Genomic DNA, 144,179 nt, shown 5'->3' with positions numbered 1-144,179 from the left:
GACCAACTTAACACTACAGTGTTATTTTCAAAGGGCCTCTTAACACTTTATTGATCTGGAGACCATGGGGCCTCATTAGATGAAGGCTCTGGGTTAGCGCAGTATGCATGCAGTGTGTAGTGGTGCTTTCATTACTGATGGACTAATGATATATATCTATATATATATATATATGCATTTCTTTTTGGTGAGGAAATAACCAGTTTCAGCAACAAGGAAACACTTTTTTGTCATCTTACATTGTACTGTGGTAAATTGTTGTTGTTTTTTTTAAACTATAGACTCAGCATCTTTAGCGTATCTGCCCTGATTAACACATTTACCTTCCAATGAAAGATCCCTGGTTCAGGAGAAGCCACAAAGCCAGTTCCCCCCACAAACTCGCACAACTTAAAGTCTTCAAACACTAATCACAAACACTGTTGTGTGTCGAGGCACAGATCAATAAACAATGAGGTAAAAATAAATAAATAAATAAAATTAAATAAATAAATAGAATAGAATTCAAGATCAAGTGTTTTAAAACCAGTAATCATAGAAAAATAGTCTAAATAACCCCTGTCTGAAAGGTTTTCAGTATCTATTGGTTCTACACTGTGGTGCAAGGTAGCAGCAACCTGAACTCACATGACAAAATGTGGTCAGGACGGTTGATGGCTGATGGCTTTTTGCTTTCTTTATCACCTGATTTTCCCTCATGCTGGTGTACTCCTAGTGCCAGTCCTAAGGTCAATTAATAGGAGGGTTGTGTCCAGAAAGACAAATAAAACATGCAAATCCATCTGGTGTAACAACCATTTAGGAATGTAGGAAAGTAAGGAAGGAGCCAAATGTATCCTTTTCTGTGCTAGAGTGCTACATGTATGTTTTCACATACAAGTAGAACATAATAAAGAGTTTACCATAAGTGCATCCAATGCATTTGTTCAGATGGGTGTCTTGAATCTCTGGCATTGTGTTAGCTGAATGATAACTCTCCGGCATACACATATCGCAGATTTACATTTTCTGCCCTGTCTTTACTCCATTAGACTTAATGGAGGAACCAGGTTATCAATTTCAGGATTAAATTCTGACAAATCTAGTGATGCATCTGTGAGCTTTATGAGTTTCAAGGCAATCAACATTTGGTGTCTGTTACATAGCTCTAAGCATATCAGACTGCTGGTGGATTTAGTTGTGTGTCATCAGCATAGCAATGAAAGCAGTTCTTGTTTCATGAGGAAGTTACTTTATGTCAACATATGATATATGAGACCCCACCAACGTTTGTAACTATAGACAGTATAAATGATGGACTTAGCCACCGAGACATTTTTGTGAAGCTCCATAACAAGCCCAGTGCCATTTTGGTGTTTTGAAAATGGATGTGATGAGCAAGGGGTGGACCTAAGCGTGAAACTGCACACTCATCGGCAAACAACCACAATATAATTCTCTATATGGACTGAATGTTGTATTGACTGGCAAATTTATATCGTGTCAGCAACAAACTTTCATTTTACTGGTTCACCTATTTTCCTACCCTCACATATGTTCATGAGATATGGGCAATAACCAAAAAATTCACACAAGTGCCTGAGTTTCTTCTCTAGGGTGGCTGGGCTCAGCCTTAGAGATAGAGTGAGGAGCTAGAAGTAGAGCTGCTGCTCTTCCGTGTTTAAAGGAAAAGGTTGATGTGGGTTGTACATCTGGTTTGGATGCATCCTGGTTGCTTCCCTTTACCTGAAAGTAGATCGAGAACCTGCTGGAGAGATTATATACCTTGTCTGGCCTGGGAACATTTCATGATCCCCCAGGAGTACCTTAACCTCCTAGGACCTGGCGTCCACATATGTGGACATCACATTTTGGGCTATTTAGACCAAAACACTCAATTTTGCTCTACAAGGGCCTGATATCCACGTACGAGGACATTATACTGCTACTGCTCTATCGAAATTTTTAACGAATATCCTCATATGTGGCTCTCATTTTTCTTAGACACAAAAATCAGGTAAAAAAAATCTGGTAATTCTTTGTTTTTACATTCATCAGGTCCCAATATGCCCAAATATCAAAGAGAAATTAAAAATGCATGCCGTGGAAGAGTTCGGGTCTTAGGAGGCTAAATGTGTTTCTGAGCAGTAGAATAACTAGAATAACCTGCTTAGCCTGTTGCCACTCAAACTCATCAGGAAAGCGTTTACGAAGGTCACAGTGGAAACATGCAGATACAGAAAAAGAGCAATTTAAGACAGAGCATTACTTTTTATTTCACTGAGACAGTAAATTTTAGGAATGCTACCTGCATATATTTGTTTGAGAGATAAGAACTGAACCTCTTGCATACAGAATATAATGCTTAGCAATAATCATTGGTCAGTCTCACTAAAACAGTCCCAAAGCTATAACTTAGAGACTGTCCAAAAATACTGTGTAATGTGGCCTTGTCTGTGTATCGTTCATATGTAATCTTTGAGAATTGGGATGTGATCTTTGAAGATCTAAACTTATCCCATCCGTCCATCTATCCATCCATCTATCCATCCATCCATCCATCCATCTATCCATCCATCCATCCATCCATCCATCCATCCATCCATCCATCTTCTGTTTATCTGTCTTAAAGAGAATATGATAAAATACCAAAAATGCTAAATGTTTGATCGATCTCTTATAGAGTAAAATGGAAGATCTACTTGACATGAGGAGTGGTTATGGTGATAGAGTTTCTCCAGGAATGCTTGGAGAGAGAGAACTTCATAATAGCACTGTAGAATTGTAGGTTGGTAATCTTAAGTAACAAAACTGTGGTATTCTAGGTTACTCTTTTAGTTTTATAGTTGTAACATTGTTGAAAAGATTTCATGAATATATCTGAGAATAACATGTTAATAAACTTTTTTTATTTAATCTTCTTTTGAATGAAAATGTGGACTGTAAATTCTTGTAACAAAACAGGTGTGAGCAATTTTTGGTGAAATACATTTTTTGGCTAAGAAAACGACATACTTCACAATAACAAATAAGTTAGGTAATTTACATGATAATACGTCTGCTAAAATAAACATTGTCTACAGTGTTTATTTTACACAGATCATATATCTATGGATATGAATTTCATGGGATTTCAAAGTGTGTCTACTTCTCAAAGAGACCACAAGTTATTAATAAAAATCAGCGAACTCAGTAAAGCTGTTAAGTTAGAAAAGGTTGAATTAATTTAAAGTTTTTTAAAGTAATTTATAGTCCAAAACAATTTTCTGATAACTATTTTGTTTTTACCGACTATACTCATTGCACACTTAAAATTCTTCACATTTTCACATACACATGTGTGTTTGTATGTTACTGTCTAGGTTTATGTGTGCATAAGCTGAGTGACAGACGCAGTGGGGGTATCTGGCAGTGTGTCAGGGATGTAAACCCAGACTGACCTGGTCTTCTATTACCCTCCAGCTCTGTCAGCACACAAACATACACCTGCAGAGAGACATGTTAAAAAGCATAAAAATAAAAGCATGTTATGCTTTTATTTTTCTGTTACTGATGAAGCTTCCTGTGCACTCACACTAAGACTGGTAGATCGCTGCTACTTCACCAAGATGATGCTGGTGTGATTATAATTAAGATAAAAAAGCAGCGGACACTGATCGTTTATCAGGGTTTTAACCAGGGAAGTATTATCAGAAAGATTTATATTTTATTGGCATTTTCAAGCACCTCTGAATGCAGGAATAGAAAAACAGACATTTAGCTCTAGAAGTATAATAAATTCACAGTCTTTAAGTGTACAGTGGATTGTAAGGGTTACTAAAAATTGTTAGCATTTTCTTGTATTAAAACTAAAAATATTTGCTTACTGCACGATCTCATTGGTCCTATTAGACAAATTTTGAGTACTTGTGGGTAGATTACAATACCTTATGATCTAGATCTTGTGATCTCTGATTTAGAGTGTTTTAGTTAGATGGATACTCCTGTAGTCATCGATGCAACTATGTCACCCTGGTAGCAAAGTAAAAACATCAAATCAGTCCATGGTGTTTCCTCTCTTAGAACAAACTTGATGTTATCCTTACTTTCCTTAAGAAACTGAAACTTAAGCAAGTCCTTCCAGGGCTCAAACAGCCCTTTCCTGAAGGTGTTTTTCTGAATGGAACCAGACACTAAAGAGAAGTTGCAATTTAAATCCCAGCTTCTGATTATTGTTATTATTATTAAGATATATATATTTTTAATCTAAAGTGAGAAACTAATCACAGTACCATCAAATACAAAATTTGTACCTTCACTGGAGAATCTGGTAACAGAAAAAAACGACTGTCGTGAAAGTTAATTTAGTCACATGTACTTACATAAAAGTGATGTTTATTATTGAGTGCTAAAAAGTATACTTGTTTGGTTTTTTGAGAATGTTAGAATAAATGTAATTGTACTTATTTGTTGGTAAATATATTACAGTTACACCTTCTTTCTACTCTTAAATTATTTATACCTTTTAAAAAAATCATAATTCTCAGGTTTTCATATTCCAGCTATAAAATGTAATTTTGAACATGAAATATTATCCAATTTAATAAACTATTTTAGGTTTCATAGATAAAGTCTTTTTTGTCTATAAACTGAGTGGATGTTAATACATTCACTTTACACAGTCCAAAAACACAGTAACAGTGTTGGAGACAGCTAATACATTCAGTGCCTCCATAATGTGGCTGTGGCTTACAAGCGAGTTAAAAGTGCTTAGACGCAGAAAAAAATGAATGTGTGTGTGAATAGGTGAATGAGGATTATAATAAGAAAGTGCTTTGAGTCTTCAAGTATCGGTCTATTTACCTTAAACTTAGCGATGTAAGTCATTAATCTAGGAGGTTAAACAGACCTACATGTGCACACATGATTTGCAATGCCATTCGTTTAGGTGTGGTGAACAGGCAATCTTAATCCACTTATCCAAACTGTTTAGCTTCTGACGCTTCTGATATATATGCAAATCATATGTATAATATATGTAAAATCATGAGTTGTAAAACAAATCTTTAAATGTTAATGGTAACTGAGTGAAGGACTTGTGAAAGTACACACACATAATAAAACACTATACTTTTATAATACTTTGTGATGGGTTAAATGAAGAAAAATAAAATCAAAATGTTTTTGTCTTTAAATATTTAAATAAACAGTTTAATCAGAATTTATACAAACAGAAGCTTCTGGCAGAAGAAGTGTAAGTAGGCAGAAGAAAATGAACTCTACACTGAGCTCTGCCAGATATACAGTGGTAAATATATGTGTAAGTGTGTGTGTGTGTGTTAATTTGGATGTGTCTATAAACAAGCTGAAGTCAAAGAAAGTTTAAGTGGACAAACTGTACAGCAATCAAAAGCAGTTATGGAACATCTGACATGTCTTTTCATCTGAAATAGTCAAGGTGGGGAAAAAAAGAATCTGCGTGAACAGTCCAGTGACTGTTGCTTGTGTGTATACTTGAATCAAATTAAAATGAAGGTCTGGTAGCTTTTCCCCAAACAGTCTCTGTATTTGCGAGCATCTGACTTGGTAAGAACACGACACAACAAACATTAGGTGAGCAAGGCGAAAGAATAAGAATTGTGCGAATATTTACTGTCGCTAAATACATGTGTTACGGATCTTTATAAGAAAATGAAAAAAGGGGAAAAATTAGCTTTGGTTTTAGGTTATGCGGGCCAAATGACAGAACACCATTATGTGACCCTTCTCTAGAATGAAAGTGCGTTGGGTTATCTGTCACAGTTCACTTCTACTGCATGGCAATGAACCTGAGCCAATCAATGATTAGACCGGTCATATGTTGATGAATACCAGAGAGGCATTCAGTTCAGTGGTATTAGGTTTAACTCTATCTGTCAGCCTATCTTTCACACTCTTCACCCTGATGTGCGGTTTAAATTAGTCATAATCATAACACTCTTAGGTCTACATTTTTTTTAAAAAGGTTTTATAAAGGTATGGAACATTTTTCCCCACTCTCCTATAGCCCCCCAGTGCTGTCTCACCCAGTTCAATGTTTAGTGTATCTATGTGATGGTACTTTGTCCTAGTTTATAAAATAGTACAAAAAAATTAGGAAAAGTATAATTAATTTTTCTGAAAATTGCTCCTCACTGATGTAACCAATAGTTTGCTCAAGTTTGATAAAATGTTACTAAAAATGATATTCTCCAGCTGTTTTAAGAAGAAATTCTTACGCTTTTAATACTGATTTTTGATACAGATGGATCATTGCTAAATAAATGTCTATTTGAAAGGATAATTTCGATAAATACAGCAACAAAGTCAACAGTCCCAGTTTACTAAAGCTTATGTATAGAACTGTGTGAGTGTATAAAGACATATGCATAAGCTTTAGTTTGATTGCACTGACACGTCCTCCTTTAAACATATGGGAAACCACGGGTTAATATCTCTGCATAAACGCACATGTATACTCTCACATGTGTGTGCCTGACAAAATGAAAGGCGGCGAGTGGAGAAGGGTTCAGTACGGGCCAGACCTCTAGCCCTAATCAGGTTACATGATTAATGAGGGGGGGAAATGGGCTCATGTTGTATTAAGAAAATGTGTGTTTGAACCCAAAGCGGCGCGTATCAGCAGCCTAATGCATCAGCCATCGACTGGACACCTGAGATCCACGGTCTGCTGTGCTGTTAGCTCGGTCCCAGTGGAGAGACGCTGCATTGATTCTCCTAAAACTCCCTCACTTTCTTCCTGTTTCTCTTTTTATCCTGTTCTTCTTCTATCATTTATGTCCTTCTTTGTCTTTCTTGGATTAAGTTCACACCTCCTTTGTATTCATTTAATTATCACTTTTTTCCTTCTTCACTTTTTAGTCTCTGTTATTTCAGTTGCTTCATCTGTCTTCCTCTTCTTTCCTTACTGCCTTTCTCCACTTCACTAACAGCTTTACTAGGTTTGCACACACCGCACAATAGCATCAGTGTTTTCTGTGTCTGTTTTTTGCCTCTGAATGATTTAGGTTCATTTCTGGCATGGACCGATGACCAACACTCAGCCCTCGCAACCCAAACACTGAAGTCATTTAATCTGTGCGACGTGCTGCACCACAAGCTTGTCTGATATATTAGCTATGCTGCATGCCTCAGGATTAGGTCCACTCAGTAAGTGTGTGAAATACACCATAAGGGCAAAAACAACAGGTTTCCACAAAAAGACAAAGTTCATTCATTATTCGTGTCCTTTGCAGTCGACTGGAAAAAATATATATATACTGAACAGTTTTGTATCAAAAAAAGATTTACTTTGAAACAGGGCAGCAGTTTTACCTCAGCAAATAGCAAACTTACATTTAGTGCTGGAATGCTGGAAGCCAATTAGACAGATTTTTGATGCTTTGAAGATGACGGTATCTTGCATTCTCTGGGGAGGTGAGTTGTTATGTGCACAGTAGCCGTAGCACATACACAGGAGCTGATGAGTGATTAGTCTGGATTTAAACACAAACACAGCTAAACCGTAGCCCTTCTCATTTTACCCTAAAGCAATATTCAGCTTTCTGTCTTATCAACAGCTTCAACTGTGGCACACTAAATTGTAGAGTTACATTAATAATCAATAGAAAATATTATTATGCAGGTTTTCAGGCATGGCTGTATTTAAGTGGCCGCTGAGTTTATTAAAGAGTGGTTAGGATAAGGCTGAAGGGTCAAGAGGTCAACAGTAGCATAAAGTGTTGTTTTGGCAGCATGAGGTGTTTTCCCAAAGTGAAAAGTAATAATGTTTAGTAATATAAACAGTGGAGGAGCATGGTCTGAAATCAGGATGCAAAGATGTTACGCTGACAAAGTCGACTTTTTTTCTCTTTGCGGTGTAATTTTCTCAGAGTTTACTCCCTGGGTCATTTTCTTGGTGAATATGCCATATTTATGAATAATCAAAGAGCAGTCTGTTTGCTCTCCTCAACTGAACCATCAGCTCCAATGAGAAAAGTTTACTCTGAAAAGTTCAGTTACTGAGTCTAACAAAGGAGAAGTATAAGGCGTTCATTAAAACAAAATAACCCCGGGCTCAGAGAATCAAAGCAATAAAGCAAACTGGATAAATAAATACATGAATGAAATGAAGATCATGGAATCGAGTCAGAGAAATGTTGAGGAGACCGCAAGAAACCCTTGAGATATGGAAACAAACCTGCAATATATAGACAAACGATTAGCGTACCATGTCATCAGTAAAGATGATTCATAGTTGTAGCGTTGCATCCTGAAGTGCACACATGTGTGCGCACATGCACAGTATATGTAAACAAGCATACAAACACAAGAACAGAGTACAAGCCCAAACAGTCCAAGCACACAGACACATGCAGACTCCCACTATGGATTCTGTGAAGACAGCAGGGAAAATATCTGTGTTTTGAAAGTATTACCAGTCATATTTTCATATTTCTTTCCCCCTGCTGTTATAATTTTCTTCCCTGTCAAACAAATCAAAACGCCAAGACCAAACGGAGGCTGAAGGAGCAGCTCAGATTTTCCACTGTCAGGTTCACAAATGCGCTGCTCTTACAAACAGGCTCTGTGCAAGGAGACATGACCTGTGTGTATGTTTGTGGATCTGTGCGCTGTGTGTGTGTTAAGTGTGCCCTTGTGTTGATTTTCATGTGTGCGAAAACAGTACAGTTCATTCTGTTTAAACTGCATCTAAAACGCATAAATATTACTCTTGCAAATAATCATCAAAGCATTATTTCGTAATTTAAAACTAATAATAATTTGATTAGGAAAGACAAATCACAAACAGGACAAATTACACAATTTACCTATTTCAACATATACTCTTTCAATGTAATGACATTTATTAGGCTGTTATTAGCTATTGTCAACATGTCATTGATAATACTGAGTTTAAAAAGCTATGACTGATGCACAGTTTAATCCTGTGGGAGCCTTTGTATGATGTGGTAGAAATGTAGTTTAGACTTCATGACAAGTGATTGTGTCTGGGCCCCAGATGTTAAACCACTTCAATACCGAACCGGATCAGTTTTTATTCTGAAGTGCATTTTTCAACCCGTTCGGTTACGTCAAGTAAATAATTTGAGTAAAATATTCAAGATACAGTTTATATAAATGTAAACAGAATGGAAAAAAGTGAGTTATCCTGTAAATTACAACAATTGTAATTCACATTAATGCAACGAAACTAAATCTATATTGCATTCATGCCTCTCTCCACAGCGTGTAGAGTAAAAACTCTGGATGATGAAGCAACAGTGCATTTCATTTCCCAAACAGGATGGCCGGGGTGATCTGCTGCCTTCTGGTTACATTTCCCCTCAGAGCGTCATCCGTCATCGGAGGGTCAGGGGTCGGGAGATTCATCAAAACAGTTTGTGCAGTGTGAGGTACACAAAGGAGCCTCTCAGGATTAGAGATGGCTTGCTGTGTTTATGGCTGTCTACATTAGGGTCTATCCCGTCATCACCCTACCCGGCTTGGTGTGAAGTCATCATCCATTCTGATGGGTTGACATGAAAAACCATCATATACACAACTCTCTTATTGCATTCCCTGTTTCTGCTGCTCTGCAAATATGAGAGTAGGAAATATTAATCGAGATCAAAATGATAGTTTTCAATGCCTTCGTGGAATTTAATAGATGGAGGTTCAACCTGTGGCATAAAATTATAGAAGCCCAGTGTGCATTCCTAAAAAGATGAAAAAAGTTATTATTCTACAAAGCTCTTGCATATCTTTTAGACTCCCTGCAGCAACATTTTTGCTTCTGTTTATAAGACTTTAAACCTCTTTCAACTCCTCTGTCATTGGAAAAAGTACCAAAAAAAAAGAAATTTACAGCTAAATATTTCTATTTGGGCTTTTCTGACATGATGAAATCGCCATAAACAAATGTTCAAATCCCACTTTAATACCATCAGCGGTTTAGGTTGTGTATTTCTTCTGGAATCAAAGGTAACGTGGCAGTGATGCTCTTGTTTTCTTCTTTGGCCGAGATATGTAGTCACATGGCATTTATAAACACAGTACAATTGATGCCCATTATGTTTGACATGTGTTGATTGCTGGACAGCTAGCGTGGGAGAAGAACTCGCCGGAAGCATTTGAGTGTCCTATTTTTGCACATTATTTTATTTAACATGGTGTCTTTCCGAGTCTGTGCCAAAACGAGAGTTGCCAAAACTATCTCCATGATAAATCTGGGACTTTGACACATATGCTGCCCAGCAGAGAAAAATCTTACGTTGACAAAATGGAGTCCATATATCTCTCTGCCTAAAGAGTGTGCTGGCTCCATTAGCTGGTGTTTGGACACCTGCAGGGGCTCGGGACTCAACGAGGAGGGCTGTCAACGAGGGGCTTTGGTAAATCGAGAGATTATCCAAACAGTGGGACACTGGCTAATAAAAACAAGCCCCCCATTCACTGCATTAGTGCTGCATTAGCGCAGAGGGTATGGAGAATGGGGACCTGTGGGTCTGAGAGATGCACAGTCCAAAGCTGTTAAAGGGCTCTTCTGTAAATAATTAGTGATTTATTGCAGGTTGTATTTATTAGATTAGTGATTGGAGTGTTTCCTTGTTTGAAATATGTGAGGCGTGTGTAGTTCTGACATATACATTTTTACTTTGTATTTAAATATTGTAAGGATGACATCATGCACTGTAGGTGAATTTAATACATGCAAGATTAATTTATTTATTTAAGCAATTCTCAAATGGATCATTAATAGTTAAAAAAGTGTAATGTGTATCTATTAAAATAAAGAACTTGCCAAATTAAATATTTACCACTTTTAAAAATGTCATTTATATACCACAACATGGTTACAGAAGCTTGAAAAATATTTTTTTCAGACATGAAACCATTAGGATTGAGGTGCCATCATGTAATAAGAGGTGTAGTAAATATATATTATACAAATGCATGAGGTATTTTAAATAGTCACAAAATATTTCTATGTAAAATACAGAGGTGAAAATGTAACTAGCTTGTTTAGTAGTCAGCAGTGTTTTCAGAGTGAGCATAATGTTCATCAGGCCTGAGAGTACAGTAAGCACAGTATATTCTCTGCAGCCGTACAGCAGCTTCACTCAGGGTGTGTACACCGGTCATGGGCATAAACTTCAGTTTCTGGCCATGACATTTATTAACTCCTACAAATACGACAGCTGGTGCTTTTTTCTCTCAAGACACGGAAAATGAAATCATCTAATTTCCTTTGCATAACCTTAGTTTTTTGTGAAGTTTCTCAGGGTGAATTAAGGGAAAAGTTTCAATGCATTAAATCATTTATTTACACAGTAAAATGCCCCCTTTTCCAGCAGTGACCAACACAGCGTAGGTGCCTTAACACACTGTAATCCATTTATACAGTCAGTTAATACATGGGCAAGGGGTTAAGGGTTTAATTTAAAGCAAATTAGATTGGTTAAAATAAATCAGCTTCATGTTTCTGACCATGTAGAGTTCTCACTTTCCTCATATTTAACTTTTATTTCTTTGGAGAACTTGTGCATAATATGAATTTTCTCTATAACACATACATAAATTACATCAATGTATTTGTTTATTTCAAGAATTGCAAATAATAACTTTGCATATATTGTATGAGAAGTTTTAATGCTAATAACTGTTAGCGAGACAGCGTAATGCCATTAGGGTATAATTGCTGGTCTCTGAGGTGGTAAGGACACTGCTGGCAATAACTCTCGCAGAGAGGGAATTTGCCTTTTATTAAAAACTGCTTTGGTGACTGGGAGTAAATTCATTTTCTGACTCTATTAGCACAGCAGATTGGGAATAAACTACTAAGGAGGAGCCACAAAATGCCTCAGGAAAATGTATTTGTGCATGCGAGTCTTGCTTTTTATCATAGCTCACAAATAAGTCTTCTCAGACTGACTGGTGTCATTTCCCTCAGCGGTGGCTTTGCTTTCATTGCAATGTGAAACCAGTTTTTGTTTTGTGTTTTTTAAAGCTGAGATGATGACTGCAATATTTTCTTTTTCATTTTTATTTATTTAAACCAAATTCTAATCCTAATACGGGAGGTTTTAAAAAAAAAAAGCTTAGTAAAAGGAAGGCGTCACCAAATTTCTGTATATGTGTGAATCTTAACGGTGTTATAACGGTGCGACCTTCGATGATCCTTTATTATACACACATACATATACAGTCATTTAAATTGAGGGAAGCAGACAGACCTCGGCTCATCTTCTCCATCCTCCCATCCTGCTTGGATTAACACAAAGCCCATTTCAGCTTCCGTCCAACCACTCACCTCCCACCACTTTAGTGAGTTCTCTCCATCCACCAGCCTGTTTTTCCTTCAACCCATAATAATCCTCCCAAAAGCCTCTCTGTGTCTGTTTCCCAAGTCTTAGAGCAGAAACACAATGGCAGCGCAGCAGGATGTACAGGCGAGCAGAGGAGATCAGTCAGTTTGATAAATGCGGACACATCTGCGGGAGATTTTCACTGTAGATAAAATGAACTCTTACTGTTTTAAGCTGTTTTTTCTTTTCTTCCACATTTCCTGCCGCTGTGTGTTAAATATGTATCTGAACCAAGTCATTTTTTTGATGGTGTTGGGAGTCGGGGTTGTTTGAGAAATACTAAACCTCCAAAATATTAAGAGAGAAACACATAGACAGGCCACAGTCTTGTTTCAGTCTTCCAGGAAACTGTGTTAAAGGCACTAACAGTGACCAGAATCAGTGGCTTCTAATAACACAGATCTAGGAACTGAAACTTAGAGCACACTGCACTTCAACAACAGTTCCAGGTAGATGCCAAACTAAAAGCTAGACCTTTAACAAAACACTTGTTGCATTGAGATTGTTTTGTTATGGCTCTTGGAACTACTAAAGGTTACCCAGCCATTTAACACAGACAGCAGTCTGCAATTCTTATCTCTAAAACATACGCCAGCTTCAAATCTGATATGGGAAAGAGGCATTACCATGCTTAATTTAACCTCATCAACGTGTCTGCTCTTTTTTTTTCTTTTCCCCCCCATCATTCCCTGTGACTGTACTGCAAAGGTGAATAATTTGTCAGTAATGCTGTGACAGTGGAGGTAGGAGCCTACTGGGGTTTAGGGACCAGACTGTGTGGTCCTATCGGGTTGCAGTATTGACCCGAAGTCTGACTTGTGAGATCAGAACGAGAAAGAAATCCATAAAATGAAGGAAAAGCAGTCTCTGTGTGATGTCAGAAATCTAAAAAACATGAATCAATATTTAAAAATCATCAGCTATATTTGAGTGAATACAAAACAACAACATGTTACCTAATCAATTAATAAGAAGCAATAATTTGTTATTTCTAAACCTGTGTGTAACATGAGTCTGTTGAAGAAAAACAAACACCTAACAATTCTCAGATTACAGTTTTTTGGTACTAGCAATTATTCTATCATAAATACTTCTGCATTATATGAAATCGAGACCACTTCTAACAGTTTTAAATGCTCTTCTTACAAAGGGAAGCTGGCAATAAACAGGACAGTTGGGCATTAATATTCAGCAGCCAAATGAAAAGCCACTGAATCAGATTAAAAGTTCATCATTGTCCTGAAGGGATACTTCTTCGGAAGTAAATACAAAATGTAGATATCCTCCATATCCAACTGATATTCCAATTGCAATACATTCCTTTTGATATTTTTAGGGTGATATATATTCTTAGTGTAATGCCATCATAAATAAGTTTTATTATTTAGCTGAAAACAGAACTTGTTTCCACAACTTCACATTTAGTTTCAGATGAGTTGGTGTATGTCTGATAGATTTATAGCACTGTAGCCTGATGTCCTTTAGATTTTTTATAACTGCTGCAAGAATGTGGTGCAAAATAGATGATTACATACAATGAAACAGGTACACATAACCTCTAACCTATGTGCAAAATATCTAGCATGACAGAATTCTGGTTTCGTCAAAGTGATGATGGACTCGCTCTGTTTTTCTGTAGACACTTGCTATCATTTGTGAGATTCACACTACACTCATGCAAGGGACAGGTGACAGATTATCTCTACTTGCTCCTTCCATTTCTTCAAATTCAGACTGTTTCTGATGTCTACTCGGGCAGGCTTTCCCCCTGCACTGGGTAAGCTCTTCTGGCCCATGTCAAAGTAGTTTCTGTATTATAATGTTTTACGTTTGAGTTCGGAGACTTTAAATTGCCTCAAAAGGTTAAAAAATTCAAACACTGATTTCTACCTCACTTTTTTTTTTTCTTCCTTTTTTCTGTTCAGGGGACAGGACTTTGTAAGGCGACTACTTTCCACATCGGGGGGCCAATCAGGAACAGATGGAAAAGGTGATGACCCCCCCCCGGCATGCGAGAGCAACAGCGAAACTGCCACTCAAAATCCCAGCGTGTGGACATGTGTGAGTGGAGATTTGTGTGTCAGAGGACGATGGGAGGTTGTGTTATGGCTCTGAGGGTGCTACAGCAAGAGGGGTCCCCATACGAGTGAGTGACACTCCTCTAACATCTGTTCCATGGAAAACACACGCTCTCTTCCTCACTCTCAGTTCTCCGCTAACGATCTCCTTGGCTCGGTCTCTGTTGTTTCACTGTGTCTCGTTTACACACACACAGACACACACACAGAGTTAGATGATCTTTTCATTTTACAGTAAAGCCGAGAGGAATGGAGAAATTAGATTAGGGCAGAATAAGATACTCCATTTATGATGTGGCTCTTTGCAGGGTTCTCTGCATGGTTGACAGAGGAGGTTGCAGACGGCACTGATGCCTTCACCCTTTTCTTCTCCTTGCTCCCTCGCTGTCGTCCCCCCCCACCTCCAGTTCCTTGCTTGGCGATCAGGTTTCTCTCCGTCCATCAGTGCAGAGGGAGAGGAGAAAAAAGGGGAGGAGGTGGGCTGTTCTGATCAATGGCAGGAAACCAGACGATGGGAAGGGAAGACGTGAAACAGATAGGCCCCATAACCTACCTACCTACCAGAATACCGCAATCACATCTCTCTCTCCATCTTTTTCTCGCTCCCTTCTGTGTTCCTATCTGTAATACACAAAAATGCACACCCACGTAGCCCTGTGGAAAAACAGTCAAGGCACTACACATACAAACATGCATCTGACCACAAACATGCTGCAAAAAAAAAAAAGAAACACACAGCAGCACGTAGCTTTAGACTGATATGCCAACATACATACACACACACAACAGGATGAACGGCTTATATTTACCTGTGCCTTATGGGAACATTACTAATAATATACACAATTTGAATATATTTTACTTCCAGCCCTATGCAAATCTCAAACATATTGCTTACTTTCTCCAGGGGCCCATAAATTCCCACACACGGGCATGTGAGAGGCACACAAACACACACACAAACCTCAGTGAAGATATGTGTAATCAGGACAGAGAGACGGAGTGGCTGTCTGGTTCGACTTTATTAATTTGCGGTATTTTTATTACCGTTTATTGCCATCATTTTTATGGTGGACAACACCGCTGCTCACTCCTCGAGGCGCTCATTAGCTGAATAAGTATTTGACAGTTATTTAATTCTATTCCTCTGGATCAAATTATGCAGTATTAGATCCTTACAGAGTTATGAAACCAACACTGATAATACAATGAGAATAATGGAGACTTTTATTATGTACCTATATTGCAACACTGCGTTACACATCTCACGGCTTCTTATGGCAAGGATTTAATGAAATTACATTTTAACAGATTTAATGTGAGATACAAGTTCAACTGTGATGCATTGAGTGAATTCCTGTATGTATATGTGGGTAAATGTATGTGTTTTTGATCTTTTTAGTGCAGACTGCTGAGCTTTCTTGCCACTACATCTAACTCTTAACTCCTGTCAAAACACAGAGCTTTAAATTGAATTAAGACTGCATGCTGCAGTCCCTGCTATGATCCCCCCAACCAGCGCTTTTAACACCATACATTCTGCAGAACACACACACACACATATTGATTCAGACCTTTTACATGAATGTATACATAGGCATTGACACTAACACCAATATTAAATGTATACATATATTTGAATTAGTAATAACTAATAATTTTTGAGTGCTATATGTTGAGGCCAGATAAGCCTCGAAACTCGGAGACTGTAAAGACTTTATTTCAGTGTTCATAATCATGCCGATAGTTCTTGTCAGCTACAGTCTCAGGATTTCAGTGCCCTTTTTAAGTGGTTAGTTAAATTGACTGGGACTCTCCCCCCTCCCAAAATATAGAAATAAAATAAAAGTATTGAATAGTCTTGATCTTATTTTTTGTCAGTTGACATATTTTGGTATGAAACCTTACTATATATCTAAAATACAAATTTTACTGGCATATTATCATCAATATATTCCAATGATTTTATATATGTATTCAGGAGAAAATCAAAGTATTAGTGTCAAATCAAAGTCGGGGTGCATTTTGTTTTAATTAAAGCTTAAATCATCTCACAGGCAACTAAAACCAATTCCTAATATGCGTTAAGTAAAAGAATACCCCAAAAATGAAACGGCATACATATCAGGCAATAATTCACCACCACCCCCACTCAAAGCTCGTCCGTCTGCGTCTGTGTTTTGTCCACTGCAGTTTAGTTTATGTAACAAAAGTGCCGATGCTCTGTGTTTTATCCAAAGATTATGCTCCAATTTGTTCTGTGTGTTGGTGGCAGTTCAAGTTGCTCTATTAGAAATCATGCTAAAGCAATATTGTCTAAGTGAGAGGGTCATTAATCATCAGGCTGACAAGAGCTCTGGACATTGTTGACGAGTAATGAGTGTGTTACTAACCTTTAATACATTTGGGCTGCTGTTAGTCAGCTGGATAATTAGTACACACTGACGATGGTACAAATGTATTCTGTGTGCCATCAATTCTGCTGATTATGTGTCATTACTGAATTGAGGGGTGGAATAAAAGGCAGGAGTTTTGTTTCAGTTTTACAGTGTAGACATTTGTTGGCTTCCACGTCTTCTGAGCAGACTTTGTACCAGCAGCTACTTTTCCCCCCATTAATTTCCTGTTAAATTTAAACATTGCTTGTTTAAAGAAAACACTCACTGCAACATTTTACTTTTAAAATACTTTGGGAAAAAATAGTAACGTGAGAATACATTCTCACTCAACATTGTTTTATTACTCAGTACGTTATTTATGAAGGTTTGTATCAGCTACATAAATTTATGAATGAGCTGTTCTGGTCTGGCTCCCACAAATGAGACTTAAGTGGCGTGTGGGACATAACCTTTGCTTGGGGACCGTGCAGAAGGTTACTGCAGTGCGTGTGTGTGTATTTATGTGCACAGTGAGTATTGAGCAAAGGCCACTGCAATGCAACCTAACACCATCTCTTTGTCTGAGCCCCACAGGCTGCTAACCAGAGTGCCTCACTTTTTTCCACATTCAGCTCTTTAATAGTGTATACAATGTACGTTTTAAATGGCCATAGCCTGGTAAAATTACATGAGCTTCATTTGCTTCTTTATGGTGGATAATTAAATAAAATCTAATTTGATTTTTATTCCTATCATTTAATTTAAATGTTTATATATTTATTTATCCGATGAGTTAATAATAATTCTTTTCCGATCCAATTACAATATATCTCGCTCAAAGTCAATTCAATGTTAATGCAAAGCAGAGCTTAAGGTGCTAAATATATTTTATCACTAACAATAAAATTCACAGGTTTAATGAGCTATACGCAGTCCGTGAAAATAACAGGATATAAAGGTTAAGACCAGGAAACCTCTCACCTGTTTTGGTTTCTGCTCTGACATTTACAATGATTTTTAAACCACCTGTTGCTTGAGAGCAAAACAATAACAAAGTTATGAAATCAATAAATATAAATGGGGTGATGCACTGATACTGAAAGAATTGAAATACTGATAGTATGCCTTTTAATTTTCCCACACCGTAGTCAGGTTTGAGTTACAATATTCGCCATAAAACATTGGTGTGCGCGGCCACTAGTGTGTATGCACATGTGTTTCTATCCCTTTAGAGACATGATAATTGTTTGTTGTGATATTGTAATGAAACCCTCAGGCCCTCTTAAGCTAATCAGCCTCTCTCTCTCTCTTTGCAGATAGATCAGTTGTCAAGGCCGTGGGCAGGACAGCGCGGTGAAGCACAGCGTCTGCCTTTTGGCCTTCGGCTTGCGTGACACACATTCCCTGCCATTCTTGCCTAACACATCAGCATGCAGTCTGCTTATCAATCAGTCAGTCAGCTCCTTCATTCCAACCTCCAGCTGCTGTTTCTTGTCGCGCTGAAGGTGATGATATATGCGCAACATTTTAGGGCAATGCAGCTCAACTTTGCTGCCAACAGTTATACCGATGATATCTGAAGGGATTTAAAAAAATGATGTGCATGTCGGTTTGAGTAAAAATTGCAACTTGGAATGTACATTAACTCTAGTTAGCACTTTTTTATATACACCTCTGTGTGGCATTTTGGTGTAAAGAAAAACCAAAACAATTATCAATCGAAGTAATAAATGATTATTTATTTTTTAATTCAAACATACAGCTTCGGTTTTTCATGTTGTGACAGAAAAAAAGCCAGAAAATGGGTAAAAAAGTTGAACACAAATTATTAAATATTGACAATAAGAGTTACAGTGTTTCTAATTTAACAAATTAAAAATATATATTTGTTTTAAGGCCATTTTGATCTTTTTTTCTTTCTTCCTATAAGTACCAGAGTATACAAAACAAATGGAATTTTCTTTTTTTTCCATTAAAAAAAAGAAAATTCCATGAAAAACGTCCATCCACCCATTCTCTTCCGCTTATCCTTATCAGGGTCTCGTTATAGGTTATAAGCTATACGCTGTTGTTCATATCTATGCACAAACTAACCTTTTGTTATTTTCAGGAAATGACTGCTTGTCCAGGATGCTGGAGGCATCCCTCGCAAATTTTACATACTTAGTACATTTGTTTTTGCTTCTGCATTTGTTTGCATGCAACAGTTTTTATAGAATATAATGGAGACATTCAGTTTTATATGTCTGCCACAGACTACGTGCCTGATCTTGTACAGACAAACAAAAATGAAACTGTGACAACACAACGCCAATAAGAGATAAAACCCTTAAAAGTCCTTTTACATGTTTAATGCAATCAGAGTATATAAATGTACATATGTAAATAATATACTCGAATGAACATGAAGTCTGGTTTCCTGAAATGCCTTAATATTGTGTTAAAATTACACCTGTTGAGAACAGTTCGGAGATATATGGATTTAGCCAATGCCTTACTTACAAAACAGATGACTCTCCTGAGAATGAAGGGAAACCAAAACAAAAACAACACTGGTGTAAAATAACTCTCTGAGAGGATCTAGGTCTGAAGCATGCAGTGTAGCTTGGATTGTGTGTAGTACTCATTTGTCTGGTGATCATGCACATTATCAAGGTGATGATGACTCACTCCAGCATATGTGCACGTATGTGTATACCTGTATTACTATCCAACAGTGGACAATGGGGTTGGTACACATTCACCAACAATGGTGTGCTGAAAAAAGGGGGCATTTTTGTGGTGTCCCGTTTGTCATGCTTTAAATCATGGCAAAATCGTGTACAGTCATGAGACTTCTATTAAACAGCATGTTCACAGGAACAGGTGGATAATGCACTTATGTCTTCAGTTTATGTGTGTGCTGATGCATTATGTTGGAAAAATTTTAACATTTGATCTTCATGGAATGGCAGAGGGGCCTTGTTGACTACCACCGTGATCAGTTGGATGAATGGATGTTAACTCAATTGAACAGGACAAAGCCTAACCAATCAGTGAACACTAATCCTGAACTAATGTTCAGCTGCCATGCTGGCTACAGTAGCACTCAATACCGACACTGCTTTTATATTATTAGCTTTATGCTGTTTTATTTTTAGTGAAACCTCATTAATCTTTCAAACAAATCATAAAAATGCACTGTGAAACATTCTGTGACATGACATATAAATGTTTGTGGCTACTACAGAGAAGAACGTTCCCTCTTGGACTGTGTGATCATTACAACAAAAAAAAGCACACTTGACACTGGGCTGTAACAATGAAAACCAATAATGAAGTGAATACATACTCACTATTCATTGGCCAAGGTTTCATATGTTGTCCATTCAGAGATGCTCTTCTGCATAACTTGGTTGAGTTACTGTTGCCTTACTATTAGCCTGAAGCAGTGTGGGCATTCTCCTCTGACTTCTGACATCAACAAGACAGTTTTGCCTAGAGAACTGCCACTCACCAAGCATTCTTCACAACATTCTTGGTAAACCCTAGGTATAGTTGTGCAAGAATATCCGATAAATCAGCAGTTTTAGAAGTACTCAAACCAACCTGTCTAGCACCAGCCACCCAGCTCCGTTCATATTCACTTAAATACCATTTTCCCTATTCCCACGCTTGGTTAAAACTTCAGCAGGTTATTTTGACCATGTGTATGTACCAAAATGCATTGAGTTTCCATGTGACTGGTTGGTTAGATATTTGCACTAACAAGTAGTTGGGGAGGTGTACCTAACAAATTGGCTGATTAGTACATGTTCCAGACTGGAATGTTGTTTACAACACCATACTTTGCCCATATGGGGTTTTACTGATAATTAAATTTACAATGTCAAATCAAAACAAAGTCATATGTAAAAGTACATATTTAAATTTCATGAAATCTTTTAATTAATACGCTATAAATTTAACTGACAGTAACTTTTAATTTTTATTCCCTTTATGAGTTCATATCTGTTATGCTTTGTATAACATCAGGAAAATCTACACTGATTTAATTTAATCTGACATAAGTTCTTAATCATCGTATGATTTAAGGTTACTTTATGTTTGATAAATTGTTATAACTGATTTCCTGTTGTTATTGATTAATTAATTGTGAAATATCATAATTTAGCACTGATTTGACATCAACTAAGGTGAAATATTGCAGTGGTTGTCTTTTTTCTGATTCTGTTGAGTGAGGTTTTCTGATCAGTCTAGCTTTTTACTGTGCAGAAATATATATCCTTTTTTTTATATCCTTTTTATTATTATTGTTTAATTTTGTGTGAATTTAGAACTTTAGAATTATATGACCTTACCAGCAGTAATAAGTGTTCACCACTTGTCCTTGATATCAAGCTGATGTGTCATAATAAATGTCTCAATATTTTGTACATTTTGTCTGCTTCCTGAATACAAGCCTGGTCATGTAATACTTTAAACAACAAAATGTTGACCAAACCGAGACAATGGTAATGGCAATATGGGCACCGGTGAAAGGAAATGTTTTGAGTTGAATGATCCAGACTCAGAAAAGATGTGTGCATTAGCACTGAAGATCATATATAGGCTGGGGTTAGTAGATAGTAGTAGTTACAGTAAAATGCTCTAATTTAAACTTTGTTCATTGGTACATATGTTATACCAACATTCAGCTCAAAATAAATGAAATTTATTGGAAATGGACCGATTTTTTTTAAGTCTAATTACAGCTGCAGATCCATTTTGTCCATATGGATCACCATATGGACAAAATTACTTGGTCACACCTTTGAATTATCTAGGTGTTTTCAGTTCAATTCCATTGCCACATTTGCAAAAAGTACTTAAGTAAAAGTCACACAGTCTGCTTTTACAAACATTTGTAAAAGAATGGATGATACTCAAAAAGGATACCACTGGTACACCAACTAAGTTTGTAAAATCTTTTCCCTTCTAGATATTTCATGATGAACTGTAAGTGGTATTATTGGAAAGTGGAAGCATTTAAGAACCACAGGAACTCACAAAGTGACAGACCATGTAATGTTACAGTGTGGAACTTTGTGACATGGGTTTCCATGGTAGAGCAGTTTTTGTAGATGTCATGAGTAGGTAGCCCGGTGCTTTTGTTCACAAACTCTGTTTTTTTCAGAAGGTTTTTTTTTTTTTTTTTTTACAAAATTTAACCAGATTAAACTTTGACACCTTTGATGACTGTTTACAATATTTTCTTATATTTATTAGAAAAATAAATATTTATTTCATTAAACATGAGCCTGCTGTTGTTGGCTAAAGGTTTAAAACTTCCCATTATAATTGCATTAAAATAAAATTTTTAGACACTATTTTGGAGGTAAAAGCAAACATTTTAGCACCCATGTTGAAGATGAACTCGTACACTCTTAGTTCAGTGTGTTAGCTTATTTGATAGTCGATTCAGTATTTTTGAATCAACTACTAAACACCATAGCCCCACAGCTGAGGTTGAAGAGTCATTAGTTTTGCAGGTGTTTAGTCATAAATCAAATGTTGACCTGAGGGTACTGCTAAAAGTATTGCAGTTTATCTTCTAGTAATAATGACTGTCTCTAGAAAACTTTTGTCATTAGTTTGAACACTTAGTTATAACCCTCCTGAAAGGAATCCAAGCATGTTTTAATGCTCTCTCTGTGTTTGTCAGGAATGAGCCATATCTGCAGTTTTTGCAGCTCTCTTTCAGCTCAAGTCACTGCATGAAAAAAGTAAAAGTTGTAAAGAAGAGAACAGAGTAAAACATTATCATGTTAAAACAGCACAAAAGAAGAACAGAAACAAAAGAAGAAATAAGATAAAGACTGATTTCATGATAATAATCTTACTCGGGTGACTAACCTGCTCTCGGCTTTAAATTTTGGCGATCTTTTTTCGTGAAGTGGTCATGGATTAATTCCTCCAGCCAGTTAAGCATTCTTAAGCCGATGCTGATTTCATCTCATTTATCTGCAACTTATTATACACATTTATCCATTTGTTCTCATCTCTGAAGATAGGAGGCTGCAGATAACTCAAGGCTTTCACGCTGTGCTGCCACATGTCTACCCCACTGATGACAGTTCCTGACATGTACATCTGAGAGTCTAAGATTTGATCCTTCGCTCTCTGAAGATTGGTGAACCTTGGAAGAATTCTATCTGCCGCATTCCTGATCGGGGCTTCGGCTACATGCTAGATAGGGAGTAAACAGCAATTTGTTATAAAGATACACCACGTATGTCTTCAGGAAGAACCAGGACGCTTAGAGCTGCAATAGTATGGAGGTCAGAAAGTTTGGTTTGTTGCTGTTTAATTCCAAAATAATTGTTTCTTTTTGGGACTACTGTGTGTAATATGATTTTAATCTAAATGTAAATTTACCAAATTTTAGATAATTTATTTTTAGGTCAAGTCTCATGAATTATCTATTTTCTTACAGTATTTACATTACATTAATCTGTCCTTTAAAACTGTTTATTATGTAAATTTTTACGTATTTTGTGATTTTAAATGAGGTGTTTAGGTGCATTTTTTATTGTTTCACATATTTTAGTATATATGACACTGAAATTTCTTTTTGACATCAATTTCTATAAATCAAATGGAAACATTTTTTTTATTCTAGAGGTTTTAGTGCTTTTAGTATGACATAAATCACAAATCGTCAAATGTAGTAAGATCATTCCCTATTCAGAATCAGTAAACCTGCCTAGTTATAAAAATTCATAAAAATTCAGTTATTGTATTCTAGATATTGAAATTAATCGAATTTAAAATTTCCAGTTGATTGTTGCTTAGTAATTGCTAACCCTTTAAAAAATTATGACATATGACAGTCATTACTCTCATATTGTACAATATAAAAAAAATTTAGAAGCTATTTTTTACAGAATGAACTAAGCTATAAAAGTGAAAATACATTTCAGATGTGCTTAACAAAGGAGATCGTTTTTACTGTTTGGTGGTGATACAAACACTCATAGTTCTGCCATTTTGTACCACATGGATCTTTGAAGGGAGCATGTATCTTTACAGAACTGTATTTAGCAAAAAATAATAATTCCTAAATAAGATCGAGTAGTGAAATAATTAATATTCATTAATCACAACACTTAAAAGATACACTCTCGTGTAAAGCTCATATTCTCCGAGCTCATTGTACTGCTAGATAATTTAAACTATAACATAAAACAAACAGAATGATGTGTATGGTATCATAATGATATCAAATGCAAGTGAGCAAGACATCAATATTTCTAATATGGTTCAGCTATATGAAAATAAGACCAGAAAGCCAGAAAAGCGGAAAGAAGGTTGTGTGAGGACTATCCTGGAGCCTTTAGAGTTATTTAATGAGCAAAGGATGTTGGCCACACTGTTGACCAAAATGGACAACACCTTGCATTCCTCGTCATGACGTACTGCTCAAACAGCAGAGGGTTTTCAGCAGCAGGCGCCTTCAAATCTATTGTAATAAGGACCCACATAGGAAATCACTCAGTTAAAGTATTGAATCACTCCCCTCTGCACGGGGAGAGGACACTTATCCTCCTTATTTGGACACTCTACTTTATTACACAGTAGTTATCTGAAACATCTCAGTTTTCTCTCTCTCTCTCTCTCTACACACACACACACACACACATATACATATATATATATATATATATATATATATATATATATATATATATATATATATATATAAACCAGACCTACATTTCAAAGTTCGCATTTTTTTCAACTTTTACACCTTTCGTGTGCGTTAGTTGTTCACAGGTTGTAGTGAAAATAGAGCAGTCTGCAGTGACCATGAGAGGCATGTAATGTGTTTAAATAGAGCAAAGTAGTGTTTGGAGAATTGGTAATTACTTACATCCCTCTCTGACCATTGGGACACTGTCCAGATCACCTTCTGCCACATTGATCCACACATACACAAAACATGTGCAAGCTATGATGAAATGTAGTTAGACACTTGCTACACAAATACCTAGTCAGTTCAATTGTCAATGGGTACAATGCTTATCAGACATAACCAGCATAACAGTACTTCAGTCGCAGTCAATGGTACAATATGTCATGTAAGTTAGTTAGTTAGTTAGATTTCTTTAACTCTTCCTGGTTGGCCTTCTCTGCAAGGTCAAATCACCCAAGACATTCCTATTGCCCTCTACAAAACCTGAAACTCCTCCCACCAAAAACTACTACAGTAATTTATATGGAAACAACAAAAAATTATTCTTTATCAACAAGGTTTAAAGTGGTTCCTTACCTAAATATTTGCATAAGGTTTAGAGTATTTAAGCATCCACATTCACATAATCCATATACAGCAATATAATCATGACCGCATAAAACAAAATGAGGTAATATTTGTCTGCAAACCCAGACACGTAGTTTCATTAGCTATAGCTATTAGCTATACAGAGAGTCGTCTACTGCAAGTTGGTTGCACCAGAAAAGCATCAAAGCTCAGTGACATAGTCAGTTGCAGGACAAGTGCAAACGTAGCTGAAGAGCTAGCTGCTAACAAGTTCATGCAAAACTTGCACATGCAAGTGAATAATACCTCTAATCTGTTAATTTCCCTGCACAGGTTTGCAATTATGAACATTAACGTTTTCAAGCCTTTAGTTGACTCTATAGCTGTTTTGCACCACTGTACTGAAAACGGTGTGCAACATTTCTTGTATTTACTGAAAGAAAAGCATCACTGTGTATGACTACTATGATATGTTGAAATAAATAAACACTGTCTCCAAATGGATTTTGCTGGGATAAAATATTATTATCAAAATAGTAGTTTTATTATTTTATGATGACTCTATTAATCGAATAACAAATTCAGAAAAGAAGTATTAAAGGAATTTGCAAATATTAGCAAACAGAAAAAAGTATTTGTTACTTATGATGAAATGTATGCAAAAACGTAAACACAAGCAATATGAATTGCTTAAGGTGTTGCTGTTGCAGCCATATGCGGTTTAATATTTTGCTTGTGGGCACCTAAAGAAGAGGTGGGGATCAAACCACCAACATTCTGATTAGTAGACAACCAGCTCTACCTCCTGAACTACAGACACCCCGAGACCGAAGTTAAATATGCGTGTGTGTGCATGTGCTTATCTGTAAGTGTTTGTGTTTTGGGTAAAGAGGTCACAGGTGGCGCCAAACTCGCCTCCGGATTGAGTGTTTAACTTGAATTTCCACTCTCGCTTTTAACAGTTCTGGCACTAAGTGCAAGGGAGACATCAAGATGTGACCACAATACCACATTCTGCGTAAGTGGACCTTTTTCACACTCATAATATTGACTCTGATAATGTTTTCATCACTGCATGGCAACACCAGATCAGATGAACTGCACTCTGCGCAGACCAAATACACGACAGCTCCTGCATGATTGAAGGACAGAACGATTTGTGTTGCTTTTACCTTTTTACCCCTGAATCAATAAAAGACACTCTTTCACCTTTTCCTGAGTTGAGAAGCACGTGTGTGCTGTTCGCTCATCAAGACGCACCCACTTGCTTTGCTCTTAGAGGCCAATCGTTTTGAGCGTTTCAAGGAAATGGACATGAAAATATACAGAATTGGCTGTAATTATATGTGAAGGTTTATTTAAGTTTGAGGGTAGCGTGAAGAAAAAAGACAGGCAGACAGAAATCCAAATGAGAGTCTTGTATGCCTCTTGAGCAGAGTGGGTTAAGCCTCTGCGAGTGTGTGTACTTATCCATGTATGTGTGTCTGTATTTCACATTGTGACTTGATGATGTTGTCTGGGCCAATCTAGCAGAGTGAATGGTTTGAATTTACGAGCCCGCGACAGTCAAATTGTCCTAATCACTAAGTAAATAGATACTTCCCCAAACTATCAGGGCACACACACTGACAAAACTGCTTACAAGGACAAGGTTGGAGAGTGAAAAAAAGGAGAAAACTTTCACTGTTAATTGTTGTTTTCCTTCTTATTCCAACTTAAAAACACTCGGTGTAATTATTCATAAGTGCCACTTTGATTCGGGCAAATTTGTTTGAAAGAAGCTTAAGGTGTTTTGGTTGAGTTATTCTCTTACAGAGTTTGGGTTATGCACGAAGGGTCTTTTGCTTGCAGTGTTTTTCGTTAAATTGAAGCTGAGAGCCGGGGTTTGGATAGAATTACACACCTTGTGCCCCTTTCTGAATGACTTGCCTCTAATCTAACCCAATCTGGCTTTCTACAAACCTTATGGTGCTATATTTCTTTACATGTGTTGGGTCTTAAGATAGGATAACAACTGATGAAGATAATCCACTAAAATGAATTAGATTTGTAAAAAAAAATGCTTTTAGCTTAAGTGAATCCACTGCCTCTTGTAAACATTTAATCAAAGTTTACAATGGATAATGCCATGAAACTTAAGACTATCTTGATTTAAAAGCACAAACAAATGTGCACAGATAACACAGGAAATTTGCTGTAATAAGCATCTGCAACGAGGTAATTACATCAAATTAAAATTGCTGCGCAAATGCAAATAGAGAATCATAGAATTCAACAGCCGATGAAGCGTTCAGGACAACCTGTTAGAGTTTCTAAGATATGTTATGTTTTTAAATTAAAATATCTAAAGATGACTACAGATGATATGCTGTCAAACATACACCACTGTGTACTGCCTCTGCATTTATTGCACCTAAACATTTAATACACGTTCAATTTCTGCAGACAGCACAGGTAAAAGTGTGTTAAACATTCACAAAAATGTAACAACAGAAATGCTTTTAATGGTGTTGTAATGGGAAATCAAGGCATGCACCACTCTACTTGTGGTTCACCAGTGATTTGAACATTAGAGTGTAGCTCAGGCCAAGTAAGCAATCCTGCACTAGAGTATAGAGTGTCTGTCATGCCTGGTTTACACTGGACCCATGTCTGGAACAGGAGCGGTGAGGATACTGTGACATACCAGGGACTGAAACTCTCAAGTGGCTCATGTCTCACACTGTGGTGAGGGAAAATAAAAAGAATAAATAAATTTAAAAACACGACTGAATTTATCTGACACAGCTCAGATGTCTGGATGCTTTCTAGTTTGAAAATTTTAAAATAAAATTTAGGAACTCTAGGTATACATTTTTTTCTCTATACTTTACGTGATGAAAAAAAAATAATTACATGGGGAAATACGAGCTGCAAGACAGTTACATAAACTATTTAGCTGCACTGAGGGTTGATATACAGTATAACTTAAATTAAACAATAGCCGGGTCAACTTAAGACAACAAGGAAATTAAAAAATGAATGTGCATTTTTTTTTTACTTCTACATTTTTCAAAATTACAAAAAAAAAACCCAAAACAAAACACATCAGCACAAGTTCGTCTAGACATTTACGTATCACATGTCCACATAATGTGGCTTATAGGAGCTCCCAGCCTTCTTAACCTACCTACACAGCAGCCGTTAGCTTTACAGTCTAACATTAAGGGCCACAGCAAATGCCAGAGCCGGTGTTTAACCTGTAAACTGGAAATGAGGCAGCTCAGTGTACGCGTGTAATAGTAGGAATGATACTAATCGCTTTTTAGCAGTTTGTAATAGACACAGTTTTTACTGCACGTGTGTACACACGTGTACAAAAGTGTCTGGCTATGCTTGAGAGTGTGTGTTTACGGGCTAATTAGGATTGCAGTTACACCATAATTCGTTTTGTGGCATTCCCACAGCGCGGAATATCATGTTACATCATATGCATAATTAGGCAAAATAAACATTCAGTGCTGTAGTTGGCTGTTATGACTCTTTCATCACCTTCCTGTTTTTTTCCTCTTTTTCGACTCCCTCCCCTCTCCTTTTGTTTCTCTTGTTTTGTCTATCAGACATGCTGACATGCAAACACACCAAAATGCAATGTGAGAAGCTGTGCCTGTAACACACATATTCAACCTGTAACACATCTAGACACACACAGACAGAAACACACACACTTTGATTTTTAAAGGGTGTCTGTAAACGTGTGAAGACAGAGTTTCTATAAAGATCTAAATGAGGCTCAATTAGATGTTTGAGGCAGAGAAAATAAAACAAGTTTTAAAGCCGCTTTCACACACACACACACACACACACACACACACACACACACACACACACACACACACACACACACACACACACACACACCTACACACGCACACACACACACACACACACAGTGGCACTTTGGGGCACTTTCACAATCCACAATCCTAAAAGTTTCCTGCACCGTCAGTTGAATTTTGTTGTGTATGTGTTGGGTTATGCATGTGCAGTAGTTGCTAGAGGTGGACAAAATGATCCAAATATGAATAGTGTCAATACCAATTCTGTCATTGGTTTCAGATCAATACTAGGGCGATAAGATTAATACTTTGCTTCTATCCTCTAAGTTTAGCATGTAGCCACTGAATTGTGTTAAATAAATAATTTTAATTATTTTTTTGGAAATTAAAAAAATATACATCAAACATGTACTATGAAAACCTTTTTGTATTTAAGTATCAGCACCTGTATTTGTAATACATATAATACTCATAATAATCAGCAATACTGGTCCTGTATTAACTTGTTATTGGATCGATACCAAAATTTGCAATATCGCAGAGCATTAGTGGCTGCCTGAATACAAACCCTCCCACTTCAACATTTCACACTTTCACATCTCTTTCAGGAAGATTTTAATTTTGCAGAAAATGCACCTCTAAGTTGTGTGGCGCATTGGGAGCAAGACTGCAGTTCCACCTGTGACCACTTGAGGCTGGCTCAAAAAGCAAACCAATGTCGTAGTAGACTTTGGTTCATAGTGTACATTGATACAAATCACTGAACACTGCAAACCTTTCCATCAAACTAAAGTTTGAATGTGACTTCTCTGCCTCCTTCTTAATTGCCATAAAGTGCAACAAAGTCTCTCTTCTCCCTCCCTTTAGTTAAACGGCCCTTACATTGAACTGTCACTGACTTTCATTAAACTCTTGATAACAATGTTAAGTTACCAAAGCTGTGCAATGTCTGATGCACTTACAGTATCCAGAAAAGTCAGTGAGTCCACTTTGTGTGAATAAAAAGCACAAACCTGAAACACATGAATTAAACACCCATTAATTCTGGTTTACGAATGTTGGTTATAAATCCAGTTAAAAAATACAACCATAAAAATAAACCATTTGCCTTTCTTTTTCTCTCAGCTCTTCCTGAATAAATCCATAGGTTTTTTTTAATATACTTTGGTGCTCCAGAGCAGACACATGATGTCAATACCACTATTTATTATGTTTATTTTGCTCTTTCTCCATACTGGAAATGTCAGGCTCAGTCTTTGCTCTGTGGCTCTTGGCTGGACCTTAGAAGAAATGACAGCAAGGCAGCAAGGAGTCTATTTTTCCTATGTGTGTGTGTGTGTTTCCATGTATGTTTGTGTGTGTGCATGTTACTGACAGATTTTTCTTTACACTTCATGCTGACATTGACATTAGCCATTTAGACCTCTGTGTATTTGTGTTCCTCCAAAATCACAGGCGATGCTCAATTTGCTGCAGCCGACATGAATTTGTTTGTCTATCTACAAATATGTGTGGATGGTGGATGTGTCTGTGTGTTTCCCTCCATATTTACAAATCTCTCTAATGAGAAATAATTGAGGTGCAGCACTGAATTAAATTAGCCACAGTCAATTTATTTTTCTGGGAAACATGTCCATATTTTAAAACCAGCTATTGCTTAACAAATAAAATGAAATTTCTGAACAAGTAAAATGTAAGCCTCCACTGTCCACTTCTTAGAGTTGTGTTTACAAGATTAATTTTAAAATGGTTGTGACCTGGGGGTGTTTATAAGGCAGCTTTAGCTTGTGAATGTCTCAGCAGTAGGTGAACCATTCTGGCTAGAGGGAGAGAAATTACTTCCAGAGAGAAGTGGGGGAACTAGAATGAAAGCAGCAGGGACAATCGTTATCATCTCCGAAAACCTCCCACATACACACAATCACCCGAAATATGATTTAACTTGAAATCTAATTTTGTGTAGACATACATGCATACAGATTTCCAGGTTTCTGCATGACAGAGACCAAATGACCACAACATGGTAAACATAATCATGCTGAAGTGTACATGTATGTGTACACAAAAACTTGAGAGCTACGTATTCGTAGCATTGGCAGAGAGGGATAACCTGCCCTTCTTTTATGGAACAAGTAGCAGTGTGCACACAGTCTCCCATTATTCCTCCATATGCCTCTGGCGTATGTGTGGCCCTAAATGTCCCATTAAAATGATGAAACGTACTCCTGGAAAACTCCTTGATAATTAGTCTGTACATATCTTGACTGCAAGATGAAAAGGTTTGAACATATGCATTCAAGCCAGACTGTTTGATCAGCATTAATCTATCACAAAGTTGTTTTCTCTCTCAAAGAATGAATAGGCTGGGATCACGCTCTTCAGCCTCCCAGGGAAGGCCTATATCCGAGTGCTTGAAAGGAGAGTCCGTCCATTACTCGAACCTCAGATTCATGGAGAACAATGCAGTATTCATTTTGGTTGCGGAAAACTGGACAAGCTCTTTATCCTCTCAAAGATACTTAAGGGTGGATTGGACTTGAAGTAGGTATTCGAATCCATCCCTGGGGGGTGATTCAGGAGTTCGGGGTATCTGGCCTGCTGTTACAGGTTATTTCATGCCAGTGCAACTGTGAGTACTTGGATCACATTTCTGCCAATAAGAGAGACTCATTCATGGTGGGGGATTCACCAATTCTATTCATAATTTTTTATACACAGAATTTCCGTGGATAGCTAATTGTCGGAAGTTCTCCACTGTGGTGGCATCCGGACCTCACCTCACTGTTTTTTGCAGATGATCATCATCTGGTGACCTCCTGTTCGCAACAGGGTGGTTTGAAGCTGAGAGTGGTTCTCAGCCAGAGAAAGGTAGAGTCCCCACTCTGGCTCAGGGATGAGTTCCCAACCCAAGTGGAGGAGTTTAAACATCTAAGGGTCTTGTTCACAAGTCAGGAGAGAATGGAGTGGAAGACTGACAAACAGATTTACATGGCATATTCTGATGCTGAAACCAAAGTTGTTGATCTAAGTTTTTAACCTCACCTGTGGTCTCTGACTAGTGACCAAAGGAATAAAACTTCAGATCCAAGTGCCATAAATGAGTTTCCTCTGAAGGGTGTCTGGACACGGCCTTAGCAATAGGGGAAGAATATTAGGAGGGGTTCAGAGTAGGGCCACTACCCCAGCACAATGACCTAAGACATGCTGAAGAGAAGATCTTGGTGTCCCCTTTGCAGAAAATGGATGGATGGATGGATGGAAGTAGTTCATGATCACAGTGCTATCACATGGTATACAGGTTTCTGACTTTATACCACTAAAATTACAAAAATCTACAAATCTATGAATATGCCATTGCTGCCATTTCCAAAAATACATTAGTATACACTGATAATTTTTGATTACTTGTGTTGATTAGCTAACTCCTGGTAAAGTTATGTTACTTGTACATTTACATATAGAGACGTTTGCCACGTTGTTAGGTTAGGCATATCATAAAATAATCACTGTTTTTAATAAACTGCTTCATCAGACTCTGATAGCTAAAAAAGCTTTTTTGTCACAAAATAAATCGCACGTTTGACGATATGGGCATTCGATATATGCAATTTATGACATTCACTAATCTGATAATCTTTGAATCTTTTGTGCAACTTGGCACATCAACAGGATGGCCTACTAATTGTTTTTCTCTTCTAGTTTGTGTGGTATCTTAACATAAGAATTATTTGGTGAGATAATCTACATAATCCCATATTTGTATATATTATGGCATGCAACTCAGATTTACAGACGTGTCATGCCAATGAAATATTCAAAGAGCACAGGAGAGGGAAAGAAAGACTTTTACACATCTGTCCCTATGGCTGCAGGGACTGAAAGTCAAGTACATACACTGCCCCACTGTGGCACATCTATATAAATCAAAGGGAATACACCTCTTATTAAAACACTGTCATTCTTAATGCTAAATTGTAGCATTTTCAGTATTACTGTTTATTTGTTTATTTTACTGTTTATTTACCACATAGAGCTGGAAAAATCAAAGAAAGAAAGAAAGAAGGAAAGAAATTGTGCAGTCACTGTTGAGATTTTGTTCAACAGCTGCACTTCCTCATGGCTCCTACTCAGCACATTTCCATCAACCACCTCTGCCAGACCACAACACACTCAAGAAACAGCTCGCTTTAACACACACACACACACACACACACACACACACACACACACACACACACACACACACACACACACAGCTGAGTGCATTAGCTGTGTAGATTAATGAAAACGTCTCACCGAACAAGGAAGGGAATACCTTGGACTGTGGAATTACTTGCAGACTGTTTTGTGTGCATGTGTCTCAGAGGTGAGAACAGCATGTTTCATCTCAAACCTTGTTTCTCACTGCTGCTACTACTTCTACTACTTTTTCTTTTTCCTTGTCTCACCCTCCTTCATGCCCCCTTGCTGGCCATTTACACTTGTCAAGACGTAGCCATTAAACCCAAAAGCCTGTACCGAAATTTTTATTACGAAACCATTTGTATCCCTGAAAGAAAAATAAATCCAACATTCCCTTGGACTGCATTAGGACTGCGGTTTGTAGATTTGTTTAGGCTGATAACACTCTCAAATGCTGATGTGACTGGAAAAATAACTAGGCCTTCATTCTGTCTTCCTCACTCGCTTGCTTGCTTTCTTTCTTAGGACCCATAGAAGGGCCCTTGTCTGGGTGTTAACCAGCTGGCTGTAACGTAAAGTCATACTTTATTTGACTTCTATTAGGGGAACAAGATATCTAATGAAGAGGACTGTTTATGCTATGTGTAAGCCATAAGAAAGAAAGAAAGAGAAGTGGGGAACTGGTCTCAATAAAGCAGTTGGATTTGCTCAGCGCTCTTGTAAAATCAAGTGGGCGCAATCAAAACGACCAGGAGAGAGAGAGGGGGCTAACAGGGCAGCTCTTTCTGGAAAAGTCTCCGACTAACTCTTCTGGTGTGTATGTGTGGGTTCATACAAGTGTATAGGCACTTTCGTACATGTGTCTTTCATCCTGGAATGAAAAATTCACTGGAGTGTTTCTCCATTCAGCGCTGCAGCCCAGAGCTACACTTTTTTCTGTCCCCTGTTCAAAAACTTGAGCCTGATTTCCAGACTATTTGTCTGGCTGTTTCATGGTCGCAGTGATTTCATGACAGTATCCATATGCAAGCGCGGGCGGATTGGGGTTTTATCTTTCTGACATAGTAGCAATTGTACAATCTGATGGCCTTGGAAAGGTAATGGCTATTCACATTGAGCTGCCAAAATGAAACCCAACTCTAGATGACTGGGAGAATGTTCCCACATCTCTTGTTAAATTGTCTCTGTCTGGTCATTCATTTGTATGGTTGTTTTTTTTTTCTTTCTTTTCTTCCTTCTGTCTTTAGCTCGTGTCTTTTTCTCTTCTAGGCTTTGTTTGAAGTCTGCTTTAAGGCAGTAAAGGAACTCCCCCATCCTTCCCTTGGCAATATAAATGACAGCTAGTGAAACTTGATACACTAGCCCACCATTTAAAAAAAAAAGAAAAAAAGCCCGATAGCCATGGTGCTCGCTCTGTTAATCAAATTTGCCGTAATTGTCATCTGCAGATTTTAAAAGACGCAGAGGGGAAGCCATAAGACGGACCTCTGAACTTGGAGCCCCGGGGTCAGTGTTTGTGCGTGTCTTCGGGGATCGTCTGAGAGTTTGTATTTGGTCACGCTGAGTTAAGGAGCTCCATCTGAGTTCTGGATGGCTAGTCTCCTAAGGGAAAGCCTATCATCCACCCACTCTGTCTCTCAGTCTAGCTGTCTGTCTCCCCGGTCCTCATGTTAAATCCTCCCACCCATTGTGTCTGTTTTTACTTTCTCTCTCTCTCTTGTCCTTTCACTCTCTCTGCCCTTGGCCATAATTTTTAACTCCTGTTTAAAACTCCATTTTGTCACAGTTATCAGAACAGCTTTTTCAGCTATTTTAAAGACTAGTGAGTCATACAATATATTTATAAAAAAAATACAAATTATGAAATAATGGCTCTCTTTCTCTTTTCTCAACTACTGCATTTTGCAAAGATCTGCTCAGGCCAACACAGCTCCACTGTTGTGTAGTGTTACATTAACTGTAGCACTTTAAATCAAAATCTCAGGAAAATATCAATTCAGTGCTCATTATAGTTTTACATATCTCAGCTTAGAATTACATTCTCCCATTTTGGCACCACAGCACTGGACACTTTAGAGCATTTCTCAATTCCTGCCACAAAAACAATCCCATACCAACATATGGCTCTTGGATTTGTTCAGGCTGGACTGGTTTGACAGAGGGAAGTGTAGTGGAGACAGTCTGTCAACACTTGAGTGTTAATCTGAATGTCTGTAAATAACGTCTGATGTTTTTCTACAAGCCAAATGCCTCATCCCTTTGCTTTGAAGCTTTCATAATTCATCAGTCCTGTTAACCAGGTCACGCAAGTTACGTAGCTGCTGAGGTATATACATAAAAAGTCTGTTTTAATGCTGAATAATGAGTAATAGAAGTTGCATAATAATTCATTGTGACAACCACAAGAAACTGGATTTTGATCTATATTAATATGATAGGATCCAAATCTCTCATTCTACCACATCCCAAAGAGATGCTGAAAGTAGCCACTAGGTGATGGGTACTGTGGTGATAGAAGGACAGACATGTACAGCAACAGTGCTCAGGTAGGCTGAAGTGTTTAAACAACATCATATTGATACTAGGAGGCCTAAAATGTGCCAGGAAGATATCCACCGCACCATTAAATCATTACCAGCAGCCTGAACCCTTAATAAAACGTAGGATGGATCCACATTTTTATGATGTTTACGCCAAATTCTTCTGTTCTGACAGCAGTGGCACCAGTTGTGGGCTTGTGGTCGACTGCTGTACCCCATCTGCTTGAAGGTCCAATGTGCTGTGCGTTCAGAGACGTTGTTGTGCATAGGTTGCTTATAGTAGGTGGTTACTTATTTACTGTTCAAGCAATCTTATCATTCTCCTGCGACCTCTGAAAATGCCTTGCTATTACCAATCAGAGAACTGATGCTCACTGGATATTTTCTCTTTAAATCCTAGAGATGATGGTGTAGGAAAATCCCAGTAAACCATTACTTTCTGAAGCAACTACAATCGGTCATTTAAATCATTTTTCTTCCCCATTGTGATGATTGTTTAAACTTCAGCATGTTGTTTTGATCACATCTACCTCCTTAAACGCACTGAGTTACTGCCACGTAACTGGCTGATTAGAAAAGTGCTCTAATGAGCACTTCTTCTAATGAAGAAGTGTATCTAATAAAGTGGTGAATGTGTACATATTATTCTATGGTGCAATAAAGATTTTGTAAAAGAGGGACGTCAACGACACATGTGGTTATTAAATACATCAAGGTGACAATAGATGACATGTGGTCATTCTCTTTTTGTTCCATCAGAAATTCATCAAGAAAGAAACTGAAGCTGAACTGGACAACCTGCATGATTTCACATCAGTCAGCAGGCATTTAACAGTGTAACAGACCGTATTACAGCACTGGGCAAATATGCACTTTATCGCCTACTCAAGTCTTTGATTTTCCTTTCTGCTCCATTTGGATTGACATAAATTGTGCAAAATGGTATTCTTGATTTCTGCCCCAGGCGGACAGGCAGCTGGCTGAAGAAGAGGGGAGGGGGGCAGAGAGGAGAAATTTAATTCTGTTCAAGCCTTTGAATCGTGACTGTGTGTGTGTGTGTCAGACTGTATTCACACCTATGCACTACTGACCGCACGTTTAACAAGACGTTCCGTTGATCCTGCAGGCACAAGTGTTTACCCAAAGTCCTGACCTTCTTACACTGACACTTTCGCTGCTGATACAAATACCACATGCACACATATGCAGCTCACACAGCAGTAGCAGTGATGCAGGTAACTCAATCCTCATTGTCCTCCATTCTCTCAATTGGCTGACACCTGTCACATGTTCTCGCTTTCAACCAATCAGACTCCGTTTCCTTAATGATACAACGGATATTTTTACACCATGTACTTGTTGTTGAGAGACCTTCTGTAAAAATTGCGTTAGGGTGGGAAAGGGATCATATCGGGTTGCAGTATATGCATGTGCACGCATACACGTGTGCATGCATATGTGTGTGCGGTTTGAAACTAGATAGGTGAGAGAAGCCTGTGCTAATATGTCCTAAAGAATGCTTGTGACGAGGTGCTAACTCGAAGTGATTGCAACTGCTGGTGGCAGGCAGAGAGAACACTGCAGTTTTATTTGGGTGGCTGCGGAAAGGTCCCATCATGCATCATGTTGACAGCACATTTGTCAAAGAGGAATGATGCAACTGCTCCTCTGTCACATGGAAAAGATTCAGTCACGTATACATTTCTTATTGGAAAAAATGACTCCTGAGAACGTAAGTTTGTATTGATGTGTCATTAGGCATTAGCCAGGTGGGTCCTATGTGTGAAAGATGCCAATGTTTCTTTCATTTTACTTAATCAGGAGTTGAGCCACACTTCTTTCCACCACTCTTCATTATATTAATGGGCTGGTTTTACAGCTCATGAAGATATCATTACAAAGTTTAAGCCGTACGATGGTTATCATTTAATATTCATCATGTACAGGAAAGATAAACATGAATAGATAATTTAATTTAGTTCATATCATTTGGCACAGCACAGTGGTGCAGCAGTTAACGCTAGCCATTTCGCAACAACAAGGCTGTTGGTTCAAACCTTTTAATGTGGAGCTTGAACATTCTCTCTGCATGCATTTTTTTTCTCTGGGTACTCTGGCTTCCTCTCACAGTCCAAACACAAACATGTAAAGCCTTTTGAGAGGTCTGGACAGAAAAGTGCAATATAAACACCAGCTCTTTCCATTCCACATCCTTTTATCATAGCAGCACAGTGATGCAGTGGTTAGCATTGTCTCAGCAAGAGAGACAGGTATGTGCATTAATGGTTGTTTGTATTTCTGTCCGGGGTGGACCCCATCTCTTGTCAGTCCACTTAGATAAGCTCCAGCTCTATTTAAATAAGTGTTTAGGACAAGGAAAGATAGGTCCTTTTAGTGGTATTTTAAATAAATGCACAGCTTTAAAAGTAATTATAAGTATTACTCAAAATAAAATTGTTTGCCAGAGCTCCAAGCATATGTGTCCATCACTCCCACCTCAGCATTTTTCAAGATGCAGGGTTTATTCTTGTAAAGGGGTGTGTTTTAACTCGAACCATGATCTTGTAAAAACCCTAGCCAAGTAGTTTTTATTAAGCAAAACTAAAAAAGGGTGTGAAAATGAAACTAGTTAGTGGAAAACATTGAAGTGTAACTAAACCATCTCCAGCCCCCCAATGTGCTAGCATGCCAGCGTGTCATGGCACCAATGCCAAAAGATACATTTTTACTTTTTGTGCACCTGGCAAAGTGGCATCTGTGATATCTCAGGGTGAGAATGCACTGGTATAACACACTTGCACATTTCACATGTCCTAGTGCTCATTTAAGACAAGCATCTAGGCTTCAATACAAGCCACCTCATCAGGTATTAGTCAAGGCATTAAAATTGAACTGTCATCTATTTGTTTTAGTGAAAGTTAGGAGCTTTAGCTCTGTATCCAGACACCTCTACATCTAGTAGGTCAAGAAGAAGTCTCCACATTTAAAAAAAAGACCAAGACGAAAGTGTAAGTGAATGTGGCTTCTTTTCTTCTAAGTTGCCTGAATAGAAAATGAACAAATATTGATCGTATAGGCACAAGTCAGGTCAAACAGTACACGCTAGCATTCTGTATATAACCAATTAAGTAACCAAGTATATTCAGAAAACATGTGTCCCTGATGCACAACATCATGACTTTAGGAAACTTTACAGTAATGTGTCTATTAAGAGTGGAATTTATGTAAAAGTTTTCATACTGAGCAGTCATTTCCTTTTAATGTTTAAGCTCACTATTTCCAGGCAGGAGTGTCTGAGCTCTAGAGAAAATAAAACACAGAGGAAGTGGAATAAAGAAAAACAGAAATTAGTAATTTCTTCACGGTGTGGAAAAGGCAAACCTTCATCACAACCGCACTCTTTGTTCTTATATTTGCTCACTCTTAAATACTTATGTCTTAAATACTGTGGATTTCTTTCATAGATGTCAGACATTGTCATTTCCAACAAGGGAGGGTGAGTTTGTATGTTTGAGCTTATCTTGTTGGTTTACTATGTAGAGACAAAGACGCATTGTGTGCCTGATTGATATGTGTCCCTGTTTTCTTTCTCTGTATCTGCTCCTCACGTTGTGCATGCTGGTATTTAAGGACATGCTTGTCCCCCATCTGCATTTCATTGTCTGTGTAAGTGTGTGTGTGTGTGTGGAGGCATTTGTGCGTGTGTCTGTTTGTCGATATAGCTAATGGATTTTCTGCTGGCCCAAAGTTTGTTTGTTCAGTAATCCAATATGGCAGTCGGTTTATAAGGCAAGCCTTCAGAATAGAAGCATGACTCATGACTCTGTCTGACACAGCCGTCGATGACCTGACACCCATATCAAGTAGCACCCAAAGCAGGGGAGAGAGGGGGGAGGGAGAAGGAGAGGGGGAATAAGACGAATTGTGATGATCGATAGACCATCAAGACAGGCTGACATTTTAATCTGAGGAGAGGAGGAAAAGTGTTTTGAACAGAAGAAAGAAATGCAAAAAAAGGAAGTAAAAAGAAGGAAACAGAGAAGAAAAAAACGAGAAAAGGAGGAAAACTACCATGGTTCCAATCTTAAAACTGTAAGTTATTTTACACTTTAATGGAGAAAAAGTGGAGATCTTCTATATCTGACTATAAATGACTTTAAAGAACACACATTTAAACTATTAACTATCAGTAGGAGAATGCATTAGTACAATTGTCAGTAACATAGACAAACTTCAGACAAAGCATTGTTCACATAAGATTGATACTCAAGCTGGCTCACTGAGTGAAAGATTTAAGCTCAGACCAGATGATTTCCACAGAGGGAGAAACTCCCTGTCTCTTTTTTAATACTAGTTGAGTCACTTCTCTGTCTTGGGGCCCTTCTTTCCGTATGATATTACATTTTGCCACATGAAATGATCTAGTTTAGCCTCCCTGTAAAATGCTGTATGCTGGAGACTGGGGGATTAAAAGGGCTCATTTGACAGCTCAAACAGTGACTGAGATGAAATCAGGGCTGCTGAACAGAGCTGAATATGTAATGAGCTATCTATTCATATACTGTTTGTGTAGCCTATTCTATAATATATAGCACAACAAGAATGTTTTTAAAATATATTACATTGACAGGTTTTTATACATTGATCTTCCAGAACAATACCATACATTTATTTTTCACAGGTCTTTTACTTTGTTGCTTGGCTCCCTGAATGTACTGAACAGTTTTTAACAGCAGCTTCTTGCTGTGGTTTATCTCTTCACTTTACCGATGCTTTATGGTACACCACCTGTCTACCACAGACAGAGTTAGTGACCTACTAGTAAAGATATACATAGACCATTTAGTGAGTATAGGGCTAAATCCTACTCAAAGACTGAAGACCAAGCAAAAAGGATTAGGATAGGATTCAAAAAGAGAGTGAATTTTCTATTTCAATGTGCAAATAACATCCACACATTCATCTTCTGCAGCTTATTTGTGTCTGGGTCACGGTAGTGGCAGTCTAACCAGAGATGCCCTGATCTTCCTCTCTCCAGCAACCTCCTCCAGCTTATCCAGGGGGAAACTGAAGTGTTCCTAAGCAAGTCAAGAGACAACAGCCCCAGAGTCCAAGGTACTTCACCAAGAAGGATATGCCTGAAACACCTCAACTAGCGGGTATCCAAGCAGCATCCTAGTCAGATGCCTGAACCACCTCAACTGTCTCCTTTCAATGTGGAGGAGTAGAAGCTCTACTCTGAGTCTCTCCCAAACTGATCAACCTCCTTACATTATTTCTAAGGGAGATCCTAGGCGCTCTTCGGAGGAAGCACATTTCCATTTGTGCCCATAATCTCATTTTTTCAGTCACTGCCCAGAGCTCATGACCATAGGTGAGGGTGCAAGTGTAGATCGACCAGTAAATCAATGGCTTTGCTTTAATACACAGCTCTCACAACAGAAGTAGTACAGCGTCTGCATGATTGCAGATGTCGTTCTAATCTGTCTCTCATTCTTCCACCATTACTGTTGAACAAGACCCTTAGATGCTTAAGTAAGAACACACAAGACATGTGGATAAATGTATATTATACATTCCATTTATGCATTTTAGGTATGATTAGATAGCAAGAAAATGTTTGGTGTTAAAATGTAAAGCATATTTGGGATAAAGGCTGATTACAAAATAAGTGATAATTAAAATATGCATTGCACAGTACAAAGAAACAATGAGAACTGTAAGATACTACTTAAAGCAAGAAGAAATAAAAATCAAGAAGATTTTAAACAAAATGGTGGAAAATTAGATGGGAGAAATCAGTGAGGATGCTTCGACCCATGAGTCAACATGGCTTGGCAAGAAACATGACACACAACACCATGCAGCGCTTCAAGATTTTCCCCCATATTTCTCTCTGTCTTTGTCTTTCGCTGTTTCAATGTCTTTTTCCCTTCGCTAGTATGCCAACCGAACATCCCCCAGCATTGTTCTCAGAAAAACAGAGGATGGATTGTCTTACCTTTTCAGGAAGACAGAAAAAAAACAGGCAGAACATAAAACTCCCTAAAAAACACAGGGGAGAAAAGGGGGAAGTGATGGTGGCAAAGGAAGGGAGCAGGGAGATGGGATAGTGGGAGGGGGGGGAGGTTTGGATAAGTGTAGTGTAAAGAAGAAGTGTAGAAGGATGATCTTTGATTGTAGACACGGTTTTCAAGTCAAGCAGCTAACGTGTTTGGTATGAACCTTGGTTCTGAAGTCATTGTTTGACAAAGATACCGTATTCAAATGCCAAACTAGCCACAATTCCTACTGCAACCATCAATGCTGGGCTCAGACTGCATGCTGCTTTTGTCCTTTACAATGGTCACTCTGTTAGTTTAGACAGTTATACAGTCATAACATCTTGTCCTCCAGTGACATTAGATACTACGCAGACATCACGTTATCATGTTTGCTGTTTATCACAATGTGAGCAAAGTCATCAAAAAGGAGGAGCTAGCAAGTAAAAGCACGTAAGCAGATAACGCCAACAAAAGTGGCTTGAATGATACCAACTGCCCACTTTCGAGCGCCACCTAGTTACACCAAAAATATTCCTCCCTGGTGTTGCCTTGTTTCAGGTGAGCAGTAGAAAAACTTGACATCTTCAACAAACTGAGAAATCATCATAATAACAACATGTTATTCTTCTCTCTGGATGTCGTGATGAATCCCAAAATCAGCACTGGCATTTGTCCATTATGAAACATCTAATAAACCTAAATCAAGTTTCCAAGACATTTTAACCTTAAAAACTGCACAAAGTGCCATTTTCTGTTTTTGTCATTGTCTGTTTTATTGGAGTTGTCAATAGACAAAAGCAAATGGGAGATCTTTATTTATCTTCAATGTGAGTGCCACATAGTGCATGGTCAAATGACACTGCTTATTTTATTTTTTCCATTGGTATAAGGTGATGCAGAGAGTAATCGATTCCTGTTGGGAAAACAGCTCAGACCTATTTTAATAATTACAAATCTATCTGCGTGACATTTTTTGGCATGTTGCCTTACCCTTATTCTGTGTTTCATGACAACAGCATAATTCATCATTATTACAGACATCAACATTGCAGGTCAACCTGTAATCTATTAATGACTTCTCAGATTACATCCTTCCTGTTAGTCATAGTGGAAAACTAAATACCTGTAACACCACAAATACTGAACATTTTCCAATTACCTAAGCAGCCAATAAATATTTGTTGAATTACATCACTCTTTAGCAGTAGTGCAAGGACGACAGTCATTTTATGCAGTAGCGTTATGATAGACAGACAGACAGACAGATACATTTTTTTATGTTTTGGGGTAAAAAGTGCCAAAATAAGAGTTCAATTCCTGTTTCGCCCTGCCTGTGAGCCATGAGCTGTATCAGGGGAATTTACAGAAAGCTGAGACTTCTCACATACACACAGGAACACGGGGTGGATGTTATCATCGTGATCAGGTATGTATGAGAAAAACGACACACACAGACTCACTTGCCCTCTAGATAAGGAGGTACAAGTTTCCAGCTTTCTACTGCAGCCATATCCTGTTACTAATACTCTGCCCTGGGCATGCACACCTACAAACGTACACCCACACAAGCACAGTGCTCCAGGGCACAAGAACGTCAGCTTCCACTGTTCCTCAATTTCTCACCCTTTTGCAGCGTTTCACCTCTCTATCACCTTCTAGCTCACACCGTGACCTTTTCACACCTCACAACTGAAAGCAGACACACACAAACAGGCGTGAGACTTCCTCATAAAATGGCATATACACTGTATCATGTGTAATACATTTTGAATGATCAAACGATGCATACACTTAGAAAAATACATTGTTAATGGCAACACAAAACAGCCTTCCTGAAAAGAACGAGCATGTACAGTGCACCAGCTGGAACAAGATAATCTGTGGAGTGATGCAGTAAACTGTGGTTTTTCTGAAGTGTTAACATGCTGCTAAGCTGGGTAATGTATCCTGATTTGCTGATGCATGTCATAGTCAAGATGCCAGACAAACACTGGTTTAAACAGTAGCTGGAGACAAGAATCACATCCTAAATATGAGGGGGGGGGGTCTGCAAGGTGTTCAATTAGTGCCCAATCCCCAAATATTATAGAATACAGAAAAAATATATACAGCAAATTTTAAAAACACATTTCAATGGTGTCGCTGAAGTTTGAGTGCATTCTAGGTCAGAAATGTACGGAGATTCAACCCCCCTACCGCTCCACTGAAACAGGTGCGGCTCACTTCCTTAAGGCCAGGTTCAAAGGTCGTGACCAGAAATGCAGTGTCATCGAACATGCGAATTTGACTCTGAAACCTTAGATTCCCTTACGTCTGCAAAATACTGTCTGCCCATCTGCATCTTTTTTACCATCACTTCAGTTTTAGGCTCACACTGCTCTGCTTTCACAATAAACAGAAGCATACTTCCTTTGTGGTTTAACAGAATTCATATTTATATGTAAACATGAACATAAACACAACTGTTAACATACAGAGGTAGCTCTAGTTAAAACTGAATCAAGAAAATGTTCTGCAACACAATGCTCGTGGTTACATGATTACATTTCGTAGCCAGTCAGATCAATGTTAATTGGCCATTAATCAGTCTGTAAGTATTTGTCCACTGTATAAAATATCTAGAATTTAAAATATCTTATAACTTAGAAACTATGATTCTTACAAGTGTGGTTTATGTTGTCAACAGTACCATTTAAATATATATTTAAATATAATGTCACATTTGACCTCTGACCTTTCCTTCAAGGTCAATAGATTGATCTGAAGGAGACAGTGATAATAATGCTATACAGAGCTATTTAAACTATGTTTCTTACTGCCATTGTTTGTACTGACAACATATAAGCATTCAAGGAATCATATATGGGAATTCTAAATATCACATTACTTTGGACCTCTGACCTCTTCTTCAAGGTCAAATAAGGTCAAACTTCCATTGGGTCAAAGTTTGTTATTTATCTGTAAAACTGTCCTTAAAATTATACTGTCTTTGTTTGTGTTGGAAATTTACTTGCTGGTCACATGTCCTCATTTGAGGTTTGACAGCGTTTAAGTAGATAAGGCTTGGACATGAATAAGCTGCGGTTTGGGGAAGGCCTTGAAGGGGACTGGCGGCAGCTCCCAGGCCTGGCGGATCCCAAAGTACTAAATAGAAGTGAAGAAGTTAAAGAATTAAAAAGGGAGGGAGGGTGAGGCACGTAAACGAGAACGAACAGCTTGTAGAACTGGGGGAACATATATAGATGAGAACCGGAAGGAGCATGTTTGGAGGCGTGGTCCCACTCCTGAAATTCAGATACTTTATCTCCAACTATACTGTTATATGGAGATTTTAGACAGCATATTACAGTTTGCATTTACAAATCATGTCAAATGTCAGTCTGCATTTCTCTCAAGTCTATCCCATGATAAATTATATATTTATCAAAAAATGTATTGTCGAAAGAAAGAGAATGAATACACATGAATGAATAATATACAAAAAAATAATTATATTCAAAATTATGTCAAGTATATTAAAATGGGTTTCAGCAGGGCAAATAACAAAGCCTGCACTTTGCACTTGTTTTTACGGCACTATAAATAATGTGATTAAAAAGACCAAAAAACCCCAAAATGAATATATACGAAGTACAATAATACTCCCTTAAGAGTAAATACTGCCCAGAGAATGAGCTGCTTTGGCAGAAGTTTACATGCTCTGAGTGATTCTTGTTCCATTTGTGGTCTACTTGTAGTTTGAGTTCTATTAGCCAGTTGTGTTTGAGCAGGCCTTTTAAAAAATGTATCTGAATTTGCAAAACCTGGAGGTGAACAGGAAGACTTGACCCAGATATCTCCTGGATATAGCAAAAACCTTGGAAATGGTCCTTTGGCCCCAGAGGCTATGTCAGAAAACTAGTCGAACGGTTCCCAGATTATGTCAACATGAGCTTAGCAGAAGCACCTGGATAACATGACAGAGTAACACTGTGTCTAAATCGCACAAAATAGAAATATACACACATATGCAACCAAGGTCTTGACAGGTTCACTCAAAGTCTTAAGTGTGAGATTAGATGGGTCTATCGACAGTTAACACACTCTTACACACAGTGAGTTGCTGGGTGGACAGCTCCCACAGCACTAAATGGTAAACACCAGGTTTCAGGTGACACGTTTGGAATGTAGAAAATGCACTTTCATAATAAGCAACTCCCTAACACTGCAGGGTACTTTAATCTCTCCATTTCTGCAGATGTGTGTGTGTGTTGATGTTGATCAACCTTTAAGGTTAATAAACCCATCACAACTATGCTAATATGTGAAGAGGTGTGTTTAGCATGATGAAGTGGTTTAAGCCAGTAGAGATTATATGTATGAACAGCTGAGCGTAAGAGCGTCACTAGCTGAATTATGCACTTATAAAGAAAACACTTATACTACAAAAAACAATGTGACAAGCCGATTGCATGCCACACCTTGCAAGATTAGCAAGTCTAATACAGTCTTGGTCCAAATATTTATCTAAATCTTGAGATGTATCAAAGACGCAGTTAAGATTTGTTAGGTCTATGTGTCTAGCTCTGTAATACTTGAGAGTCATTCTCAGATCTTCAAAGCAAAAAACACTAAAAAGATCAGCGTGAAGTCATAGCAGTCATAGCAAGTGAACACAATTTTCTGTAATATTCCAGTTGATTGATTTGTAAATACATATTATAAAGTAAACAGTTGGAACTTGACGAAGGCTGTTGGTTACTGAAGCACCGAATCAATCATCAGTATTCTCACATTTTCATTGTCTAATAACCACTTTAAGATGGCTTTCTTATACAGGGAACCTACTATGTGAATCTAATTGCAGCCATGAAAGACTGTGGATACTGTATGTGTGACCTGTAAGTGCCTGTATGGATGATCGTGCATTTTACACAATCACATTAGTACACCCAACTTCTACTTTACCTGACACACTATAACAATAGTTTAATTCATGCAAGTTAATTAAATAGACTAACTGGTATGGCAACAATTGTCACTTTCAGTTGCTTACAACGTAAGATGTCTAAATGTGTGAAAAACCTGCATCTACAAGTGCATACACACACACACAGACACACACAAACACTGACTAAGCAGTCTTGCACACATTTCCCACACAGACACATTGTCTCATTTCCCTAATCATGTGGTTTTCTGTCACTGCAGTGATCTACTTCCTGATTGTTACCTGTTTTTATTCAGGCAGGGCTTGTGTTTGTGTGTGTGAATGTGTATGTGTGTGTCTGGGTGTGTGTCTGCTATTTGAGTAGTGATATACTCGACAAAAAGTCAAAGAGAGTTCATCCAACAAGATCAGGAGGATGTGCCAGGACTGTCATGTCCCAACAACTTTAGAGGAAAACTGAGACGCACATGCACGCACGCACACGCATACACATACACACGCACGCACATGCACTCACGCACACACGAAGCTCGCATAAACACACATGAAACAATGCTCTCTGTAGATGTCAACAGAGACATTTATAATATTTTAAAAATGGAGTTGGAAGTTGGGATCAGGAAAGTAAATAAGATTTGCCATTGAGTAATAAAAATAACACCTCTGAGTGAGTTTAAATATGTCTAGAAACCACATGTTACATCCCTCATGCTATTCCAAACACCATTCTGCCAACTTTCTGTATCGGCTACAAAAAGGTGTATAAATGAGCTTAAAATTGAGGTACAAGGTTAGATATTTAGAATCACATGAACCTATTTACCACTTCTTCCTCATGTCCTTGGAGCTTTCTGGAAGTCCCCCTGTGAAAGCTGAGAACAGCTGGGTCTCTTACTATGGTCAGGGCTTCATTCCCTTGGCCCATCCCCATCAAAGGCCTTCTGTTTGGGGGTAAAAGAGTCCAATTTCTGGGCCTCTCAAGACCAAACCCTATGGTGGCTTGAAGTAAAGAGCCTGGAGTGGGGTGGCGCTAAGTAAGCAGGGGCCCAGCGATAGCCCGGGATATGAGTAGACAGGCCTGCCTGACTAGTGGTTCTCTCGCTGGGGAGAAGAGGAATTTCTTGTGCGAGAGAGGAGAGGAAAGAGGGGCTAAATATAAGAGATATGTGTGGATGCGTGTATATTATTTGTTGGGGGCGCTGAGTGGGTGTGTGTGTGGACTGTATTTCCCTACAGTGCACCCATTAGGGAAACTCTGGAGAGAAATACATTCAGCACTTCATTTATTATTCTGAGCAGTCAGCTGTCAGCTGTGTACTCACACACAGACAAGCAGTCACCTCTGTATGATCCATGCACACATAGCAGAAACACATATCAATGCACACAAGAAATAAATGAAGCGTGTCACCGATACAGACAGTCCGGGTGACAGGATTAATTCCCACAGGGACAACCCGAACTACAACTGTATTCACTCAAAACACTTCTAACTTTGGCTAACCAAACACACACTAAGAAGGAAAAACAAAGTCTATATATAGATGTTGACAGAAAGATGGCATATATAAAAACTATATGACATGAGAGTCTAAATAAATAATGAGTTTGATTTTTATTTTAAACAATAAAAGAATTATAATATCACAACATCACATTTTGAATATGTATGTTGGAGTTTTGAATTTGAGCAGTTTAATGTTTTTTCTTTTCTGGACTAGTTACACCGTATAATTTGAACACAGGATACGGGCCTGACCAATATTAGAAAAACAAACAGCAAGGCCACAGAAAACTATAATATTCTGCAGCAAAGCTGTATCTCTTCTTCTGCGTTTTTTATAAGATTTCAAAGCTCATAACAAGAACTTGGAATCTCGGTTGCTCTTTATCCTAATTTGGCAAACATCTCCTGAAGGAAAGGCACGTCTAAGAAAGGAGCTACTATGAAGAAGCAGCCATCATGAGGTGTGTTACAATCAGCTTGCCACAACAAAGAATGGAATCACAATGTCAACTTAAGAACAATTAACAAATATTTATTAGACTTAATAGTAACAAGAGTGACATGTGTAAGTCAATATCAGTGCTGTAGGACAGTTTATGGAGGTGTTGACAAATGTGAGGTGTGCTACAAGTGTTTAAAGCCAGAAATCTACCTGTATGCTAATAAGAAAAGAGCTGAGTCTGAGAAAATCAAAGTTATCTCAACATTTTGAAAGGCATTGCTTCTATTAAATTTATAATTAAGACATCATTTTAGTAAAAAACTAACTAAAACTGGTCAGTTTCTTAAGAATTTAAAACTAAAGTATTTGTTATTGCAGTCTTTCCAGGAGTGTTTGGATGCTCCCCATCTTTTCTTTTTCCCATAATACCAGTCCTCTCTGAGATGGGACCTAATTACTGAGATGCACCACTAGATTTTTTTAAACAAAGCTCTTCCTGTCTTTTTTCGGACTTATTCCAGCATCAAATTTAAACTTGTTTTTTACAGTACAATAAAAAATCTGTTTCATTAGATATACTACTGTCTCTGTACTATTTTCATTTACCTATAGAGTTTAAATAATATTCAATTTATTGCACTGGCTTTTAATTACAATTTTAAATGTGTGTTTTCTCTTTCCATGTACAGAACTGTCCAAAAGTCTTGCACAGTGGGAAAATGGGAAAATGGGGAAAAGGCTTTATTTACTGAGTGAAACATGAAAACATACATGAAAATACAGTATATAAGTCAAAAACAATTCAAATGAGTTTAAAAGTCTGTTTAATCATGCTTTTCTATTCAGGTATGCTTTTACTGCATTGACAGTGTATAAGGGATCATCATGCTGAAAAATTAACACATTGCCAATCAGAGGCTGTTCATATGGTACTGAGTGGTTGATCATAATCAGACGGTACTTTGCTGCATTCGTAATACGATCAATTTTTGACAAGATCCCCAAGACCACTGGCTGTAATGCAGCCAGAGCCTCCACCATTGTTTAACATTTGGCTGTAGATACTCATTGTTGTACTTCTCTCCTGACCTCATCTACATGTACTGACAATATTTTAAACAAAAAATTACAAACTTGGGTTCATCACTCCATAAGTTGCCACTGAGTTTCAGTCAATTTCCTGTGTAATACGGCATACCTCAGCTTTTTCTTCCTGTTTCCTTTCATTATAAAGGGTTTCTTGACAGTAATTCTTCCACTAAGACCATTTCTGATGATGCTTCAGCAAACAGTAGCTAGATCTACTGAAGGGCTCTCATGCCATGTGTCAGGTCTTTGCTGTTTTGTTTCCTATCCTTCATGAATTTCCTTGATTATCAGATACTGTTCATGTACACATTTCTTTGCTAAGATGTCTGTTATGTGTAGACAGTTCATCCCTTAAGTTAAGTCACTTTTTAAGCTTGAACATCGTCACAACAGACTAGAACACGTGCATGTATTTCATTTTCATATTTATATTTTGATCCCCTGCTGTACCCACCTGTCTTTACAGCTTGATGCTGCAGACAATAAAAGACGGAAGAAGGTGAAAGGTGGAAGGATAGAGGGGAGGATGTGTGTCTCCTGTGAAAATAAACATGTGAAACAAGCACTCGGTGCTTGGGGTTTGGGTTTCGCTGCTATGACGACACTGGGCATGAGGTCATCGTAATCAAACCCTAAATAAAATACTGTAAGGGAATGTCTATTGAAATATGCACACTTTGTCAAAGACATTTTCCAAAATGTCTCAAATGCAGTAATTAGGTTTAAACAACAGTGAAATCAAAAGTAGATGGAGGAAACACTATTAAAATGTTCCCCTAAAGTCGAATTAACAACAGTGTAGAAAAACTAACATGAAGAAAAAAAAGATTAGTTGTGTATAAGTGCTTTATACTAGTCTAGGTCTGCAGTGTAACTTGTGATTAAAGTTACAAGATCATTTTAGTGGGGAGAAAATGCAATATTCCTCTATGAAACATGGAAGGAGTGAAATGGAAGTATAATGTAACATGGAAAAGGAATAGGCTGTGTGAACAAACAGTACATGCAAATGTACACAAAATCAACACAGTAAGTTGATCACACCCAACCTCTGGATCGCCACCAACACGAACGGAAAATGACGCTCTCAACACAGTTCTGGGAATCCCCTCACATAACAAGCCCATGCAGATGCAAATACACATCTATGCATGAGTATACCAGATTATTTCCACATTAAAATTGCTTTCCAGACTTCCTAGAACATGTGTGTGGCAAATGCATTGTCATCCACCACATACCGCACCATATACAGTTCAAGCAATGGTAGTACATTAAGTAGTATCTGAACTGGCCATGTTGAACTGACCACCAGCTTTTCCACTGACATACCACATTTACCACTGGGTTCAAATAAAATGTCCTGGAACACCCCCTTGAAAGGAAATACAGACAGCTGAGACGGAAAGTGAAAATGGGACAAAAATTGTAACACGATAGCGGATGTGATACCGGATATCAGCGAAGTACGTAAGAAAAAGCATTACTCTGTTTCTTAATGCTCCCCTCTCACACTTGTCTTCTGTCTCACCTGAGCAGAAGGGCCTGGGAACAACATCCTTACTACTGCTGTGAGTGACAGCTCATAGCCCCAAGGCAACCAACTCCGCCTCCAGGTGAGGTCCGACCATCTCAAGTTTCCTTCCTAATCCCCCTCAGTCGTCTCCTGTCTTTGCCTCTTCTCTCTCAATTTCTCACAGACATAAAACTTGTTTTTAAATACAGAATGACAAATGAGAGAAATGCACATATTTAATGTATTAATATATGCTAAAATACCCACAGATACACACACACACACACAAACAAAGGCATCTCCCCCCACCAAGTCACAAAGGTGAAGAGTTCAGAGTATGTCTTTATGTGCATTTTTATTTTATTGTGTGTGTACAGAGCCTGAGGTAGTGGGGTTTCAATTACAGGTAAGCTTCCTTTCCCAGGTGAAAAGCAGAGCAGAGAGGCAGCGTAAAATCTCACAGCCTCAGGTGACTTCAGCACAACTCGTACATTGCCACGCCGCCACTAGTACTTTCGCACCTGTCGGTAAATCCATTTATATTCACTCTGATAATTTGATCAAAATCAATATAAGTTACTACTGAAATTAGCGTTCCTGACACGTAGACACATTAACCCAGTTATCTTACTTGTAATAAGATTAAAACGTGACCAAGTGAAGTTCAATTAAAGCTTAATTGCATGATTCATATTTCCTACACAGCATGTTCATCCTGTAACATCAAAGAAAAAAATAAAGAGGAACTTGTCTCCCTAACCAACTCACTGGTTCTCATATACTGCTGCAGCTATACACAACCAGACAACTCAACTGTTAATTCCTTTTCTTGGAGAGCCACATGTATTGCCGGGTGAGCTGCATGCGCGTCACCCAGTGCCTCTCTTTCATTCACACACACAAAGACTTGGATGATGGACCCTGTTCTGTATATCCCCTCATGTATGTGCACACTGAATCAAAACATGGTCATGCACAGTTGAAAGTATTGCTGGCTTTTGCCCTCACAGCAGACGCCTGGCTGAAATTCCTAAACAGATCAATCACAGAGATCAGAATCACAGACTGTATATCAAATACAAGCGTAGTTAAGCCTACACTGTAAAAAAAAAAACCCCATTGTAATATAAAAGTATTTTACTGTGTATTTTACAGTTTTGTACTGTTTTTCTAGAATATCATTAAATTTACATAAATAGACTGTGATTTTACATTTCAAATGTAAAATAACGTAAAATCACTGTAAATGTAATAAAACATAATTTTCTTGTTTTTTAAATATATTTGTCTGTACATATGCATATTTAGATTGTTAAAATACATTCACAAATGTATCATAATTTCACAAATATTTGTCCGTTATTTGAAAGATTGAACTGTTAAATTCAAATGTAATGCTATGGAAAAATATATGAAATGATTCTTATAAACTTTTTTTTACATCAAATAATGTTATTTAGGGCGTTCGTGGCTCAAGAGTTGGCAGTTTGCCTTGTAATCAGAAGTTTGCCGGTTCGAGCCCCGGCTCGGACAGTCTCGGTCGTTGTGTCCTTGGGCAAGACACTTCACCTACCACCTACTGGTGATGGCCAGAGTGGACGATGGTGCGATATGGCAGCCTCGCTTCTGTCAGTCTGTCCCAGGGCAGCTGTGGCTACAACTGTAGCTTTTCTCCACCAGTGTGTGAATGTGAGAGTGAATGAATAGTGGAATTGTAAAGCGCTTTAAAGGTTTCTCGAAAAGTGCTATATAAATGCAATCCATTATTATTATTATTTAAACCAACTGTTAACTGTATATTTCTGTACATTTAAGTATTATTATTCATATTGCCGCATTCATTGACCTTGTTTATAGGTAATTTCATTGTTTAATCAGGTTAAAATGTTCCTAATTTAATGTTTAAAAGCACTTGAAAAGGCAAAATCCCATGTAAAATTAGGGCAAAAAACTGTATTGTCATTACTGAAAATAACCGTATTTTTATGAGAAAGTTATTTTCTGTTATTTTCTTGTATTATTTTGGCGCCCCAGCTGCCGGAATATTACTGTTTTTTTAGGTTGTTTTTTTTTTTACAGTGTAAGCCTGTGAGATCTTTAGACTGAACTTCTAGTAGTGGCCAGCAGGGGGTGAATCCTGTGGGCATCAGCTCTGGTTTTTAAAGTCCCGTTTTGTAGCCTAAAGATTTCCACTCTCACTTTCACCATCTTGAATGAAAAAAAAAGGAGTTCTGGCAATGAGGGGTAGATTTGTCAGTGAAACAGCACATTCATTGGCTACTGTGACTGACAAATAATTAGCCAGGGAGCATGCATCCATTTTAAAACATATGGAAGCCCGTTTTTTCGCCACTAAAGAAAAAAAAGGATTCAGAACTCGACATTTCGAGTTATTTTCTCGAAATGTCGAGTTATTTTCTCAAAATTTCGAGTTATTTTCTCAAAATGTCAACTTATATTCTCAAAATTTCTACTTGTTAACTCAAAATTTCGACCTATTAACTCAAAATTTTGAGAAAAGTAACTCGAAATTTCGAGTTAGCGCTGCCAATCGGTAATCTACGTGAATGACGTCATTTCCTTGTTACCCGGAAGTGCGGACGTATTTTACCTCCACAAACAGCTGAGACGTGGTTTGCGATACATGTGGCAAAAAAGTGAGGTGTTGTGGCTAGTGCTGGGCGATATGACGATATATATCGTGTGGACGATAGAAAAGTTTCTATCGTGCCATTTGTCTTCTATCGTTTCTATCGTTTCTAACCCTAATTTTATAAATTATTACATAAAATATATCATTAACCCTTTACAACCGGTCGGAGCAGGCACACTCCGTTTTGCCTAACTATTTTTAAATCCCTGTAGAACTGGAACCACGTAAGGTAGCGCAATAATTGTTTTTGCATATGAAACCGAGTTGTACTTACATCTTATTCTATTAGCTTGCCCTAGGTCACGATTTCCTTCCACATATAGCTTTGCAAAAATTGCATAAAAAGCGCTTCCAGAAACAAAAACATAATATTCCAGACTTGCAGCAACAAAAACATAATATTCCAGAAACAGGCTTTGCCGATCCGATCAGCTGTTCATAAAACTTCCTAGTTGGAATATAAGTCAGCGTGAACTATCGCATGTCCGCCATTACCTGGCCGAAACCGGAAGTGACGTCATTTTCACGGAAAATTTAGTTTTTTAGCTTCAAAGCCTATGTTGGTGTTTTTAAAAGTCATGTTTGACTTTATGCTTTTCTGTATCCTTTCTGGGATGCTTAGAAGTCAAATTACACTGTTGGAAATAATTTATTTTGATGCACATGCTGTTTTTTTTTGCAAATTTGCATTATAATATTTATTTTCATTTTTCCTGTAGTATATTAAAATTAGTGTATCTCAAACATAAAACTATGAAGACACTCAAAATAAATTTCTTGTGGTTGGAAACTATTTTGTGCAACTTTTTTGTATTTACAGTTTTGAGGGATAAGCCTCTTAAATTTCTCTAACTAGAAATATATCTAAAAAACAAAACAAAAACGATTTTCAATTTTTTTGTAGTTTATTGCACTTTTTTTTGCAATTTATGTAGTTTCTACGGACTCAATGCATACATAATATTAAAATTTGGGCTATAACGGTTGTATTGATGTATAGCAACTTGAAATGCTCCCACAAATGGCACTACAGCATGTAAAATGTAAACATAAGCTCTGGTGGACTTGGTTCTATGGTAGGTCTTAAAGGGTTAAATAGCCTGTGGCAAATATATTAGTGTTGTCTTCTCACTATACATACTCTGAACTTTATGCTAGAGAAAATAAAGTATAAAAAAATGATATTTTTCGCAAAGAAACTCTGTCTTGTGGTTTTGCGACATGGTGCTGCTTTACGTGCACCCGGATTTGCGACATGCTTTACGGTAACTCAAAAGAAAGACTGCACCCTCTCCACTCGCTGTTTACAGACTGCATACTTTCCAGATGACCACAGGTCAGGTGGTATATCGTGATATATATCGTTATCGTGATATAAAAGAATTCATATCGTGATAAATATTTTTTCCATATCGCCCAGCACTAGTTGTGGCCATACTTGCCAACCTTGAGACCTCAGAATTAGGGAGACATTCAAAAGGGCTGTTGGGGGGTTGATAAATACATTTTACAGTGTTTATTTATCGGATAAAATACGTTAAATGTCACCGTTATTATTGGCCGGCCCGGAAACAGCGGGGGTGTCCAAATTCAGAGGGTGCTTCCACCTGAGGACCTGGCCTTCGCGGTCTAAAGAAAGCCGGGGAGTACATCACGAGCTCCCTCGGTGAAGTGAAACTCTGCCGTCTGCTCCTTGCTATCTAAAATATAACAGGGCGCTGGCGTAAACTCTCGACCGTCTCACACTTTGTTTAATTAGTTTTCTGTTTAACGTTTATTCAGCTGTGTGAAAACCCCGGAGGAACCCTCCCGAGGGATTAATAAAGTTACATTTAATTTAATCGAATCTAATAACTTTAATCTCAGCCAAACCGATCACGAACAAATAAAACACTGAAAAGGCCAAACAATAGCATTTTTAAGTTATCAAAGTGACTTATATATCATGTTTAACCCGAGTAGTGAAAGACCGCGGGGGTTTGAAAACGATGTGTCCATCGGCTCAGATATTTGAAGTTTACACAGCTACATTCTCACCTGAAAATATGTTAAAAGTTTTTTTGCGACCCAGAAAGAGAAATAAGAGTAATATTAAAACTAAGTAGCTTCCGCCATTGTTGGAAACTGGAATTGGCTGGAACGCGCTATGAATTCTGCGATATGGTTTTTTTAAATTTTGTTGCCCGGGTGGAAAATCGGGAGAAATTCGGGAGAATGGTGGCTCCGGGAGATTTTCGGGAGGGGCACTGAAATTCGGGATTCTCCCGGAAAAATCAGGAGGGTTGGCATGTATGGTTGTGGCAACATCACTAACCTTGTCAAACACCTCAGAGTAAATCATATCACAGAATATGACGAGCGTGTGTTGAGGCGAACTGAAGAGGAGGACAGGGACAGGTGCTGCTAGGGCGAGACAGACGTCTCTCACGGAGTCCTTTAGTGCTGCAGGCAGGCAAGGTGTTCAAATAGCGCACAACTTCAGTTTTTTTATTTCTATATGATGAACTCTGCATTATTAAGTGATAAGAACAAGTAATCTGATGTCCTGTAATCATTATGATGCTATAATTTGAGATACAATAAATAAAATAAGTTTTTGTACAAAGTATCGGTATCGGATCAGTATCGTCGATACCACCCTGAATATTACTTGGAATCGGATCGGAAAGGAAATCAGTGGTATCGCACATCACTAGTTACTATCAGCCAATGTACTCGCGAAAGCGCCAATTTGTTGTGATCCGGTCTTGAGTGCGTGTTACTCTGCGCCATATGTTTCCAGGTAACAAGAAAGTGACCTCATTCACATAGATTATTGATTGGCAGAGCTAACTCGAAATTTCGAGTTATTAACTTGAAATTTTGAGAAAAGTAACTCGAAATTTCAAGTTATGTTTCTCCAAATTTCAAGTTATGTTTCTCCAAATTTCGAGTTAATAAGTCAAAATTTCCAGTTAATAAGTCGAAATTTCGAGTTATGGATACTTGTTTTTCTTTTTTGTGACACCAAACAGATGCTAACCTCAGCTTGGGAAATAATGACACATGAATGAAGAGAAATTTAAGGGAATAAATTATAAATACTTGCTGTAAAAATTCTAACATTGACCAAACCTAACTGGACTGGGCTTCACAACCTTGTTCAGATCATACAACTTCATCATCTTTGTGGCTCAACCCAACATGGGTCTTTCCTTGTGATTATAAAAATGTAGGGATTTCTTGGAAAAGTGATTTTTCAGTTTCAATAGAAATACACTATTTTCACCACAGCAAATGAGTGGTATGGCTTTTGGAATTGTTAAACTTTAAGTGAAAAAGGAGATTGTCAAAACTATTAATTTTGTAAAACTATGATGTAACCCTTTGAGTTCTTCAATGAAATACCTTAATGTGGGAATTTAGATCAGTCCAGCTAGCTGCATATCTGCATATGTTTGACAGAGAGATAGTATTTGCTGTATTGAATACAATAAATGCAAATGCTTTTGTACAGTAGATGGAGTGGGTGTTGAGTGTGTGGAAGTCAATCACTTAGTTACTGTACTCTGGTAAAAGCATATAAATTGGAGGCCCCAGAGTCACATAGTATGAGCAATGAGAAAATAAAACAAAGGGAGACAGGCATAATGTTCTCAGCCATTTATATGAAAGTGCCAAAGAATGAGGTCTGAAAAATGTGTAAATTGAAACGGCCAGCTTCAAGCCATTCATTTCCTGCGGTATCCGGGTAAATATTATGAACTCTACTCCAGAATTCAGAGCAGACTATCCATCACAAGTCACACAAGCCAAGTTTGAGCTCACATTTACTCCACTACCAACATAATTAGTTAGAGAATTACAGTCTCAACAATTGCGTGTGCATGTGTGTGTTTGTGTTTGATACAGCCATGCCCTGGCAAACTTCTAAGGAAGACAAACACATTGCCTCATTCCAGGATACAGGGTTCCTGAATCTACAACAAGATGGCAAAAAGCCAGGGCTGAAAATACAGAATGAAACATACAATACATGCATACATGAATACACAGTACATGCATATGGACATGAATGCATAAACGCGTGCAAGGCAGGTGGTGAACAACATTTTCAGACTGACAGATTAATGCAATTATTTGTCTATCACCTTTCCAAGTTTGGCTTTGCAGAGGCGATTTGGTCATAAAACAACATTATAATATTTTCTCCTGTTGCACCTGCGGGTATGTGCCCAGGCATCAACAAGACTGTAGAAGTCCTATGCATAACCTATAACCCTCAACACTGATACTGTCCATGTGACATGTAAATTACTTAAAATAACTTTTTTGCCCTCTTTGCTTTCTTATTCTATTACAGTACTATGTAAATTACCATCAGCTGATCAGCAATAAAACAATGTAAAGTGCTCAACCTCAAATTCTTCTGGTCTACTACATCACTTAAATCTATAACAGTCAAAAACTTGGCTTTGTACTTGTAATTATTTAAATATTTTTTTTAATTGAGTTTTGCCACAATGTTATTCGCCAAGTGCTGCAATGCCAAAGCATGCAACAGTAACATTTGCTTCAGTTTTGTCGTACGCTCTACAATCATGATAAAGAGCCACTGACTGGGAACACATTTCAACTTGTTCTGAGCTCTTTTACACCAAACGTATGTTTATTTTGTTAAATCTATTCCGCTGTACCTACAGCATATACAGTATATGTAAGACTACTTATGTCCTGAACTCTATATTTCAACCAATCAAAACAAACCTAGAAAGGCACTGGTGGAAGCTGAGTTTTCCTGTACCCCCCTCCAATTCAATGACATTGCAATTTTGTTACAAATTATACTTGTAGTATGAACCAGTTGATAAATCTACAATGTGGTGAAGTCAAATAATGCGATAGGAGAATGTGGCAAAAGAAGTGAGTTGATTACACAGTTTTCTTCTTAACCAGTTGGAGACATTCATCGGCATTTACAGGCTTCTTGGTTCTCATGTATCCATATTTGCTATGGTCACACATGCAGTTTTCCTGTGCTTGTGCGGTGGTGCTGTCACCTCGAGATACGGTGAGCTTGGCACCTTGGGAAATGTGTTCGCTCACATGTGTTTAACATTATAAAAGGGTGTGTTTTAACCCAAACCATGACAAGAGTCAAACTCCATTCTCCTGGTTAGGGTTTGTCTTTATCTCTTCAATCTTTTCTGCGTCCGAACACAGGTGTGTTCTGTCTTTATAGTTTGTGAAACATTAATGTGGGTAATTTCAGAAATGCTTACACGGTTCGTTTAACTCAGAAGAAACAAACGACTGATACGATCGCTTAGTTGGAGGCCTCGCTGCTAGAAGAACAAATAAGCGCACACACTACAAGCAGTAAACCCCCCCCACCCCCCCACCCAACTTCTCCCTAGGGAGAAGTTGGGTGGGGGGGTTAGGTGCCTTGCTAAAAGGCACATTATCTGTGGATATACTGTATGTTGAATCGACCTGAACTGCTCATCATTACCGCCCACATTTTTCCATGCCCGTCCACTGAAGTGATCACAAGTCGCTTCTCTAGGCTAAGGCTGCCTCCCTGAGCAACCAGGCTGTAAAGCTGCAAAAATGAAACCAAGGAGAAAAATTGGGAACTTTCTCTTCGCAGGAAAACGAGGAGAGGTAATTGGATAGATTTCTCTCCTCTTTCCAGTGCCTCCAACGCTACTTGCCAGCTGGCCAGACAGAAGCAGAGACTTCTGGGATAGATTTATGTGTAGTGGTGGGTCTAAATTGGCCCCACATCAGGATTGCCTCTGACTAAAGTATTAATGATGGCTCCTGTTGAAATGTGTGTGTGGAGGATTCTGGCAGCTTTTACATGTCTGGATTGCCCCCTCTAAGCCGTTCTCCGTCAGCAATACCACACAGACACATGCAGACACATATAGAAAGAAGCATATTACCAGAAGCACCAGAAAGACTACCACGCATACATGCACAAGGACACACACTTTGTCCTTATCCCCACTTGGCTCTTGATGAACTGACCGCAACTCACAGAGAAGCTGAGCAGATATAGCATGATGACTATAACTGCTTCTCATTCTCCATTCTCTTCAGCCATCTCTCTAACCCGTCATAAGTACCACTGTGAGAAAACCTTCCCACATGCCCTCACATATGTACACTAAAATACTCATTTGAATAGCCACCTTAATTTTTTTTTCATCTATGAAGAATTAATTCATATTCAGATTAAATGTACTGAGTGTGCCCAGTGCATACCAGTGGCCTCTGAGCTTAAGTGCCTGCACAGAAAGTCTTTTTTTAACTGGCAGAAGAAGGTTGGTTTGAGGCACAATGGCGATATCCTTTTCTACTAAAATATCTGTAAAGCTTTTGAAACCACAGCTAGACAAGTCAAGTGCAAAACTGTGTTTGCTGACCAGAGTTTTGACCACAGTAAAGGCCCAATCTCGAGTTTCTTAGCATACATTTGAAGCTTTTGAAGTTTGACAAATTAACAGTAAATTAATTTGACAAAACAAATAAAAAGAAGTAGAATTATTCAGTTCTTAAAACGTTTGACATTTATTTGTATATTACAAATACAGTGAGGTAATAAGTCAAGGTGGGAAAATATAAATATTTACTGAAAAAAACGTACAAATGTGGAAACATTTATGAGTAGCAATGTTGTTTTGTTTTTTTGACTGCAAAGCAGTTTTGCCGAACAAAGCAACGTTAATGTTCAGGATTGTCTTTGAAGTAAAATAGGTTGTGTTATTAGTGAAGAACATGTTTTGAATCTGAAGCCTTGTTCTGTCTACAGTTTTTAAAAAGTGCCATAAAGTTTGCTTACAGTTAAAAATAGCACAATTACCTGCATGCTGTCTCTCTTCAGAATAAGCGGAGGAAAGCGAGGAGAGTTCCATTTCCTCACAAATCTTATTATATCTCTTAACTATGTTACATCTTCCAAAGCTGTCTTCAACACCAGTTTCACTGCTCTTTAAAGAACATCACAGCCGTCCACAGTGGCAGCCTGAGAACTGTCACCGAGGCCGTTAGAAAACCATTAACAACGGATCACGCTCCTCAACTGTAATCACAGCCTGTTTGCTTTGGAAATGGTGGGTGAAACAACAGTCAGTTACAGCAGCGCAACACTGCCCAAGTTCTGATTAAAAAGACTCAGATGTGAAATTCAGGCACTGTTTATGTAAATAAATAGGGAACTACCAAGGTGCACATGTGCACACTAAATAGAAAAATGGGGGGATTAAAAAAAGACATTAAGGGAAAAAGAGAAAAATCTTGTAGTTGCCAATCTCAGAGTATCAACAAAGGTGTTAGCGTTCATTTGCATGAATCTTTGGCAGATAAACCTTTGAGGCATTTGCACATATGTAAACCTGATTCCCCCAAAAAGTGTGTCAAATACTGTAATACTGTATACTGCAACTATAGAATCAGTAAAAAAGGCAACTCTGACTTATGATGCATAGTCTGTATGCAGACAGAAATGCAACGTGATATAGCCTGTGTGCAAACACACAGACATTTGCAACACATACTGTTAACTGTCAAAGAATATAAAAGCCATCCTGAAGAATCTAAGAGTGGACTTATCATTAGAGACACACGCACACACACACAACACACACACGAAACACAAAGAAACTCTAGTGGTTTCCAGTGGAGCAGAAATACCATTATACCGTTAACTGTACATTACAAATGGGCTGCCAACTGTCTCTGGAGTATCACATGACCACCAATGGCTCCTCCAATTGGCTGGCAGGATGAACAGCATGGGTATCAGGTTAGCGATTGATTGGGTGATGTGTGGTGGAACAGATGGAACAGAGAGGAAGTGTATTCCCAGGAAACCACACCAAACCACTGGGTTTTTCCACAGGCAGGTGAGGATATGCACACACACACACACACACACACACACACACACACACACACACACACACACACACACACACACTATATAACAAGACAATTTCTAAACCTGCACCGCTCTTTCTCGTTCTCTCTCTTCCTGTCTCTCTCTTTCTAGCCCTCACAGGCTATTTGGTTCTGCATAGATCTTCATTATGTTTAATTACCTTCTCATGTTTCACTGGAATGAATCCACATGTGAGTGAGTTGGGAGGCGAGATTTCTTTTCCTTTCCAAATTCTGAAGCTTTTTTTTTTAATCTGTCCAAAAGGTACAATAAATTAACAAAAGACAAAAAGCTGAATTGACATACTTTTCCATGGCAAGATTTATACTGGAGCAAAACTGAAAAATCAGTCTGCAAATCTACTGTGTCCTGACACGATTCATGTTGTTACTGGCTGAACATGGAAAACATCAAACACAGGTGATATTGTTGAAAATCAACCAACAAGGAATTTCTTTAAAAAATAGAAGGAGAAAGAAAAAATCTCAACATCTCTTAGCATAAATCTATATAATTGTATAGTAGCCAGTGGAAACTTTAACATCCATAGTCAAAGGGGATCTTTCATATCATTAAACTGGCTCTGGTTTATTTGTTTTGGGCAAACAACAACAAAGTGAAAACATTTAATTAAACTGGAGTTAATCTACTAATAGTTTGCTTTTTATTAATACGTTATGCAAAAAAGAAAGTTTTTACAGGACTCCATGCAGTCTTGTGAAAAATAGGCACACTGTTACTGCATACAAAGGAATTAGGAGGCAGCCAGGTGCTCTTATTTCACAAGCAAGTGTGACTATCTCCATAAAAGTTTCCAAAATAACAATGACACAATTTTTGGAACAAAGTCTAGTGGCGATTTTTGTCATAATGCACAGCATGATGTTTGGTGAAAACTAATCAGTCAATCAGTACAAATACCTAATACCACTTGGTAAACACTTTGGTGGAGGGGTGATGATCAATAAGTCATTTTGCAGCCACAGGACTTGGGCACCTTGCAGTTGAGTTGACCATAAACTCCTCTGATTACCAGAGTATTCTAGAGTGTGAGGCTAGCCAAGTTAAAGCTTAGCTGAAACTGGTTCATGAAACAAGACAATGATGCCAAGTACAGCAGCAAATCTATAATAGAATTGCTAAAACAAGAAAAGAGTAGAAGTGTTTCAATGGCCCAGCCAAAGTCCAGACCTCAAACCTATTGAAATGCTGTGGCATAACCGTAAGAGAGCTGTGCATAAATGACTGTCTGCAAACGTCAGTAAACTGAAGCGATGTTGTAAGGAGGAGTGGACCAAAATTCCTTCATAGAAATGTGAGTGACTGGTCAGTGGAGAAAACCAAGTTATCAATCTACACAAACACAGGCTGTACTTAGTTTTTCATACGACTGCATAGAGTTCTGTGCAAGCTTCCTTTTTCACAAAGTCATTTCTATTCTCACTTGTATTAAAAAAAAACTTTCTAAACACTGTTTCTACTTCAACTTAAATAATGTTTAGGTCTGCTTATATCTATGTCTCTATAGATATAGATATATAATTTATATCTACATCTCTCTCTTTATAGCTATAGACATATGTTATATATCTATGTGAAGTGGGGTTTTTTTTTGTAGAAGCGATAGATTTTGAGTCAATCACAAGCAGCAGCTAGACCGAAAAAGTTTCCCTTGTTTACAACTATATCATGTTTTAGAAATCAAGTAATTTCTCAATAAAATGACAGGCAACTGATTTTGTTTGCCAAAAGCAATCTGAGATGAAAACAATCTTCTGTCATTCTTCTTTGGTGATTGAAAAGGTATACATTTCATTATTTATTTGACAAAAAAAATCCATCTTTGTAGGCCTTCTCTCTGAGTTTATCCAACAATGCAGTTTTTCCCCTGAGAAAAAATAAATTGTTCAGCGTTTCTCCACCATTACACACGAACCAAAATGGGGCAAAATAAACTAAAACAACTGGAAATATCCTCAGAAGCAAACAGTGGAAAAAAAGAAAAACTTTTCATGGAACACGCTTTTGCTGATAGTCCTTTTTTCTGTCTGAGAGGATGCCGGATCACTTTCTGAAAAAATGGGGGAAAAAATGAATTCAAATTTTTAAAATGCTGATATACCATGAATATGTAAATGATTTGAAATGAAAACTTTTGAAACAATGTCAAGGTTTTTAACGAATGCAAAGCAGAAGATCAAATAAAAAGCATTTAATTTCATGACTCAATTGTTGGGGATTTATGAATGTATCTGTATTAGTGGACAGCTGAAATGGTGTCACTGGCTAATGACTAAAACTATATCTGCAAAACCTAATATATCCTCAAATATGGATGCAAATAAGGTCTCATATACCGTATATGAGACACGACTACAGGCTGCAACAATACATGCGCTGTAAGAACCCATTATTTACCTTTTACAGCACATCTGTGAAAAATTAGCTTTTTGGAGTTTAAAAAGTGCCACCCACTGTTTTGAATTCCTTTTTTCTACACATTTCTGGGGGGTTCACAGAATGCGCTACAAAGTCTAGCTGCTGTGAGCACAGCCATTGTTCACCAGATACAAATCAATACATCTCCTGTTGGTGTACTTTAAGCCTCACAAATAAGAGCGCTTTGCGCCGTGCAACAATGCAGAGGGGATGATTCTGCAGCTGTTAAGCAGTAAACTTCACGAAAGGGGTTCATTTCACAGTGCCTGTGCAGATGAGGATAAAAAGAGAAATCAATGATGAAATAATCAAACCAAAAAATAATCATACTAAAAGAAAAACTGTCTGAGTTACACATGGCTACAGCAGGGTGACCCTTTAATCCAGAACTGTGCCAAAATATACAATTTGCTAATAAAAAAAAAATGAAGAGAAGATTAATTGCTAGGCTACCTGTAACTTGCTGAGCTAGTAAAAATATTCTGCTGCACTACTAGATCTGTGAAAGAACTTGGTTTCGATTCTTCATGACTTCACTTTGTGGGCTCAGGTGCTAGAGCAGGTTACCTACCAATCAGAAGGACGGTGGATTGATGCCCGGCTCCTCTTGTCTATATGTCAAGTATCCTTGGGCAAGATACAGAACCCCGAGTGCCCTTGATGCATCCAACAGAGTGTAAGTGTACGTGTGAATATTACATAAAAGTGCTTTGGTATAGGTACAGTATTCGGTGCATGAGAGTTTCCACTTTCAGTGCCCAAATTTAGTAGAAAGTTGTGAAATAAGTAAAGTCCACTTTCAGTTTCTTTGGTATGGAAAGAAATATGGACAGCACTGTCATCTTTGATTGCAATATGCTTATTGTGATCATTTACTTCCTTTTTTGCAGTTGTAAGCTGCAGCTGATTTTCTGCAGAATCAAATGTAACTGGAACATGATTTTAATAAAACTGCAGAACTAACGACAGAGAGGGTGAAAATCTCCTTTCAGTGAATTCGCAAAATAATTAATTTTTAGAACTTAATTTAAAATATTTTGCAAGGTTTATCCATGTTCCTTGAAAGGTGCACCACACCCCTAAGATTATAACTCCAGGTTAAATCCATTTCCAGGAAGCACTAGTTTGGGAGCCTATGTCCTTGTGTAATCTGTGTCAAGGAAATTGCTCCCATGTGTGTTAATGCTACTGACAGCACTATTAGGTCTCAGTATTAATGGCTTGCTGTAACACACAGCTAAACAAACAACTGCCAAATCTAGCTAACCCTGTGTGTGCCTTAAGGGGCTCACACGGGACAGGAGATGGTTCTTAATACAGTAGCAGCTGCGCTGTAGCGGAGCGTGGTCTGAAGTGATAATGTTTAAGACACAACCACATTGCTTTTGTTCTTTTTTGTTTTGTTCTTTCTTTGTTTAAGACAGTTTCAAAGATTAATTTTAGTGTTACAGATTGATTTCCATAAATTAAAGTCCCATAACACTTTTGTGAAATTTCACAAACTATTAAAAGCCCCAGTAGAAAATCTACATTATTTCTTTCCGTGACTAACTGTTGATTTTCCAGATTTTCCAGTGAAAGTTGCCCACAGCCCAAAACAGAATGAGACATCAGTATCCATTAGTTCCCATTTAACCCCCCCCCCCCCCCAAGAAAAAAAAACAAAAACCTATGGTGTCATTAGATCTCATTATTTTGTTCTTAAAAGCTGTGCTTTAGATGACACTACATGCAATCCAATGTATAAAATCATATAATCACAGAGACTGGTGGATACAACAGTACATGATGCTAATTAAAATAGTGAATGATTTATCCACCACGCTTCAGATAAAAAAAACAAAAAAAGGAGAATCATCATAAGTTGTCAATAACACTATATGCTGCACCTTAAGTGTAAATTAATTCCCTCTAAGTTCCCACTTCCTTCCTCCCAATGGTCTCAGACTGAGTTCCCAGTGGGATGAACATAAGATATGTCAGTGAGATATACTTGTACACTCTCAGTATATGTGTTTGATGTGTTTGTGCGTCATATGTGGAGGAGGGATTGCCTAGACAGTCTGTCTGTATGTGTTTGTGTGAATGCACATGCTTTGACACCATAGGTCTCTATATGAGTGATGTCTTGCCTGTGTCCTACACTTGAGGCTTTGCCTTTAGTAAATCCCCAGAGATGGCAGCCTAACCCAAACATTCAGCTGTCAATCACTTTAAGCACTAACCATGGTCATGACCCGGGAACAGGAAGAGGCCTTGTTATCCCTTACTGTGCTACTCTGGAGGAAGCCATGTATATGAAGCTGTATCTGTGTTTCCCTAACTATTCACCAAAGTGTATGTTTGTGTGTGGTGAGAGTTCAGCATATAAGGTGCACTTTTGCAACCAACTTCTATACATCCATAAACACATAAACATATTAACTCAATTAGATTTATGGCTGAAATGCTAAAAATGTTAACTGGGACTTCTTTATGTGGAATGTGCCTATTTCTATCTAACAAGAAAAGAACTGTTTCAATGTTGTTTAAACAGCTTCAGAAGTAGTTACACCTGTATGTTTATGTAAAAAAAGAAAGAATAAAAAGCAGTTCAAATTCCTAGTATTATTTAACCATTTTAAACGTGTATGTTTGCCGGTGCCAGCTTATTAGATATGATTCATGCAACCAATCTAAAGCATTTGAACTGGAGCCAGAAAAAAGCCTAGAGAATGGCTTTAAGGTCACTTACATCTTTTCCAGCTGGATCTATGATGATCCAAATATGCGAAGAAGGCTGAAGCAGTAGAAGCGCCAAACCTGGTTGGCGCTCCGAGCTAAAGCATACGACTCAATTGGTCTGTTAGCTCAAAATAAATAAATCTGAATTAATTTAAGGTCTGTCTAAATAACTGAAAAATAGAGTGATGAAGAACAACAGCAAAACTGCTTAGTGGACCAATGAATGATGACAAAAATAAAAATCACTATATTATATCTGAATCAAAACAACAGGAAAGTAATGTTCACGAAATGAATGACCCTGCTGAGGGGTTTAATAGGAATAGAGATTAATGGGCTGGAGAACAATGTTAAGTCTTAAGTGAGAGCTTTCACTGTAAACTGCAGTACTGAGAGTGCAAAGAGCACTAAAATAAATAGAAGTCAAGATAATTTTCTTTTTTTAAAACACTTGGCATGCTGCCGATTATCATGTATTTGAAAAGTTAGGGATTTTCTCCATATTCGTCGCATATTTAGCACCAGTGTTTGATGCACCTGCTGATGGCTAGGGCTCGACTAGGTGGCGCTCACTGAATTTATTTTCTTTGGAAGAAAAATTAAATGGTCCCCTTTTATGTAAGCGTGAAGCAGAAAGCCTGGGTTGAAAAAAGAACGGTTGTGATACGATATTATCTCTGACTGGGATTTTACGTTTTGTCAACTAACACAAAGAAAGGCAAACTTTGTTGAACTTCCTTTGTAGTTTACCCCTAAGTCAGCTGATGGTTTATGTTAACATCTCTGAAGGTTGCAACCTTCAGTTTTATTCCCTTCAGTGTTGAACTTCTGTAAATTATTCTGTATTCATAAAACTTAAAAAACGTGTAATGTAAAATTCCCCTTCCCAACTGCCTCTCCCCTTATTCTCGCTATTATTTTTTTTTTGCTATGCTCTAGTTGTCTACTTTAAAGGTGCTAATTATGTACTGTGGTCACGCAAAAACAAAAGAAAGGCAATCAAAATATAATTTACTATATTCCATATATATGTGGATAATGTCAAGTGAACACCTGGCACCTATGAAAATATTTATCTAGGCTGGAATCAGTGCTAACAGGACTTTTCTTTTGGCATGCAGTACCCCGTCTGCTGGTAACCTTCCGCTACGTTTTGACTCCAAGAAGATTTAATACTGATTAAAATAAACACACAGTCTTAAGTCATTATCCACTTTATGGAGATAAGTGGTAAGGCTGTTGGAGACTAGGAAATCTAAGTGACATAGCTGTTGTTTAAAGAGCACAGGGTTGGGAAATGAATATCAGCACGAGACGTGACCCCAAGAAAAAAGAAGAGGGTAAAGGAGGAAGCATAAAAGTGCTTTAGAGATTATTCAGAAGTTAATTTCACTTACTGTTGGCTAATAATCAGGTGGTTACACATCCACTGCCACTTATCTTTCGACTTAGTGGATAAGCCAGCTTAAGCTCTGTTGGTGACATGAAATGCAAAAAGCCAAATCCACATCTCAGTGATGCCCGCAGAGTGTGCACAGCTAATGCTGAGGCCTATGTTAATGTTTTATTTAATTTAAAGTGCCTCATACTTTCAGACATTTTTCCTTCACTGTCAGTATTTGTATATCAGAGCCTCTAAGTGAATCTCAGCTTTTTGAACATCTTGGTGTGTGATTAACTATGTGAAACCTTGACAAAGAGAGTGTGAGAAAATGAACAGACAAAGAGACAAAAACACATGTACCGTGTGTTTGCCTTTGAGCCAGAGAATGAAATATAGGGCCTGAAGTGTGTGTGACTGAGTGTGTGTGTCCTGGCACGTGTGAGGTGGTGTGTGGGCGTCGAGAGGGAAAGCTCATAAAACCCATGATCACACTGATGAGGTCACAGGGAGTGAAACCGGAGAAAGCCTTTCATTTCCTGTCTCATTCCATCCCTCTCTCTCCTACTTCCATTCATCCATCTCTCCTCTGTCTATACTTTACTTCTGTTTTTCACAAGTAATGCCAAGAGCCAAAGTCTTTCTCACCCCTACGTCTATCTGGAATTTTTCACTGTGTCACCTAAGGTTGGAAAACAGGGATATAAGAGAGAGTTTTGCTTTTTAATCTGACTGACGTTTGTGTTGAGCCTTAACAAATGAGATAGGAAAATGTAATTCCTGCTTTTCACAAACTCCTTTCACATGTGCTGTGGTTTTTCACACATGATGTGTTCACTGTATGGGCTCCAATGGGTAAAAACGTCTGTCAGTTACAAAACTCTTGCACTCTTACAAACTCATTTGGTCTTTCTTAAAACTACAATCAGGAGTTAACAATAAAAAGTATATATAATCCTCCACATGCTCAATTGCCAGGTAATGTCATTTAAGAGGGTTTAATGATTTGACCTTCAGAGGATACAGACGTGTTTAATAAAGCCTACCAGCACCAAATGCACCAGAAAGTTCTGTTTTATCTACTCCAGTATTTGCATAGTCCCACAAAAATGGAGAGGTGTTAAGCAGAGCTTGATACAATTGCAAGTAACACCAAACCTATGGCACTTTTTACAACTATTATTGGTTATTGGTTGCAAACAGTGATTAGATGTCTATCAGGTGGTCTGAGAAATCTGAGATCAGCAGAGAAAGACATATTTTCTACTCAGTGTTTGCTTAGCAGGATGCATTTACTAGCTGTGAGAACTATTCTCTCTACGCTTTCGTTAAATAAAAGAAAAAAGTTCATTTCATATCCACCTGTGCAACAAAATATGCTGAAAGAGGGCCCAACACAGCAAAATGGGCTGTTTCTCTTTGTTAATTTGACTTATGAAACCACAAATAGCCATCATGCTTTATGAGTGAAAGTGTGACACTTGTTCAGCAGCTTTCTTACAATCAATTTTCTTCACATTTCACCAAAACCTCAAGGCACACCTGAGCTCACTCCACAACGCAACAGTCGAGAACCAGTGCAGCAGTGGATAACAGAGAACTACACAACCGCTCCTGCAGATACTCTGCTTCTTATCGCAGATTCATTACTGGTCAGTGTTTGGCAAAAACTCCAAGGTGCGGGAGTAGCTGGCTGCCAGATTGACTGTCCCATCTGTGTGCTCACGTTTAGTACAGGGAGGAAAATTAACGGCAGGAAAGGCAGGAATGGTGCTGAGGGAAGCTGTGTTTACTTTCACAAATAGTTGCGTTCCCCAAGACAAAAACACTGCAACATTAAAACAAGAAACTGCCAAGCTACAAGATATGAGTTCAAAACAAACAAAAGCAAATAACTGACAAGAGGAGTTAGCATCAAATGTAAAAAGGCACCTTGACTGGAACAAAAAATTCCTTAAAAGTAGAGCGAAGTACAGTAAGTGAACCTAGTCTGTATTTGTGTGCAGTTTTCGTATATCATCACCAAGCAAACTGCCACTACTGATTAATCTTGATCGAACATCTCTTTGTATTTGTGCGTATAGAATATATTCCATTTGTTCCCCCAAGGGGAAATAGTGAAGCAGAAGTGCTAAGAGTGATTCGGTATTCTGCATCCAGTGTAAGGTTTAGCACAGGGGACCTCAGGCTTTCTCAGAACCATATTTCATGTATTTTTAAATTTTTTTATTTATTCTAGTTTCATAAAAACAAACAAATTAGATAATGTGGATAGGGAGTCTGGGATTAATTTTGAAGCAGCTGATTAGTGTGTGTTTGGATAATTGTGTCTGGGACCAAGCCTAAAAAGCCTTCAGGCTTTACCGCAGTCTGGAATACAGAAACACTCCCACCTCCTCCTATCGCTGCCTCTGCTTCAACATACCCTCCTTTATTCTGTCTTTTCACATTTTCCAGTGCAAGTGGAGGAAAAACCTGCTTCTTTTACTTGTTTTTTCATCTCTTGATACATAAGGTCCTTGATTTCTTACACCTTCAGTTTCTCCATGCCTCATGCCAGCGTGCTTCCCACTCATCCCCCACCTTCACTCGTGCGTCTCCTCATCTCCTCACAAAAGTGAAGCATATCACATAACACAATTTGCTGAAATTGTTCTTTTTCATCAGGAACACACACACACATATATATATATATATATATATATATATATATATATATATATATATATATACGCATATACACACATATACATATATTAAATTTTTTTATGTCAAACCATCAACTGCAGATGAAACAACACTAAGCACAATTTCAGTCTGTTTGTTCAAATTGTTTTCTTTAAGGTATCCAAAAAACAATAACAAAAAGCTCAAATAGGAAGACAAAGAACATTGTGAAGAACTGATTTATTTTTATTCAAGTAATAATCGACAAGAATAATGAGAATACCAAGTATTACAAACATTAGCAATAGTCGCTCAAGTATGTCGTATCAGCATTACAAACAACTAAAGTGCAAATAATTGTGATATCATCTCACTAAGTTATCCAATCAGAGTCTTCGTTCATGATCAGAAAACATATTTCTGCCTTTAATTGGGCAAACAATTGTAGTGCTCTGTCCCGAGCAAAGGACCCCTCTAAATGACAAACAGACTGAGAACAAGTCCCAAATGAAGTGTCCTAACTGTTAAACATGACCTGAAAATGTTGCTTTTATTTCTGAACTTGTAACAGCTGTTCACTGAAATGGATCATTTTAAAACTAGCCAAGTTAGGCACTAATCACACAGGCTTCGAGACTGGTCGGCAACCATCTGGGGAGCACTGGTCATGGGGGGTAAAATGTGTATTCCCCGACTGGTTGTTAAATTGTTGCCTGAGGAATTCAATTCAATTCAAGTGTTGGTTGCAGTGGTAAGGCACAACTTTTACCTGGAATGGGAACATTTCCCGTTTCCAGTTGTTTTGCACTTTTACAAGTTTTACAACAACTCAAACATTAAATGGCACACATTTGCAGACAAGTTGACATCTTCCATGTAATTTATGGTTGTACAAAACAATCTCCCAGTAACCAAAGAAATAACAAACAGGTTTCTGTTGCAGCTCCCACTAGTGACTGCCACCAGCCTTCAGCAATTACTTGCCAGCGGGTAACAGAACAGACATTTTACCCAAAGAATCAGAGACTGCCAGGGGGGTCACTGACCAAGGTCTGTGTATCTGAGGCCTTAGCAGCTTAAAAGCTATAATTTCCTGTCACACTTCTATTGACAATCATAGGTATTAAGTGACTCTATTGCAAGACCCTGATCAGGTCCAGCCCAATCCGTCCCCTCTGAAGGTCAACATTCAGGACCCGGACCTCCACTCGCTCCCCAGGTCCTAGAGCCAGGCTGCGACGACGCTGGCTGACAGGCAGCTTGTCCAGGGTGATGTTGCTCTTGTGGATGAGGCCTGCACGGCCAACGCCAATATCTACAAAAGCTCCGAACAGAGCGGTGTTGTCCACACGGCCTGTCAGCACTGCACCCACCCGCAGATCACTCATGGACACAACGCCCCGTTTAAAGTCTGCTTGTCCAAAATCTGGGAATGACAAAAAGATAGCTAGACGCAAGGTGTGGAGCAATATCAGTGACAAAATAATACACAAGCGGCAGACAGTCAAAGTGTTTGGGAGTAAAAAGTGGGACAAGGGAATGCAGAAAAATTTGTTGATGAGGCAGACATGACAAACAGATAACATTTTGAGCAGTCACTCAATATCTACATACGTTTATCAGCAATGTATCAAACCCCACTTTCCACTTTGCCTGCTCATAAGACCTGTTTCCTGTCTGAAGTACTAACACAAACAAGGAAGGACTGTGCTCTAGGAAATAGTCCCGTCCAATTATCCTCCCAACAGCACTGATTTCATGCAGTAGTCTTGGCCCATCTGTTTATTCAGCTGAGCACTGGCTATGAGGCCAGCATAGTGTACTGCAACCGAATAAGGCCAACCTGAGAATGAACTTTTAAGCTGCGTTCCTCAATTTTAAGATGAGTTAGCCAGCAATAAGTGGGTAGACTTGACTTCTTTCCTCTTCACATAAAATAGTATTTAACTAGCCAGTCTGAAAATAATTACTCTTTTGTACTTACATCTTTGTTTTCCCTGTTTGGGGGAAGACACTAAAAGAAAAATATGTTGCGCAAATATTAAAGTGCTCTGTGCCATTTTTAATCAGGATTTGAGAGTTGATGCTGACTTATATTTCCTCATTAGCAATAAATAGGCTGCTTAATCAAAAACAGAAGAGCAAGAGATGTGTCCTATTTTTTTTCCATGAGAAAACAAATTTGAGCTACAGCAACAGTTTGTAACTATGGATGGGGTTTTAGTGGTATGTTTGTATGTGCCTGAACTGAAGCGTTTCAGATTAAGGAGAAAAACAGAGTTCTTTGTGCATTTTGTATGTGTGTCTCTGCAAAGAGACGCTGTCCAACAACACAGTCTGTTGGACCCATCACACCCTGTCAGAAACACACTGCTTGTATTGTGGGGCTACAGGGAGGAAGCCACAGCACTGTCAGATCCTATCAAGTTACACTGCCAAGACATGCCTATTATAGTAAAGGCAAGAAAAGTCAGTGTGTGTCATAACTAGCAAGACTCTCAAAGAGCTGGATGAATACAAGTTTGATTTTCTATCAGTCAGTGGGGACCTATAAAGGACATCATGAAGGAAAGATGAGAGGCTAAGGGAAGTTACTGTGACTGATAGGCTGCAGATACGTGCAGTCTACAACATTTTTATACGATTCAAAATACTGATAGTTTTGAGATATAAGGAAATAAAAAACATGCATGATCAAGGGTATCCATACATATGTTCATCGGCTTTCGTCTATTTAAATATCTTTTAAATAATAAAGTGAAAGTAACATTTACGTAAACATCTTAATGTCAGCGTCTCATTTTCCTATTAAAACCATCATTTTTAAAAAATGTTTACATGCATTAACATGTTTTTCCTTCAGCATTTTCCACACTGTCTTTTGTATTCTTCTTCTGATTGAATTGATATCAGTATATCAGTGAGTGGCCGGAGTCTTACTTTGTCGTATGTCAAACCCGGGGGGCTGCGTCAGGCCGTCTATAATGAGTTTGAGGGTCTCGGGTGTGGTGTCCAGGGTGCGGGCCAGCTCCTCTACACTGCTTGCCTTAACTTTGTTCTCCACACAGTGTTTCAGGGTTGTACTCCCAATTTGGTCCACACTCCCACCCACAAGAGACAGAAATCTGGACAGGAGAGACATGTGCAGAAATTTAAGCTTAGAAATAAAACCACAAACCTACTTGACTTCATAGAGCCTTCATAGATACTCATTTTTAGGGATTTAGAAATTCAAATATCATTATTATTTACTAGAGTTTAGTGTGCTACAGTTATACTGAAAAGGGAAAATGTTGGGATAATTTATCTATATTTCTAGCAATGTATTCCATAAACTACCACAAAAAAAATTAGGAAAACGCCACACCACAATCTGCTCATATGATGCTCCATCTCCAGTTTGTATTGCTAATTGCAAAGTGTCGCTACCAGTAGGGGAGTAGTTTTTGCAGACAAGGCATTGACTGTGCAAACTACAAACAACCACCAAAGAACTTGCAAGGAGGTTTTTGGTTCTGAACCAAGTAACTCTTTTCAACCAGTTTCACCTTGTGACTACCAGCAAAGTCCAGCAATCACTTGCCAACCAGTCAAGGGAATAAACACCCTTCCATTAGCAACAGAAATTTGCCAGGAGGGGTCACTGACCCATCTCTAAGCTTGCATGACTGGGGTCTAAGAGTAGATGACAAACAGTAAAGGTAAAAACAGAGAAAAAAAAAGATGCTGGAAAAATGGAGGGGGAAAAAAGGAAAAAAAACATATTAAGCTTATGCAGGAAAAGTGAGCAGGCACTGGGGAAAAATATGGAGAGCGGCAGAGGTGTGTGAGTAATACGCAAAAAGTTGTGAGTTGTCAAGGTGGAGTTTTCTGTGTTGGATGCAAAAACACATATTTAATTTACCCCTGGTAAATCAGGTAAATCCTCATTGGGCTGTAAACGCTCTGACACCTTGTTTTATGAAACTGCCTCCACTGTGCTAAGGCTGGACTTCGTGTCTGTCAGCTACACTTTTATCACTTGATTCCAGCACGATGTCCCACCACATAATGTCTAGACAGTCAAGTCGCACCATTTCAAATTCACTGAGCCAGAGATATAAATCCAAACTAATTAGCTGCTCTCTGTACTCTAAACAGAAACAGTAACAAATTGGCATTAGAGCCAAAGTAGCGAGCAGGGTTTATGGAAAAAAAGTGAGGTGTGTGTATGTGTGTGTGTATTATACATACTGTAAATATTATTTACAACAGGCACTTGGCATATTTGGTGATAGATGTGACTGCATTTGTTTCTATGCATGTGTTCATGTGTGGACCAGCTGGGTAACATCCGTGATAGATGTCGCTCACTGGCAGGCTGACGCCAAACAGACTCAGCAGCTGTCCACAACATGATGGACAGAACAGGTGGACACACACCCGAACACACACACAAACCTGATTCATACACTGTGTTGTTCAGAAATGTTCATTTGGCAATAGGAGGGACAGTACCGATGTAACATAAAACAGCTTGTGTACAAACTATGTTTGTGACAGCTGTGAGTCGAGAGGCCCCTGCCATCGAAGTCCCTGTCTAACGCCCAAAAGAGGGAAACAAGCGGACTCAATCCTTCAACACCAGTAAGCTTGATCGGTACAAAATAGTAGCTAAGTATGTGCCAGACATGACTTAGTGGTAAGGAAACAACACCTTCGGACCAAACTGGATATCTGTCTAACAATAAGGTTTTCTCTCCTGCGCCTCTTTAATCTTCTTAACTTTCCAACCATATATCTTTTAACAGGAAAAGAAATAGTTGTGTCTTGATTGCTTAGACACATATCATGTAGACCCCCAGTTGGACTAAAGCCAGGAAAAGGCGGCTGACATATAATTTTTTATAGAAAGCAAGCAAGATCATTTGTAAAGCTTTTCTTTGCACAATGCAACCAAGTTTAATTATATCATTAAGTACAATTTCTGATATTTTAACTCTTTATATATATTTTAAGTCATACAGTTAATATAAGTTCATATAAGTTTTTTTTCCTGCTCCTTAATTCATATACACTGTGGTAGAAGTTCAAAATCCAAACTTTAAATGTATGAGCACACTGGTTGACTAGCAGGAATACTAAAATCTTAAAAACTAAATAAAAGCAAATAATTATAAATCTATATAAGAAGAACAGAAGAGCACAGGAGAGATATCTTAGAATAGATTAAGTGGGTGGAGGGCCCTACTTGTAGGTGTGTGTTTCACATTTCATTTTTCAGTGGTGTATGTTAGTATTTAAGGGGTACCAGGAGTCCAGAGGCCTCCAACACTGTTGGGTTCATACTTATATAATTACTACCAACACTGTGCATGTATTTTTGGTATGTGTGTGTGAATGTAGCGTTGGGTGGGCTTCAATACAGATTTTATCCAGGCATACAATCAAGGACCCACTCTGTCTTGAGTTATAGAAATATTAGGCCCTGACTGTTACTTATGAGAACAATATTCATCACACAGTGGAGGCTCTCTGTCTCAAACCAGATTACAGCTAAATATTTCACATAATGCACTCACAGAATTAGGCTTTACTGATTTTTTTTGGGGGGGGTTGGGTTTTTTTCTTCATTTTTTCACTGGAGCGAATAATTCTACATTTTCGTATAAAATAAAAAGGTGGACAAATCATGTGTGTGCTCTTGTGTTTCTAGTTTTGTGCGTGTGTGTGTATATGGTTACAAAAAGGGGTGAATGTGTAGGCTGTGAGCAGTAATGGAGGATCCAGTTCCACTAATGTGATGAACATGATATTCCTTATACAGCATAAAGACACACACAAACACACACATACACTAACACACACAAGCATTCCTTTACAATTCTCCCTCTAAACCTTGTTTTCACCATTTGTAGGTGAGGAGGAGAGAAAATCTTTGGGGTATCTCAGTGATGCTCTCACAGCTAATAATCTAATCAATTCAAGTTGATTCGATTATTAGTGATTAGTAGCGATTATTAGAGTTCTGATTTTGAGTCAGTATACTAAATTAGTGATTTTCAAAGTAACTCTTTGAATATGAATATAACTCACCAAGACTTTTACAGCTATAATGTGAAGGTTTATGTAAAAAGACATCCAAACTAGCCCAATGAGTGATACACTCATCAAGTAGTATGGTCTATTTTCCAGATCACTGTCATACCCTGTGATTTTAAGTTTAGTGGAAGGTTATTTATTTTCTGGTTTGTCAAAATAAAAGAGCAAGAACTGACATGGCTTTTCATGTACTGAAAATCTTTACAGAGACAGGTGATGTGCTGGAAACCACAACACACTTTGGGATACTTTCAAAACCCATACTGAATGGAGTACATTCCCAGACTTGGATTATAATACAGCCATAACACCGGATAATGCATTTGCCAACACAGGATTAAGAATTCTGAACAGCAGGAGAAATAGAAAAGCAGAGAACGATTAGATGTCCAGTGAGAAATTTCAATTGTGGAATTAAATTCTGTGGGAAAAATGCTAAAGATATCTTTAAATGGTTGGTAATTCTGGTTAAAAGAAGTTTTAATATGATAAATGGCCTGTATTTGTATAGTGCTTTTCTAGTCCCTAAGGACCCCAAAGCGCTTTACACATTCAGTCATCCACCCATTCATACACACATTCACACACTGGTGATGGCAAGCTACATTGTAGCCACAGCCACCCTGGGGCGCACTGACAGAGGCGAGGCTGCCGGACACTGGCGCCACCGGGCCCTCTGACCACCACCAGTAGGCAACAGGTGAAGTGTCTTGCCCAAGGACACAACGACTGAGACTGTCCAAGCCGGGGCTCGAAGCGGCAATCTTCCGATTACAAGGCGAACTCCCAACTCTTGAGCCACGATCGCCCCATTGAGAAATGAGGCACCATTGAGAAAGTGAAAGGGAGGAGCAGTGAGAGAGCTGAAAGTATGGACGAGAAACGTGTCTGCCAAATAAATAAAGAAAAATAAAAGAGAAAAACAAATAAATGTAACTAAACGCGTGCAGCTCAGAAAGGAGTGCAGAGGGTATTAATAGAAGAGTAATTTGTGCTCTTATATTTTAAGATGTTTTTTAAGACCTCTGATCCCCAATACTTCTTTGATGAACTACTCTCTAGTGCAGTCTGTATTGAACACACAGACACTGAAGTTGGAAGTTTCATACAAGCAACATCAATCTATCTGCACGTGTGTGCACAGAGATACATCTCCCCACATATATGTACAGACACCATCAACAAGAGGAGAGCAATGCTTAAAACCACTAGTGTCAGAACTTGTGTAGACTAAACACAGTTGAGTGACTACAGCTGGAGGAGAGAGGGCCCCCTCTCTCTCCCCCGTTTTGTGTGTCCATCTGTTACACACACACAGATGCTCAATGTGCTTCTGATATCAGCATCAGCAGCGCTAACAATCATCTCTCACACAAGGACACACACACCACAGCCAACGCCTCCTCTCTTGTATCCCATGTCTGCGTAAATCAAATCAGAGCCCTCCACCACTATAACCAACCCCATGTGAGATGGTGTCAAAATCAACTCCATCATAGCCTGAACATGCTTTAGCCAGTGGGGTGGGCTGCTGTTCAAGTGTCCGTGTGTGTTTGTGTGCACTGTACCTTTGTGCTACATGGTAGGACTCCGGGTGTATACAGGTCTGATCGAGGGGGTTAAATGAGGTTGAGACGTTGACACCAGTTTTTCCCTTGCCTTTCTTAGCTGCAGGTTTCTCGGGCACTTCTGGTGCCTGGTTAGATGATGATCTGACACTGTTTTGGCAAGAAAGAAATGCATTTTAAATCACCCCAGTATTCCTGCTCTAAGACTATATATTGTTTTATATAAACATTAAGGGAAAAGAAAATCTATCAAGCCATGGAAACATGCTGCATTTTGCTTTACTGAGCCCTGTGAATTTTGCTTCCATCCAAATATAACGACGGTACAAGTGCTTCAGGCACATCCCACTGGGAGGAGATCCTGCCGCAGACCTGTGGCAACCTGGAAACATTATATCTCTAAGTTGGCTTGAAAACGCACCGGTGGTTGGGAAGTGGGAGGTCTGAGTTGCTAGACTGCTTAGACTGCTGCCCCCATCATCTCGGAGGGAAAAATGTCAGAAATACTGAATGGATGGATATTTGAAATAATCCAAGTACACTGTCAGCATTTCCCAACACATTTGACACGATTATCTAGAGTAACTAAAACATTTTTTCTTTAGAATAATTTCTGCATCACCTCACACTCCTCATAAATCACAAATAACTTCTTCAACCCATCTCTGTTTTACATGATATACACGATACACACTCTTGGATGGTAATTCAACTGTAATTTTTACTGCTTTGAACACTACCAACTGAGCCCCACTGAGAAATTCTCAGAACTTGGGTGCAAGTTTATCTAAACTACTTGCATGGCTAAATAACACAAAATGTCTATCAATAAACAGGGCGTTTTTGCAGTTTGTTCCAACAGACCATTGAATGAAAAAAAAAGACAACATTGTGATACAGAATTTGAGTTTGTCTGCTTGCTTTTAGGTCTATCTATGTGGATATACTGTGTATATGAGTGTGTACCTGGATAGAGTTTGTGGGTTTATTCTAATGAAGCCAGCACACTGCTGGTAGGACTTGGGCCCCATGCCTTTGACCAGCTTCAGCTGCTCCCTGTTGATGAAGGGACCATGCTGCTCTCTCCATTCTGTGATACTCCGTGCCCTTCCCGCATTTAGCCCTGCTACATGCCTAGGAGATAAAACAACAGATTGAAGGGAGAAAAATTACTCATCTCACACTATGTTCAAACAACTTCTTAAAATTATTCTACACTAGATGCTAAAGCAACAAAACAGAACAGGTAATCAAATAAGTAGGATCTCAAACTTGGTTGATATTCATATAGGTTGTATACCTATGGGATCACCTATAATAACTCTACAGTATTTGGCTTAGACACACACACACACACACACACCAAACAAACAGCAGATTCTGCGACCGTGACCTGGCATTTAAGCTAGCACTGGAAACACAAGTGACACACATAAGCCAATATTAAGCATGTATATTTGTCCAGTTCAGGCTGAGCAAAGACGAGAGGTGATTTGAAACTCAATTAGGTCTGCTCTGTTAATGCCCACAGTGACTCACTCATGCTAAAGCATATGGCTATGTCAACACTCCGCATAATACCTCAGTCATCAACAAGTCTGTGTGTGTTTCATGTGCGTATGTGCATAGCTTAACTTTGTAGAGGAATGGAAAAAGCTCACTTGCAGAGCAGACAGGTAAACAGATGACCTGATGCCTGCCTTGCAGCTAATGCCAGCTCAATTCATACTGTTTGTCTCCACTGCAAAAAGTGTGTATATGAAATTTCTGCACTTCCTACTTTTGACTCATGTTTATACTGCACAAGTTGTAACAAATAAGCACATGTGTGCACGGTGTTCTTGCATGTTTCTTCTTCAGCATGTATGTTTCTGTGAGTGTAATTTTGTCCACTGTTTCTAATCCTCTTTGTTAATTCCAGTCAGCCCAGTAAGCGGGCGAGGGTGTGAAGCATTAGTCTAAACAGAAAACTGGCAGGCCATCTGTGTGTTTGTGTGTGTAGATCATGCATGCGCCTGTGCATGACTGTGAATGAAGCCTTGCCATGCTGTGACTGCTAAGGGAAAGTATGCCAGAGGTCTGAGCCCATCTTCATCTCGTTTTCAGAATTTTGTCTCTGTCTGCATGTATTTGTGCAGCACACAGTGGTTAAGTGCAAACATGCAAGTTTTTAGGTATGTTTGATGTTTTGATTCTTAATTATCATCTAACATTAGCAAGACAGCTCATTGGACCCAAACGAGCTGTTTTAATGTATCCCTAGTCTGAGTCTACAGCCACACTCAATAAGAACCCTCTTCAGTGACAACACAGACAAAGAATCTTGCAAACATAACTGTGTGTAAAAGACGGACACAGGCAATGTGAGTCCCACAGTCAAGTCTAAGCTGAGTATAATCCCCATTTTAGTGTTTAGAAACTGTACACGATGAAACTGAGGGGCACTGCAAGATTATTGGCTGGTGACTTGTCAATCAAATCATATCAAATCACGTCATACTACTACTTTTGTTAGTTTGAATTTAATTTGGATTTTCTTTAATCAACACAGGCTCAAAAGCATACATGCAGGTTCAAATATGTACATGCATTCACTTACATTTTCTTCTACAATGTCCTAACTTCACAAGATGATCCTGACCAAGAAAGAAGCCCTGCTCCAAAATTAACACTTTTTGTACCAGCTGTCAAGCATGGCTCGGGCTGTTTTACTGCCTGTGGTAATGGTATATTGCACAGTATATGGAATAATCAAGGAGGACTACCCCGAAATTCTTCCTTCAATTTATCAACAGCTCAAATAAACAGCTGACCTCAAATCAACAGGTACATGGTTAAAACTTGGACACAGTTGGGTGTTCCAATAGGATAAACTGGTTAAAACCGGCTAAAGCAGGCTGTCACCAAGTGCACGCCCAGAGAGGGTTGTTTGATTGGTGGGTCTCTCTCTGTGTTATTGGAGCGTCTCTACCTAACAATTTAAAGCACCTTGAGGCTAGAGCAGGGCGATATGGCCAAAAATATTTATCACAACATAGATTTGAAAATTTGCGGTAACGATATAACTGACGATTTAATTGATGCGAGACAAAATACAACTCCACAACTTTACTAGCGCAAACCCTCCCCCCCATCCATTTATTTTCACTTAAACAAACAGCTGTTTTTTATGTGCATTAAAGTTATATAAAAATTTAACAGTGCAAATGCAAATTCCTTGCTGAAAGTTTAACCAAAAAACATTTCCAGTAGAAATGGGCTGACATATCCTGAGCATAACTATGTATAATATCCACTGAAGTTAAAAAGAGGTGCTTTGCAACATTAAACTGCAGTGTGCCAAATAAAAAAGTGAAATACGTATTTTTCGGACCATAAGGTTCATGGGATTATAAGACACATTAAGCGAAACAAAGCAGTCAGATAAATCAAACTTTATTCAACTCATTCTTCTTGCTTCCTCCACTTCTGTACCATTGATTCATTAATGCTGTATTCTATCACAGCTGCTATATTCCCATGTTGTTGCAGTATGTTAATGACTAACCTTCTATTGTGGATGGATTATCTCAGTTGTTCTCCTGACTTAAGTTTGGTCCGTTTACAGCATCCTGCCATGCGATTGCATTTGTCTCTAACCATCAGGAAACTTCACGTTAACTTTTATCGAGTGGAAAAAAGTTAGCGTGAACATTTTTCTTGTAAAACAAAGGGGGGCCCAGCAAAAAAAGTTTGGGAACCACTGTGTTATGCTAACATAGCTGTGTCACTAGCGATAACGTAGCACATCATTATATACCAGCTAGCCCAACTTCAGTAACCCTACAAACGTCACTGCTGTTTAGTTTCCTGTCTTCATTTATGTTGGAAATGATAGCAGAGCTGTACGTTTGAATTTTTCAGAAATCTCTCAGTCAGAACATGCTATATCATGCTTAGGTAACTAGCGAAACTAGCGAGCTAACTTCCTGCTAACTTTTAACTCCGTTAAATGTAATAAATTCCGTTTTCATGGATGCCTGGATGTTAAACTTCATAGTTACACCTGGTAAAGCAATGCTGATCGTTTTATTAAAGATGAAAGAATTTAGACAGTTTTTAACTCTCAGTGATGCTGCAGTGTTCGTCTGACTTTGGAACCTGAAGTGGACGGAGTTTAGGACCCATTTTACTCCCAGACTTACGAGCACTTTAGTCCGACAAATACGGCAATAACGGCGGCCCGGTTGCATGTTCTACAAAAAAAAAAAGTGCTTTGGTGTGTATCTAACGATCCGCTTTCTCCCTTCTCATTCTCCGTTGCCGCCATGCTTTTTCGGCCATGTGCATATAAAAACAAAGGCACTGCGCATGCGCGTCTTACACACATTCTATCGCAATATTTTATTTTCTTATCGTTGCCTAACATTGTACCGGTATTACCGTGAACGGTATAATATGGCCCAGCCCTACCTTGAAGTAACTGCTGTTGTGATTTGTCGCAATATAAATAAAACCAATTGATTTTTAGACATTACGCGATATGTCATTTTGGGTACTCTACCTCATCAGTATCTCAGAACAGATGTTAATGTCCACACCGACAAAGCTCACACACTCCTGCACCACTCCATCCAATGCTGTCTTCAAAGCTCCAGCTGACACGTCATGCTAAAAGAAAAAAGAAACATTAACAAAACCAGGGAAATTCTAAAGTACAGACACATACACACACAGACAGAAAGACACATGGCAAAAACTGGTTAAGCAAAGAAAACAACTTTAAATCACTGCTTTCATCTGTGTGTGAGAGCAAATACAGGAATTCTTTGGATTTTTCAAACCTCTTTGGGACAGATGAACACTAAAAAAGTAGTAGAAAATCTGGATTTATTCTAAGGCTAACACAGCTGCATGTAGCTGTGTTTTCTTTTTTCCCATCCAAATCTGTTTATCAAAATATTTTAATGGAAGATTTTAACAGACTTTACTTGAGCGTGTTCAGGTTAATTCCCATGTGTTATATTCCATTTTCACCACATACTGCTATTTGATCTTGTGCTGGCAAACCTTCCCTCAAAAAGAATGATAAAAGTACAATCTAAAATAAATGCATTAAAGGAAACATAACAGTGGCATGACACAAGCTTTAAATGACAGCAATACAGCAAATATGAGGCAAATTTTAAACAAAAAAAGGGAGTGAGAAAACTGACTGACAGAAGAAGTACAGAAGGGAAAGGAAAATGTTTCGTTTGGCCTTTCTGTGATTTTTCCCACTAATACAGTGTTCTTGTCATTGTAGCTCTCAGTCTATAAAAGTACCTCCAAATGAAACATTCACATTTCTCATTGACCAGCCAATCAAACATTAAACAGGAGATATTTTTCAAAAGGAGTGGAGCCTGTTTTTTTTTTTTAATAAGAAAGGTTGACAGGAAGAAAGGAAAGGAAAGAAAATTATTGTCAACAAACTATTTAAGTACACAACCAAATAATCTTAAAGAAATATAAGGTCTGGCAGTGAGAAACAAGAAGCCCTGTGTTGTGGCACAAGGTTAAAATCCAGGAGTTCAGCTACAGACTGATGTCTCAGCAACTGCTTGAGGATTAGCTGACACTCTAAACTAGACTACTGTTGGTCTTTGAATGTGTTTGTGTGCATGTGTATGTCTGTCATGTGCATGAACATGACTGAGACTAGCATGGGTTGTCCTGTAACATGATCAAGCTTTTAACAAACACTGACTTGTAAACAGATAACAACAAGAGCAGCTAGCAAACACACCCTCTGTCAGCAATAACAGGATAGGAGGACAGATGAGGACAGAGGAGGGAGAGCGCGGCAGACAGAGAACACATGGGGCTCCTAAGTTTTTGCTTGGCCGTTGTGAACTACAATATGTAATTTCAGCACAGAACCTCTAATACTTAGCACACATTTTTATGCTATATAATTACAACAATATTTCTATCTTGTTATCTTAAGCTGGTTAACATGATGTTTACATGTTAACTTTTAACTTTAAATAAGTAAGAGACTGCTACATTTGCTATATTTTCTAAGTTACTGTGACATCAGCAAAAGTTAGCACTTAGCCTACAATGGATGTAGCTTTGCTCAGCAGACAGAGGATGACAAAGGATGACATACAGTGAAAAGACAAAGTAGTACTGGAGAAAAACAGCATCTACAAATTCTTTGTGAGCATAACCAAAGGCATTTTGGAGACAATAATAAAACAAAATTCCAAACAGAAACAAATAAAACTATGAATGATTTATGATTTCTGCTGAGTGGCTCTAGAAGCAGAAGCTCACATGAGAAAGAGAAGACAAGGAGGAGGAAATCACCTGTCACACCAGAAAAGAATTTTCTCACGTGAGAAAGTTGGAGGTGCGTAAGGTAGTGTGAGTATTAACCTGCAGGAAAAATCCACTGAATGTGTTCTTAGATTCTTGCTGAAACCTTATACAGGCGTGAGAAACACTAGAACACTTTAGGTACTTAAGCTGCAAATTCTAGCTTTAGAGGGATGCACTGACCTAGTGTTCTTCTATTTTCATTTTATATTCAACTCACCTCGAGGTACACACTAACTAAAGAACATTAGAAATCACATACGCAATTTAATGCAGATTTTCCATCTAAGCCATCTAGATCATTGCTAAATGTTCTTCTTAGTATTTCGATTAGAGCTGTAAGGTGATGTGGAAGCACAGAGATAGAGATGGTTTGCCAGACAAAGCTATACATGCTACTATCTCTTTGAAAATCACCTCCACTCCCTCATTCCTTCGTCCCAACTCCCAGCACCCAAACCTCAAATTCATACAGAACCAATGGAGTGGATCCCTATGTGCGAAGGTTATGTTTGGATTGGTCTGAAACCAGCCAAAGCCAGCCAACCAATACAAAGGAACAAAGTGCTTCTGTCTGCACCTCAAGTACTTAAACACTGTTGAGTTACCACATGTCAATCAGAGACAGTGAGAGAAGCACAGTGGTGAAAACTACAAAAGAGAGAAAATACAAAAAAAATACATTTTTTTTATTTGAGAGGTACTTTACCGACAAAACCTAGAATACCTTGTCATTTCGACATTTATAAAATTGCAGTGAACCAGAAGGTGAGTAAACCAGAGAGGGAAAGGGGACTGACAGTAATGAATGAATGTCTTTGGACAGCAGGCTGAGATCGTTTGTATGAATGAAGAAGAGCCTGAGGGATGTAAATGACAGAAGGTTAACTGTGAGATAATTAAGATCAAATGTCTGTTGGGTTCCCAGTGTTGTATTCAAACTGAGACACAAAGGCTTATACTCATGTATTAATTCTTGTAATGTGGGAAGCCACAAGTCAGTGAATGTTGTCACATCTACCACAGGTTGATTAGTTAAAACTGTTTATTTAAATCCACCAGAGCAACAACTAAGGTATGCTGCGTCAGCAGCAGCCATGATTCTAAATTCTGCATCACCAAACTCAACCCCCACCCCTTCACAGATCTCCTCCCAGTTGTCAACAATCCACATTGTACTTGGCACCAAAGTGAAGTTGGGAAAACCAATTTTGAAGACAGACAGATAGACAATGGAGCGAAACTGCTGAGTGACGTCATTCAGTTTCACATAATAAGTGAACTATGTACAAATAAACAAGGCTATCTGAAGGTCATGATCTTGACTGACAGCACTTTTTAAGGTCTCTGAGACCTGTATATGTATTCTAGATATGGAGCCTTGGCTGAGTATGCTTGTGTTTGTGGATGCCTGCATTACTAATGTTTTAGGCCCCTAAATGTGGTCACAACAATTACTTTATGAAGGTCTAAGACAATATGCAGACTATTCAGTGACTCTTCTCTACAGGCATATTATCAAACTTGTCTTTCTTGAAGGGACAAAAAAGCAAGTCTTCAATATAAAAATAAATTTTAATCACCATTTTTAAGATGAATTTTAAGGTTAGGTTACAGGTTAGGCAAGTAGTGCATACAGTTAAAGTAGTTAAAGCGTGGGAGTGTGCATGCACACACAAGAGTGATCATTATGGAAGCTCAGGAAGTTAAGTAATAGCTATCAGGTATTTGTGAAAGGTGATAGAAAATCATAAAAACATCTTGCTGTCATATCACTTTCGGGTGCTGATTAATGACTGGCATTTAACGACCTAACCAAGCACATACTCGTGTGCACAAAAACATGCGCGGTCACACATTACCTGAGGGAGTGCAAAACAGAACATGAGAAAACTAGAACAGAAAGCGCTTCAAGAGAGGCACAGGAAGTCTCATCTATTTAGGTTTTCACTCGGAAAATATCATGTTTGAGAATTTGGACAAAATACTCTATTCAAATGTTCCATTAACAAAAAGATTAGAACCAATGTTTGCATTTTGTTTAATATAGATGAAAAATTAAGGACACGGTTGAATTAAATCATCATTTTAAGAACCAAAAAATGCACCTTTCCTTCTCTCTTTCAAATATTTTATTTCTTATTTGACAATTCTGCTGTTTGCGCTTGTTAACTATGAGGTTTGTGTGCTTTTTTCCCTTGAATATCCTACTATATAAACTAATCTTGATATAAAAAGGTAGCAATTAGAAAGCACTTACCAAGAAATTTAAACAAGGGAAAGTAAATTGTACAACCTTAAAATAAGTAGCCTGGCAGCCAGATATGTATTATTTATTGCAGAATAAGAAGATATTTGGCACAAGCCTCTGTAAATCCATTATACAAACAAAGATGCAAGGTTTATTCATTTAACACCCTGCTTAAATGCACAGACACTCAAAAACATGCTCGAACAAAACTAAAGGAAATCATTAAAATAGTATCTACTAATGTTTTTGGCACCTTCTGCCAAGTCTTAAAGAGCTTGCTTTTTTTTCCCACGCTCCAAAACGACTAGGCAGGAACTATCAATCACTGTCAAGCCTTCATTTCTTACTCTTCTTCTTTCCCTGTGCTCTGCCTGCTCCTGTCTGCCCCATAGGCACTACCATTCAAGGGTGAAAAATAACATGCCAAAGGAGTCACAGACACTTTCTTTCCACGTACACACATATCACTATGGGAAAACAGGCTTTGGTGTGAGAGTGACATCACTAGCACAGCATGCAGGGTAAAACCTCATATTCAGTCAAGCAAATATTAAGGTCAGTGCAAATGTTCCTAAAAGAACACAAACTTTAGATTCCTTCAGCTACATGAGACGTTATTCTCTGCTATTTACAGTCTATACTCAGTACATGTTGTATGGCACTGGCATATCATACCATCCATGATAATGCCAGTTTTATGTAATGGAATATATATATATATATATATATATATATATATATATATATATATATATACACCCTCAGAAGGTCTGCTAGATGATGTTAATGCAGCACTACGGATGATACCTACAACCACGATTACCGACACTAACAAGCTGATCTACAATACGGCAGCAGTGATCAGTGAGATGCTTGGCATCTCACTGATGCATCTCACTGATGCACAACAGCCACTTGAACAGCCACAAGGGGCAGTACCCTCCATGGAGAAGGAGGCTAGAGGGCAAGATCAAAGTAGCACGGAGGGAGGTTAGCCAACTAACGGAGTTGCAGAAAGGCGCGACAAAGAAGGTGCATAAGAAATACAGCAAGCTGTCCATACCTGAGGCCTTGGAAACTGCCAAGCAACGACTCACAGCCTTGGCCAGCCGCTTGAGAAGGTACACCAGAGAGATAGAAGGCAGGAGAATAAACCAGCTGTTCTCCACAGAACCAGCAAAAGTGTACTCTCAGTGGCAAGGGAACAATAAGAGAACAGCACCACCAAGGCTGGAGACGGAGCAATACTGGAAGAGCATATGGGAGAAGGACGCAACCCATAACGGCAATGCTCAGTGGCTAGTGGATCTGAGGGCAGACCATAGCAACCTCCCTGAACAGGGTCCAGTAACCATCACAGTGGCAGACATCCAAGAAAGGGTCTCCAGTATGAAGAGTTGGACAGCACCAGGGCCCAACATGGTTCACGCCTACTGGCTGAAGAAGCTGACTGCACTCCACGAGCGTCTGGCAGCACAAATGAACCAGCTGCTAGTTAACGAGAGACACCCGGAATGGCTAACCGAAGGTCGGACGGTCCTGATCCCCAAGGACCCCAAGAAGGGACCGGTCCCATCCAACTACCGACCAATAACCTGCCTCAGTACTACATGGAAGCTCCTGTGAGGCATCATATCGGCTAAGATGAACAGGCACATGGGTCAATACATGAGCGGGGCACAGAAAGGGATTGGCAAGAATACCAGAGGCGCAAAACACCAGCTACTGGTAGACAGAACAGTCAGCTGAGACTGCAAGACCAGACTGACCAACCTGTGCACAGCCTGGATTGATTACAAGAAGGCCTATGACTCAATGCCCCACAGCTGGATACTGGAATGCCTAGAATTGTACAAGATCAACAGGACCCTAAGAGCCTTCATCAGGAACTCAATGGGGATGTGGCGTACAACACTAGAGGCCAACTCCAAGCCCATAGCACAAGTCACCATCAAGTGTGGGATCTACCAAGGAGATGCTCTGTCCCCACTGCTGTTCTGCATAGGCCTGAACCCCCTCAGTGAGATCATTAACAAGACTGACTACGGATACCGACTACGAAACGGAGCGGTTGTCAGCCACCTCCTGTACATGGATGACATAAAGCTGTATGCCAAGAGTGAACGAGACATCGATTCACTGATACACACTACCAGGCTATACAGCAATGACATTGGAATGTCGTTCGGACTGGAGAAGTGTAGTCGGATGGTAACAAAGAGAGGGAAGGTAGTCAGAACTGAGGGGATTGAACTACCAGAAGGCAACATTGCAGACATAGAGGACAGCTACAAGTACCTGGGGATCCCGCAGGCGAATGGGAACCATGAAGAAGCCGCTAGGAAAGCTGCAACCACCAAGTACCTGCAGAGGGTCAGGCAAGTCCTGAGGAGTCAGCTGAACGGTAAGAACAAGATCCGGGCCATCAACACCTACGCCCTGCCCGTGACCAGGTACCCTGCTGGGGTAATAGGCTGGCCAAAGGAGGAGATAGAAGCCACTGACATAAAGACAAGAAAGCTCCTGACCATGCATGGAGGGTTTCACCCCAAGTCCAGCACCCTGAGGCTGTACGCTAAGCGGAAGGAAGGAGGCCGGGGACTGGTGAGTGTCAGCACCACAGTCCAGGATGAGACAAGAAACATCCACGAATACATCACGAAGATGGCCCCAACTGACAGCGTGCTCAGTGAATACCTCAGGCAGCAGAAACCCAAGAAAGAGGAGGAAGGCGAGGAACCATCAAGGAACCTGGAAGTACATGGTATGTACCACCGGCAGATAGAGGAGGTGGCTGATATCCAGAAATCCTACCAGTGGCTGGACAAAGCTGGACTGAAAGACAGCACGGAGGCACTAATCATGGCAGCACAAGAACAAGCTCTGAGTACAAGATCCATAGAGGCTGGGGTCTATCACTCCAGGCAAGACCCCAGGTGCAGGCTGTGTAAAGATGCCCCTGAGACAATCCAGCACATAACAGCAGGGTGCAAGATGCTAGCAGGCAGGGCATACATGGAGCGCCATAACCAAGTGGCCGGCATAGTATACAGAAACATCTGTGCCGAGTATGGCCTGGAAGTTCCGAGGTCAAAATGGGAGACGCCCCCAAGGGTGGTGGAGAATGACCGGGCTAAGATCCTGTGGGACTTCCAGATATAGACAGACAAATTGGTGGTGGCTAACCAACGGGACATAGTGGTGGTGGACAAACAGAAGAAGACAGCCGTAGTGATTGATGTAGCGGTTCCGAATGACAGCAACATCAGAAAGAAGGAAAACGAGAAGCTGGAGAAATACCAAGGGCTCAGAGAAGAGCTCGAGAGGATGTGGAGGGTGAAGGTAACGGTGGTCCCCGTGGTAATCGGAGCACTAGGTGCGGTGACTCCCAAGCTAGACGAGTGGCTCCAGCAGATCCCGGGAACAACATCGGAGATCTCTGTCCAGAAGAGCGCAGTCCTGGGAACAGCTAAGATACTGCGCAGGACCCTCAAGCTCCCAGGCCTCTGGTAGAGGACCCGAGCTTGAAGGATAAACCGCCCGCAGGGGTGAGATGGGTGTTTATATATATATATATATATATATATATATATATATACACACACACACACACAAACTGTCTTTGAGTACTTTTAAGCCCTTCACCCATTCACAACCTGCTCAACCACCTCAGCCGAAGCCACTCAAACATGTCTGAGAGCACGAGCTGTCCTGTTAGCCTTCAATGACTATTTTGGACCTAAAAAGGGAGCATTGAGTACAACCAGTCTATGAAGACAGTACTCATACTTGTGGTGTGTGACCCAGAGTTAAACAAAGTGCTCATCCAAGCATTGCTGGAGCACTTGCTAGCTGCACTCCATAATCTGGCAGAATCAGCAAACGTTGGATGGTAATCCAAGCCATCTGCCACTCACCCCCAACTGGTTGCGGCAGATGGCTGCCCCTCCGTGAGCCTGGTTCTGCTGGAGGTTTCTTCCTGTTAAAAGGAAGTTCTTCTTTCCCACTGTCACTAAAGCGTTTGCTCACAAGGGGTCATATGGTTGTTGGGATTTTCTCTGGTTTCTTTGCTTTATTGTTGTGTCTTTACCTTACAATAACTGAATTGAATTGTAAATTATGGTAGGGTTACATGGTGGAAAAGGCTTTAGGCAACTTACGAAAAAAGTCTACCTAAGACACAACATAAACAGGTAGAAAATATTTTTCAGTTTCAGTTTTAATATGTGACAGTATTGTGCAGGCTCATGAAGAGGTACAGGATTAAGTCACTTTACTTATTGTTGTACAAAAGTATTAAACAGTTACGTTACTGTTAAAATTTCCAACGAAAACACTTCCTAGGTTACTTTTGTGCTTACATTTGACTTGTGCTGTGTCACTGTATACAATGCTGTGTCACTAGTATTGCACTATAATGCTGCTGGCGGCACCTTGTGGCAACAGATTCACACTTTCGATGGCATCAATGACAGTGGCTCAATAGAAAAGACGTACAGAAAATGCCCTTGAGTTTGTTCACACTTATAAATGCTGCCTAGAAGCTGCGATCAGTATTTTTTTTCTACATCCTTATAAATATCATTATCTCAGATTTCCTTGAAATACTGCACTATAATTTTGAGGTTGTATTACCCACTCCTAACACGTTGTAGTATTTGAAAGAAGACATGAAATTGAAGGAAGGCAGATGAAGGGCATTAGTTCAGGAGTGTGAAGAGTTTTACAAAAAGTTAGAGTTGGAAGAGAAAAACAATCAACAAAGGTGAGGGGAAGAATGACAGTTTCTTTAATATCCGGCTGGCGGGTAATGTTTTCTTACACAGCAGTGTGCGTCTGTGTGTGTGTATTTTCCAGTAGTTCATTTCACATCCCTGGGGATTTCCCAGCTGTCAACAGACCATAGCTACATAAAAAGGTGACTGACAGATGGAGGTCTGGTTCAAAGGCCACACCTAGTTAGTGTCTAATTATTAAAGAACACAAGACTCCAGCAATGTTTACACACTTAGTTTTCTGTACTGCGCTGATGTGTAAGTAGTCTTTTAAATGTCAGTGTCCTGTTAAAGCTAATGACACTGGCTCCTCATTCTGACATGTTTCTGGTTTTTCAGCATTCAAAAAAAAGGAAAACTGTCAGCCAGCGGATCCACAGTGAAAACAGCGTTCCCACCCCAATACTTGCGTCCAATCTGATTTTAATGGGCCTCACTTCTTTAGCCCTCAGCTCATTTCCGCCTTTCCCTCAGAGCTGTCACTCACTGGGTCAGCAGGGAGAGAGAAAGAGAGCGCATGCTGTGCCAGCTGTCTAGAGTTACATCTACCCTTATGCTTTTTGGGTCTAATGGCAATAAACTTTCCGAAAGCTCAAAAGGCCATATAAAAGAACTTGCTAGAAAACAAACGCATGCATGACTGCCCTATTCTCACACAGATACATTCACGTATACACCAATGCAAATGTATGCACACACATTACATATTGACTCTGAAAAAGGATGGGGAGGAAAGTGTGTATGCTTTGCGTGAGCTCATACACAGGTCAAGATGATGTCCCATCTCATATCTGTCAGCACCCAGAGTTTATTTATTCGGTAAGATTAGCATTTGTTGACCTAGTCACATGATCTGAGAGCGGGAGGTGCAGAACCCTGAGCACCCTAGAGAGTCAAGATCAGGACGTGATGAGAGACACGGGCCTGTGACCTAACACACACAGCCATGCACACAATCATTGACCTCCTCCTTTTACTTTCAAATGTTAAATTTTTCCCATCATTCCTTTACTTTGACTTTTGTCACCCTCTGCTGTTCTTTTTAACCCCCCTCCCTTCCTTCTCTTCTTCCACTGGTGAATTCTTTTTCTTAACACTGAAATATTAGCCAAAGCAACACATGAAAATGCTTCTTACGCTCCTTGAATGACAGCTCTTGAAATAACCTTGATAAAAGATATCAGTGTATTACTTAGTTACAATTTACCCTGTACAATACTGACTTAGTGAGCAGAAACCTCCTCTCAGCAGATAAACAGCACCTCATCTGTTAGTTGATGAATGAAAAACCAACTGATAACAACTTCAGTCTCCTTTTTACTAAGCCAAAAGCAAAAATTCTTTTTTATCAATGACAGAAATATCTGCTTTTTTAGCAATTAATTAAAAGTTAATCAAAATAAACTGAGTCCTACGGTGCATCAATTCTTCTCTCTCATCATTTCCCAGTGATTAAATGGGCTTCACATTTCTATTACAAAGAGGAATTCCACCAATTTAACACTAGACCTGAAAACTCACTCAGCCTTACAGTACATCAGCTCTTCTCTCTCATCACTGCCCAATAATTAAATGGTCCTCACATCTTTATCAGGAACAGGAATTCTACCAATTTAACAATATAACTGAAAAACAACTGCTGCAAAAAAGCACTACATGTTCTGCAGTTTACACCCTCTCTTCTACCTGCTTTAACTATATCCAATAAAGCCTTAAAAAGAACTTTATTATTACTTTTTTTTGTAGTACATAGCATCTAATACTGGATCCATCTTGTACAGCCGACAGTTGTTTATTGTGACCTTATTGTATTTGCCTGTGTCATCCTCATTCCTTTCCGTTTTCTACTTATTTCCATCTCCTCATAGCCTTTTCTTCCAAGACCACATGGAGAACAATACTGCATTCATAGCTGATGCTAACAGTAAGCTCTGACCAAATGCTCAGATTGCCTTTCTCGCACAATTACATACCCACTCGCAATGCAGAAAACCAACACTGAGCCAACTCCTGCTTCATACACATGCATGCACACACACACACACGCACGCACACACACACACACACACACACACACACACACACACACACACACACACACACACACACACACACACACACACACACACAGACACTGGAAAGAGTATAAAAGAGTTGGCAGTGCACACAAACGGACAGAGAACGGCAATTAAACAAGCAAAAACAAATGTCCAAACATACGTCATGCCTGATCTCCATTAATTGAATTAGTCATCCTTAGCATCATCTGTTGACACAGCTCTCAGCCAAGTTTATCTTCTTTGTCCCTGCTTGCCTGTTTTGCCTTTTTTCCTCATCCCTCTCATCGCTTTTTCTTTTTAGGACTCAGTTACATTTCTGCTCTCTTGGTTTTGCCTAAAAGATAAATGTCGCACCTAAACTCTAGTAACAAGCAACTTGTGCTTTGGAGGATGAAAGGATAGAAATGCAAATGCATGATTACATTATTGTTGGTATGAAATATTTGATCTGGACTCTCCTAAAAAGACCATCTTTGATAACTAAAGTAAATATGAAACATAAAAATAAAAATAAACATAAGTGCCTTATTGTACACTTGGAATATTTGTCTTCAATGACAAAAGCAGACAATCAAAAAGCTAAAAGCTAACTTACCTGATATGTTCCAATGCCTATGTGTTTGGGATCAATCTTCACAAGCTCAGCCAGCGGATCTTGGACACGTCTTCCAATCGACACTGCCATCACACACACACACACACACAACATAAGATACCTCTATGTCTCATGGGAATCCGTGGTTTGTGTTTTTCATAAACTTGGTATTTGACTCACAGTTATTGAATATGCAAATCCATAGTAGTATGCGTAATTACTCGATATGCTAATTGTCTGCATATTACTGTGTTGGCCTTAGGGCAGGCCAAACCTAATTGTCATTCCTCCACCCCCACTAATAATAATTAAAGCTGGCATTCAGCTGGAGTTGCTGCACCTGTCATTTAGCTTGCTGATAGACGTTTGAGCCATGAACCTTTAAAAACACCAATTTATCCGGTTCTGTGCCCTCTGGCAAAAACAATCAAACGTAGCACACAAACAAATACACAATACTCCTCAACCAACGTCGGGTTTCTTTTATGACAGAGTCTTTAAGGCTTTGGTCACACATCTTTTCTGTTTTTCTGAATGACAAAGAGAAAAATTACAATAATCTTATTCACATACACACGGCATTTCCCCACGAGCACACACCAAGCGGAGAAGAATAACACAACCAATCAATTGTGTACTTACATAACCATGGGCAAGACAAAGGGGATGCCAGCTCTGGGCGTTACCGTACACTGTTATGTCTTTTCCATTTATGTAATTTTTAAAAAGAGAAAAAGCAATATATACATAAATATTTTTAGTAGTTCGAGCTTTCCTAAAAAATAGAACTTAAAAAAACTGCTATACTCCCCAAACTTTGGCATCACAACACAATTATGACCAATGATTTGCTCATTCATTGATCAGTTTCAGGGAACAGTTTGTCCCTTCATTTGTCCTTCCTTTCCAGCTCTATCCACCGTTTTGTGTATGTAGTGTGCTGCATGGGATGCATCAGATTCTGATCTTTGAGGTGGAAAAGGCAGACAAAGGGAAGAATAGGATGTAAGAGAGGGAGTATGTCTGGAATCAATGGTTCTCCTCTCTCTCCTCTGGCTGCGGCAGGAGCCTGCTGCCTGAGATAATATTTAGACAGGGATGGAGTTTCAACCCTAGCCTTGCTCAGTACACCACCAAAACTCTCCTATACTCTTTCCATTTATCCTGTCTCTAACCCCCCACTCCCCCACCCACTCTGAAGGGAGGTTATTTGTAAATGGAGTCCAGCAGAACTCTCCAGCACTTATTGAAAGTTTATGAGCCAAATACAGTACTACAAAAATGGGAAGCAATGAAGAGCACAACAACTGACGAAGGCCCTGGCCAGACACATTACTCAGGAGAAAACGGAGACATCCAGCCTTCTGGTGAGACACTGATGATGTGGCTGCACAGTTTTTGTTGCAGAGCATGAACTGAGAAAGAAAATGAACTGCTCGCACTCCTCTCAAACGTCATTACTCTCCATCAGATCACGAGCTGAAAAAACTTGATTACAACAGGCCAACTTTTAAAGAGATGCAGCATGTCTGCAATAAGTGACTGAAAACCAGTTAGTGACAGCAGTCCTCTGATCAGAGGGGAGACGGGAGGAGCAGAAATAAGTGGAACAAAACCAGTAATGCCTGGGAATGGGTAAAATATTACCTATTACCACTAGGTGTCCCTAATCTCAAAATAATCAGCGTAATAAGTCAAACCCCCCCTGCATACAGTGTTACACAGCCATTCATTTAGACTAAGGCAATAGCAAAGATACCCCCGAAAGGCAAAACAGACACACACTGTTATTCATGGTGTCGAGGCTTAGCATCCAAATATAAATTCAGTAGATTTCTTGAGGTTTTCGTTATGGGTATAAATATGGCTCTCTGCAAGTGCTCTGTGCTGCTGACCACAGGATACTAGTGAGGAATAATCCAGCCTTGGCTGATTTATGGTTTTTATAGAGGAAGTCTGCTGGAAACATTTATTCTCCAAAACTCAGTGTGATTCCTTTATATTCTACTGTGTTTTCAATGACGTAGTATGTGCAGAGAGTTAGGAAGAATTGGCAAGGGAGGTAGAGAGGTAAAGCAAAGCTAGGGCGACAGAGGAGAACCAAAAAGCAATGCCAGAAATTCACTGATGTGTGAAAGCATTTTGCAAAAAAAAAAAAAAAGGTGGAAAATAAAATTGAAGCTGAAACCAGTGGACATACAGCTGTTCCCGACTTACCAAATTTCCAACCTTATTCATATTACTATCCACAAAAACAACACATTAAACCAGGAAAAATGTAATTGCTACTTGACAACAATCAAGCTTTGCAGCTTGGTGTACCTGCACTCCTAAGGTTAGGGTCCAGGTCTGGCATCTCTTGGACTGCCTCGGGACTCACACTGTAGATGGATGCTCCTGCCTCATTGGTTATACTAGGGAAGATATGGGAAAGAAAGAAAAGTAAGAGTTAGAAAAGTAAAGGATGGCTTTGGGAAGATACTGGCAGAGATGTATAAAGGAAAAAGGGAAAACATACAGGTAGGACAGTGGGGGGAAAGGTGAAAAAGAGGTGAGAAAGATGGGTTTGCATAGGGTGAAAACTGTGAGTTAAGGAGAGGGAGGAGGAAACTAATTAAAACAGCTATTACTACTTGAGAGACATCATCATAATTAAACATGCCTTACATCTTTAATAATGTACTTGAAAAGTCCTTAAAACTGTTACTTTATTTGACTCTAGTTACCCCCTTTGTAGCCATGACAAGCCAAAATAGCATCATGACTAGTAGTCCTGCACCCTTAACATTAAGATCTCAGTTACAGTCTTTCAAATGCCTTTAAGTATTCTGACACTTGGCAGCAGGTGTAAAAAACAACTTGCACTCCAAATGCATGTATGAGTCACTGCCTCATGTACCTATGAATACTTAACATGTTCAGAAGAAGTTAGCTAGTCAGTTAAGTGATTGAGTCAATTTGCCCACTGTATGGTATGCACTTTAGGCAACTATAAATTCACAACCATACATTTTTCTGCATATATGATTCAGAGTACGGCCACTTTTTCACACTGAGCTCTCACAAAAGAAAGTGTGACTCAGTGGTAAGATACAGAACCTCTTTACAGCAAATCGTGTGGCACTTCTGCCATCTAGTGGTAGTTTTGGTGCACTGTTTGCCAGCCTCTATAGAGTATTACTATAGACCAGGGATGTCAAACTCACTTAATCTCGTGAGCTATTTTAATCTTAAGTGAGGCATAGAAATGCTACTTCTCTTTCTGTCAGTGTAAAGAAACATAACTAAACATTTAATCCCTGAGATGTCTCACGATAGCAAAAAGAAGTGCAATTTCAACAGCATGCTTCATTTTTCTACATGATAAATGTAGAAAAAGAAAATAATTTTACAGACTGTCCTTTATTTATAAATCTAAAAGTTTTTGTTCATTCACAAAAAATGTGAAATTTATATAACAGAAAGTGACAAACATGAACTTTTCTGTCATTTATTAGATTATGTATTACTTAACTACTTTGGTGCATTATAAGTGTCAAAGGGGTAGGTCTATATCACTAAGGAACAAAAGGAAAAGCTGTTAATGTAATCAAAATACAATTAAAAGTTCAAAATGCTGCATTCATTCACATTTTCCAAAGCCATGTCAGGACTGAGTCATGATGTCAGACATACCAAGTTTCAACTAAGTCCTAAGTAATATAATTCTTCTTTCTGCCCAGTTATCTATAAATTTAAGTAACATTTAAAAAATCAATTTACATGTTGCTGCAGAAAGAAAATCATTAGAATTATGCATAGAATATATAAGGTTAGAAAATAAAACCAACAGTCTGCCTTAATATTTAACATAATTAACCATTAAATAAACTTTTAACAACTCAACAGAAGTCGAGGTCTTTGACAATTCCAGTATTCTTGTTATATTTCATATATATCTTATAATTAAATTACTGGCAATATAAGAATTATACAATTTCCCTGTTAATGAATTCAGTCTAAAGTTGGCTGCTTATCATCCATCACCACACATGCAAGATGGTGGTACAACAAAGCCACTGATACCCATGTTAATGTTGATGACACACAAATGAAACTGCCAAATTGTTTAGTCCTCCTATTCTCTTGAGGGGGATTTGGAGAAAGAAAGAAGGGGGAGTTCCCTCAGGGCTAACCAATATGACAAGAGGGTCAACCCCTCCCCTATGTCCAAAACTAAGGTCTTCCATAGTGCGCTCACACACACAAACACACACGCGTGCACATATACTATCCCAGAGGCCTGGACCTTGCTACAACAACCTTGCCAATTATAAGTATCTCATTAATGAGGAGTGGCAGAGGCCGTCTGATGAGAATCGCATTTAAATTAACTTGTCTGTCCACCCTCCCTTTTTCTTTCTCCTTCCCAATATCTTTATTGAGCCCTTTCTCCATTACACTGTTCTTTTTGTTAACCTCCCATCCATCGCGCTGACAGCTGACATATCGCCATGGTGACACTACTAACGAGCAATGGCACATGACCTTCAAGGAGGTCAAAACAAAGCTGGTCATTAACCTGACACACATGGGCTCGCGCAGAAACATGCAGGTTTGCAGAGACACAAATTTACATGGTAGGTAATGCAGATTAAGACCGAAGATTTCGCTTATATAAACAAAATCATTCACTATACCTAAATCTCAATCTTCCAACAGCAAATGCAAAGGGCCAAACAATTATATATGTATTTATATACATATGAATGTGTATTTCCCAACCCTGATCTCTCTCTCTGCCCGCAAAACAGAGTGGGCAGGTCAATGAGGTGTAGCACCTACACCGTTTATGTTTTTCAAGAAAAATTACAAGAGAGAGAGAGATGCTGTAGACTGAGTGAAAAAAAAAGATGGTACAATGAAGCATACACAGGACATATGAAAGTTGAGAATAGGGTGAGAGAAGAAAGCAAGGCCACCAGCCCCTATCACGTCTGACTTAATTAAGGCTGCTGCTGGGGCATCTGGGTAACCACTGTCATGGATACAGCTCTGAGCCCTCATCGCCATAGCATCTATGACTGCAGCCATAGTGAGGGGATCGCCCTGGCAGCCAGCAGAAGGTCATCTGTGCTTGGATGGTGGATGAATGGACAGATAACACACACACACTCACTCTCTCTCTCTTTTGTATACAAAGTCAGTGGTTGCCTCTTGGTGTGAAGCAATGATTTCTGGCACTGTAGGGATATCTTTCACTTGCATGTTCATTTGCTCTCTTAATTGTACACACACATAAATATAGACTTGCCTTTAGCCATGCCCTTTCCTGGGGGAAAGTCACAAACTCAATGGTCCACACACACACACACACAATGACTGGCATCCTGCTACTCCTCAAGAAAACAGAACTGTTATTAGCCACAAAGCCCCAACTCAACAACTTGAAGAAAGGGATGCTGTAACTGAATATCTGTCTATTTAGATGTTTGTTGTTTAGGCCCTATGGTTTTATATTTCAGTAGTCTGATATTTCTCTTTTTAATTTGGAAATACCCTTACACTTAAGATGCTTTAGTTCACATAATTGTTGCCAATTTTGGAACTTTTTATACCAATTTTATGCTTTTTTCATAAAAGGAATGAATAAAAAAAATCAGTAGACAGGAGTGCTTTGCCTCTCACACTTAAAGGAGCTGTAGCATCCACAGTCCGCGCACAGTCAATTACCAGCAGGTGCATTCACTTGAGAGAGTAAATCAAGTAAAACATGCCTAGTAAAGAATATATACAATATATATGTGTAAAATACATAATATGACCAAATGCTGATGAATAAATCCCCCAAAACTGATTCTGTTTATCTGGATGTAGCGTTTTCAGTGGGAGAAATGATGAATTTAAAAAAAGCATTCTGTGTGCTGCAAAGATTAAGAACTTTGAAATCACTTATTTTGTAATTCAGCTGGACAACTAACCTAAACCTACATCCAAAGCAAGAGATATTTTTTAGAATGAAGATGAGGGATATAACTGCCAAAAGTCAGTCACTTGAATTCAGCAAGACTTGGCATGCATTTCACTTGCTTAAAAGAGATCCCATATAGAAGGCGAGTGTAGGTAGCTGCAATCTGCTGCTTAATATGCAAAAGAAAGCAGCAAAGGGTATTGATCTCCAGTACCGTTCTTTCTGTGTTAATGATACCCAGTCAAACTGAAGTAGAAACCTTCTTATTTACTGCTTTACTTAAATATGGTAAGGAAAGGAGTTTGAGAACACAAACTTTGTTGCCCAAATATGTCTAACCTGGACCATGTTTTCTATTCCAGCAACTGTGTTTGTGTTCAGGATACTTGGATTGGCCTCATTTTATTGCCTCAGAATGAGCTGTAACATCAAATGTTGTCACCCAAAAATAAATTTGCACGTGCGCACACACACACACACACACACACAAAAACACACACAGTAAGTTTCTCTGTCCCGGCTGCTCAAACAGCTTCGTTCCATTGTTCAGTCAGCTGCAAAGCTTGACCTGAGGGAGACAAATTGAGGGATGCGCCATATCGCGCTCTCTCTCTCTCTCTCTCTCTCTCACACACGCACACGCACACACACACACACACACACACACACACACGTCGGTTCTGAAGACAATGACATTTTTCACAGAGAAAAGCGTCCAAATGGCAGGTGTCAGAGGCCGTCAGTCTCTTTCGAGGCGCTAGAAGGCAGGCAGCCGAACGCACACACACATAAACTCCAACTGCCAGTGTGAGGCATGTCTGAAAAGAGCAAAGCCTCACAGACACTCACGTCAATCTGGTAGCAGGAAAGGCCTGCACTTGTGTCATACACAAAAGCATACACAACCACATGCAAACACGCAATACACACATGGCATGTCACACACATTCATCACACATTTTTGTCACACAAGACTGTTGTAGGGAACAGTGTAACCCTAGGGTGAAACGTGGGGAAGAAGGGACTGAGGCTGGCCACCAGTGAGCACGGTGGGAGGAGCGACAGGCCTGTGGCTCCTCAGAATGAAAGTGGCAGATATTTACTGTCCACCACCTGCAAATGCCAAGTCCTCAACCCAACCCAAACCATCTGTGACTATGTTAAGCTAAAAAAGTCCAAATATACCTTCTTCAAAAAACAATACTGCTTGAATTATTTGTTTTTTTACAAGCCGTTTAGTTCAGTAATGGAAAGAGCAAAATATCTCCAAGAGCTCCGTGAGGATGAAAGGAAAGAGAGCACCAAAAAGCTTCCTGCTTTGTGCCAAAAAGAAAGGGCAAACGAGATCAAATGGAAAAAGCTGTGAAGAGCACAGAAGGTGGGCACAGATGTCACAGTGCTTTTCATGCCCTTTAGACTTTCACACTTTAAAGGGGAAAAGGTTTCAAGGAAAAAGTAGAAAGTAGCTATCCCACTATTATTAACACATAAGTCATGCCATCATAATTCATATCAAATTCAATTAATTCTTCTTTCAGATCTCAATCTTTTTTTGTTTCATTAAAAAAAAAAAAAGCATGGTAACACTGTGACTGATTAGAAGAAATGTCTACTATCTGCAATACATGAATGCATTTTTACTTTATACATAACAACAGACAATACACATTCATTTTGCAACTAACTAAACTATTTATTTAACCCATCCTTTTAAGGTTAAACAAATAAATACATTTTCTATATATTTATTAAGTTGAAACTCTGAAGTTGAGGACTTTCCTTAAATAATCATGATAAATGCAAATGATAATGTTTTTCTTCTGACCTGTAAGTTTTCCACTAACACACAACTTGGGTTTTGTTCAAAAACGTTTAGCTAAAGATACCACATCTCAACCCCACGAGCCACAACCTGTCCACAAAGTATTAAAAGAGAATTTGTTCCGTTATATTTTCTTCTGTCTGAAATGTTTACTCAATACTTCCACCATTTTCTGCATCAGACTCGATTCATTATGAATTTTAAGGCAAAGACATAACTTCTTTGTTTACCCGTGGGTTTATTTTCCTCTTCTAATATGAAGATGCACCCCAAAGCCAAGCTGAGGCCTTTCCATGCCTCTAAATCCATCTGTCCCTCTGTACCACCTCCTACCCAACCTTCAATGGGGCCTGAGTGCCTGGATGTCACTCAGTCATCGCTTGTCCTGCCACTGTATGTTCATCACTCTCTCAGCTTGGCCCTGGGAGCATGCCTGGACACAGGACATGACAGGGGATACACATACCCGCACCCACATACAGTCATAAATACAGTCTCCACCACTCTCCTCCAGGTCCATCAGTAGCAAGTAATAATGATCTCATCCCAACAGGAGCGAGCCAGAGGGCAAGACAGTCAAGGACTTATTGTAAGCATGCCTGTGTGCCAGGGCAAACAGAGGCTGTTATTAGACACTGCTATTTAACTTTTTCTTCTGCTGCTTGTGTCGATCTCATCTACAGTATGAACCATTTAAGGAAAAATAATGACTAGCATGAGAAAGAGAAACGGCATAATACTTTTATCAACTAAAAGTACAACTTTGACAAAACCCACAGCTCAACGACAAGTAAGAAAGGGCCGAAAAAAGAGATTCAATTAAAATAAACTGTAGCAAAAGTCACCAAATGGCCAAAGTAGTTTTATTACGACAGAGCAACACAAAAAACTATTTCATTTTAACACACTGCAATTTATCAGGTCATTTATTCAACGCAACAGGACTGGTGGTTGGAGTTGTGACATGTAGGCCCGCAGGATCTGATTGTGTGTTTATGAAAAAGGATAAAAGAGTCAGTCATCCCATTGCCTTGAGGAGCGACAGAGAAAGTGGTCAAGAAATTGGATGTCGTTTCTGTTTGCCTTTAGCAGTGGTCAGAGTGCGTGTGTATCATCACAGTTGCCCAAAGATCTCCCTAACCTTACCCCACATATTCTTGCCCTCTGATATAATAACATCAACCTATTACAGCCAAACACTGTCAACTTGTCAGCCTTCATGCTCAAAGCTCAAAACATGCAAAATAGTGAAATGCAATGGTAAATGTATCACAGTTCAGTCGTAACACTGTGAAAACAGGAAGTGTTTAAAACTGACCTGCTGATCAAATTTAAGCACAATATTTTTGCACTGAACCCTCTCAGCTTTTATCATTTGTAAACCTCAGTCCAATTTACTGTGCATGCGTGCGTGCGTGCGTGCGTGCGTGCATGTCTTTCCTACCAATAAGATTCCCTCACAAAAATCTGGAAACCACCTGACGAAAGTGACAGAGACCACTGTCATGTCATATCACCGAGCACAACGCTACACCAACACGCAAACATTCCCACTCGAGCATCTGTCTGGCCCGTGTTGTGCACCCTTGTGAGCTTTGACAAAGCCTGCATGCTCTATCAGTGTTAAAGCACAATGACAGCTGAGGTCAAGCTGCTCTAGCCAGGCAAGTAGGAGAAAGAAAGACACACGCACACATACTGAGCAGTGAGCTAGCAAAGAGCAGGTGTTAATGACAATGCCCAGGCAATCAGAGCAGATGCACTCTGGCACATACTACGCACCTAAACTCACATCTATACAGACCTTTAAGTCACCTACAACCGAGAAAATAGTTTACTCAAGTCAGAAATTTGGAGCTTCCTTCTAATGTGTCCCAGAATGATGTCCAGCAGGAGGTCTTAACATTATCCGGGCACAGCTGTATGGCAAGTAACCTAATGTGCATTCAGTGAGGGCCATCATCGCCACAGACAAACCTTGTCAGCTTAATATTACCTCATGCTGTATAATTTCCTGCAGGATACTGGTCATCCATAGAGGCATTGTTCAAGCTTAATCATGCAAGGTTACTGTGTGGTGAATCTTATAGGACTATGAAGAACCAGATCGTGTGATATAATTCTCACATGGCAAAGACAAGAAAAGAAAAATACAGGAAGCAACACTGAAGTCCTTAAAAGCTGTCATACTTAATCCTCCACTGCTAACATCTAAATATATTTTTTTTCTTATGATAATCCTGTTTCAATAACCTTGAGTTTTATGCTAGTATATACTCCTTAAACGTCTTTGTACTATGTCAAAACTCACAATCTTCTCTTGAATATAAAAGGTTTTATATAATTTGAATAAAATATTAATTAACATAACAGAGATTATCCGCTTAACTGGTCAACTGGAAGCCAAGTTCGCTCACCATCTTTTTCATTAAATAAAAAAAAAAAAACAACAAAACAAAATTTAAGAGAACTAGGCCTGAATTATTATGGAGAGTGTGTTGAAATCAGACACAAATATGCACATTGTAGGCAGTTTGTTCAATGTACCTTTGTTAAAAAAGCCTTGTACAGCCACAATGATAGCATCAACCCACCAAAATATTTATGATGTCATATGCTTATTATGAAAAAAAAATCCTGAAAGCAAATCAGTGCTGAAAAAATTAATTAACCGATCAACAAAATATTTATTCAGCAACAATTTTAATAATCACTACTGGTTAATTTCACATTCCAGCCTCTCAAATGTGAAGATTTGTCGCTTTTCTCTATTGAATTACAGAATATTAAACAGCTGAAAGCATAAAATAATGAAAAGATTAATTGCTGTGATTGTATTTCTCCATTTTGTATTTTCTAAAGTTGTGATTATTAAAGAATCAGAATCATTTTTATTTGCCCAAGTTTGTGCACACAATCAAGGAAATTTGCAAAAACAGAAACGTTTTGTTAAATAGGCAGTATATACAAATGAGTTACATTTTTTACTTGCAGACTTTCAGTAAGTGCAGAATTGAGTAGTGCAATGTGCATATGTTCATATCACCTTCATATAAAAGGTACAGTAAGTAGCTTTTTGTGGTTATTTATCAGAAAAAAAGAATGCTGTATTCATAAAAATACAATGATTAGTGTGTAATTACATCTTCTAACAAACTGATGTGGACAAGACAGACATTGTAACTTGTAAGGTGACATGTTGTACACCTTACAAGTTACTTTATATTTAAATATCACAAATAGCTGATTCAAATTATATATAAGCATTTACCTTTTGGACATCTATATTTACATCATCAATTTTTCATTCTGTCTTACTCCCCCTCCACACATGCTCTTTCCTCCCTCATTTCCCCCTCCTCACCTTAAGCCTCATCTCCGGTACTAAAGTTAGAAAATGTGAATAAATATGCTTATCTATCTTGGATATTGTTGCAGTCACTTATTCACTGAAGATAACACATCCGACACTACCATCTCTTAAAAAAACAAACAGTAGGCAGGCTAAACAGCAGCAGCTGGTTATAAGCTAACATTATTCCAGCTAATGTAAGGCTCAAGTGTCTTACAAATTACACTCTCCCTCTGATAAACAGTTTGATAACATTCTCACATAGTTATTCACCAAGTGTCCCTGTAAAACAATGTTTAATCCATTGTTTCACTAAGTTCAGTGAACAGTGGCAAGAACATCATGATTGTGGACAGAAAACGCTGGACACAAGCTTCACTGACTCATCGACTCTTATTGGACTCCTTTCACAAAGTTTTGCAGCCTGTTCCAGAAACAAATAGACATGGGAAAGTGGCATATTGACAGCTGAGGTAGACAGCGAAGTGACAGGCTGCAGTGCCAGCTAGAGTTGTTTGTCCCACATCAGCCACTGTAGCTAGGTTTATACACTTGAATTGGGAGAGGTAAGAAAACAGAATTCAATTGACTGCAATCTGAAATCTACCAATATGGTGAGATTTACACACTGTACCTTTAAAAAAATCAGAAAGAACTACATATATGTCAATAATGGTACTGTGTACTTTTTGTGGCCTAATGAAATTACTCTGTGCACTCCAATGTACATAATTTCTGCGCTATCAGGGAAACAAATAGGGATGACTACTACAGCTGCACAGAATAAAACAAGCTTTCACATCTGTAGCTCCAAAATGACATAAAATGACATAGTCTTACAGACAAAGACTCAAATCTGTGCACTTGTTTTACCGTCTTTGGAAAAGGCCACACTTCTAAAGCATTATGTTGATGCAGAAGATGAAAGTTAGACTTAAACAGGACTAAGGCAAGGAAAACTGCATGCACGCATACACACGCGCGCACACACACATACACACAGTCAAAATACAAGTAGGGATGTCCTGCAGGCTGCCATTTCTGGCTGTCATTCCATCTGAGCACTGAGGCAGAAGGACAGAGAGCGAAAGAGAGACAGGCGAGTAGAGAAGACAGGGTGGTGAAGGGTGGGGGTGGTGACACAATGAAGGCTCACAGGGAGACAGGAAGCAGACGGTGCAAATGAGGCCGGGGACTTTAATGAACTACGGCACAGTCAAAGCTGGCAGAAAAAGTGGAGGAAAAGAGAAGAGAGGGGAGGTCTAATTACCAACACATGTGTTTGCAGAGGTACACACAGAGCCAAACAAGCCAGCCCAACCTAATACCTCTAACGGTATTCTAGTAAAAATATTAAAATACTGGTAATGCCAAACTTTTACTGTCTGATTCTATTTAAAATGGTAATAGCATAATAACTAGCAGCAGATGACAAAAAAAGCAGGGTGAAAAACAAGGGTCACCAAAGGTATAGCAATGGTAACACAGGGAGAGACACTCACTTTGTAAATACCCTGAAACCACTATTTTGTCTTCCTGGTTGTTTTCCACCACTGTGATTTGGCTAGCTACGGATTCCTAAAAACCTTCCTACATCTGTCAAGCAAAAACCATTGGGCACCAATTTGGTATCACGTCAGCCTACAAAAGCATGCAAACATGCTAAGTATACAAGAAAATAGGTCAATTAATTACTTTGGGGTCATACACAGCCAGCACTAAGACCCCTACTGTTTCTGATGCTACACAGCTATTCTACATCACTGTCATCATCCTTGTGGTCACAGTAATGAGTATGTCTTAGTAGCAAGTCAGGGTCAGCTGTGGGTCAACCAGCAGGGGAGTGAGACCCTCACAGTAAACAACCATCACTCCTTGAGGCCAGTTATTCTTTAATCAGCCATGCAATCATTGTCATTCTTCAAGAGATGCTTCTGTCATATTTGACACAATTAACCAGATATCTTAAAGGAGTTTTAAGGAAAAACACATATTACTAACACAGCAGGTATTAGGGATGTTAATCCATTTTAGATCAATAAATGTTGACAACTAATATATTAACCAACAGGCTAGCTATACCATTTCCCCTGCACCCTACAACTTTTTCCATTTGTACCAGGAGAATGACTCCATCCTGCATAGAATGATTTTCCATGCAGCAGGAATGACAGAATAAAAAACATGCAGAAATAAGTGTACTAATATAAAACTGCTGGAACATAAATGTGAAGTATCTCACTTACACAGTCAATTGGGTTAAAAACTCAATTGGAAAAATTACAACTAACTAATTTAAATCAACTCTACCTATTCTGCTAAGATGAGTGGCAAATTATCCAGCCACAGTTATGCCTTTTGGTTGCCGATGGCTACCAAAAGCATCTGGTCAAGAGGCACCTTGCTAAGGGACATTTAACCAAATATTAGTGGGGATGTAAGTATACATTTGACTCTGTGTGGATTAGAAAATATCAAAAATAAATTCTAACTTGAGCACCCAATTCCTGTTTTTTAAAGTCACTAAAGATGTATGTTATCCAACCACCTCACGCTGGGAAAAGAACGGCTCAAAAAAATAATTAAAAGTCCAAAATTACCATAACAATTACGGACATGATGTGTGTATGTAAACTTATGACCACAACTCTAAATCCCAAAGTACGTGTAATACTGATACTGAACCAACATGTATCCTAGAGTTTTAACACTCTGGAACGAACCCCTATTTAAGTATGGGCAGTTTTTCAAAATCTAGCAAAAGCATTCTGCAGGGCCAAAGAATGTTTAACTGAAGTTGAGAAGGGAAAGTCAGGAAAAGGATACATAATGTAAAACAAGGACCAAGGAGAATCAGACCCAAGATTGAGAGAGAAGGGAGCGAAGAGCAGCAAGAGCAGAATGTAGATTTAAAATCTGAAAAACACAGACTGTATTTTAACATCTGTTCTATCTTTTTTTTCTATGTCTTATTCATCAACTGTCCAAAAAGAAACCAGAGTGAGATATAGGACCAGATGATTCTGGAAAGATGTTATCTCTGGAAGACAACAACCATTATTCAATAACTAATTAATGTCAAAACAACAGCTTTCTGTTCTTCTATAGTTCACACACTTGCAAATGCCTTTATTCCTCAAACCATACCAAGTTAAGGCAGACTCTTTACACATGTGCTGCGTACTCAAATGTGATTAATCACATAGCTGAATGTCCTGTATTACCCTATCACCACATCAAACAGACATCCAAAGGTTCTTCTGTGTTGTGAAAAGTGTGAATGCCAAAGAGCTGCAGAAAAAGAATGAACAAGAAAGACATTATATCAAGATGTAAAATTTAGCTGCTCTGGAGGTGCTCAAAAGAAAAACCATCTGTCAGGAAAATAATCAAGTGGACATTAACTTACTAAACGCCTCGCTTTCACTGTTTCTGTTCTAAAAAGACGACAGAAAATGTAACATGATAGAAAAAATATGGGCTATTATACCAAAAGCACAACCTTTGAAGTGTGTGTGTGTATGAACTCCAAGGTGCTCAGAAAAAAAACAACATTATACATAGACATTCACATATCACTTAAAGTCACTTTAGGCTGTGGTCCCACTTCTAACCCCAAGTCAACAAACACACATGGAACTCAGTAGAGAGTGAACGAGATGGAGCGGGGAGAGGCCAGTGGTTATTATGCTTGGACACAGGTTCTGTGCTGTTATATTCTTAAGTTTGGACTGGGCCTGGTTACAGACACAACTTCAACCACAAAGCGTCTCTTTAATTGGACCAAAGCGTAACAAAGTCCAGATGGCTTTAATGGACAATATTCACTGGAGGACACATTCCTCTTAGTCTTACTCTGCATCTGTGTCCTGCTTTCTCGCTCACACATATAATGCTCCTCAGTTTTTGTTTTTTATTCTTCTACATTCCTCATCACTGTTCTCCCACATTGTCATCCCCCCACTGTTAAACTTATTCTGTACCAAGATCATAATAACTTATTAATCATCATAACAATTCCAGATCTTGCTGATACCTCCCCTTTTCCCCCTCGTTCACAATGAAAGAGAATACATATACATATATAAGTAATGACTTACTTAAAGGTTTTTTAATATTTTGGTCCTAAAAAATCATTGGGTGTTTTCTAAGGGTAGGAACCATGACTGCAGTTAGCCTTGGCTTAGCCGAGCAGTGTGGTATTTTTTTGCAAACACCATAGTGTGCAGCACGCAGGTAGAGAGGAAAGACAACAGACAAAGTTAACTTTAAAAATAGACAGAACAAATACAGTTGCAGTTATTTGGTTGCAAATATGTATTAAACTTTGAATTATTTCAGCACCAGTTCAATTCAGTTTGTTTCTGGTGTTACACAGATTCATAAAGCTTGAGCTTCACTTACTACTATGTAATTTTCCTTTCAGAAAAAGGCGCATATCTTGCAAACCATCCAAAAATATCTAAAGGTCCACAGTTTACAGCCTTCTGTTACTGTTTAAGATGCAAATCTTGCAAACCCAATAAACATTAAACTGTGCAATAGAAGTCAGCCCTCTGGAGAGTCATCTATCAGCCATCTTTTATAAGCATTTATTTCTACTCAGGATAATAAGTAAATTATGAACTATTCCAAAATATACTGGACCTTACCAATAGGACACATCCAGCGGGTGAAAATACCGTCGGGAGATGAGGTCAGCGAAGAAGGACTCTGTTTCCCGACATGCTGTCCCATTGCCAATGACAACCCTACTACAGCTAATATGGACAAGATGAAGAGGAGAAAACTGAGGATTAAGAAAAAAAACATCAACCTCTGAAAAACTGAAAATATACAGTTCAGTGGACTTTATAACACCAAGAAAGCAGAAAAATACACAATCTGCACAGAAATGCTAGGATTAACAGTGACTCTTTTGTTGTAATACCTGTATTTTGTCATAAGGTGGCGTAATTTCTCTGCTTCCCTTTGTTGGTTTGAATTATGCAGGTACACAACATCAGTATGGAGAATCTGACCTTGGACAGATAAAAGTAGCGAGAGAGAGAGAGAGAGAGAGAAATTACAATATTGCTGATAAGGAACTATGATGACAACAGGAATTTAACAGACAAAGATGTATGCTATCAGGTTATGTCTCTTCCCTGTAAGTTGAGTACACAACCTATAATCCATCCAAGCTGCCCCAGAAAGTCAGTCGCTTCACTGCTTCATTAAAAGAGAAGTTTAGATCTGAAGCTGTGAAATGATGTGAGCCAGGAGACACAAACCTGTGACCACACCACACGGTATTTGATACTATTTAAGTGTGCCAGCATGACTTTTGGCCACACAACTGGTAACCCAGAGGGTGGGGCAATCCCTTGCCAGTTTGAGGGCACACCCACTGAGTGACAGTACAGGGTGGGCCATTTATATGGATACACCGTAATAACATGGGAATGGTTGGTGATATTAAAGTCCTGTTTGTGGCACATTAGTATATGTGAGGGGGCAAACTCCTCAAGATGGGTGGTGACCATGGTGGCCATTTAGAAGTCGGCCATCTTGGATACAACTTTTGTTTTTTCAATAGGAAGAGGGCCATGTGACACATCAAACGTATTGGTAATGTCACAAGAAAAACAATGGTGTGCTTGGTTTCAACGTAACTTTATTCTTTCATGAGTTATTTACAAGTTTCTCTTTGTTCATAGCCATTGACATGTCGAAGAGGTTAACACGTGAGGAGCGGATCGAAATTGTGTTGATATCTGGTGAACGTAGTAACCGGGTCATTGCAGCAGATTTCAATGCAAGACACCCTATGAGATCACCCATCTCCCATGCTACAGTTAGCAAACTGCTTGCTAAGTTTCGTGAAACTGGTTCAGTGTTGGATTTGCCAAAATGTGGACGCAAGAAAACTGTCACTAATGAAGAAACATCAGTGGCTGTCCTAGCTTCATTCAGCAAGAGCCCACAGCGTAGCACTCGCCGCATGTCACTGGAGAGTGGCATTAGTCAAACATCCCTTCAGCGGATATTAGCTACTCACAAATGGCACCCTTACAAACTCCAGCTACTGCAGCATCTCAATGAGGATGACCCAGATCGGCGCACAGAATTTGCAGAATGGGCAAAACAAAAATTGGAACAGGACCCTCAGTTCACGCAGAAGATTTTGTTCAGTGATGAGGCAAACATTTATGTGAATGGTGAAGTTAACAAACAAAACCACCGCTATTGGTCTGACACAAACAGACATTGGATGGATCCCTCCAAGACTGTTGGACCAACAAAAGTGATGGTTTGGTGTGGTATATGGGGTACAACGATAGTGGGTCCATTCTTCATCAATGGAAACCTCAAGGCCACTGGATATTTGAAATTGCTACATGATGATGTGTTTCCCTCTTTATGCACTGAAGCTGGCACGTTCCCTGAGTTTTTCCAGCAAGATGGTGCACCACCACATTATGGGTGCCAGGTCCGAGCATTCCTAGATGAACAGTTTCCTGGAAAGTGGATTGGTCGTCGTGGGCCAGTTGAATGGCCCCCAAGGTCTCCTGATCTGACCCCCTTAGACTTTTATCTTTCGGGTCATCTGAAGGCAATTGTCTATGGTGTGAAGATACGAGATGTGCAGCACCTGAAACTACGGATACTGGATGCCTGTGCTGGCATTTCTCCTGCGGTGTTGCTATCAGTGTGTGAAGAGTGGGAGAAGACAATCCAACACAATGGGCAGCACATTGAACACATTTTATAAGTGGTCAGAAACTTGTAAATAACTCATGAAAGAATAAAGATATGTTGAAACCAAGCACACCATTGTTTTTCCTGTGACATTACCAATACGTTTGATGTGTCACATGGCCCTCTTCCTATTGAAAAAACAAAAGTTGTATCCAAGATGGCCGACTTCTAAATGGCCACCATGGTCACCACCCGTCTTGAGGAGTTTGCCCCCTCACATATGCTAATGTGCCACAAACAGGACTTTAATATCACCAACCATTCCCATGTTATTACGGTGTATCCATATAAATGGCCCACCCTGTAGAATGGACACAGCACATACACATAATTGTCTGCACACAAAAAATAAACCCACCAGGTTCATGTCAACTCTATCAAATCTAGTGGTGCCTGGTTACACGGCAACCTTTCAGACAAAATCTTTGGCTTCATAATTTGCCCAGTAACAATTGGAAATGTGTGCCATTGCTATGTATATCCAGGTCTGTATTATCAATAGCAAAGGGAATTAAGCACAAGTGTCAGAAATTATAAGACACAAATGAGGGAAATAAAAATTCACTAGTCATAAATTTGAAAGGACACTTGAAAAGTGTGATCAAATACAGTTGGCAAAAACAATGACTTGAATTTATACTTAGTTATTGTATTAAAATATGACAATGAATTGCATTAAATAAAAACAAACCACCTTGGCACAGCTGTCCTCCGGAAATACAATGCACTGCAGTGCTCAAAACTTTCAAAAGGTTTAGGGTAAAAGGGTAAAAATACACTTCACTTTATAGTTAATGGACAAAGGTGCTCTTTGGAAAGGGCTACAATGATTACAATCACAAAAAGCCTTTAGAGATGCTTTTTGAGCAGCAAAAATGGATGTGGCTCATGGCTTTGTCTCCCAGTCAGATAACGACTCAAAAACATTTGTCGTTCCTGATGAAGAACTACATCTAGAAGACCGAAGTCCAAGACAAAGCCCTGATTTGAATCCCTAGGTAAATCTGTGGGATTCTCCCTGTGGGTTCTCTCCAGGTACTCCAGCTTCCTCCCACAGTCCAAGGACATGCAGTTAATGAGTTAGTGAGGTTAAGTTAACTGGCGATTCTAAATTGCCTTTATATTTCCATCTTTCTTCAACATCAATGTGATTTCATCATATCTTTAGCAATAAAATTTATTTTTAGTATTATTTGTGTAGGTACATGAGTATGCTTTTTATAGATGAAACTACACTGACTTGCAAAACCAAGTGATAGCTGACAGTGAGTCCACTTTTGTACATTTTTGTGTTTACTTACTAGTAGGTGAGAGAATTGCCAGCTTGCAGCCATGTCTGAAGCCAGGGTCCACCCCCATGATGACACAGCCTCTCACTGGACACACCAACAGGCGCTGGCGGAGGTTGCGCACAAACATGGCGATTGACTCCTTCTCCGCTGCACTCGTCAGCTTAGTCCTAAAGAGAGAAAATGCAAGATAGAGACAAACAGATAAGTTAAAGAAGAGAATGACAACATCAACAAAAGAGAAACTGAGAAAGGACCAAAATAGGAAATGGTGTAAATGGAAAAACTGATATTGGATGAAAAAACACTTTAAAATCCAAAATCCACTTACCTGTAACTCCTGGTGAGGAAAGGAAGAATAAGCCTTTTATATGAATCCTCCACTGCATTCCTAATGATTGCATGAAGTTCTTCTTTTGCAAATGTCTTCGGCCTCCACCTGCATTAAACCAGTGGGGGTAAAGAGTGCGTTCTTCTGCAAGGCGTTTCTACTGCTTAACATATTTTGTCAAAGCAAATGTGCCTTTGCAAACTGACTCTTGTGCTCCCAAGAGATGCTTTTGCAAATGTCATCAAAAACCCAATCTGTACAGAACCTTTTATTATAGTTTAAACCAGGTGGAGTGTTCTCCTTGTCATATTTGGTGGCACATAAGGAAACTACTCCTTTAATCATGAGAAATACATCTTATCATTAGAGTAACATTTTGTTTCCTTGCTTACAAGATGCCTAAGAATATATATTTAAAAATGGATAGCGTACTTTACAAATAGTACTTACAAACAACTGCTATTCGCTTCTTTTTTACTGATTATTTAAATGGCTATTTCAGAGTGGCAAAAAACAGAATTAGCAAAAGTTGAAGTTACCTAGAAAAGTGCTGTGCTACTCATGCTTCCCAAAACTAATATTAAAAAAGAATACTAAGAAAATATTCAAAATTATGAGAATTGTTGCTTTACTTTTTACAATAATTTCTCAATGTAAAATCTAATTTAAAGATACCTGAAGCATAAGTCAAAAATAATGAATGGATTGTATTAAATTTGGAGTATTAAAAAAATATATTAAATTTTCATTTTTGTCCTCTTGAAAAGCAATAATGACTCTCCAGCCATTTCTTAGTATTTCTATTATCGACTTCAGCCACAGGCAAAAACAGCCACAATACATACTGCACTGGTATCATATGTTCAGTTTTGTGCCTTTTGTACAAAAATCTTAAAGTCAACAACAGATGCCACACTTTCTGCCTTCTACGGTTCCAGTTTTGTATTAAAAATTTTAACAAAACATCATATGATCATGGCAGACATCAGTGTCAGTGAGTGTAACAGTGTTTGTGTATTACTTGTGTCTGACCTGTTGTTGATGCACCACCTAGTGAAGTCACTCTTCACCCTGTCGGGGATGTTCACCTTCACTGTCAAAATCTTGAGACTCTCCCCTCGGTTAATAGCCAGCGTCTGCACATATATGCACGCATGAGTGAAATACATATATTTCCACCAGTTACCGCACAGACAGTTAAACAAGACTCGCTGTTGTCCCTAAAACCAGCATCCACTGAAATCATAAATATTCAGATTAATTTATGTTTGTATATGTGATATACTTCATTTGAAGTATGATAAATAGCAACGGCTAGCAGAAATATTTTAGAAAATGTATATTTTATGTGTATATTTTGTTTTAAAACACATAAGGCTCTGTCGCTTTAGTGCATGAACACGCTTTACTCACACAAACATACAAAAAAGAGAAAATCTTTGAAATCTCAATACACGTGCGTTAAAAGTGATGAGCCTAGGAGTATATCCCGTGGCCAGGCCTGTTTTGCTGTGCGGTCGTTCCCCCCTCAGAGGAACTGTTACATGCTGTTAAGCAAACAGTAGTAAGTGTCTGACCTTTTCAGTGGGGAACCTTTAGCCTGCCATAGAACAGGGCCAAGAAACAAGACGTCAATCTGGAGCCCAAGCGGAAGAAGCAAGCTGACAAATGCCACCACCATGCCACCATCAGCACTGAGACCGCAAGGCCTTCCCCCCACCCGCACCCACACAGTGCCACAACCATTACCACTCAGCAGCACCCTCGGAAGGGATGCGCCCATATTCAACACACACACACACACACACACACACACACACACACACACACACACACACACACACACACACACACACACACACACACACACGCAAATAAAAATATAAAACACAGCTAATGGCATGGCAGAGACACGGATTAATGCAGCAAGTTTCCTTAAATAATGATGAAAGTTAAGATTTCTCCTGTGTTGACATGTTTCTCCCCAGGGCTGCCTCACTGACTATGAAGAGATTTCTCAAAGAATCTTTATCAAAGAACTAAAGTTTAAGAGGTAAAGCAGGCAAAACACTTCTTTATCTTGGAATTTAGGAAAGCCCATGAGTGAAATTAAAGCAGTAAATACAAAACAAAGCCTTGTTAAATCTGCGCTCTTGGGCTTTAATTATTTTGGGTAATTAAGAATGACATATACTTTTATAGTGTTATTCATACGACACTGTCTGACATCAACGTGTGTATCATCAACTAGAAATAAGAAAAGATTAATAAATTTTGTAGAAATTCAAGAATTCATAACACTTTAAGTAAATAGAAGCTGCACAGATAAACAACAGTCTATCTATATACACAACACTATTATGTATGATAAAGATATAATTCAAATATGTATTTCTTATAAATAACTGCAAAAATGCACAACTGTCCCAGAATTTTAGCTGCTGCTTCTAAGGTTTTATTGATATCACAAACTAAAGGGAGAAAAAAAGAAATCTCTCCATAGTGTAGTGGGTTACACATTCAACAGATCACCAGTTCAATTCCAGGAGAAGACACAAATTCCTTTGGTATTGCATCAGGAAGGGTATTCGGTGTAAACCCTTCAAAATCAAATATGCAGAGATACGTGCTGTGGCAAGCCTTGGTGAATAAGGGAGCAGCTGAAAGTAGCTTTCTGGAAAACAAACAAACACTAAACTCATCTTCCTTGTTGTTGGTATTTATTCCAAATTCAGCTATGGTGCCAACAAAAGTAAAAGATCTAAGTTCATCCAACAGCAATTTTTGTTCATGCTCAGGTTTTTTCTATAGCAGATGACGGTCCTCAATGATGATAAACACCAGTGTCTGGTGCTTCTCTCACTTTCTCTCAGTTTCTCTCTGAGTTGGGTCACTGATGGGACACACAGGGTGATCTGGAAGGAAGGGTGATGTGAGACAGAGTAAGAACTGTGTTTGTGTTTTAGATGGGCCCAGAGTGACAGGTAACCAAGTACTGGCCAAACCCTGACAAGACCAGACAGACCGTCTCTTCTAGATGCCCCTTATTCCTCCCACCAGCCCTGAAGGGAGGGCAGTCAGCCAACAACTATACTCTGTCTGTCTCCTTCTCTCTCTCACCCTTTCTTTAGAGGAATACTGTCATCAACACATCTATCCATCCGACATATCAAGGATAAACAAACAGACACACATATTCAGTGCCAGCTTGCAGACTTTTTGACTTTGTTGACACACACAGGACACGTTGAATATGAGTGACGAATGTGGTTGTATAACAGCTGAACAAAGCTGTCAGCAGAATGCTCAATATTCCTATACAAGTGAAGGCCAGTAGGATTAGAAATACAAAACTGGGCATATAATGGTCTGGATAAACAATAACCAGTAAAGTATATGGAATAATAAAACAAAAGTATCTTTTTTAAGCTTTGTAAGGAACACTTGGATGAAAGTTTCCCATTCTCACTGTCGCACAGTGACGTGTTCTCACTATTGGTGACATGTCACTTGGTTTAGGCAAAGGTAGCGAATAAATACATTAGGTGCAGAGCGTGAGGGAGGAAGGAGACAGGACACCTGACGTCCACTCATAATCACTGATTACACAGACTTTGTACTACCCAGGTGGCAAAATAACATATTTTATATTTGACACATGAATCTGATTCAATATACCGCAAGTTGTACAAAGTTACAAAATCCTCAGAGCATCTTGGGCATTAAAACCATTACATAAACTCAAATATACCACATGTACAGTACACACACACACACACACACACACAAACAATTTTGCAGTACAAAATGTGACCATACAAATAAACTTGTTTTTCTCCGCCTGTCCATCAAAAACAAGTGTTTAATTGATAAAACAGTTCCATTTACCCAAGCTTCTCTGCAGGCAAGCCCCAGACTGGAGCGCTGAACTACCATTTGATCACAGCGCAAATCGCATTAAAAACAGCCCACTGCATGTTTAACAAATCTTCCCTGGCATACTCGAGAGCATAGCAGCTGCTAATAGCTATAAGGTAAACGTGTACCCTTCAAAGAAGGCCTCAAATCATGTTAGTCGGAATTAAATCTGAGCTAAAGAGGGCACAGCTTAGCCTGGTGTGTGGTGTGCTCTTACAAAACTGAGGAAGTTGGACAAGTGAAGAACAAAAGAAAAAGTGGCAGGCGCAAAAAACTATCAGTAGATGAACAGTAACCGAAAGTCGTATCATTAGGAAACACTAACTAGAGATTTTGAATGTCCTTCATGAAGCCTGGAGAACTATTCCTGAAGACTACATAAGTTTGCCTTAGAGAGTTCAGGCTGTGTTGAAGGATAAAATGATACCGACTTTCGAGCTTGTTGAAATTGTACAAATTCTGCTTTTGTCTTATATATGCTACAATAAATCACTGTACTTTTTCCCCCATTTTCACTCATAAGAAATCATAAGAAAAGTTGGATTTTTTTGTGCCTGAAATCATTAGCTGATTAACCAGACAACAAAAAGTACTGAATTACTCATTTATTCCTATAATTTGTTTATATTTTCAGCCCTTTTTTCAAGAAAAGTTGAAAAATGCCAAACCAAAAGGTTTCAACTTCTAAAGTTCAGGAATGCACTCTTTTCCTTCACTTCATGTGGTCATAAAAATCAGTGACATGGATTTTAGAAGGCAGCACGAGAAAAATCATCCACCATATCTGGTATTATGGATTCAGAATTAAACTTGTCATTTCAAGCCCGCACTTTTGAATCAAGGTGAACACCTAATGTTCAGATGTTACCTTCTTGCTTAATTCTTTTCCTTAATGTATTTAACTTTGACGATGAATTAAAATGTACCAACACCAAAACTTAGAATCCCTTTTATGTGTTACTTCATTAAGGAGATTAAAATTCTGAAGATGTACTTTCCATGCTACCTAATTTTGTTTTCCACCACAGGAGATCTAAAATTCCACACACCCTTAATACAATGCCTTGCCCTTTATTTTTAACAAACTACCAGAGCTGGGGCTTAATAAAAATGTGCTAAAGCAAACGGGCAAGTGTGTGCTCACACACATGCCTCCTGTCAAAACACATCTCCCACCTGCTCCCCCTAACTGCCAACTTGACGGCTAGAAAAGGTTCATATTAGCTGGAATCTGACAGCTTGCAGGGTCACAGCAGCCTGTGGATTAACGCTCCGTGACAAAGGCGAGTCATCGAATTAAAGGCCTTGCATAGAAAGGGGAGGAGAGGCGCAAAGCGGAGGTGATGAGTGGATTGGAGGGCTGACGTTTAGTCAGAAAAAGAGGGAGGCAGAGTATCGCGAAGCAGGAGAGATAAGTGACGGAAGCACCTCAGCACCACTCATCTGTCCACGCTCTGCCTTCCCTTACTGCCCCCCACTCCTTCTCCCCGTCCTTTTGTCCGCCTGTGGGCCCAGCAGCAGTAGCTGTCACTACAGGAGAGCGCCTGTCAATCAAAGCTCCCTAATCCAATGGCATGTCGGCAGGGGACATGTCACATATGTTAAGAAGAGAAAATGAGGGGACTCACAGGGTGCGCTTGTGTGTGAGCAAGTGTGTGTATGCACGTGCGTATGCGATTAAATGACTGTAGGGCAGAGAGCGGTTGCCAGAGAGTGTGGTGTGGCAGAGACAGCAGATGATGGAAGCTGTGGTGACACATGAGGCCCGGGCCCAACTCTGAGTAACCCACCAGTCACTAGAGGGACAGAGGGGGAGCAGAGGATGTGGTGCAAGATGCAGGAGGGCTAAATATGAAGGCACAGACAAGGCTAACTGTGACTGACATGGCTAGCATTCAGAAGTGGCATGCATTAAGCAGACAGAAATGACACAAGCAGATGGTGTGCATTTGTTCATGTTTATGTGCATGTGTGTGTATTTGAGAACTAGGATAGTCAAAACACACTCCACAGCTGTAAATGACCTTTATGATCATCAAGAAGACTTGACTTATTTGTTGCTTTTCGAGTTTATTTGTTTTGTATGTATTTTCTCTTATGGCTGGGTTATTACTTGTCTCATTAGTTATATCATAAAAGTAAAGGTGTTAGAAGGAGTAATTCCAGTCGAGGTAAAAAATAGGCACAAGAAAAAGTGTGAGTCTCAGCAGCGTAAATGTATCTTACAAATAAAGCAAACTGTCATTCTTTTTGTTTGGTTTTCGCTGTAGAGCAATTTTAGCCCACCCTTTTCCGCAGAATTGTTCAAATTGAGCTACAATGAAGGGTTTTCGAACATGAACAGCCTATTTAAGGTCATGCTAAAGCCTTTCAATTGGACTTAAGCTTGGACTTTGACTAGGCCATTCAAAACCTTTAATTTGTTTTTTTGTTTAAGCCATTCAGAGGTGGACTTTCAGGTATGTTTCGGATAACTGTCCCACTTTGTAACCCAAGTGTACTTGAATTTCAGGGCACAAACTGATGGCCAGACATTCAGGATTCAGAATTTATGGTTTCATCAAATACAAGTTACCCAGGTCCTCAAACAGCAAAGTAGTCCCAGACCACCACATTTCTACCACCATGTATGCCTGTTGGCACAATACTCTTATTATGAAATGCAGTGTTAGTTTTATGTCAGATGTAAAAGGAGTCAAAACCCCCAAAAAGTTACATTTTTGTTTCGTCAGTCTACAGAATATTTTCCCAAATGTCTGTGAGATTATCGTTTATTTATTTATATAGCACATTTAATTACAAGAGCAACGTTAACCAAAGTGCTGTACAAAAATACAAAATAACTAGTACCAAATAACTTATAATATTAGTACCAAACACCAAATACCTCTCATACTGTATTAAAAGCCAGTGAATACAAATGCGTTTTAAGATGAGATTAAAAAAGGTTGACAGTAGTTGCCTGTCTGATGTGTAGGGGTAGATTATTCCACAGTTTAGGTGCTACGGCCCCAAATGCTTGATCACCTCTGTGAACTAGCCTTGACCTTGGTATGGCTAAAAGCAAAAGCTCATTTGATCTAAGAGATCTAGAGGGCGCATATTGCTGCAAGAGGTCAGACAATTGCCCAGGAGCCTGTCCATTCAGGGGCTTTGTAAGTCAACAATAAAATTTTAAAGTCAATTCTGAAGTGAACAGGGAGCCAGTGAAGAGAGGCAAGCACCGGCGAAATATGTTCACATCTTTTAGTTCATGCAGCTGCAGCATTTTGGACCAACTGCAGTCTTGCAAGGCAGGTCTGGCCAACTCCAACATATAAGGAATTACAATATTCCAGCTGGGATGTAATAAAAGCATGGATTACCCATTCAAAGTTTTTAAAAGATAAAAATGATTTCACCTTAAAAGCCTCAGTTTGAAAAAAGACCGATGTACAACTGAGCTAATCTGTTTTTCACAGGTGAAATTGCTGTCAAATATAACTTACAAATTTTTGGCATGCAGCTTAATAAAAGACTCAAGACTGCGCAGGTTAAAATGAGAGGTGCTGGGATTGACACTTGGTCCAAAGATTATCACTTCAGTTTTGTTGTCATTAAAGTTAAAGAAGTTAGAGGCCATCCGGGCTTTAATTTCACCGAGACACTGAAGTAAGGACTCCAGTGGAGCAGGACAGCTTCTCTTCAGTTGAAGACAGATCTGAGTGTCATCGGCGTACGAATGGAAACAAATGTTATATTTTCAAAAAATTAGACCTATGGGCAGCATATAAATAGAGAATAAAATTGGCCCCAGTATAGATCCCTGGGGAACACCACAAGTAAGGGGAGCTGAGGAAGAGATAAAAGCTCCAAAGCTCACAAAGAAAGTCCTGTCAGATCGGTATGACCTGAACCACTCTAATGGAATGCCCTTGATGCCGCAATGCTCCAACCGTGAGATCAAGATGCTGTGGTCAACAGTATCAAAGGCAGCTGTCAGATCCAAAAGCAAAAGCACAGCTGAGTCTCCTGAGTCAGAGACTAATAAAAGATTGTTAAGAACTTTTAAAAGTTCAGTTTCAGTGCTGTGAATAGCTTTAAAACCAGACTGACACCTCTCAAGAACATTGTGTCTGTTTACAAAAGAACTAACACAATCTTTTCCAAAATTTTCAATTGGAAATAGGTCTGAAATTTGAGTGGACAGAGGAATCGGGATTAGGTTTTTTTTAAGTAAAGGCTGTACATGTTTAAAACAAGCTGGCACAACACCTAAAGTAAGGCTGCTGTTAAAAATCCTTAAGATGTCAGAAATCTTTTTTTTAATGTGTTGGAACAACATCATTCGGACAAGATGATGTCTTCATGCCATTACATAGTTCCTCCACCTGATCAAAACTGATAAAACATCAGAGCAGGTGAATATTTTAGAAAGGTCATGTGAAAGCAGGGCAATCATAAATCAAAGCTGTTTTATGTTATTGATAAAAAACTGCAAGAATCTTTCACAGGTTTTTGAGGAACTATTAATACGAGAAGCTGGGGAAATATTCAGAGCAGAGTGAATAATTGGGAAAAAAACCCTGAGGATTGTTGGAACTGTTCTCAATAACATTAGAAAAAAACACTTTGACTTTTCTGCTTTTACGATTTCCTGATACCTGTACAGACTGTCTCTCAGCATGAGAAAAGACACCTGCAGCCTTTTTTCCACTTACGATCAGCAGGCCTGCACTCTCGTCTGGCTGAACGAGTGGCCTCATTTATCCATGATCCCATGGGATCATTTATCCATGATCCCATGGGATCATTTATCCATGATCCCATGGATAAATGAGATAAATGAACCATAAATGGATTATGGTTTCAAGCTCATAGTTTTAAAAGGAGAAACCATCAAGGACAGCTCTGCATTTATCATAAAAATTAGATGTCATCTCCTCGGTACTAGAGCCAGGGGGAGATCTTAAAACTTCTTTAAAAGCAATAGAAAATTGTTCTGTTGTTGATGGCTTGAACACACGACAATGATGTGTTGGAATAAAATGTGTAAAATGGCAGTGAGATAAAGATATATCAAAAACAACAGGACAGTGATCAGAAGAAACAGTGTCACATATTTCCGTGTTTAGGACCAGTAACCCTAAAGACATCACAAGATCCAACGCATGACCCTGTTTCTGGGTTGGCCCCGACACAAACTGAGCAAGACTGAAGGAGTATATCAAACTTAAAAAGTCTCTGGCCAGGGGATTGGAGGGACAACGTGTGTTGCCCCTCCAATACCCTTGTTGTCCCTCGTGAATATTAAAATCTCCAACGATTAATATTTGATCATAGCTTGGCACGATACCAGCTAAAAAGTTTGAAAAGTCTTGAATAAAATCATTGTGATATTTTGGAGGTCTGTATACAGCTGCAACACGTGTTGGGCAGGGATGCCCCAATTCAAACATCAAAAGTTCAAAACCTGAATGAGAGTCAGTTAAGAGTTGTTTGCATGCGAGCTTCTCCCTAAAAACAGCCGCCATTCCACCACCACGCCCAGTCATCCTCGGCACGTTAAGAATTAAAATCAGCTTTCCTAAAAATGAGTTTAATCACAGTTAATTCACGATATTATAATGGGGCCAATTACTTTTTCACATAGGTTTAGATGGCATTTTTTTCCCTTAATAAATGAAATCATCCTTTAAAAACTCTATTTTGTATTTACTCTTGTGAAATGTATGTAATATTAAAATGTTTTCTGAAAAAGGAAAATAGTATTAGTAATAGCACTATATATGCACTGTATCAAAGCCAAAATAAAAATATCCCAAACTCTAAAATATTCAAAGGACTTAAACTGATTGTTTGTTTTTTTGGTGTCTTGGCAGGCAGTTATAGCTAAAATGTAAAGAGAAATGTTTATTACAAAAGCACTCGAGCAAAATTTTAAGCTAGCAACCACACTCCAAACAGTTACGCTTCTGCTATAAAATGTATTTGCACAAAACTTTTAAGGTAGGTTGCAGACAATTCTTAAAAGGATAATTAAACTTCCTACCTGATGGGGTTGGATACGTTGGATGTTACAGGTGAAGTCAAAGTAGAGTTGGAACTTGTCAATGTCCTTGTTTTTATTTTGCTCGGGACCTGCTTTTGTTTTGTGGCCTTGGACAGGTTTCGCCTGTTCCTTTTCCTTTAATGCCGACTTAGACACAGAAGACTGTATGCTTACAAAACTTTTCTCACATCTGGCACAAAAAAAGAAAGACATACAATATTAATAATTCATGAAGATACAAGAAAAATGAATTAGATTTTATGTGTATGTAGACAGATTCCTACAATGTCTTCACATAGGTGAGTGTTTCAGGATCTTTGGCCATCATATCAGCCAATATGTGCTCCACACCTGTAGCCACTTCTTCCACTGATGACAGACCTGTCACACATATACACACATCAATAATGTACTTTAATGAGTCTATAAATCTTTAAGAATTTAGAATGTGATTTTGTGTGTCTTCATCTGCATTTAATAACCATTTAAATCATTGGGTAAGCATTGGCTGATTCAAGCAATACACAAAACAGCACAGACCATGACAAGAGTGTGCACATGTTTATCAGTTACCTTCAGTACCAGGTTTTATCCATGCCCTTAAATCTAGAGTGTGTGGTGTGTTCATCAATGCAGAAGCAGCGTCCTCAAGGCCAAGTGCTTTGGCCCTGCGAGCTTTTGTCAGCTTGCTGCCTTTCTTATAGGGGGAGTACTGCAGGCAAAAACACAAACACTGGACTGAGCTAGCTATTAGTGTGAGAGCCCTTTTCATGTGTGGAGAGTCAAGAATGAGCTAATCTTATTACAGTTAAATGATGGATAACACTTTGGAATACAAATTTGATTCTGACCACATGATCCAGTTCATCAGCTGAACGGCAGCTCCTCAGGTTTTGTTCCAGTTCAGCTGTTAACACACCATCTTTCTTCAAGGTCTGAACCACAGACTGAGTCCTCTTCGCTAAAGAACTGAAGAACAAATATACACATAGAAGAAAGACAGATTATCAACTGTGCAGGACAAACACACAGAAATCAGACAAATACAAATCAGCCACATGCAACTATTTCAGGCTTTAAAGCTTGACATATAGCACCATCTAGCTGCAGGACTCAGTACAGTCAGCTCATGTGGTTTCACAAATATAATTCCAGTATTCTAAAATGGTCTTTCCATGCTTTTAACATATTGAGGGCATGAGTAGTGTAAGTAGTATAAGATCCATCCATCCATCCATTCATCCATCCATCCATCTTCTTCCGCTTATCCGGGGCCGGGTCGCGGGAGCAGCAGCCCAAGCAGAGAAGCCAGGATCTCCCTCTCCCCAGCCACCTCCTCCAGCTTGTCCGGGGGAACACCCAGGCGTTCCCAGGCCAGCCAAGAGATATAATCTCTCCAGCGTGTCCTGGGTCTGCCCCAGGGCCTTCTCCCGGTGGGACATGCCCGGAACACCTCACCCAGGAGGCGCCCAGGAGGCATCCTTGTCAGATGCCCAAACCACCTCAACTGGCCCCTTTCAATGTGGAGGAGCTGCGGCTCTACTCAGAGCCCCTCCCGAATGGCCGAATTTCTCACACCATCTCTAAGGGAGAGGCCATCTCCCTTAGAGATAGGGTGAATATGAATCTTATGAAAGTATAAGATATAATTTCTTTTGTTTCATTTAACATCTTACATTCACTTACCATAACTCCTCATAAACCATCTGGACATCTCGAACAGCGTCAGCATCCATGTGGTTAATCATGTCTTTCCTGTAGCGCACCATGAACGGCACAGTGTTCTCCTCACGAAGCAGCATAATGATGTTTGCACATACCCATCGCTCCACACATGTCAAGTGGGACAACACCTGGGAGGGAATCACACACACAGGAATTGCAACTCTGCATCTGTACATGCATATATACACACACAGTTAAGCAGGTAGGCAGAAAGACACAAATTAACCTTCAACAGAGAGCATTTGATTATATTTGATATGCAGAATTCTGGATCTTTGTGTGTATTAACTGATCACTGGTTTTTAAATATGTCAGTGTGCATTAAGAATGGCTACTTGTATACTTATGATTTTCAAACATCAGTAATGCAATACACTAAATTTGAAAAAGCAGTTGTGACTTTTTTAAAGTGGCATTTCTCTTCAGTAGCTTATCACCAAAACTGCATATGCGAATCACTGTCACATAGCCTAATTTAATTCTTGAGTCACAACTTTATGCAAATGAAGGTAGAAATATGCTTTTTGGCCAGGTGGTGGTGGTCACCTTCAAACTGTTCGTTTATTAGAGCATTTATTTTCTGTCTGAAACTAAGCTAGGTGTATTTTAACCACCTGACAAAAAACAAACAACAAAAGAAACAATTCCCACATAATATATAAAAATACCTCTATCAAGTCCCAGTTCATATTGAGTTCATTCCTCAAAGAGTGCGCTTCAGATGATGGTAAGTTAGTCGGCTTTCCCATGCAGGCAGCACTGGTCTTTTGTTTCTTTAGACAGGGCTCATCAAAAGTAAAATCCTCCGCATCTACTTCCTCTTTCTTCACTCCAAGCCCAGCTTGTGAAGACCCCTCATCTGCCCATCTGTCTCTCTGATAGGATTCTGACACAATAAATGACACCCTCTACAAGAAAAGAAGTGAAAGAAAGGAAAACAAGGACAAGATGAAAGAAAACATAAAAATGAAAACACGAGACATTTAAAACATGGACATTTTCTGCAGACATCAACTCAGAATGTAAATATTGATGTGTAGTACATTGTCCAGTTTTATAAGTTTTTAATACTATAAATACAGCCACAGTTTTGTGTAATTAATGGGTCACAAAAGTTAACTTATAAATACATCCTAATATGTTTCATTTGGCTGTAATTATAAACACTGAAAATTTGCCTTACCTCTTCCTTCGTTCTGAAACTTGTCCCACTCTCTTCAGCCCCCGTTTCCTCTGGACACTCAGTTTGAATTCCTCCTGTTTTCGCTCTATAATCATTATCCACTTTTTTCCTCTCCATTCCAGCCAACACTGAGGCTTCAGAATCCTTTGGACTTTTAGCAGCCTGTGTTTTTCGTCCTGCTGCAGGTTTACGTGGTGCCCTTAGCTTAGGTTCTTTAGGCACTTTGGGAGCTTTAGGTTCTTTGGGTGCTTTTGCCTCTTTTGGTTTTGCAGTTTTCTTGGCAGTTGTTTTCTTTTCATCAGTTGCAGTACCTCTAGCAGTTTTGTTGGGGGCTTTTGACTTTGGCTTCGGTGGCCTCCATTCCTCAGCATCCTCATCGCTACTCGCCGTTTGGGAAAAAGATCTGATGGTGGAGTAAAGAAAAAGAACAAAATCTGTCAATTATAACACCAGAACCAAACTTGACCCTTTCTAATAACTTTATAATGTTTTTCACAGGTGTTTAATGGATTAATAGTTAGTAACATGCAAGCAACCCGAACAATTAGTGACATATTTAACATTTAACACGTAATACCCCTTTCTAAGGCCTCACAAAGAAGGCCTTAAACTTCAAATGATCCAAAATACAACACCTGTTTTGTCACTATAACTAAAATAGAACAAATATAACTTTTAAAAGCGCTTCATGTTATTTCCCTTAATGTCATTGTCTAGGAATCCGTTTCCTGATTGGTCCATTAAAGTTTAAAACACATTACACACAGTAACTATTAAAAAATAGATTAATACATGTTACGTATTTATCTTATTAATAGAATTAATACTATTACAGATGATGTCTGTTGCAAAGAAAGCTATTGTAAGTTTATATCTGTAGATGTCAGTTAGCAATTTCGAAGACATTAGGGTTTAAGTGACCTTAGCCTGTGCCTGTCATGTCTTCCTATGTTTTCATCAGTTTTGATTATTTTAAATGTACAGCACTTTGGTCAACAGTTGTTGTTTTAAATGCTATATAAATAAATTTGACATTGACTTAGATTATCATAAAGGACTAGCTCTAGACTTTGTGAAATTTGTTTGTTGTCTGCATGCCATCTTATCCACAAGATCCTGAAATTTTAGTATCTTAAAATTACCAAAAGCAGAACATACAGAAATCCACTACTTTGTATTATTGACCATCCCGTAAACAGCTTCGATTTAAACCACATAATGCATTTTTTTAAGCTTCAGTTTGTGAAGCTATGATGTAATTCACTTACTGCACACTAATTTATAACTCTCAAGGGCTTTTTCATTGAATAGAGAAATCTTTTAAAATACAGGATTTAACAAATGTTTTAAGCAACCTGTTATAAAAACAATGAAACATTATTTTTCTGCTCCTGACCACAAATACTGTACGGCCCTACTGAGTGGGTGAAATGAACGAGTAAAAACCACTTACAGGTCGGAGTCCACATCTTTGTACTTTACAGCGTTGACAGTAGTCGCTCGGGGTCTTCGCATCATCTTTTAGAGAAAGTATTTTGGTAAGAAGCATTACATCAAAATTCATCGTTAAAATCATATCACATCGTGTAAAATTAACTGGCTTTAACAATAACAGTGCGCTGTCAGTGCCGCTGGGCGAGAGTTAAGTCGCTAAACAATACTCAGCCCACTGTATTCAACCATAAGACCATTTATTTTTGCTGAACTTGAATTGTACGTGTCTGCTAGCTAACAACAGAATCGACGTTATGTTGGTTAGCTGTTTCAAATTTGCCGCTACATGATGAAGCAAGCAACGTTAATGGCATAACGAAGCATTTTAATTCATGACACAATTTTTCCGACCGGCATAAAGCGTGACTTCCTACTATACCTTTATACTGTTGATAATACTCAAACTATTTGTGGTTATTGCGCTGGAATAGCACTTTGTGCAGTTCAATGACTGCTTCCTGCAACAAAATGGACTGAGCCAATCACAGCAACCAAAAGTCTTAAAGGGCCAGAGACTCTTCTTCCTTGTATTTGTTGTGGAAGGTGCACACTGCCACATACTGCAGTGGAGTGGTCAAACTCATTTTAGCTGAGGGGCCAAGTACAGCACAGTCTCAGTTTCGTGACTTGTGAATTTGTGAATTGTAAACGAGAGTATGTTTGCAGCTGGCTTCATGGCATATGTAATTGTAAGTTTCCCTTTCAGAAGGAGATTCGTTTGTCCTTTTTAACCTGTCCTGTCGGGCAGCTTTTGCAATCTGATTTATTATCTGAATTTACTGTTTCGCCAAAACTATTCACTTTTCCAAAATTAGCTTAATAAATTCTCTGTATCTCTAGCCTCTTGTTTATGGTTACCTTTTTCTTTTATCTATTTATGTAGTCATTTACTTTTTTCTTTTTTTTTCTTTTTTTTCTTTTTTTTTTACAGTTTTTCTCCATCGCTTTGGCTCAGTTCTCACAGCAGAAATGTCATTCTCGCTACTCTTTATGCAGAACTCAAATCAGTGATGCATATTCTCACTCATATAAGACATTCTCATTGTTTTTACACACATTGCTATTGTGTCTACATTGTTTCTACATTGTTTCTACATATACCTCACTACTATAGGTATTTGTTTCTGTGTTGATGCACTTCTCAATAGTCACTTTTCTGAATTCTGAATCCTCTGTATGTATGAATATGTATGAAAGAGCAAATACACTAACACTATGTCAGAGGTTTACTTGCAACCAATAGAAATGCATACTTGACATGGATTTGAACTGACATTTGGGGAATGTGGAGGCCATATGACTACAATGTTTTTCCAGTCTTCTACTGTCCAGTTTTTGTGAGTCTGTGCAAACTATAGCCTCAGTTTCCTGTTCTTAGCTGACAGGACTGGCCTCCAGTTTGGTCATCTGTTGCTGTAGCCCATCTGCTTCAAGGTCAGATGTGTTTGCTTTCAGAGATGCTCTTTTGCATATCTTGCTTGTAACATCACTGTTGTCTTTCTAAAAGCTCGAATTAGTCTGGCCATTTTTTTCTGACCTCTGCATAAAGTTTTTCTCCATTTCTGTAAAAAGTCCTTCACATTTCATTATGTGTCTGAACACTTTACTCTATATTAGGCCTATATTTTTGCTGTACTCTTTTGAAAGGCAATAAGGTTTCAATCAAAGTGAAACAAACAAAACAATTTGATGTCTAAGTCTAAAATAGTGACGAAAGCTTTGTAGTCATTCCTTGGAGAGTTGAAGGTATTGACTGACTTTCATGAGTGTAAGTCGGGCCATGAGCTCCAGCCAACTGAACGTGTTCAGTTACAGCAACCATGAAATAAAGAGATGCTGAAAAGTAGTGATGGCCAAACAAAGCTTTCTGAAGCACTGAAGCTTGTTTTTAAAAAAGTTCATTGCTCAAAGCTTTTCAACAGTCCTCTCTGGTGACATCTGGTGGGCAAAAATATGAAGAACAGCTTGAATCGAGAAATTAAAATGAGCTGCTTCATTAAGATTGTCTACTCTACAGAGTGGAGTTCACATTTCTGTCTGATATTGGGGCACCCTTGTGTTGCTTTGAACGTGTATTTTTTTGGGTGAAAAAATTATGTGTATTTGTTTAATAAATAAACTTTCCTTATTTAAACATGTGCCATGGTGTGGTCTTTCTTTGCTTGTGACTTCTTGATGTTGGTAAACACAATAGATGAAAAAAAATATATAATAATGTACAACATTAGTATGCAGTATGCTTCTGCTGTGAGGTACTTTAATCACTTATACATATATACATCTTATACATATTTTTGACCTGGGGGTAGAATTGATTCTGAACTGGAAAGTGAAAATGCTTGCAGTGGCGATTCTTTTGTTTGTCCAACTGAACATCCAACAATTTAAAATCAACTGCTGCACTGTGGTAATATTTTGTACACAGCCAAAAGAAGTCCAATGTCCAAAAGTTGTGTTTTATGGTTTATTTATCCAGTTTGGCAAGCAATGAACAAAGATCCGTTTTTGTTGCTTCCTGCTGCTTCTCCTGCTCTGGTAAAAACCATAGGCCCACCCCAGTCCATGCTGGTCCTATACCAGTCCCTTTACTGATAGAAAATGGCTCTACAGTTCTTCCTGGCTGACTTAAGATAAACAACGAAACAAAAAAACAAAAAAATGAAGCAATTATTAACCTACAAATAAAACTTGTAATTAAACCAAAAATCTAAATAAACTAACAACAAACTTTAACAAATTTCAAAATACTAAAAATAAAGATTAACTAGCTCCAGCCCCTGATTTGTGCATCCAATCACAATTACTTTAAAGTTTCTAAAAAAGGAGCTATTCCCTCGGGCAGGTCCTTAAACGTCGTTAATGATGTTATTTTGTCAAGATGATGCTTCCAGTAGCAAAAGAAGTTTTGCCACTGGCCTTTCCAAAACACTGGTCTTTGTTTTTAGTTTCACAGAATGCACCAAGCCTTTTGCGTCCTGGTGTACACTTAAGACTTTCACCATCATCCATGATCCTTTTGGAGCTGTAGCGTCTGCAAATCACGACAAAATCTCCAGGCATAAGACATCTTTTAGTCCTCGTCCATTTTTGTCTTTCTTGCATCAGAGGTAGGTACTCAGAAAGCCATCTTTTCCAGAACAGTCCTGCCATGTACTGTACCTGTTTCAACCGTTTCCTGACAAGAAGCTCACTTTGATCAAACAGTCCTGGTGGCAAAACTGGTTTGTTTTTCAGCAACAACAAATGATTGGGTGTTAGTGCTTCAAGATTATTTGAGTCATCTAAAACTCTAGTAATGGGCCTGTTGTTCAATATATCTTCAACTTCACAGAAGACTATTTGGAGTTCCTCATCATTCAAAACTTGTTCTTAGAGAACTGAGACTAAAGTACTAGTTATACTATCTGAGAGTATAACTGGTGAGTCTGAAATTTACTGTTAATGATGAACCTCAGAGAAGCATGATAGACAGTATCAACCATTTGAAGACACTGAGCAGAAGCATTCATATACATAATATCTACATAATCCAACACAGGTAAAAATGTTGCAGCAAGAAGCCGCTTCTTTGCATAAAAGGAAAAAGACAACTTATTTTGAAATTTAAAAACTCAGTTTCTCTACATGTGGTTTGAAGGTGGTTTAATTTGGAAAACAACATGAGCTTTGTTTTGTCTGCATTGAGAACATATTTAAGCTGAAGTAATGAATGCTGGACAACAAAAAAAGTCTTTCTGTAAGAAATCAATGCCTTGCACAAGAGTTGAACCACAGCTGTAAATAACCGTGTAATAACAACAGAAACATTCATAATAATGAAATGTTTATGACCCGGCCCACGTCGACCGCGAAGGCCGGGTCCTCCGAAGGATGCGGCCTAGGAATTAGGACACAGCTAGTGCATATGCTAGTGGCTAATCTAGCAAACGAATGAACAGAGTGATTTTAGATGTTGTAGAACTATAAGATTTTTTTAGCTGTGTGCCTTTTTCATAATAGTGACACAGATGCTCCACCTCAAGTCACTACTGCGCAGACTCTAGCTCCAAAAGTGCAACATGGCAGCTCCTACTGGCTTCATTTGTGCACAATGGGAGGAAGTGGTGTTGCGTTGTGCATCTTTTATACAGTCATTAGTCAGCCATTTAACTTTGTTCCTTTCTCTGTGCAGGAAGTCCATAAAGCTCTTAAAGTATTAGATCATAGAAAATCTTCAGGACCCGACTTAATAGATGCTTACTTCTTGAAACTGGCAGCTGATTTTGTAGCAGAACCTGTTGCAACTCTTTTCAACCGCACACTGGATATGAATGAAATTTGCTCAGTATGGAAATCAGCTTTTGTTGTCCCTCTATTAAAAGGGGGCGACCCAGCAGTTTTAACTAATTATAGACCAATATCTAATATGTCTGTGCTGGCCAACGTTCTTAAAGCTCTTGTGTGTGAGCAGTTAAAGGAGGTTTTACACACCAATGCTATTTGATCTGAATATCAGTCAGGCTTTAGGAAAAATCACAGTACTATCATCACAGCTGAAGTGAAAGTGGTAAATGATATTACTGTTGCACTTGATAAGAAACAACACTGTGCATCCATTTTTATTGATTTGTCAAAAGCATTGGACACTGTATATCATGGTATTTTAAAACTTAGACTCCTCCAGTCAGGACTTTCTGAGAGAGCAGTGGTATGGTTAGCAAATTACCTCAGTAATAGGTCTCAATGCATTAAATCTCATGTTCTATGTTCTGAATTTGTCACAGTGCACAAGGGAGTGCCACAGGGCTCTATATTAGGTCCCTTTCTATTTAACATTTACGTTAGTATCTATCTGGTAATGTGCAATCCTAACCCTGGACCTGAGCTGCAATGTGCTCAGGAACCATCTGCATTTAAATCCTCACCTAGGCTGAAGATTGCTCATCTGTTACCCAAGATGGAGATGGCCAAAATATGGATTCAATCAACAGATGTGGATACTGTTATAATTTCTAAAACTTGGTTGTCTAAATATATGTGATGAACATATTAGCATGGCCTGATACAATATCTATCGTACTGACAGGCTTAAGAAAGGTGGTGGTGTTACTGCTAATGTTAAGTCAAAATTTGATGCCACAATACTTCTATCAGAATCTTTATTGTCATCATGCTTTCAGAAAAACGAAATTGTGTGCAAACCCGTTCAGTGCAAGTAAATATAGTGTACAGTGTGGACAAGACAAGAGAAACTACTGTATACAAATGAACAAGTAAAATACGGTTATCCTCAGTAATAGTTGACCATGAAAGTAAAAAGGGTTTTTTTTTTGTTTTTTGTATGCTCAGTGATTAATCCACAGAGTATAACACGGTAGTAGAAGATTAAAAAGATTTTGGTGTCACGGTGATTCAGTCCCCAAAAATATTGCACAGTTACAAGTTTTCAGCTGGAACAGGTGATGTGGGGGGTGGGATGTGTCCTTTTTCAGTAAGTTAAATGTGTTTATAAGCTAATCCGTAGCTACCGTCCTTAGCTAGGTCTTGAGACCTAGCTAGCTAAGATGAGCACTCGGCTGTCGTGGAAACTTGTTTTGTAAAGTTCGTTTTGCTAATCCATGCAGGTGAATGAATTCACCCAGACTAAAACAAAAAAACATAAAAACCCCAGAGAAAAGCACCGGGCTTCTCAGTCACTAACTAACTACCGTTACTGTACTTTTATTATTAGTAATATACTGTAAGAGCAACAGGCTGGACTCTTTACAGATGTGGCAGTAACACCAATTTGTTTTAAAAGCTTGCACTTAAGTTACCCCTCATTAATCATTAACTATGGATTAAGATAGCAAAGACTAATATTTATGTACTAAGTCAACTACAGCCGTTTGGCAGCTTACGTTAAAATTTATCTTTAATTTTTCCACTGATGACGATTTTAGCACTGACTTGTTTTTTAAATCAGTTTTTTAAAGGTTTTTTTTTTTTTAATTAAGAATTCTGTGCTTACCTAATGAATTGTAGAATAAATTCTGTATTTGTAAATTCATTTTTGAATTAATTTTTTAACATAATTTTATTTAAACACAATTTTTAAATACATTTTTCAAAATGAATTATTAATCCATCAATAAATACTTCAAATCAAAAATTAATTGCACAAAAAAGGATTAAAGTCTCAATAAAAACCTCATTTCAAAAGCCATTTCAAATTGCAAATTAAAAAAATGATTTTCAAAAATGTTTTTTAAAACGCATTTTAAAATGGCGATTCCACTCCTCATTTTAAAATCCATTTGCCTTTCCTGTTTGCTCACGGATTACAGGGTTGCTTGAAATTTTTGAAAATGCTTGGATCCTAATTTTGTCTTTTCAAGGTTTGAAAAGTGCTTGAATTTTGTATGTGGTGCTTAAAACGGCTTGAAACTGTAACTATTATAGCAGTTAGTTATGGCATGGTCATTTATGGAATATGCTGTGAGCAGGCCTGCAGGGTTTAGGCCTGTGGTGTCCTCCTCTGTCTTGTGGCGGACAAACAATTTTTTTTACTGGCACAATTTGTGGGGCATCTTATTGTGACACCTGATTGTTCACTTATTTTAGTTATAGTGGTATTTTAAATTTTGAGTGTACAAAAAAAAGGCAGATGCATAGGCTGCATTTTTAGATACATAATTGTATAAAACTTTATAGTTTACAAAATTTGTGCATGTTTTCAAAATGTACAATTTTTATTCACATTTCAGGACGAAAAACACGGGCTGCTAAAAGTCCAAGAACACCGTTGATGGTGCGCTACAGGACAGATATAATTAACCACATGGATCCTGATGCTGTTTGTGATGTCCAGATGGTATATGAGGAGTTATGGTAAGTGAATGTAAGATGATAAATGAAACAAAAACAAAAAAATATATATGAATCTTATACTACTTGCAATACCCATGCCCTCAATATGTTAAAAGCATGGAAAGACCATTTTAGAATATTAGAATTATATTTGTAAAACTACCTGAGCTGACTCTACTGAGTCTGGCAGGCAGATGGTGCTATATGTCAAACTTTAAAGCCTAAAAATAGTTGCATGTGGCTGATTTTTTTATTTACTTTTTTTATTTGTCTGATTTTGGGGTGTTTGCCCTACACAGTTGATAATCTATCTTTCTTCTTTATGTATATTTGTTCTTCAGCTCTTTGGCGAAGAGGACTTAAGTCTGTGGTTCAGACCCTGAAGAAAGATGGGGTATTAGAAATCAAAAGCTGAGAAGCTGCCGGTCAGCTGATGAACTGCACCTAGACATACCCCGGGTACCAAGCCCCAAGTCCACCATCAGGTCTTTTTCTCAGACAGCGAGTAGTGATGTCTGAGAACCTTCACAGATCTACTGCACTTGATCCAAGATTCAAGTCCCTGTCTCACCTACACCTTGCCCTACACCTGAGGACATACCGTGATCTCGCCACTGAGATTGTGAGAAGTCTTGGCACTGAAGAGGTAAAGATAATAATTATTTTGAAATTATATATGTTTTATTTTTTAATGACAATGTATTTGTTCAAAGTTATTGCCACATTTTAATGTCTATGAAATATTTTGAAAAATAATTGTTTTAATCAATAAAGTAACTTTCCCTGCAGGGTCAAGCAGCACCAACAGGAGAAGACACGTCCCCAAAACCAGCTGGCAAGGGCGGAGCTTTTTGGCAATCGCAAATTTTCAAAATTATCGTGATAAATATTTTTGGTCATATCGCCCTGCTCTAGTCTGAATCTCCCTCAATAATTCTGTAAAGAATTCTCTCTGCCTCTGTCAATGAGTTGTCTATTAGGAAAAAGTGAAAAAGTCCTGACGTGCACTCGAGTACACATTAAAAAATTAGTCATTTCCTCTGTGAAACATATTAAGCTTACTTCTGAAAACCCTTTCAAATTAATTACTATATGTTTATTTTTAATATAATCTATCTGAGTTTAAAAAACCTTTTAAATGTAAATATCATGCTTACCTTTCTTTCTTCCATAAAATGTGCTTGTGGGCATGTCAGCCATTTTGAAAAGGTGGAAAAAAGACAGTTGTCAAGGCCACACCCCCACACATGTGACATCATTTTAACGGTACTGTTGTCCTCTCTAAGAAACATCAGGACTTAGCAGAGTGGCATGTAGAGTGTGAGAGATACAAGCAAAAACTAAATGTGTACTACAGTGCACAAAAATGAATTACTGGGTCTCAGGAGGATACACCATCTGGACATCTTGGACAACATTAGTATCCGTGTGGTTAATCATCTCTTTCCTGTAGCACACCATGAATGGCACAGTGTTCTCCTCACGAAGCAGCATAATGATGTTTGCACATGTTTGCTCCACACGCGTCAGGTGGGTCTTTTGTTTCTTTACATTTGTCCCACTCTCTTCAGCACACTTTTCCTCTGGACAGTCAGTTTGAATTCCTCCTGTTTTTTCCTCTATAATCATTATCCACTTTATGCCTCTTCATTTCAACCACAGGCGTGGCAGAATCTTTTAGACCCTGATCAGATCCAGCTCAGTCCGTCCCCTTTGACGGTCAACATCCAGGACCTGGACCTCCACTCCACAGCACCTTCAGGTCCTAGAGCCAGGCCACAACGACGCTGGCTGACAGGCAGCTTGTGCAGGGTGATGTTCCTCTTGTGGATGAGGCTTGCACGGACAACGGCAATGTCTACACAATCATCTCTTTCGCACTTAGAGTGGTGTTGTCCACATGGCCTGTCAGCACCATACCCACCCGCAGATTACTCATGGACACAATGTCCCGCTTGAAGTCCGCTTGTCCAAAATTAGTGGGTGAGAGAATCGCCAGCTTGCAGCCATGTCTGAAGCCAGGGTTCATTATCCACTTTTTCCCTCTTAATTCCAGCCAAAGGCATGGCACAATCTTTTAGACTTTTAGCAGCCTCAGCATCCTCATCGCTACCTTTTTCTGTCTCAGAAAAAGGGTATTTTTTTTTAAGATTCGAAAGTCATCATATCCACTGACTCTCCTTTGTCTTCAACCTTTTGTAACGACCGTTTTAAAGGTGAACTGTTGAAAGGCTGAAGTCTAGGTTGGCTTTATAGTTAAAAATAGAGTAATTTAGCTTGTCTTGCCAAATAATTAAGTTAAATTCCACAGTTTAATCATAAGAAACATTTTGGGCTTGCCTTTGTTGCATATAAGCACTGCCACATGTTTTATCTGGCGATTGTGCTTATTAGAAACTAGGGATGGACCGATCCGATATACAGTATCGGTATCAGTCCGATCCTGACCTAAATTACTGGATCGGAGATCAGATATCAGGGAGAAATAAAAAATGTAATCCGATCCATTAAATATCACAAAAGAGCCTCACAAAACTTGTGACATGCCGTAACCCAGGTAGTGGTCTTAGCACATCGGAGCAGTATCACGTGATAGAGCAGCTGTGATGTGCCAGACCTGTCGGCAGTCTGGACGTTTACTTTACACTGAAAACATATAGAGCCTCGCTATATGCTGCCAAACCAGGTGTTGTGCTAAGGTAGGCATCTCCGACAAAACCCGCTCGCCCCGTGCTGTGAGCACCCGCCGGGCACGGAGTGCGGATCCAGTTTAGTCCACCTCTATTACAGACAATTAGACATGGAAGAAGTGATGTTTTAGTTTTGTCTCCAAAAGTTGAATCTGTTCATCTGGACGTAGCGTTTTGTGGGAGAAACGTTTCGTCACTCATCCAAGTGACTTCTTCAGTCTCAGCTGACTGCAGGTTTCCCCAATCTTATAAACAGTACATTTGCATAAGATTGGGGAAACCTGCAGTCAGCTGAGACTGAAGAAGATCGAGAGACCAGTGTGCTAGAACAGCTTTGAAATTCACATGAGATGTTCGCACTAAAGTAAAAACCACCATCATTTCATGCGGCTACCACTTTGGCGCCAGCTGCGGTCTCAAGGCTGGAGCTGAACAAAAACACCCTGATAACAGACTGTTCTTCCTATCCTACGCAAGGCCACTGGGGTTGGCTGGAAGACTGTTTAATTAGCCTGGTAGGGCGAAGGACACGGTCTCAGCTGAACTCTGGGCACACACACACACACACACATGCAGATATCCTTCCCCGGATCCAACGCCTCCTGCTATGCTTACCTCCCCGTCGATGGAGATAGTGGCTCAGCTGGAGGCGTGAGAAATTGCAGCGTCTGCGACCACTGTGTACATTGGCCTACCCCGGCCCTTATGTTGCTTGTCTGTGTTTCATGGCGTATAGTGTGATGATATCTGTGCTCTTTATGTGCTATGGAGTTTTTTGTGTTTTCTCCTCATGATGACTCACTTGTTAGAGTCACCATGGGCAGAAACCTCTTTTTTTCTCCTGACCTTGCCCCTATATGTTGCATATTTCACTGTCTATCCTCCCCTTTTTTTTGCTGCCTAGCCTGACCTGTCGCCCCAATGTAAGTTTGTATATTGTATGTATTGTCTGCATGGTCATTTAGGTCTGTCATCTCAGCTGCAGGCAACTGCAACTGACAAATAAAGCTTATCCTTGTCCTTATATCCCAAAAACCTATATAGTGAACTCTGCAAGTTTTTGAACAGTGAAATTTGTTTTGTGCCCAAATTATTCTGCAGATCATCAGAATCAAACGTTAGTGGCCTTGTTTGCATAGCCCTTTTTAAAAATATGCTTTTATTATTGTGTGTTGGGTGGTGGTCAGGGCTATCCAGACTGACAAGCAGGAGATTGAACGTCACCTCTCCGGTTGGGAGCCTGAGATTGTCTAAATTGGGGTTTGTTCTATAGCAAATGCAGAAAAAAATGTTTTAAGAAAACAAATAGGTTGGTGTTCTACAAAATATGATTGTTTGCTTGCAGGACACACTAGGAGAGATGAGTCCTCCGTCAGAGATGGCGTGGTCAGTGAAGATGGTCACCAGCAGGTTCAAGCTCATTGCATCTCCATCCCACTGCCACTATACTTAAGGGAAGTTGGGACAATGTTAATGGCTTTCTTCTGCACCCACATTTGGATCACCTAAATCTACGACAGTCATTCAGGTAGTAATGCCTGGACTGGAAACAAACATCCTTAAAATATTACAACATACCAAGCTTCTGTGTTTGAATGCAAAACAAATGTGCTGTTTGATCTAGAGCCTGCACTTGTGACTGAAGAATAAATACATTTTATTTTGATTATGTAAGTAATGTAACTTGCAAAACAAAGTTGTGGAAGGCCTAAGCTTAGTTTTAGAACAATTAAATCTGAGACTTTGTTTCATTGTAAGATTATAACAATGATGGCAATATAATTGTTTGTTGTTCAGCAGAACAGTGTCCAGTATGTTGGCTGTTATACTTTTTTTGCATTTGAAAATAAAAGATGGGCTGATTTTAATGCCATTACAAGAATTGTTGTTAATGTTTTTTTAATCATACTTGCATACAGTGTTCTATTAATATAAGTGTTGTACTAGAGATTTCAAGGTTGATAAAACATAATGTGAATTTTTGTGTGTCAGTAGGTAAACAATTGCAAAGTCAGAAACATCAAGTTATTCTTAGTACTGTATACTTGCAATGAATAAGTTGTCCTAAGAGTCATCTTAAGTAAGCTTAAGATTTTTTTTTTTTTTTTGAGGCAACGAGTTTGCATAGTTTTTTTTTTGTTTTTTTGAAACTAATTACCACTTACAGGTTGGAGTCCACACCTTTGTACTTCACAGCATTGACAGTAGTCGCTCTGGGTCTTCGGATCATCTGTTAGAGAAGGTATTTTGGTAGAAAACATTACATCAAAATTTATTGTTAAAATCATATCACATTTATGTAAGTAAAATTAACTGGCTTAACAATAACAGTGTGCTGTCAGTGCTGCTGCGCAAGAGCTCAATTCAGTTCAATTCAATTTTATTTATACCGCACCAAATCACAGACTTTTGTAAAGTTTTAAATAAATCCTTCTCGTTTCATTGTGTTTTGGAACACTTAATATTAGGCCTATATTTTTGCTGTACTCTTTTGAAAGTAAGTAAAAAAACAAAACAATTTGATGTCTTATTCTTAAAATAGTGGGTGAGTTTTGTAGTCATTCCTCTGCATTAAGAGTGGTGAAAATTGTTCCAAAATTATTGAGAACAACTGTAGGCTTATGGTGGTGATAGCTGCTACTAGCACTTCTTGTTTTTGAAAGGGGTAAATGTTATCAGAACGAGTGTGTAATCAGTACTTTATGTGGATGACTCAAAGTTATGAGCACACTGTCAGAACTCTACGCTGAAACTCTTCACTCAGTGCTCAGTTTGAGAGTTTAGAGGCCAGCCCACTTACTGAGTCTAAATAATACTGAGATTTTTATTAAACAGAGCAGAAATTAATTGAACTGAACTTTCCTTTTTCTCGGCTGTGTGCACACAGCAAGCAATTTGGTAAATGGACTAGTTCCTCTATAGCACTTGTCAGCACTACTTGAACACTCAAAGCACTTGATACAACATGCTTCCTTCACCCCTTCATGTTCTATATAACATTCACACTCGATGTATTGGAGAGCAGTCTGTAACTTGTTTAGTATCTTGTCCAAGGATTTTTGCCATGAAGACTGGAGCAGTCAGGGATCAAAGCACCTACCTTCTGCTCTACTTTCTGAGCTACAGTCTGTTTTGAATTATAGTGAAATTGTCACGGTTCTGGGTCATTTTGACCCAGCTTTTTCTGTTTCTTATGTTTTGGTGTTTTTCTGGATTATGATTTATGTTCTGATTATTTAGTGATACTGTTTTGATTATTGTTATTATTGCAGGTTTAGTTCAGTGTCAAGTCTGTCTCACTCTGTCTAGTCCGTGTCTTAGCAAAGTGTCTTGTTTCCTGTTTTACTTTGAAGGTTCATGTTCATGTCTGATGTCAGTGTGTTCAGTTTTACTTCTCCCCTGTCTCGTTAGCCTAATTTCTCCCAGCTGTGTCTCCCTCCTGTTTCCCATTGCCTGATTACTCCTCTGTGTATATAAGCCCTGTGTTTTCCTTTGCGCTCTGTCGTGTTGTACCCTGAGATTGGGCCTGTGTTCCTGTTTCCAGTCGTTCATTGTCAGTTCGTGTTTTGTTTCATCACCAGCAATAAGCACTTCTGGATGGATGCAAACTGCATTTTGTTGCCTTGTACTTGTGACATGTGCAATGACAATAAAGTTGAATTCTATTCTATTCTATTCTATTCTAAAGCTGAGGGGTTTTTTGAGTTGCAATTCACTGTCCGAGTCCTGCATTTGGATCCTCATCTTCGCCTGCCTGCACACAGAGCGCTGACAGAAGTGCCTGTTAACTGAAAATTGAAATTAAGCTATTGTTATATTATATTATATTATATTATATTATATTATATTATATTATATTATATTATATTATATTATATTATATTATATTATATCATATTGTGTCTTAGGGTGATTTGCTTTGCTTACATATATGTTATTGTGCCACATGTGTATATATACACATGTGGCACAATAACATGGTAACAGAGACACCGCGTGACCTGAGTGTAAATAACTTTTTGTGTTCCTCTATGCATTGCACAGATCAGGAAAGCCCCAAGCAAGATGATACACATGAAACTATCTTCTTCTTCTTTTGGCTGCTCTCTTTAGTGGTTGCCACAGTAGTTGTCCTATTCCTAACATTATCCTCTGTCACATCAACCCTCCTTCATTCCACACATCTTCTATCTGGTTTTCCTACTTTTCTGCTGCCTTGCACCATCATCTTCAACATCCTTTGCCCAGTATATTCACTATGTGTCCATTCAGCCTTGCCCCTTTACATTTGTCTCTAAAGCACTCAACTTGTACTTTCCTTCTGATGTACTGATTTCTAATTGTCCATCCAGCTCACTCCCAATGAAAACTTTATCAACTTTAACTGTGCCACCTCTGGCTCAGGGTTCTGTCTTTTTGTCAGTGCTATCATTTCTAAACCACATCTCACTACCTTGTCTCTTGCAGCTTCTTACAAATCATTCCTGTCAAAAAGGGGATTCCTGCATTCCTGACTGTATATTACAGTAAATTCCCACTATATATGGTTACAGTATATATGCTTATGTAATTAACCACAACACACAGCTGTGATACCAGAATGAGGGCATGTGTTACTATAACCACTGAAAAAAAGTTGACAGAAAACACTAACGCAAAGTAAAAGATATGTGATATATAACTTATAATACGTACAGATGAGAAATGCATAAACACAACAAAATGTTTTTAGTAGTGAAGTATGTGAAGTATATGAAACATAATGATAAAAGACCAATGTAAGGAAATGTCTTCCTCATTTGTGAACCGCATAAAGAGTGGCTGGAGTGACATTTCTGATCTAAGAACTGTGTCAAAGCAATCAAGAAAAACTGTTTTAAAAAAAATCCCCAGTATCACTTCCTGTTGCTTTGTTCAGCCTCAGATTTTTATCAATTTCTCATTTACATTTTTCCTCTGGTACATTCTTCTGATATAGTAAAATCTATACTCTGTATTCTTCTGCTTCTTATGATCATCTGTTTTGTTCCCTTTGTTGCTGAAAAGTACTCTATTCCTCTTTATTGGGCAGACTTGATTTCCTGATAAATGTCCATCTGACCAGGCTCCTCTAAGTTTACAAATTGTTGTTGTGGAACTAATGTTGGTATAGTTGGTCTGACTCAAATTTTGGGTGGAAGTCTTCAATACAATATGTGAAAGTATTCAAAACTGTTTGTTATGTTATGCACATGAGAAAGAGCATTTCTCATTCTTTGACATCTCATTCTTTGACAACGTATAAATGTTTTCAGACATTTACAGTATGGAAAATATTTATTCGAATTTGTAAGCTTGCTTGCTTAAAAATAAATGAACCATCTAATTTTTATCATAGTTTCATTTTAATGGAGAGAAACAGAGTATTTACCAAAAATCCAGCAAAAAGCACACTGTATAGAAATTATAAATTGATTTCCATGTCACTGAGTGAAATAACTATTTGATCCCCAAGCAAAACCTGGTTTAGTACTTGGTGGAGGCCCATTCACAACCCCTCTTCAGTGTTCTACCTGAGGGAAGGAGGTGCTTGTCCAAGATTTCACAGTATATGGCCCCATCCGTTGGCCCCTCAGTGCACTGAAGTTATCTTGTACCCAGCTGCAAAGCATAATGTGCCCATCTTTGTGCTTGATTATGGGAATGAGTTCTATGGGTTAGAGTTGATACCAAAGAGCTTGATTTTGCTTTCATTTCATCCTACTTTAGTATTGTTGCTGATCATGTCCATCCCTTTATGAACACAGTGGCTCCTGATGGTTGCTTCTAGTTGGCAACTCCCATGTCCCAAAGCTCAAATCATCTCAAACTGGCTTCTTGGACATGACAGAGAATTTAGTGTATTCAAATGGCCTCTACAGTCACCAGACAAAGGTGCTCCAACACAGTGCTACAATACAGCGTACAATATGTGTAATAATAAAAAAAATGACAGGGAAAAAGTATTGAACACGCTTACTGAAATTTATTTAATACTTCGTACAAAAGCCTTTGTTGGTGATGACAGGTTGAAGAGGCTTTTTTCATTGTCTTCCCGAAACGGCCACCCTCGTTTCAGCGTCATGAACCTGGTAGATGACACCAGCATTTTTATCAAGAATGTCTTGGTACATTTTTCCATTCCTCCTTCCGTCAATCATAAAGTGTGCCAATGTCGTATGCTGAAAAACAGCCCAC

The 144,179-nt window shown here is 38.8% G+C and overlaps 1 protein-coding gene across 1 annotated transcript; it reads right to left on the bottom strand.

The window, feature by feature from the left end:
* Window positions 1-71,206: 71,206 nt before the first annotated feature.
* Window positions 71,207-128,900, bottom strand: srbd1 (S1 RNA binding domain 1). The gene is made up of 21 exons (XM_063491442.1): window positions 128,825-128,900; window positions 128,405-128,469; window positions 126,952-127,354; window positions 126,437-126,676; window positions 125,730-125,896; window positions 124,895-125,012; window positions 124,617-124,755; window positions 124,328-124,424; window positions 124,044-124,233; window positions 115,127-115,230; window positions 114,095-114,202; window positions 113,776-113,933; window positions 110,664-110,754; window positions 110,386-110,493; window positions 96,932-97,023; window positions 94,610-94,692; window positions 83,130-83,236; window positions 79,553-79,720; window positions 78,587-78,736; window positions 73,878-74,062; window positions 71,207-72,363 (listed from the first exon to the last, which is right to left on the bottom strand). Exons 2-21 carry the CDS (start codon window positions 128,467-128,469, stop codon window positions 72,071-72,073), a joined length of 3,066 nt encoding a protein of 1,021 aa, XP_063347512.1. The 5' UTR covers window positions 128,825-128,900; the 3' UTR covers window positions 71,207-72,070.
* Between the last annotated feature and the right edge of the window lie 15,279 nt (window positions 128,901-144,179).

This window comes from Pelmatolapia mariae, linkage group LG13, assembly GCF_036321145.2.
Source record: "Pelmatolapia mariae isolate MD_Pm_ZW linkage group LG13, Pm_UMD_F_2, whole genome shotgun sequence".
Lineage (NCBI taxonomy): Eukaryota > Metazoa > Chordata > Actinopteri > Cichliformes > Cichlidae > Pelmatolapia > Pelmatolapia mariae.
This window is presented reverse-complemented; position numbering and strand designations above follow the sequence as displayed.

Excerpts from the sequence above, each read along its gene's own strand:
- srbd1 (XM_063491442.1), bottom strand. The coding sequence starts at position 128,469 with ATGATGCGAAGACCCCGAGCGACTACTGTCAACGCTGTAAAGTACAAA. Across the intron at positions 126,677-126,951 it reads GTTTCAGAACGAAGGAAGAG|AGGGTGTCATTTATTGTGTC; the intron begins GTAAGGCAAATT and ends CTTTTCTTGTAG. Across the intron at positions 115,231-124,043 it reads AACGTATCCAACCCCATCAG|ACGCTGGCTATTAACCGAGG; the intron begins GTAGGAAGTTTA and ends ATATATGTGCAG.